Below are 113,572 nucleotides of genomic sequence, written 5' to 3'. Positions count from 1 at the left end.
TGTCTGTTGAAGTTGCTAGGTTTGCCTATGGCTGTCTTTGATTGCTCTTGGGGTAGTGGATATTGGTTTATGTTCACTGTTATCAATCATCATCATCTCCCCAGACCCACTCTTATCCGCTTCTTTTGTTCCATTTCGATCAAAAATAGGCTTCCACGTCTCTGTCCATTTCCTACGATCAACATTGAAATCGAAACAGTAAATGGGATGACAAAGATAATAGAACAGTGTTTTCATCCTCACTGAACCATTCCGTCCTCCACTGGAACCGCTCTCCCAACCACCGAGAACTCCCCCGGTGTGTCACTCTCCCTCCCTCAATCATCAACCATACTCACCATTCCCAACCACACGCCCCTGCCAAATCCATTTTCTTTTCCGCGCAACACCTCCTTCGAATCCCACATCTTCCTCTGCCTTCATCTCCGATTCCTTCAGGTCCCCAACACCCACCATCTTCATTGTCACCATTAGGCCAACAGCTTCAACTTCTTCTCCATCATCTCCAATACCTGGGGGGCACTGGCTCCCTCTGCTTCTTCATCCTGAGACCTCACGGCCATACACCCTTCCCTCTTCGTTTTCACGGACAACGCCCATCCTCATCTTCATCCATATACTACCTCCAACATCATCTCTTCATCCTTACCCCTTTGCACACAGCCAACATGATCACCATCATCTAGAATACATTTTCAACACCTTATACATGGCCAACATCCATACACTACAGCCAGCACCTATCACCCTTATACTTCTCACTCTCATCATCCGTCCATTCACCTTTCAACAACCTTCATATTCCCAGCCATCACTGATCTTAACCTCTCTGCTATAGCCCCTTTCTTCTTCATTTTCAAACCCAACATTTGATCCCAAACCCACTGCCACGACCAACCTTATCCCACGGTCATACAACCTCATCATCTTCACCTTACTTCACGGGCCTTCCCCTTCAACAACATTCACTTTCCTCAACTCATCACTCCTAACCACACTCCCCTCACTTCTAAGCTTCTCTGAAAATTCAATTCTCCACCCCTCACACTACTCACTTGTGTTCACTGGAAATTCCACACCTCCATTCTTATACCACCTCCAACACTTTATCACGGCCAACAGTTATTAGGAATACCTTTCCATCAATCTTCATTCCCCACGGCCTAACTCCAACTCACACACCCACGGATATACCCATAACCACCCTACTTCAACTTCATCTTTCAACTGTCAAAGAAACCAAAACCATTTTCTTTTGTTTTTTCAGAGACAGTAAAACACCACCCTCCATCACGCACGTCACAGGAACCCATCACCCAAAAGCTTCAATATCTTCTTCCGTAACACTCTTCACCGCGAGCTCGTATACTCCTCACTGTCACCACCGCTACCGCCACCGAGAAACTCTCATAGATACCGCGTTCACCACCCATCATCTTCTCATCTCAGATCAACTCAAACTCACCACAACACCACCGTCAATCTCCGTCACTGCCTTCACCCAGCTCCGTACTGCAACCCAACATCACCGTGAAGTTTCCCTAACACCAGCCACCCACCTTTGTCCCTTCGTCGACCATCGCGAATCGCCTCCATCCCCGCCACTCTCGCGGCAGCTTCCTCAGACCCGCACTACTCCTCTCCGCGATCTCAGCCGCGTGACCGCGACCTGGACTCATGGCTCGCGGTGGTTGATCTCGTCGATGACGGCATTGGCGCGGCGTGGAGAGGTGAGGGTCTTTCTCTCGCGGGCGGAAGAAAAGAGGAAGAAGAGATTGGCGCAGTGGCCAGCAGCGACCTAGACGGTGATCAGTGGCTCCGACGACGCCTTAGCTCTCGGTGCGGTGGCCGTTGCCGTGGTTGCTCCGTGAGCGCGCATGAGAGGAGACCAATGCCTCCCTGTGGTCCCTGCGTCGCGGTATAGTGGAGGGGGAAGAACTTCACTGAGAAAAGTAGTAGAACCCTAGTGTTTCAGTTGGGAAGAAGGTCTTGGGCCTAGGTTCATACCTTATCTCCTCTGCCACCCCCATTTCTTCTAAGTCGAGCCCTCTTCCTCCACTTGGGCTTAGGCCCAATCCGTGTATAAAAGGGAAAAATAGCTTAGGCACCCTTTTTTTTTTTTCTTATTTCGGCACCTCCGCACCTATTGTCATTTACTTATCATTATTCATTTATTTATCTTTTATATTTTTATTTTTTTTCTTTGGTTTCCATTCTAAATATTTATCTACCCTTTTTAAATATACTGTTATAAATAATAAAAAATATGTAAAAATTACAAAAAAATATGTTTTAAAGGTTTAGGCACATGTGTGATCGCATGCATCGTCCTTGTGCCGAAAACCTTTTCTCTTTCATCAAAAATACCAAAAATACGTTTTAAAGGTTTAGGCACATGTGTGATCGCACGCATCGTCCTTGTGCCAAAAACCTTTTCTCTTTCTTCAAAAATACCAAAAATACGTTTTAAAGGTTTAGGCACATGTGTGATCGCACGCATCGTCCTTGTGCCAAAAACCTTTTCTCTTTCTTCAAAATACAAAAAAAATATGTTTTAAAGGTTTAGGCACATGTGTGATCGCACGCATCGTCCTTGTGCCAAAAACCTTTTCTCTTTCTTCAAAAATACCTAAAAATATGTTTTAAAGGTTTAGGCACATGTGTGATCGCACGCATCGTCCTTGTGCCGAAAATCTTTTCTCTTTCTTCAGAATCCCAAAAATATGTTCAAAAGGTTTAGGCACATGTGTGATCGCACGCATCGTCCTTGTGCCGAAAATCTTTTCTCTGTCTTCAGAATCCCAAAAATATGTTTTAAAGGTTTAGGCACATGTGTGATCGCACGCATCGTCCTTGTGCCAAAAACCTTTTCTTTTTTTTTCCTAAATAAAAATACCAAAAAATATAAAAATCCTCAAAAGCCAAAAACATCAACATTTTCAAACAACAAACAATATCGCCTTGCAGAACTACGTGATCCTTGATTCTCCATCAAAAGTGGAGATACGTAGGAGCAAGGCCAGTCCTTGTCAGGCTCACTCTCCCAAAAATCCAAATCATTTTCCAAACAATTCCCCAAACAATTTTCCAAACAATTTTTAAGACACAATTTTCTCAAACAGTTTTCAAATGAACTACGGAACCCTGATTTCTCATTCTGCATGAGAATACGTAGGAGCAAGGTCAATCCTTGTCGGGCCCAAAAAGCTAAAAAATATTGTTTGTTTCTTTAGAGTTTTATTTCAAGGGAATGTTAAACACTTTGAAAACCACATCCACATTCGCGCATTTAGTTAAAGGTACTGCCTTAAGGCAGGCGTTGTAGGGTGCTAATACCTTCCCTACACGTAACCGACTCCCGAACCAAGAATCTGGTTCATTTTGACCATGCCTTATCATTTTATGGTTTTTCCGTAGTTTTCCAGAATAAACTATGGTGGCGACTCCAAAATCTCTTTTCAATATGTTTCTTTATTGGATCGTCGTCCCGTCGCGATTCCGGTTGCGACAAAGTCTTTTGAATCAAGTGAAAAGCTTGAAGAATCACTGGAGAGATTTTTCTGGAAGCTTTATCACTGCAGGGATAAACTACAGGCCATCTGCCATCATTTGCTCATAAACCAAATGTTAAATTTTAGGGTTTTATTAATAATTTTGTTTAAATCTTATTTTATTAGCTTTTAGGTCTAGTAATATTTAGTTTAATTTGATACAGATAAAATAGAAATGGATAAAAATTATGATTTTCTATTTATCTAGGTAGAATATTATTTTATGATAGAATAAGCAGATTTTATTTTGAAGATAGTTGATATTTTATTTTTTATTTCTCGTAATATTGTAAGTGTAATCTTGTAAGTGTTATGACTATTTAAAGCCCTTCAATTATAATGAATAATAAAACTCAATTTCAGGAAAATATTTGAGTGCGTATATTGTGAGATTTTCCCAACAATGGTATCAGAGCTTTATGCTCTGAGTACCGAGAGAGAAAAAGAGAGAGGAGAGAGAGTTAAACACCGTGAGAGAAAAAGTAAGTGCTCGATTTTTTTTTTGTGGGAAAAATGACAAAGGTAGTTAATGGGATGAGTGTGTCACAATTGTCGAAAAATACAAATTACGACAATTGGTCTTTGCAGATAAAGGTTCTTCTTGGATCCCAAGATGCATGAGACATAGTGAAGGACGGATATATTGAACCCGCGAATGATGAGCATCAGACAGTCAACCAGATTGCTACATTGAAAAAGACACGAGTGAAAGACAGATCGGCTTTATACTTTCTGTATAATGCAGTGGATGAATCTGGATTCGAGAAAATAGCTAATGCAAAGTCAGCAAAAGAAGCATGGGAAATTCTGAAGGTGGCATACAAAGGAGATACTCGCGTGATGCAGGTTCGAGTACAAGCTCTCAGAAGAGAGTTTGAACATATGGAGATGGATGAAAATGAGGGAGTTGCCGATTTTATAACTCGAGTGCAAAAGATGTCCAACCAACTCAGAATGAATGGAGAAGAGGTTCCTCCTAACCGGGTTGCGGAAAAGATCTTGAGAAATTTGACAGATATTTTGAAAGTATCATGGTCACTATTGAACAGACAAAAGATTTGTCAACTCTCACTATGGAGGAGTTAGCTGGGTCATTAAAAGCCCACGAATTGAGGAAGAAAAAGAAAAAGAGGGAACCCGATGATCAAACACTACAGTTTGACTCGAATAAATCTCGGATTACTCAGAGCCGAGATCTTGGCGAAAGAAGGCGAGGACGAGGTGGACATGGCCGAGGTAATGATAATGAAGATCAAACCGATCAACAGAATTGGCATGACCGAGGACAAGGGAAAGGACGAGGAGATCAGTCAAGAGTAAAGTGTTTTAAGTGTGGCAAGTATGACCACTATGCAAATGAGTGTAGATCAAGCAAGTGCTACAATTGTGGTAAGGTAGGCCATATTGCAAAGTATTGCAAGTCCGAGACAAAGGGGGAGAAAAATCTCGTTACTAAAGATGTTGAAGAAGCCCATCCCAAAAACAATGGATGAAGTGATCCTAGTAAAGGATGCAACAATTGTGAAGAAGGAAAATCCGGAAAAAGAACTCAAACAAAAAGATGAAGAGATTCAGTAGATAGGGAGGAAGCATCTAGTGTTCTTGAACCAGATGAAGAGGAAGATGAAGATGTTGAGAAGAACCTGATGAAGAAGTCGGGCAAAGATGAATTTGATTGAAAGAAGCAAATCTAGTGTGAGATGATAGACATGGAAAGCCGAATGAAGGAAGAAAAAATTTAAGTTTATGGGAAAGTTTGTTGGGATAAACTTAAATTTTAGGGTGTGCATATATTGTGAGATTTTCCCAACTATACACACACACACATGGCCTCTTATCAACAAAGGTATGTTATGTGTATATAAACTCATGTTCATCTCTTATTTATTCGATGTGGGACTTTGTTTGTACCCAACAGGAACACCAACTTCCGATTACATCTAACATTTGCATCGCTTTGCTTCATCAAAGGTCTTAAAACAGGATTTGGATGAACACACCATATGGATTAAATATAATTTTTATGGTTCATAAAGTATACGAATAAACTATTTTATAATTTAGTTTAGATATAAATCTTTTTATATAATAAATTAATTACAAAAAGTGTATTTAAATAAAAATTATATATATTTTTAATCTTACTTTAATAATAGAAGTCAACCTTGTACTTAATTAAAATAATTTCATTATTTTATAAGATATATAACTTTACTTTTCCTTAAGCTAGGAACTGTCTAACTTTTTTATCAAAAAAATAGCATACACAAGTTACTCTAAAAATGACTACAAGAGAAACACAATTATTCTTATCTTGATCTATCACAGAAAAAAATTACTGAAAAAAACTAGTCAGGTGATTCTTTCGAAAAATTATTCTCAGAATATAATAAATATATGTGCATATGTACGTATATAGTACGTATATTTTGAGAGATGAAAAATAAAGATAGATATTATTTAATGTCAGCGTAATTAGACATTTTTTAATGCCTAATAAAGATGAAAAATAAAGATAGATATTATTTAAAATCTGAGTTTAATTTTTAGAAAACATACCGACAAATTTGGAAAAGGAATCTTTAAATCTAAAAAGCTAAGCAAGTAGAGGGTTAAATGTCAACTCATCAAGCTATCCTGGAACTCATTGTTTCCATTATTCTAGTCACAAAATACAAACAACAGACATGTACTGTATATCACCTTCTATTGCTGAAACAGACACAGGATGACAAGTAAAAAAAGATGTAAAGTTGTGTACCAGTGTAACTTTATAATGCGATTTTCCGGAGAGTAACCAAATCAAGTGTGGCACCATAGCTTCTATTTAGTGCCTCAGCGCACCAACCATGGCCGTCATCCACCGATGGCATCCTTACTTCCATAACAGGAACAGCAGGTTTGCGAGAACCCGGCATCACAACACCAGCTAAAACTCTTAGCACGTTTGAAGCGTTTATGTCCATGCACACATTGATTTCTGGGATACCTTTAGGCGCCGCAGGTATTCCCATTATCTTGAAATATCCCAACAGGTGGTTTTCTTCGGCCTTTTCCCCCTCACCTTCATAGACAATAATCAATGCCTCCGCTTGATTATCATGAACTGTTGTGAAAACTAGCTCCTTTCGCGCTGGCATAGCAGTATCTTTCGGAATTACGGGTACAAATTTGTTTCCATCAGCACGAATCCCAATGGCAAGAGGTGTAGCTTGGATAGTTAACAAGTCCAAGTTCCCCAAGGGATCATTGATGCCTGAAGCGACTGCTCCTTCCACTGCTGCACCGCAAACAGCAGCTTCCAAAGGATGCATGCCTTTATAAAGTTCCTTCCTTCTACAAACGTTAGCAACAAGACTCTTCACCCTGGGGATATAAGAGCATCCACCTACAATTATCACGTCATTTAAATCTTCAACTTCTACCTTGGCATCTTTCAAACACTGAATGATAAGGCTTTCACATTTCTCAAACACCTTTCTGTTAACCTCCTCAAACTCCTCTCGGTGAACAGCTTTGCATATCTTCACATCATCTCCCAAATCTACATCAACCCGAACGCTGTTCTGAGAGGAAAGTTGGTGAATTGCATCCTGGGTTGCAACTCGTAGCAGGCCCATCCGCTTAATTTCGCTGACTCCATGATTTCGAAATAGATTTTCAGATTCTGGCAACAGATGACGCATCATATTCTGAAGCAAGTCTTCACCACCAATGGTACTTCCTGCCAAGGCTTTAATCTGTGAAACTCCTCCAGCTGTAGCAGTGACAGCAACATCACAATAACCAGCACCCATATTGAAAATTAGAGCAATTTTCTCCATTCCACTGCCCATACTATCATGAGAACTTTGCTGTTGTTGTTGAGCATACAACAAAGCCACAGCTGTTGGTTCAGGCATCAACCTCAGAACATGAAGACCAGCCATGGCACAGGCGCGCTCTATCCGGGTTAGCTGAAATCGACTGAACGAAACTGGAACTGTTAAAACCACGTTTCTTATTCGTCGTTTCAGCTGAGCTTCAATCATTGCTCTTAATTCCACCAGAAATATCGCCAGGACTTCTTCTGGAGTGGTGGATCTCCACACATTGTTCCCTAATGCGGCAATAAATGGACGAACACCGATGTCCAAGGTCTGCACTAGAAATGGGAGATTCTTACACGCCTGGACAACTGGGTCGGTATCAACTCTGCCTATCAGGCGTTTCATGTTAAAAATCGTGGCTCCAGACAACATCTCATCCTCGTAGGAGAGTTGACTGCTGACTCCACCAGAAGGGGTGTTACCTTTGAAAGTTACAAACGATTTCATAGTCTTTTGATTCCCTGTGTTCTTCAAGAGCTCCACTCCGGAACCACTCCACATAGCAACACTACATTGTGATGTGCCAATATCAATTCCAATTGCTATTTCAGAAAAAGCAGATGACTTTTCTTCTCCGGTGGTTTCACTGTCAGACGTCACAATATATGCAGGTTCCGCCATCCTGTGTTTGACAGATAAAAGAAAGTAGAGGTTTATCCATATATTATAAAGAAGTGTTTAGCAGAACGCTCTAAAAGACAAACTCAGCTTAGACAAGAAAAATCTCTATCAATATTCTGTTTGAAATTTTCAATTTGTGAAAGTTGAGCACTATTTAGAACAAAAACCGTCTTGATCATCATAGAAGTGAGGAACAGAGTATATAGTAAAGCAAAAGCACAAATAACATTTCACATGTGATGATTTATGATTGATCATGAGCCATCCATTCTACATCTGTTTAACTAGATTTTCCCTCAAATTTCTAAAGATAACGCTTCCAGAAGTAAATTAAAATTACACAAGTATACTCATAAGTATCCCACCACAATTCAGACATACCTGCATAATCTTCTCAAACAACAGCACAAGATAAAATAGGAAACATTCTGACGTCGTTCAACTACAAATAAAGATAGCGTTCAAGTCCCTTCATTGACGTGTGTATATATATATATATATATATATATATATATATATATATATATATATATATATATATATATATATATATATATATATATATATATATATATATCCAAAAAGTTAACATTATTTAGGAACAGGAACAATAATAGAACAAATTCCCAGGGTTAAAAAACACGAGATACATTCCTCGCAGGACTTCTTACGAACATGTACACTACAAGCGAATAACTAGAGTATGTCACTAAAACAATCGACATCAAAAATTCGCACTTATGATGTTTTATCCTTCTTAAAAATATGAAATAAATCCGTCAACTTATCACAACTCTTTCAACGCCGCAGACAAGTTCAGCAAAACGCGAAACCTAACAACGAATCTCTTTCTCTGATGTAGTCAAGTAGCAAGATCCAAGAAACTAATCATCATCAAGAATAACGTTAAAAAAGCAAGAGATAAAACCCGTTCAAATTCCTATTCTCTTCCGTTACATTTTCCCCAATTTAAAAGTTAAGTGAAACTGCGTTGGTAGTGTGATTGTGAGTATGGTGATGACCATTACATTGATCGATTAACTACTAAAACACAACGAGACAGTATAAGAAAAATTAAGCAGTAACAATCGGGAAGAGATGAAAACCTGAGTGACACAGCAGAGCAACACAATGTGATAGACGATCGATTTCAGCGAGAATGCGAAGCAGACTGAACGAATGAGACTCGGAAACCCAAGTGGTTCATATAACAAAAAGAGAGTGAGAGAGTCGCTAACTATCACCAATACAAAGGTGCTGAAGTTCTAGACTCTCCCAGAAACTAACCGTTTAGTGCCTTTTCGCACTCTGCTTATCTATTACATAAAATTATTTTTAATTCTTATTAGTCTTAAATAGTACCATTTTTCTGTTATACAAATTTAAAACAATAAATATTCAAAATCAAATCCTAGTTTCTGTTTTGTAATAAATATTTTCAGTTACAAAGCAATAATGTGTTGAAATGACAATTTGCACTTTCCGTACGTTTCTGTATTTTTTTAAATGAGAGTTATATTTTTTACTTACAAAGTTATATTTTAATTATTTTACTGCATCGTGTGCTAATCTCATTTGCAATTAACCAAACAATCTCTACAAACCTGAAAACAAAAAAAAAATTGAAAAAGAAATTATATAAGTCGTAATTTGATTTTGCGTATATCATATTACCATCTACCACACGCTAGAAGTGTCCAGACTCTCATTGGCAACGTGGCTAGACCCAAGGGACTGTTCTATATAGTTATTTTTGCTTTTCTACATTCTTCTAAAAGAGTTTAAAACAAAAATATATATTGCATACATGTAATATAAAAATAATTTGCATAATGATTGTTCCAAAGTCTATCATCATCGTCTTGTTGGCGGCTTGGTAATTGAAACTATCTTGTATTGTGATAGTATGATGTTCCGCTACCAAAAGTCTTCCACGTGACCAAGAAATTTCCTTCAGATATACTATATTCTATGGACACAACTTCAACTTCAGTTACAATATTTCCAACCAATATGGCTGCTGAATTTCTTGGTCTCTCTGTTGCCATGCTTCTGTTTTTCAATGTTCCAAGCATCGCCATTTCAATTGAACTGGGATCTGGCATTGTGGCTGGAAGTGCCACCAGTTCATTTGGCGATCATCCTCCGGGCAAAGTCTACCAGTCGGAAGCTCTACTCCAATGCCAATGGATCAGTTGACTATTCAACTGGACAATACAGTTTGGAGATCCAGCCAAATTATATTTAACATGACTACTGAAGTAGTGGGTGCAATCGAAGATTACTACCATCGTGTGTTGGTGGATGACAAGGGAAACTTTCAGAAGTTGATTTACCACAAAGAAAATGGAAGTGAGTGGAGATCTGTGTGGCAGGCTGTAACAAAGCCTTGCACTGTGACTGCCCTTTGTAGGGTGTATGGCTTTTGCAACACATCTGGTTCTAACACCCAAACATACAGTTGTGGTTGCTTGCCAGGCTATACTAAATTCTTCTGCCTCAAACTTTGAGGTGGAAGTGAAAGAGATTTAAGAATGTTATACTCTCTAGTTTAGTCTTTTTTTAATGGATTTGATTATTATTGTACTTATTTATTTTCACAGAATGATGAGTTAAGGTTTTGTTTATAACCAAAACAGCTATCTTTATTTTGTTTTGATTGTTTCTTCCTACACTTTCATACATTTCTTTTTAAACTTCTACATCTTTTTAAAATTTTAAAATTATCCCCTGTAATTCAAAAAACTCTATATCCTATTTATGTTCGGATTTTGAAATCTCATACTTTATTTTTTATGCTCAATAGATTTTATGTCGTTAAAGTTTTTAAAAAATTTGGATTTTAAAATCTGTTAAAAGATTTTTTTTTTAAAAAAAAGATTTTAAAATTTGATGAAATATTTTTTAAAAGTTTTAACAGATTTCGAATTTTTTTTAAAGAATATCTTTTTTAATAAATTTTGAAATTTGTTAAAGAAAATTATAATCTTGAAATTATTTTTGAAATGTGAAGATGCAGAAAGAAATATATAGAACTGCGTTAAGAAAGAGTCATGATACAGAAGCCTATACTTTAAAATACAACAATTAAGAGATGGCCCAATGATTTGGAAAAACAGCAAGGATATTGCATGTTGCCAAAGCGTCTACGCTATTGTTTAGAAGCCTTTACTTCATGAATTTTGACAACATTTTAACACATCAACATGTCATTCTGTGATTCGTCCATATTAATGTTTATAATTATTGTTATTGATTGTAGAATAATTTTGAACCAATACACAAATAATGTTAAAATGTTGTAAAAAAATATTGTCAAAATATCATTATCTTTTTAATAATAAAAATTTAAATTTAAAACAAACTAATTCGATAAAATGTATCGATTGAAAAACATGTTTTTCTGGACAAGGGAAATCAATTCTCAAAACCCATATCAGTTGGGAAGAAAGTTCCCATTTGGTTTGATTGATCCATAGTCACAGTTCTTATTTGATCCAATTGACTTTTCGTGGATAAATTAACAAGGAAATAATTTTATTTTATTATTTTTTAATTGTTTCCTATTATTATTATTATAATAGAAAACATTACATCATTTGCATAACATTTGTACAATAATTAGTATATTCTCAATATTATAGTTGTGTTGAACCATGTCTTCGTATTGAACTACACAAAAAACAAATTTTGTAACGAGTCCATTTTAAATCAGATCCCAAATCTAGTTCTCCAAGTTAACGTCATGTTAAGTTAACCTAACTCAACAACTCATAAAAAAGAAATACTTAGTCACAAAGATAATCATAAATTAAAATCTGAATCTTTTAATTCATTATATATTATGTACTATATGTTAGAGTTGATAAACAAAACAAAAATGTTAATATATGGAAAGAAATCCTGCAGCGTCAATTTTCAGGTATTATGTTTTCTAAATATATAAAAACTCTAAAAATATAAATTTCATGTTAAGAATAATCATTTTAATTTGAACTTAACGTTTAACTAATTAAGTCATGTTAATGTATTTTTTTTATATATAAAATTCATGTTACTTAATTTCAGAATACTGCTACCTTTTTGTCAATACTCTTGCTTGCAAGCCAATTATTCTAACTGTTTGGTGTTAATCTCGTCAACTATCTCTCTCTGCATTGGAAATATAATCTGGTTGCCGTTAGGATCACGAAAGCACCTATTCAAAATATTCTTAATTTCTAATATTTTTTTTGTTTTAAATTTAATGAAAAAATATTTTAATATACATTTTTGGACAATATTTTAACACAATATATTTATTCACTAATTCATTATTCATTTATTATCGTACTGAAGTATTTTAAATTTAATAAAAATAATAATAATAAATAATACATGTGTTATATAAAGTATTTTTTAAAAATTTATATTTAATTCTAAAATTAAACCAGAACTCGTAAATTTATGTACTGCAAAAAATCACCTACAAATCCACATGGAAAGTGATGCATCTCTGCAGAAAAAAGTTTGGCTATACGAAAAAGATTCTTAAAGGTGGAATATGTTCCTCGGAATAAAGCTTCCACTTCAACAGAGATGTTTTTCGATCAACTAAATTTTCTAGTTAGAAATCTCACATTTTATGTCTTTTAAATTGAACATTATTCTTTAATGTTTCTTTATAAATTAAAATTAAATTTCCAAACAGTTATCATTGAAATTTATATCCAAATAAAGTTAGGTTAAATTAAATTCGTCAAAATATAATTTATACTAGTTCAAAAAAATTCTTCGATAAACTACTCTATCTCCTCCTCTCTTTCAACATATAATTTATTTATTATGAAAATGCAAGGAAAATAAAATATGACTATTTAAGCTAAAATATGACCATTACAGTATAATTAATATTTTTTAAAATATTCATTATGAATTTTAGCTGTATGAAGAAATGTGTGCCTTTCGCATTTAATATATTCAAGTCAAACATGTTAATTCGCCAATAAATCAATTTCATTATTAATGGAGCTATTGATGATAGGTTTTGGTTACCTTTGATAAAATAAAATTAGATTATTATTAAATAATATTCTTTTTAAAAAATACATGTGTATAGTATTTCATACAAAATTGATTTTAAGAAAAAACGTGAATTTAATTTCCAAATTAGAAGGAAATCTTTAATTCTATGAAAAATGTCAGTATTACATTTATCGGTTAAGTTAATACAATAGTCTAAGAACAGTGAAACTTGTTATTAACTTAGTCAAATAAATTGTAATTATTTTTAATACTTATAAAATTTAGATTTGAAAATCTCCCGTCCTTTTAGATTAAAATTATAATTTTTACTCTGAAAATTATTTACTGTTTTATTAATTTGACCCCAAATTTAAATATATAATATGTATATATTTTGTGGGGCATTATTCCCTGGTATATTACTCATGAGGAGGGAAGAGATTCATTATATTTGGGAGGGGAATAGGACGAAGTGGATGAGAGTGTGCGTAACAAACTAAATTAGGGCTACCCGATCTTCACGCAAACCACCACTCTGATTTTAATTTTCTAGATCTGCAGATTCCGCTGAAATCATTTCGAAGCCTATCCAAATTTTTAGCTTTCAATTTTATTTTTGTGTATCTTTTCTGAATCAGAGTGTTGATTCCAATTGGGGTGCTGCAAAACTAGAGCGTAGATAGAGAAGGGTATACAAAGCAGAGTTTCCCCTCTTAGCATGTGAGCAATAATGGGCTCTGGAAATATAGTATCTTCTTCTTCCGGGCGCCCTGATTTGTCTATCTCTGGCAAGTCTTTTGTTTTTTTTTCTTGCTTTTAATGCTCTGCGTTTATTTGATTCTTCTTTTACCCTTTCTTACTGTATCGGATTTTCATTAGTATAGTCGTTCCCCTTCTTTTATATATGTGGGTATCAATTCCCAGACCCCGGGTTGTGGATCTGTGGATTTATTTGTGATCCTGTATGGTGAATTATGGGAAGGTTTCCAGTTGTTTAGTTTTCAGTGTCTCGGTTTCCTGTTAATTTGAATAGGCTAAGGGGAAAGTGAGTGGACAGAGATGATTCATCAAGTGTTTGTCTTTTTTTAAAAGGTGGTCTGGCCAGTAGAGAACTGGACTGCCCCACTTACTGCTCTATAATATATACAATTTGGCATTTCGGGAACCATCCATGTTTTGATGTATTGTCTGTTTTCTGGGCGTGGAAGGGTGCAGCGAGGCAATTCATTGGTCTATTTGGTTAATGTGGATTTTTGAAGCATTGGATTTCTCGAAAGGGGTTTTGGGGCTATAAGTTGTCATAATTCTATGTTAAGATTGAATTCCTCAATTAGTTTTGCAAATATAAAATTTGTTATTCTGTTATATTACAAAAAAGTTGGAGCCCGGGGAAGAAGAGGAGTCGTGCCTGGTATGAGGCAAAGACATTTGACAATTTGAACAGAAACATATTGCCATAGTTTTTGGCGTGATGTTGGTTAATCTGATGTCTATATTTCTTGAAATATTGAATTTAGCCTATTTTGCAGACATGCTATTATGATTTAAATTCTTACAATAAGTTTTGTTATATCACATATGCTGATTTAAAAATCTGTATTTTGCAGAGCTACGTGAGAAGTACGAGTTGGAGCTAGAAAATTTGACTCTGACCGCACAACCCTTTAAAACATTGAAATTCTTCACGTTAGCTGTTATTCAATGCATCAAGAAAACAACATTATATCTATTGGCAAAAGGTGGGTGGGTTATGCTTTTCAGTGTTGCGGTTGGGATTTTTGGCATAGTGCTCATGACCCTCGGTGGACTCCAAGAGAAGGTATTTTTATTCAGTCTGTACAATATATTGATAGTTCTGGAGCAAAGAACTCTCCGTTTATGATTCTTTTTGGCTAGTGTGTGCTACTTACCTTGGTAGCATATGTCTATATGAAGGATAATTTTTTCTTTTAATTTCAGCCATATGATACACATGTGAAGTTGACATTCATTTTTTAGGTAGCTCTTTTGTTCATTTTTTTTAGATAATTGGACTTCACAAATGCTTGTTCTTTTGTGCAGCATCTTGAGGAGCTTCTTGAATATTTTCGCTTTGGACTGTGGTGGGTGGCCCTTGGCGTTGCTTCTTCAATTGGTCTTGGTAAGCAAAATAAGTAATCCTATGGTCAGATATGGTTCCTAATTGTGTGATACGGGGTTTACTACTTATTAGGTTAACGTGGTTTGTCTTGTACATCTTGTTGATTTGAACTTAAAGAAAAGCAATTGCTTGTAATATAGATTTTACTCTCATAATTGTAAGGATCATGATTCTTTGCCATCATCTTGATCAAGGGCAATGTAGTCCCTGAGTTTTCATTTTCATTATTACACATCCACATTAAATTGTTCTTTTATCCTTTTATTTGGTTCAGGATCTGGTTTGCACACATTTGTCCTATATTTAGGTCCACACATAGCATTGTTCACAATAAAAGCAGTGCAGTGTGGCCGAGTTGATCTGAAAAGTGCTCCATATGATACAATACAATTAAAACGAGGTCCTTCTTGGCTTGATAAAGACTGTTCTGAGTTTGGGCCACCATTATTCCAGTCAGTCTATGGTTCACAGGTTCCTCTTAGCAGCATTTTGCCTCAAGTTCAGCTGGAGGCTATTTTATGGGGTATGGGAACAGCAATAGGCGAGCTTCCTCCTTATTTTATATCCAGGGCAGGTACAATGTGTCTGGCTTTTTCACTGTTGTTCCCTTACTCTAATAAAGTCATTGTTAATTTGATAGAATAGTCTGATCATAATCCTATACTATTGAGAAAAATGCTTACCATCTGATATTATTCTGTGGTGTAGTTACTATAATCCTCTATGGGTGGAAAAGAAAAAGAAAATTTATGAATAGTTTCCAGGAAATGAAAAACTGATTGACTATTATTTAAATATTATTGGTATTTTTCCGAAGCAAAAGTCAATTCCAGCATTTGAATTTTATTTTTCGTAATGGTTATCTACATAATGCAAGTGATTGCTAATTAGGGTCAACTTTACATTCAAAGCTCACAAATATTTTTTTTCTTCATGTGGCCTGGGAATAATGCATCATGTTGCTTAGTATTTTAAAATGAACGAAATAGCCACTCTTGAGGCTTTGCAATATTGTTAGAAAGTTTGGGTCTTAAACAAATTGTTAATAAAATTAGGTAAAATGGGAATAACTATTAGATGAAACAAATTGAAGAATTTGGCCATGTTTGTAGTTGGAGATCATGAATACATCCTAATATTTGCACGTGAGTTTAGTGATATTTATAACTGCGTCTACTTTAGTTTTGGCCATATAGGCCATTCAACTAATCTTATAGTCTCTTAATGACATGAGTTGTGACTTACTGTATGTATCTCAGTATTCTCCAATATGTCTACAAAGAATTTTTGGCTCCAAACTGCACAGTGAACAAATTTTGGATTTGGTATGTTGAAACATGAAACTATTTCAAACAAAAGCAGTTATAATAATGGATTATTGAAATATCTTCTTTCGTATGTTATCCTCAGGCATACTTGATGTAATTTTAGTCAGTTATCAAAAACTCTCATTTGAATAAAGTGCTTTTTAATCCCAAGTTTTAAATATCTGATGTACATCCTTTTTTTTTTATTTACCTTAATTTCCAGTGTCCATCTTTAGCTGGCTGATGAATTAATTCATTTTTCAGTAGTTGGTGCTTATTAGTTATTTTATTTACAAATTGGTTTGTACAATATTCTAATTAAATTATTGATGCAGCAAGCTTGTCTGGGAGCAGAGTGGATGCAATCGAAGAATTAGATAGTGATGATAAAGGAGTCTTGAATAGAATCAAGTGCTGGTTTCTTTCACACTCGCAACATTTGAATTTTGTTACTATTCTAATACTTGCTTCGGTTAGTATAGACTTCATGCTTCATTTCCAGTATTATTCTATGCTTATATGTTTATATTTTCCTCTGGGTATATGAAGTAGAATATTCTTTAGTGTAAGTTTGGCAGGACAACTTTTGCTAGTTAGTCAAAATCTTAACTCAATAGTTCTGTTTTTCCTCTTAAGGTTTCTCTGTTGTGATCCTGCAGTATGCACAAGTCTCATCACTGTAACTGACTGCTAATTGGATTATGCATTTTCATAATCCATAGAATGTTATTGAACACTATGCCAATTAATTAAGTATCAGGGTATTGTGGTGCATGTTTTAAGTTTTGCCACTTCTCTTGGTATATAGTATGGGATTTCGAAAACATGTTAGCTTCTAGCAATTCCTTTATTCTGAGGTCCATCCTGCTCAATAAAAATATCATTTATTATATATACCATATCAACTTGTAAACAGCTATTTACTGAGATTACATTTCAGGTTCCAAATCCTTTATTTGACCTTGCTGGCATCATGTGTGGACAATTTGGCATTCCATTTTGGAAATTTTTTCTTGCAACATTGATTGGAAAGGCAATTATTAAAACTCACATACAGGTTTGTATTTAACCTTTTCTTAGGTGATTTTATGGTATTGTAGACAAGGGAATGGTTTGTGATTGTGGGAGAAGCCTGAATCTCTTTTTATATTGTATATATACACTCGTTGTGCAAATTTCCAAGTTGGTCTTTCCCATCAATATTTATATTTATTAAATAAATATTGTAAACACTATATTGTTTATTTGATTTTGTGATTACTATTGACCTACGTGGTGAACTCTCTAATGATTTAACACCATTACCTGACTTTTTTGTGACCCGGCAAATAAGCAAATGGGAGGGTAGATTAATAGTTGAATAAAAAGAAAACATTTCAGTACTTCTAAAGATAAAAGTATCGTCATTTTGATCTTCTAAATAAATACATTGAAATAGTACTTCAATGCCAATTTTGCCTCAAATTAGTCCTCTAAAAGAAGCAATTTGTTGTGAAATTTTGACATCTGAGAACCATGTTTATGTATTTATTGTTAGAGAACCAGATTAATGGTGCCTGTCAATTTGGCGTACCTGAATAAGTGAACAAGTTCTTACACTTCCATTAAAAAAATCATTCAGACACATTTAAGCCTTGTACATCTACAAATTCTGATGGATCTTGTATGTCTATTCTTTTTGCAGACGCTATTCATCATCTCAGTTTGCAACAATCAACTTCTTAACTGGATTGAGAATGAATTTATTTGGGTTCTCAGTCACATACCTGGTTTTGCATCCGTCTTGCCTAGAGTGACTGCCAGTCTCCATGCGATGAAAGATAAGTATTTGAAAGCTCCCAATCCAGCTTCCCCAAATAAGCAGGTACCTATTAACTGTAATATGACTTATTTATCAACGCTTATACTTTGATTTGACCGTTAAATTCCTCAATATTGAGTTACGACCTCGAAGTGGTGTGGATGTCTCCGATGTATTTCTAATTTGTGCTACTTCGTGTTCTTGAAATCATCTCATGTTCATCTGCAGGGGAAAAAGTGGGATTTTTCTTTTTCTTCAGTCTGGAACACTATCGTGTGGCTCATGCTTATGAACTTCTTTGTTAAGATAGTGAATGCAACTGCCCAGAATCATCTGAAGAAACAGCAGGAGAAACATATTTCTGAATTAACGGAAAAGTCTACCCCAACAGACTCAGGCGTACAATGAATTGTTTATGTTCTGCTTGTGTTGCCCTTTTTTTAGCGGTTCCTTCTGCAAGCAGAAAATTGAAATTCAAATTACAGCAATTTCTTTTGGCCCCACAGAAGTTACCCTGAAAATCTGCATTAGAGGTCCTGCCAGGAGCTTCTTTAGGAATGAATATACACAGTAGGCAACTAAAGTTGCAACTTTATTTTAATTTGGGGCGACCATTGGATTTTAGCTTTAACCCTTATTAATTATTTGCTGCTCTAATGGAATTATAAGAGTTCTATTCTTTTGCATTAGTAAGACAAATTATTAGTTCCTATCTCTGGTAAACAACAAATTGTTCCCTTTCTCTCTTGCCCTATCGCTTGGTTTTAATCGTTATAGTTGCCCGCTTCAAATAATGCATCGTGAGTTCATCTGAGATTTCATGATTAAAGTCTAAATCAGTTTTCAATTTATGCTTAGTGAAATATTGAAGGAACAATCTTTCTATACCCATATAAAGGAATGCTATTGAAAAATGCAAAACGTTTAACAAATTGTAGAAAATATATTCTGTTTGGCATAAGGATTAACAACATGTCGACAATTTGGCATGAGGATGAACGAGGAGAGTCCATCCACATTTGCTGCTTTGTTTTTCCTAACCTAAGTTTAGAATTAATTTTTAGTCTTCATAAATGAATATAATCTTTTTAATTTAATATTAATTTTTTTAGTATTTCAAATTTTAACATTTAAATTAAAACATGTCATACAGTATAAAGATGGTGTTTGTTTAAATAATATACAGAAAAGGCTATAATAGTGAAAAATGAGTAACTTGGGCAATTCTTATTTTAAAACGGGTGCAACATCTTCATTTCTTTAGCCTTATGTTTATTTGAATAGATTTGGAAAAGAGTGATCGAGTGGAATTGAGAAAATTTAAAGATAAATCTTTTTGTTGTTTATTTGAGTGAATTTAGAGGTAAGTGAAAGTGAATTTGGAAGTAATGTTTGTGAAAATTAATGTATGATTTGATTGATATGACAAATTAAAAAAATTTACTTTCAAATTTACTCTTACATACATTCAAATCCACTCAAATAAACAATAAAAAAATTTATCTTCAAATTCTCTTAAATTCATTTAATCACTCTTTTCAAATCCTAAATTGAATAAAGACTTAAGGATAGACGGAACCTTGATGAGATAACCGGTAATTGCACCTCCACATTTCACAAATAATTAAATATATCATATAAAAGTGAATGATAAGATAAACATGCTTCTGTTACAATATTATATTAAATAATTACGCAATATTCTGATTTGTGTTCTTATCACATCCAGATAAAATATTATATTTTTTGTTGTCAAAGTTGCCACCTAACTAATTTATTACACCGTTTTTTCTTATTCACTTTTCATTTATTTGATCTATATTTGTAGATGATAAGACGAAAAGTACTTTTTCAATTCTTTTTTATTTTCTTTTTATAATACTGGAAGTATAAAACTAACTTCTGGATCTTCCCTCTCTTCTATATGCTCTTTCTCTACCCTCCTATTTTTTCTACTCTGTCTTTGCGTGTGTACCAATGCACTTCATCTTTTGCGTTTGTCATTTACTACTTTGCAAAATCAATGTCGCAATGTAAATCTATGTCATATGTGACAATGTACTACTTTTGCCTTTGTCTTTTTCTTTCTCTTTAATTTAACTCTTAATTTTATGTCTGTACTGAGATGATTTTAATGTTATGGACAATAAACAGATAGGCAAATTTTATTCGATAGTTTTTACTTAATTAGAATTTCAAATTTTATAAATCGAATAAAAAAGACATTGATTATAACATCTGGATAGAATCATTCTACTAATGTATAATTAATCGTAAGATGGACCCTATAGGTAGCTTAATTATTATTTTGGTTTAATTCACTTTTAAGTTTTTCACAAATTTTAATATTTTTAATTAAATTTTATTAATTTTTCATTTTATTGATTATTCAAAAAAGTTTATATTTTTTTATTGAATCATAGTTTTTTTTTTGTCAAAATGTTATTTGTCTATTTATCTTACTCATATGTATGTATTAAGAATATCTTCATAAAACTTTAAGATCCGTATAAAAGTACACGTTTAAGGTACATACGTCTCATAATATTAATTAAGATAGAAGATTCGAGTTTGCATACTCGTTTGAAGTCAAAAGGAATATATAAAGGTTTTTTTTTTTGTGTAATGTTGATCTTCAACATTTGACATTTGATTATGTTTAGATTAGAGTACGTGGCAACTATTATGAACATCGTCGACAAACAAAATAATAATTAACATGTTGGATTTTTGATTACTGCATTATAGCATTTACGTGCCGAAATTTGTATTCTACAATGTTGGACGATGAACTTCAATTTCACGTTTTATTTCAACATGATATAGTTAGTTTAGTAGAATTAATGATTTAATATTCAGTGATTTAACAGTTAATAATTACATTATTCAATTCGATGAGAACTATTTCAATATCATAAAAGGAATTTTAATGTTTGGTTAAATTTTAAACTTTGCTTGAAAAGAAAATTAAATAATTTTCGTAAAATTACGAAAATCTACCAACAATTTTCTTAATCAAACATGCAACCCACATTAAGTATTTATTTTTAATAAATTATATTTATTATTATGGAAAATATATGTGAAGTCAAAAGAGATGTGATCATATTATTGACTATCGTAGGGTGTGAATCGAGGGGTGGTTGTTAAATTGTTTTGATTCTCACATTAATGTGGTTACTCGAATAGCAATTTTGAATTTCAAATTGTTTATTTCGGGATTTACTTTGAATCTCTTTTGTCATCACAAATTACAACCACTTATATAAACTAATATTATTTAATTCAATAAATACAAAAATTACTTATGTTTTTTTATACAAAAGCAAGATAATGTACATGCCATTGTGGAATTTGATTAAATGAGAGTTGGGTTTAAGTCAATCGAAAGAGAATAGTTATCCTAGTGGGTGAAATTAATGTAGGTATTAGGTCTTGCTTCTTAATTCCTTTATAGTGATAGACCCAAATGGGTGTAAAAGTTAAAAATATAACCTTTTTCAATGTTCTTGAATCTATTTCAAATCATAGTTTCTTATCAAATTATGTTAAATAAAGCTTTGTATTTATAATTTTGAGGGGACATGTGGTTTGACCGAGAAGAAGAAGAGATAAGATAATGACATGAAGAAAGAAGAGAGTGATAGGAAGATTTAATCGATTCCCATTAACAAGTGGTATATGATAATTCAATTTCCAAAATGATCATGTGAAATTGAACTTATCCAAGTGCATAGGAAGAATGAATGTGTGGATGAATTATAAGATGAGAGTAAAAACAAGGTTGTAAGATAACCATTACTCATAAATGCATTAATGTATCAAAAAAAAGTTGCTTATACTTTTCCGTGCCCACCTTTTCTTCTTTTTCATTCCACCCTCTTCTTCTCGTGAACACACCAAATGCATTTTGGAAAACTTTGCACCCTTTCTCTTTTATCAACACTATTTTTCTTTGTCCTTATCCTAATCGACCTGATTCATAATTTCGAATATTGCTACCACTGTTTTGGACAGGGAATTTCTACTAGTCAATTTTGAGGACGAAAAACAAAAAATAGTGGTTTCCACGTCATTTATTGCTGATAAAGGTAAACAAGACTGAGATTGATTTTAGAAACTTTAAATAAAAAAGTAATGATATGACACATTTTTACATTTATTTAATATATATTACAATAATAAAACGAATCTATGTTATTTTAAATTTTTTTAATAAATAATAATAATATTAAATAAATCTAAAATATTTATATTTGTCAAATAATCTTTACTCCTAATTTAATATATTAGTAAAAAACGGCGAACGTTCCCAGTGGGCAGGACTTGATGTCATTCCCTTCTCGGCTTTCAGCGTCTTATTTTAAAGCCCTAATCTAACGTATGCACTTTCTATGTTTTTAATATATGTATCTATTTAATATAATATTATTTCTTTGTGTCATTTATTGAAAGTCATAAAGAAAAAGGAAAATTACTGGTTTAAAATTAAACAGTGAATGTGAAAACCAAATGCATACTTATGGTTTTGGTTGTGCGATGATGATTTTGTACGGAGAGAAGAGAGTGACAAGGATAGATGGTTGGAGATAGTATTGAGGGAAATGATGAAGATGCATAAGGGAACAGTGCAATTATAATATGGTGCTCATAATAATGATATTGGTTAATTAGTGGAGTATGTATTTCCTAAAGAAAATCATTTTAATAGAAAAGAAAGGTGTGCATAAATATTATTTGTAAAAAAAAAGGGTTATTCGACCCTTATTTGTTAATGGTTGATTCGTTAGTGAATTAATTAAATTTAATTTATTTATTAATAATATTAAAAAATTTAAATCCGATACAACTCGGTATAAATTAATGGATTAAACGAATTAACTTAATAACAACTTTTTTTTTTCTCAAATCCTAAAAAAAGTTTACAAATCTTCTCTAAGTAAAATCAAGAAAATGTTAAACCCAAAATTCAATAAAAAATCACAAAAACATAATATAATCTAAATACATTTAGAGATATAAAATAATATTTAGGATTTTTCTTTCTTTCATATAATTTAATATTTAAAATTTATAATAAATCAACTCGAATCACTAGAGTTTAAATAGGGTAAGTCGAGTTTCTAGTTAACTTGATTCATTCTTATTGTCAAAATTTAAAGAGTTCTAATGACAGTTGATAATTAAATGATAAAATGAAAATGAGCAAAATGTAAAATAAAATTAAATTATATTAAATTTTGATATATACTAAATAATGAATTAAATAATTTTATGTTATTTATCTTATTTGACATGTACCTGATAATAATATGATAAAATATATATTATGTTGAAATAAAAATATTATTCCTTTAACTAAATTATTACAAAAATTATGTAGTTAACCTTCTAGTTATAGAAAGATTGTGTACCAAAATTATGTTAAATACCATATAAGTCGTAAAATGCCATATTAGTTTATTGTGTATATGGATATGAAAATATATCCACACAATTGTTTAATTACATGAAATTCGATATTATATGTCTTTCTTTTTTAATAAAAATAAAATCTACAATAATGTATTTATTTACTTTAAAATAAAATAAAACTCAAATTGACATCCAACATAACAATCACTCTAAAATATCAAAAAATATAAGGTTATAACCTATCCAATTAATAAAAATATTATGAAATAGTAAAAACATCATTGAACGATAAAAATAAAATTTACAAAAGAAGATAAACACCATTAAAAAGGAGAGATTTAATTTACCAAGATGCCATGGTGTAAATATTTTTTATCTAGAGATTAAAGTTATTGATGGATTAAATAGATACAAAATTCATAAGAGTCAATTTTAAATCCAACTAATTTAAATAAAGTTGTCATATTTTGATGAATTTTTATCCTTTTATGCGAACCTTTCTTTTATCGAATATTTCTGAGGGAACAAGAAGAACAATGATTTTAATGTAAATTGCCAATATTTTAGTATTTGCAATTTGACTTAAATTAAACGAGGTTTTCAATCTGTAATGTGTTATTAATCATTAATTTTATATAATTTATCTTCATATAAATTATTCCAATGTGAATAATTTTGAAGTACAATGTTTCTCTTAATTATTGGACTGTTATATTTGAAGAGAAAAATGAATCTTATCCAAAAGGGTAAAATAAAATTGAGAATGTGAATGTTTCTAGAAGAACAGGGCAGACAAGGTCACACGTTTAAGGCTTTTAGGTGACAGACATGGCATCACATGTGAAACCAATTTCAATTCTCTCTCTTTCATCACATAATCTGCCACGTCACACCCTTACATCATCCATTATCATCTAATCTATCTAATTTCACCCACTCATTTCCTCATCATTAACCAATTACTCTTTTATTTATTTATTTTAAACACAATTTTTTCTTAATTTTCTAAACATTGCCAACAACTTTAGTAACACGCATAAAAAATGTTATAGACCAATTTTGCATAAAAATATAATCTTAAATTTTTCATTTTTTTATAACAAAGGTTGGACATAGTAGATTAATTTTACAATTTGATCACGTTTTATTTATTTTTCGTATGAGGAAAATGTTAGACTCTCCTAACTAAGTTGACGTATTTTTGTCGCAAAAACCAGAAATTCGGTAACAAGTCAGTTATTATTACTAAAAAAAGGTTTTAATGTTGCAGTTACATCCTACGCAAGTCAATAAATTGAATTATAAATCGATCCAATTTTGTTATGCTTATGTAATCAAGAAACAATTTGACAGAGGTTTCTCACAAACAAATTCCGATGTTGCGGCTGAATTAGACTTTCATAAAAATAAAATCTCAATTGAATTATTATAATTAGAAAATATTTTAGAAAATAAAAAATAAAAAATATTTAAATTGCCTGACTGAGATTCTTATTTAATGTAATTATTATATGTGGTAGTAACAGTAACAATTTATAATTGTAAATGAATTTGTCTATTTAAATTTTGCATATACATGTGAATGCAGGATGGAACTGACATGATTAGAAAACAAATTCAAATTTAATACTTTATTTATAAAATTATTATAATTTAACTTTATATTTAATAGACTTGATATCTCCGACCAACATAATCATGAACTTAAATAATTATGTTTTAACCAATTTTTTCACAAAATTTTAAAGGAAAATTATTATATCATCTGACTAGAAAATTTCAATTACAAGTAAAAACAGAAACAAAACTAGGATTAAGTTTTTTATGCAGCTGAATATAAGTTTCCATGTCTTTTTGTTTTGACATGTAGAAAGTAAGACACAGATTTGACGTATGATGAGTTGGACCATTGACTGAATAAAATAGTAGGTCAAATTAAGAACTTCATTGCATGGGCATAAGGGAAAATAGTTTTGTATTTTTCTTCTTCTTGTTCACACATAATTAAATACAATATCGAAAAACCACATTATTATATATTCCCTAAATTAAATGGGTGGATCAGGTTTTCTTTTTTTATTTTCTTTTTTATGATAAAACAATTGTAAACACAATTTCCACATATCTTTTTTCTTTCTACGTTTTTTTTTTATTTATTAAATCAGGTTGTACTTTGGACACCGTAGATTCTTTCCACATAGATTGAATCGAATCATTGATTAAGCTTCTTGCCAACATATTTCGCCAACAGTTTCACACCTGTTAGTATCGTGTTTGTCGGGATACAAAATTAGATATATTTATTTATCTATATATATATTTTAACAAATATATCGTAAAAAGTAGTCATTGATAATAAATGGTAAATAACAAATATATAATAGATAAAGTAAGTTAAAAAAACTTATAATGTAACTTTAGATATAGAATAGATTATCTTGATAATAAAAATTAAATTATGTGCAATTGAAGTTTTTGATAGGCAATACCTTCAATGATACCGTATCTAATGTTAAAAAAAATTACTTTTAACCGAAATAAAAATATTCTGGCTGTATAATTATCTTGAATGAAATTTGTGATATATTAATTTGTAAAGTTATTATCTATTTAAAGCATTTTTATAAAATTTAATTTGAAATGTTGTATTGCTTTTTCGTGAATCGTGTTGCATAATAAAGATATTTAAAGATCTGGTTTGTTTTTTTATTTTTTCTAAATGTAGATCTCTCTTAAAATATTATATTACTTTGTTATTGATTTCACACTTAATTTAGAGATAAGGATATACAAAAATAAATAAATTATGAACATCTTAAAGTTGTTTTTATAAAACTCATTCCCTTTTTATATAGATTTTCAATATAATTTTAGTATAATATTGAAACTATTGAAAGATTATATTTAATCCATCAATAAAGAAGATAATATTAAATTAAAGTAGAGAGAAAATCTTAAAAAAATCTTTAAAAGCCACGTCTCAGATCATAAAGATGTATTAAAGATTTGATTTGTTTTTTCTTTTTTCTAAATGTAGATCTCTCTTAAAATATTATATGATTTTCACACTTAATTTAGAGATGTAAGGATATACAAAAAAATAATAATTAAAATTATGAACATCTTAAAAGTTGATTTCGCAAAACTCATTCTCTTCCTGTATAGATTTTCAATATAAGTTTAGTATAATATCTTGAAAAATTATATTTAATCCGTCATAATATTAAATTAAAGTAGAAAGAAAATCTTAAAATAATCTTTAAAAGCCACGTGGGCCTATCTGAGATCATAAAGATGTATTAGTTTCTTATCATCTAGCTTCGCAACGCCTATAAATACACCCTTCCATTCAACACTCTCTTTCACAAGCTGCCTTCGTCCTATCACAACAACATTACATTGATTCCGTCTTCCTCATCACTGCTTCGCTTGCTGCTCGCGCACACGCCAACCATGGCCGGTGGAGGTTTCGCCAGCGCCGCCTCGGGCGGCGAATTTGAGGCCAAAATCACTCCCATAGTTATTATTTCCTGTATCATGGCTGCCACCGGTGGTCTTATGTTCGGTTACGACGTCGGTGTTTCAGGTAATCCTTCTTCTCTCCATACATACCCACCCGTTTCTTATTCCTTTACAATTTATAAACATTTTTTCTTGTTTTTCACCAAATCAACCATAGGTGACCTACCTCGTTAGACACTACCACCAACCTATATCTCGTTTTGAATCTTCTTTTTTTCTCCCGTGAACAAAATATATTAATTTATTACTATATTCCAACCTAGTCTCTTGATCATAGATCCAATCTTTTGTGTTTAGTTCTGATTTGAAATATCCTCCTTCGGATCTCACTACAATGAGATGGAATGAAAAAGTTATTGGATAAGTATATAATGAAATTAACAAGTTTTTCTTTTATCTGAAAATATTAGTTTTTAGTTTCGATTCCGATATTAACAAATTTCTTCTGCAACTTTTTAATAACAGATCAGGTATCATTATTTGATTCGTATATATATTTCAAACAGATCAATCACAAAATATTTATATATTTAAAATAGATTAATTATAAAATGTATGTATATTTAAACCGATCAATCACAAAATTATATATATATATATATATATATATATATATATATATATATATATACGGTAAAAAATTATAAAAACAAATTGTTAAACAACATTTTTTTTTTAGTTTTGTTTGTGCATAGTTTTCTCATTTTCCTTACCATATTTTTCAATTATATACCCTAAAAGTCAATGAGAAGTAAACCCACTTTCTCTTTCTTCGTAAGGACAATCTTTTTTATGTTCTAATATTAATTGAGCATATTTTTTTGTTGGATTATTATATTAACAATTTTTTTAACAACTTTTTCTGACAATACATTTTACTATTTTATTGATATATATATATATATATATATATATATATATATATATATATATATATATATATATATTTGAAACATAACCATAACACCTTACCTAGATAGTTATAAAAAAATTGTAAAAAGAATAATTAAAGAAACATTTTTCTTTTTTCCTTTGGGAGTATTAATAATGTTACGGTGGTCTGTTTAATCAGGTGGTGTGACGTCTATGCCACCATTCTTGAAGAAGTTTTTTCCGACCGTGTACAAAAAGACGGTGCAAGAGAAAGGTTTGGATAGCAATTACTGCAAATACGACAACCAAGGATTGCAGCTATTCACCTCGTCTCTGTATCTGGCTGGTTTGACTGCAACGTTCTTCGCTTCCTACACGACTCGTAGGTTGGGAAGAAGGCTAACTATGCTCATCGCTGGATTCTTCTTCATCTGTGGAGTTGTCCTTAATGCCGCCGCTCAAGACCTTGCTATGCTCATTGTTGGTAGAATCCTTCTTGGTTGTGGAGTTGGTTTTGCTAATCAGGTACCCATTTTCATCTTTTCTTTAGTTAACAGTGATATTTTGTTCGAAAACGTCAATTTGAACTACGTACGTGTTATACTGCTACGTAGTACTCACTAATTTAAGTTAAACGAGTCCGTGTTGACTAACTGAGGCACTGTTGCTATAGGTTGTGGTCGAAAATAAATATTGCTATGCATGTGTCAGTCGTTCATTGATTGCTGTATGTATAAAATAATAAATGCTTTGAAAGAAAATAATCACAATATACAGTTTTTGTCTTACGAAAATGACATTTTAAGAAAAATAGTAAGAGATTTTAATCAGAATAGGATATGGTTTTCTTGTATAGTTTAAACGAAGATATTATTTTTACATAGTGGTCATGTTTATTTGCGTAGTCAAGATTCCTGTGTCCCTTTCGTCTAAAGAGAAAAAATAGTATATTCAGTTCTTATTTAGTATGTATTGCGTGTATCTATATTCTATAGAGAGAGAACATGGCCGACCTATGAATTTATATTAGGTTAAGAATTTAATATACATAAAAATTCAATGGCTTTGTCGTGCAGAGAGATGAGTATATGTGTCCTACAACTACTTGTGGATTGTCATGTGCCAACGGGACCCAAATCCCAGACTTTTGTCACAATTTTCTTAATCATTTTTCCTGTTACTCCCACACTCCTAATCGCCATCAATTTCCCAAATCCAGTTTCTTAATAATTTTTCTTATACTTTTAAATATTCTTACCATTGGACGTTTAAGGCACTTGTGACAGTGACCCTTTTATTTTTTTACCATATTTTATAATTGTTAGTTTTTGTCACCTTGGTACAATTCTTTGTAGCTTCCAAATTTGAATCAATTTAAAAGTTTCGCTTTTGAAAAATTGAAAAGGTTCCATTTTTCCGTCATTCTTTACTCTATTAGTCATAAGTTGGACCTTATATATGTTTATTGATTCCTTACGTATCTGTTTATACATAAACTACTTGTAGTCCGATCATTAGATATTTTTTGATGACAGGCCGTGCCGGTGTTCCTCTCAGAGATCGCACCTCCAAGAATACGAGGAGCATTGAACATACTGTTCCAGCTCAATGTCACCATTGGCATTCTATTTGCCAACCTTGTCAACTATGGCACCAACAAGTAAGTACTTTATTACGTTTCTTCAGAGTACTTACTTCATTAGATTTGGAAAACTAACCCAATCAGATGATGTGACGTGTTTTTTAGAAAAGAGTAAGTTAGTATTAAAGTCAAAATAGCAGTCTCCCAGATTGTATTTTTTTTCCAGTGTTGAGTTTTCATCACAAGTAATAGTTATCAAATCGAAGTAGTAAATAATAGTACCGGTGATACCGGTCAAAATTGTTAACTGTTGAAAGGGAAACAACAAAAGGACAACCATTAGTATGACTTTTATGTTTAATCAACGTAATCAAAGTTGTAGCCCATGCTTGCTTCTCTGTAGTGAGTTATTTGCTAACGAGACAAGTGTCAATTCAGTGTGGCCATCAACCATGTGTTTTGAGTCATTCGTCAAAGGCGCATGCTTCAGAAAAAATGGACTAAAACACTGCGCGATTTTAAACTGCGGAGGATTTCAGGCGTTGAACCTATAGTTCTCTTTCTGATAAATTATTTAAAACAAATATCATGTTTAATTCAACAGTGACGTCTTCAACAGTTGAACTACATTTATTGTATATTTCTTTCTTCAATAGCAGAGAATCCTGTTCCAATATTTTGCATTTTCGTTGTCACCCATGTCAGAAAAGGCCCACATGGTCCAGGCCAAACCTTTTAGGCTTTCCAAATTTTCACAATTTTTTCAAGACTTTTCAGTTCATATTTTAGAAATGCATGGGAAGCTAGTACTGGGGAAATCCCTGATACAAAGTAAAAAAAAAAAAAAAAACATCACACGGGCATTCATTCAAGAGAAATGATTATGTTCTGTCGTAAAATGATTGCTAATGTTTGAGACATAATAATTAAATTCCGAATTTTTTGTTTGTGTGTTTTGGAGCTGTATTGACTGAGTATTATTGTGTGGTGACATGGAACAACAGAATCAAAGGTGGGTGGGGTTGGAGGCTATCTCTGGGGTTGGCCGGAATCCCAGCACTTATGCTGACCGTAGGAGCCTTGCTGGTGGTGGACACCCCCAACAGTCTCATTGAACGTGGCCGTTTGGATGAAGGAAAAGCTGTGCTAAGAAAGATTCGTGGCACCGACAACGTTGAACCTGAGTTTCTGGAGCTCGTTGAGGCAAGTCGTGTCGCCAAAGAGGTCAAGCACCCTTTCAGGAATCTCCTCAAACGCAGAAACAGACCACAGATTGTGATCTCCATTGCGCTCCAGGTAATTAACTGTCAGAACACGTAAACAGATTCAGCCATATGTACATACATAACATAACTCAACTCATTCATATGTTAAAACAGATATTCCAACAATTCACGGGCATCAACGCAATCATGTTTTATGCTCCGGTCCTGTTCAACACGTTAGGATTCGGGAGCGATGCATCCCTGTATTCCGCCGTGATAACTGGAGCTGTTAACGTGCTCTCCACCGTTGTTTCTATCTACTCGGTGGACAAACTGGGACGTCGTCTTCTCTTGCTGGAAGCTGGTGTGCAGATGTTTTTGTCTCAAGTGGCGATAGCCATCATATTGGGAATAAAGGTGAAGGACGATTCGAACGACCTTTCGAAAGTTTATGCAGTGGTGGTGGTTGTGTTGGTGTGCACTTTCGTGTCTTCTTTTGCATGGTCTTGGGGTCCTCTTGGGTGGCTTATCCCCAGTGAGACTTTCCCATTGGAGACTCGTTCCGCCGGACAGAGTGTCACCGTTTGCGTCAACTTGCTCTTCACCTTCGTCATTGCGCAAGCCTTCCTCTCTATGCTCTGCCACTTCAAGTTCGGCATCTTCTTGTTCTTCTCTGGCTGGGTCTTTATCATGTCTGTCTTCGTGCTTTTCTTGTTACCCGAGACAAAGAATATCCCCATTGAAGAGATGACTGAGAGAGTGTGGAAACAACACTGGTTCTGGAAGAGGTTCATCGATGATGATGACAAAGCCGCCAATATCTCTAATGGATTTGATCCATCCTCTGTTTTGTAGATTACATCATTTTAGGATATAGAGAATCAATCTTCCCTTGTTACAGCTAATAAGCTAGTTTTTTTTTTTGTTTTTTTATTTCCCCTTCAAACTCCTGCAACTTTGTAGTTGTTCCTGTTTTCAAGCTATATATATATATAACAGTATAGTTTATTCTTCCTTTACACGTTTTACTTCGAAAAAAATTTAATCTGATAAAGGTTAAGAAAACAGCAATAGGAGCATAAGCAAAGGAACAGAACGAAAACACGTAATGAAAAGTTAGAAATTTTTATGGTGCTTTAAATAATTACAAAGATTTCCTATATCAATAATGGTGTGGAGTATTTTCTGTAAAGCATTACACGATTTTATTTGAAAACAAGTAACTAAGTTGATCAGTGATTGTGCTGAAATATTTTCTTACAACAAATGATGACATTCACAACTCAAGTCAATTCTATGGCCTTCATTTTTAACAAAACACTAAAGTGGAAAATGTAGAAGAAACTCACTCTTAAAGCAGGAGATAGTTGAAAATTTAAATGTGAATTTTAGTGATAGAAATAAGAAACTTCAGTATGATATAAGAAAAATAATTTATTAATTAATTGACTTTTTTGAGTTGAAAATGGTGTTAATTACCTAATTGAGGTAACATTTATGTAATCTCCTTAATGAATATAAAAGACTCATAAGTTACAGTATCATGGTAGTGGATGTTGTTGTGTAAAGAGAATGCTTATTGCTTTTCTCATGCGCAAAGCAATGCGACCTCCAAATGGGAACAATGTAGTAGAGTGGTTGCTATTTCATGATGACACTCACCAATCATTTCACAAAACATGTTAAATATACAGAAAAGTCATCATGGTTGCAATGAAGTGCAGTAGCCGCACAGATCCAAATCGTTTTCTCCGACATTCTTGCCTTTCAAGTTTCACTAACTTAAACCCATAACCACTCACAACAAAGACTATCATGTCGCAAATTGTAAGGATACAGAGTATATTCTCAATTATCAGTATTTTGGTTCACATTTTAATACACAAATATGCTCTTTATTACCATTTTCACGGCCATTATCTATGATTCAACCTTTATAATCCCTAGTTAATTTAATCTTCTTCGTCATCGATTTTTTTCTGCATGCGCTCCACTTTGTTCGTTGTATTTCACTTGATTGATACTTTGTTTTCAAAGTAAAGTTTTTTTTTAATCAGCGAAAGCAAAGGTGAAAATCAAAATAAAACACCACCCAGTTAAAAATGCTTGCATGCAAATGCATTAATTCAAGTTTGGACCGGTTTTACCACACACTAGTTTAATTTGTACTTATAAATCTTCTTACCATGCATGATATTGATCTATATATTTGTTGTCATGCAAGCTAATCTAATAAAGGGCCAAATAAAATTTAGCCAAAAATATGAAGACAGTCTTTGATCCACTTTCACCTTCCAAACTTGATTGCAACGAGACCCAATGGGGCCACCTTGTTCATATTAAAAAGGAGGTTTTCATCAAAAGAAATAATAATAATAATAATAATAATAATAATAATAATAATAATAATAATAATAATAATAATAATAATAATAATAATAATAAAAGAACCAACTAATTAACTTTTCTATTCTTTAAGTTCCATTCTCCATCTCCCTAGTGAAAAAGGATATATAAAGATCCCAGAGAGAAGAGAAGAGAAGAGGCTCAATTGCTCAAACCTCAGGAAAAGGAAAAGGTGATTCCTAATTACTGTGCAGAGCTTGTAGCCATGGCATTCACAGAGAAAGCTGTGGTTTTCTTGCTGATGATGATGGCAGCTTTTCATGTTTCACAGGCAGCTGTGCACAAGGTTGGGGACTCGTCTGGCTGGACCATCATTGGTAATATAGATTATAAGAAATGGGCTGCTACCAAGAATTTCCAAGTTGGTGACAGTATCAGTAAGTTCCCTCGCTCCAACTCTTTACTTATGTTCATTGGGACATAGATGAGTTCGAAATTTTCTAGGAAATGGAAAATCCTTTCAACCTCCTTTAACAAAACAAACCACCTTATCAAAATATTCGCTTGAAAGAACTAAAAACTGGTAATTTGTGTGATCAGTTTTTGAGTACAATGCCAAGTTCCACAACGTGATGCGAGTGACACATGCTATGTACAAGTCCTGCAATGCATCGTCCCCGTTGACAACCATGACTACTGGGAATGACACCATAAAGATAACAAATTATGGTCACCATTTCTTCTTATGTGGCATTCCTGGTCACTGCCAAGCAGGGCAGAAGGTTGATATCAACGTGGTGAAGGTATCTGCTGCAGCAGCACCAACACCAACATCAGCAATGGCATCTCCAGTTCCACCTGCTAATGTACCAGCACCCTCTCCAAATGTTGCATCCCCATTCATTGTTGCCAAAGGAGGTGTCGGGGTCTTGACTTTGGCTATTGCTTTGGTTGCATTTCTTACTCTTTCTACCCATGCATGATTGGGATTTATACTTGTTAAGAATAATATGGTTTACTCGCCATTTGGATTTTTTATTTTGGACATGTCAAGATATTTCGATACTTTTTCATTGTCACGATCCTTGTAAACGTTTTCTAATGACGAGATTTTCTTTTCACGTCTGATTTTTGGATTGGTTGAGTTTAGACACTAGCTTGAATAAATATTAACCGAAAAAAATGTTTCTGTTACAAATATTAAATGAATAAATATTATATAATTTCAATCAGACACAAATATTCAGTAAAAAAGGTTTATCTCTGTTAATTAAAGGTAAAATTTTCTCCAATTTCAATAAAATGTTCATCCCGACGTGTTATGTGAATGAGTTTATCATTGGAATATTATATAAATATTAATAATATATTTATGTTAACATAAACAGTAGAAATTACTTGTGAAAAGTAGTTTGTTGTCAAGTGAGATCTCGTTACTGCGTACACTGTAGATCATGTTATTGTGTTTAATAAATATTTGAATTTTAAATTATAAAATATCAATTCGTGGTAACTCATACGTTAATATATTTTCCAACAAATGTTTATCCTTTTGTAGTGTTTTGTGATTGCTTCTATCATATTAATTAATTCACATAAATTTTAACATAAAAATGAAAAATAATGATAGAACTTAAAAGATTTTAAAATTAAATACCATTTGAATGACTGAAATAAATTTTTAAATTGATTTTAATTTTATAACATTTAGTTTATAACTATTGATACTCTTAAATTAGGCATCCGTTATAACAGATGGAAAGCGAAGAAAGCAATGACCTAAACCAAAAGAAGAAATGAAAAAGAAACACGGATCTTGAAAGACCACACTAAAGTCAACTATCATTATGTTCCCTAGTGTCTAATATACAAAATTCTAGGGCATGCTGTTTACAACCCCATTCCTAAATATTGGTTTATCTAGCCTACTTGAACATGAATACAAAAATAATATAAATAATAAAGAATGATCTTCAAGGAAAATTGAACGCGGAAAGAACTTCGAGTAAGTTACAGGCGGCGTTAGTCAGGTATCTGATTCTGGAGCAGTCCATTTAGCAAAGGGCGCTCCACCTCTGTATTCCTTGTCGTCAATCTTTTATACTGATGTCCTATCCTGTGGAGAGAGACAACCATATGAATCCTGGTAGATTCATAATTAATCTTTCCCAAGACTACACAGTTGCACATATTTATTGCAGAAAAAATACCACTAAATATAAAGATAGATAGAGGTTTCAGTCCCATTCATCCTCTTAATGGATCTAAAAAAGTATAGCTTGATTAGAGGTTATTAATAAAAAAAAATCATGTTTCTTATGAAGAGATAATCTCACAAAGCTGTGTCCATAACCGCGTTCACTTTCTGCAAATCGTGCACACATGGTCAACGATATATTTCGAAAAGATAATTTGAGTAAAAGATAACACTCCTGTTTTGTGCTAGGGGATCACTAAAAACAATAAACAGCATAGTAGACATGCCTGCAAACCTTGACAATAAAAATAGCAATTTTGCTGACACTAAATATCAGAATAAATTTTGGAAAGGTCCACCAAAATAGAACTCAGTTTCATAGGAACCGTGGTAATCCACAACAAAGAAAAACTAACAGCTTTTAGAATTTAGAATATAAACAAATATGATAGACATAAAATATTCAAATTTAGAATTTGAATAAACAGAATAGGAGGTGTAAAGCTTCAGAGACCTTACACTAGTTGACTGAAGCTCTAACGTATTCACATTTTTATTGTCCTGTCAAATTACAGAGTACAATAAGTTTAAAGATAAATTTATGCAGGTTCAACTCCAATACACCAAAAGATTGAACAGTTACTAAGATTACCTCAATCAACAAATCTTTTCTCGTTATCAAACCAAGCACACGAGATGGTCGAGGAACAACAAATAAATGCCTTAGACCAAGTTGACGGAAAAGATTGTATACCTGTTTTCATCAGTCAGACATCATGGTCATCTGACTACCAAAATGGATAATGGAAATGAAAAAAGATTATTTAATTCACTTTGGATGACACACCTTTGTCAAAGACATATCTTCTGGTACAATATACGGTGAGGGATTCAAAAATGGAGCAAGATCAATGTACATTTCTAAGTCATCTGAACTTAGATGTATATCCTCAATACATATTCCTTTACTAGAAACAGGCTTTGCAAATTCACCAGAATCATGCCTGGAAGTTAAGGAGTCATAAACAGGGCATCATACAGATGTAAAACACCTAACCGACAATTCACAAGAAACCTTACCTAATTGATCTGGCCCCACCTCGAGAATCCGAGGGTAAATGGCTATGCTGGAAATCAACCTTTGACTGAAGAATTACCAATAGATGACTGCATAGAATAAAAGCATAAAGAAGCTTGAGTTTTCAAGAGATGCAAGCTTTAACCTCAAGTTGCAACCAAAATGATAGAGTATATAAAGTTTCTTATCTCATTTTTCTCACCTACGAAGCACTAACCCAATAACAAGTGGTTCTCCACTTCTTGTGTGATCAATCACCTTGCATAGTAAATTGTGAAATACAACTAAGAAAATGTAAGGAATAATGTTCAAGTCAAGATTAGTACAAGATTTATACATACTGGAAAACCATTGTGTTTATTGCTCCGCAGAATGGAGACCACATCTGAAACCTTAACAACACGGGGGAAAGAGACCACCTTCAATAGACAGATTTAAGCATACATTAGCGCCCAAAGGAATAGCTACAGTTAAAAGCATGTGAAACATAGTTTACCGGTGACAGCCTCATTTTTCATAAATGTTAACCAATAAAGGCAACATTACCACCTCAACTAGCACCCACTGATTTTAGGTTGTATCCACTCTCATAATTTAATGCTTATATATTCAATTAGAGTTTTATTTTTTAATTCCCTCCTCCTTCCCTCTTTTACGTGCCAAACGAGAAGAAATAAAATATTCCAATCTGCCTTTACACAACACAACTCGGCCTTTGGTTATAATAGAATGCATCCAGAACAGCCAGTAATTCAACTAGGCTTTAAACTTGGGTGACCCTAACCTGTTCTTCGTTCCAAACTATTTCACCACTTGGAAACACTGAAAGAAAAAGTTAACATAAATTGGACAACTGCTAACAAGAATTGAGGAGCAATTTGCATTCATCTTTCCCCTCCCACTACTAGAAAACTTCCATCAAAACACAACTTAATTAGACAACAACTGTTAATCTATATCCAACTTCTTAACTAATACAGCAACACACACTCAGTGAATATGCACTTTCTTATATAATTTTTTAAAATTATATTTACCCTTCCACTCCCACAGGCTTCCTTTGCTGTCATATTCCGCATCTCATATTTAGGCCTTGATTCCAGTAACGGAATGCCCCTCAATTGAGCCTGCTCCTCATAGATACCTTCGTTAAAAGCATCACCAACAGCCTGTAATAGAAAAGCTTAGTGCATTGTCTAGTAATTTTTCTTTATAGCAGGGAGTTTTGACATGCATACCTTTGATATAAGAAGAACAAGCATTATAAGAGGTAAAAATTTTAAGTTATTTGAAATTTCAACCATAATCACACATAGAGACACTGTCATCCGCATTGAGCCTCCAAGAAAAGATGCAGCTCCCAGCAAAGCATACCTGAAGATAAGAAAATATTAAGTGTAAATTTCTATTAAAATACAACTAAACATGACTGTCATAGGACCCACGATGGAAGAATAGAAGGAAATAGGGCAAAATAGATAGAGTTGGTTAATTGTGGTTACAGAATTCAATGGGTTGTTATGTTCAGTCTCATGCTGTGTCATTGAGAACAGAGCAATAAATCTATTATAAAAAGGGGAATCCTTTGTAAAGCGCAAACCCCTGGAAGAACTCAATAGGTGTCCTTCAAGGCATCGATGTCCAATATGTCGGTCAACTCTTCAAATAGAGAATAAATTTTCCTTGAGACATCATAAACAAGGAGGACAAGGAGGAGGGGAGCATGTATCTATCACCCAGAAAACGAGATAGAAGATTGATCAATTGATAAAATAGATGTCTTCTAACAATAAAACCAATTCATATGTATAATAACGAAGCAACCTATATATTTGTCACCATGAATTCGAACAAAAGCAATGAGTAAACTCACGTTCCCTCTTCAATGTTGAGCTTTCTGTAATATTTTACAACGAACATGCCAACAAGACGCCCATATGTTGATCCTATCATTATACCAGGAACAAATTGACCAGCTGGCACAGCAGTACCAAACGTGACCACTGCTAAGGCATAAAACATAACCTACAAGACAATAGAAATAATACTTACAATATAAACATGTAAAGCATCACAAGTTCCAAGTGACAACTTTTTCTAATATAGGAATATGAAGATAAATCAACTGCAATTCCTGTAGCAAGTTTGATGGACAGAACCTCCCTGAGGAGGGGAAACCATCCATTTTTTGTGCATTATAATCAGAAGAAAACGCATATTTACAAACCCTTTTGGAAAAACCATACCTACATACGAAATATTTTAATTACTTTCTGTTATTGGTTCCTATCAACTTCTACCCACTGTATTCTTACTAGAAACTTACATGCATGGCTACGTAAAGATACTAGAATATACAAAAGTCCAAGTTTGCTATAATTATAACATTGAAAATATCACAGAACTAATGTTTGATGTATGCAAAATCCAAATCAGTAAGCAAGAATGCAATACCAAAAAGGTTAATAAACTTTGGGAACTGTACTCATTTATTGTTTTTGCACTGAACAAATTCCTTATGGCATCATCCTGAAACAAGAGTAGTAAATTAATGTAATGTAATAAGAAAAGAAAAACAAAGTAGAAAACCAGTTCATTCAAAACCTGTGTATTGAAGAAAATAGTTGCAAGATCATTGTATTCGTTGTCTTTGCTACAATAAAACTGCAAAACACAAGGAATAGAACAGAATCAATACACAGAAGTAATTAAAACAAAATGAGGCATCTCAAATGTCGCTAGAAAGGAATTAAATTCTTTTTGAATGTCTGCTCTAGCAGCATAAGGGAAGTGGGACAAAGACTTTGGAAACAAGCTTTATGCCCTCTGTTTGACTTCATCACTTTCACAGTTTCATTCCCCCTTCTTTCAAAGGAATCTCCAATGACATGCAGGGAGAGAAACCTCACTGGGTTTTGAGCCTTTTATTTTTTATTTTAGTTGAGCCTCTTCACGTTAACTGCTTTCTTTAGCTTTTCGTCAAAGGACTCTAATTTTATTTTGTCTAATAAATTTGTTCTTTTATAAAAAAGAAAAGAAGACTACATGAGATATGATTTATCACAATAAGAAGCAAAAGCAAAGTGCTTCAGCAGTGTTTTAATTTCTCATTCCCTCCCACTTAGGTAGCACTGAAAACATGTTTGTTTTGTAAGAAGGAAAGAACTGGGTGAGAAATAGATGAAAAATAAAGTGAAAATAAATGTGAAGATTAGGATATAGATAATTAAAATGCAGTAAAAACAAAATAAATATGAAGATAAAGCATATCAAAGAAACTCTATAGAACAAGGCTCTTACATTTACATAATTCCCATACATTCCAGGAGGTCGAGGACATTCAATACCAGATGCGGGATCAGATTCAGGGCAAGGAGTACATTTTCTTAGAAGTGGCAAGCCAAATGAAATCACTGACGTTAAAATGGATACAAGGCATGCTTCAATAATCTGCAATTTAGAGGAAAGGGGGAATGAGTGAAAAGAAAATAGATGAGAAAAGAAAACGTACCAAAGGAAGAAAAACAAAAAATATTATTGAATATTGACCACCCTATTGATTTTTCTGTATTTTACAAAACCATAGAAGATAACAATCAGATCAAAATCAACAGCATACCTTGACCCTGTTCCCTTTCATGTGAAGATGATTTCGTCGCCAAGTGGTAATATAAAGAGTAAGCTGGTTGAATAAAGCTCCTACAAATTATTGATACTATATTAACAAAATCGAACAATATCCAAGTAAACCCACAGTACAGATGAAGCCCAAAATAAAGGAAAAAATTACTACCTAGTAGACCTCCAATAACCCCAATAATAGCCATTGGAAATAACTCTGCAAAGGAATAATCCTCTTGGCCACTAAAAACAAAATCAGTCAAGAAGGGGAAGGAAGAAAACAAATATCTGACTATTCAACTGACAGTGAAAAAGGTGATAGCTTAGATCTTAACTCTGATATATCCCATATTATAAATCCACCGGACCCAAAATGTCCACATTTTCCACTCTTACACCATCCCATTGCAGCTCGAACCACAACAGCCACAACAGCAGAAGTGAAGAAGACCCGCCACATTAGTTGACTCCTCCACCTACAACAGCACATGAACAAATTATTAGGTATAAAAGCAATAAACAAATACAAGAACAGACATTACTTCCTTTATTGCACATATCTCTAAGAAAACAGAATCTTTGATCAAGAATTAAAATTTATACCAAGATGTAACCTCTTCCAAAGCAAACAACACACCACCAACTGGAGCTCTAAATGCAGCAGCAACTCCAGCAGCACATCCACAGGTTACCTTTAAAGATATCAATGAAATTATAAATGAGCATTTCTTCTTTCACATTTAGGATTGGAGCAGATTATATGAAACGGAGATCATTGTGTTTTCGGTAAAGGTGTGGGTAATCATGGAATACTATATACAAAAAGTACGTTATCTCCTTTAATTGGATAACATTTATAAAAACTAGACTAATAGGAACAAAGTGGTTTACAAGATCACGGCGATCCCGGTCACTTCTGAACACTTGAAACCACCTCGAATTTATATGATACTTGGTAGATCCACCCTGTTTAAGGACATCAAAGGTTATCTCATTAAGTTTCTTGCTTGCAAGCATATGCATAAACACGATAAAAATCACAAAACATTATGAAGTCAAAAAAAAAAAATTGACAATTCAAAATATCTGGATTAGAAAATATCTTTATTTAAATTTTAAAATAAAACTTGATTATACGAATCTATATTTCACTTTTTTTTCTCTATATTTTGATCAAGAGATTAAAAAGTCCTACATAAAGGTTCATTGTTTGACAAACTGCCCCCCAAAGTAAAAAAAATTGAAACTCGGTGGTGTTTGTCTTAGAACATACAAAAGACACAGAAAACTGCCAATTAGGTTCAGAGTTGTGGCTCTTTTCCCTTTCAAACCCACTAACAAGAGCAAGCACAGCTTGAGTGGAACAGAAGATGTAGATCTAGCTAGAGTACTGTCTGATTTGCTTGCTCTCATGGCCAAATTATTTGAGTTTTTGTCTACAAAATTTGTCACTCCGACCACAATGACCAAGTGCAAAGTGATGGCCTTTGGATGACAACACATAACAACCAACTGTGGAAGAATAGCACGATTTTCCACAAGATGTAATTAAACAATTTGCATAATTCACGCTCCAAACTGATATAACCAACTATTTACATCGTCAAGCTGAAGAACCACCACTTATCATGAATCTCTTATGAGACTGATAACTATGTTACCAATACAGGAAGAATTAAACTTCTTTCTGCATGTGTTCAGAGAGTTCAAACATAAATAAGATGGACCAATCATTAAATCAGGCCAGCCCGATCAATACCTCCAAGCTGGAATTGGGCTAGCCTGATGATTTTTGGACTAAAACTAGTCCAATCACTAATTTCTGGCTGAAGTTGACACACCCTGATACGTTCATTATATTATAAGAGAAAGGAATAGCCATGGCTATGGTAATGCACAGAGGACTTGATTGGAAAATGCTTAGTACGAAGCAAAGATCATTTAAATGATATATTAAAATATAACAGACACTTCAGCTCGTATTGATGTCACATTTTAGTCTCATAACTATTTAGATTAAATAGAGTATTGATAAAGAGATACTTGTAAGGTCTCGCGCATGTATTCACTGAATGGACAGAATTTAACACACTATACAGATACTAGCACATCTGAGTAGTAAGTACTTACTTGTCCAAGCAAAGAAGCAATACAAGCACCAGTATGAACAAGAGGACCTTCTTTACCCAAGGCAAGGCCTCCACCCACTGAACCAATGCTTCCAAATATCTGTGGCACGAAATTAGAACTCACAAGTTAGACAGACAAACATTTCTAGAGGACTCCCTCAACCCCTCCGCAAAAAAAAAAAATGAAGAGGTAATCCATCACACCTTTCCAACTAAAGTTCTGAAAAGAAGGATGCCGGGAGTATCAACTCCTGAACATTAATGAGAATTAGCACTCTAAGTGTACTGGGAATCTTACAGGATCAACATCCAACTCAAATTTTAAAACCTCGGGAGAGTTTATCTCACCGTTCAAGTAACCCTTGATTTCAGGAATACCAGATCCAGCAGCTGCTGGTGCAAATTGAGTGATAATATATACAGAAGAATACACCAAAGCCAAGTTGAACAGAACATACACAACGAATCCAGCAATATATGACTTCTGAATTATATCAAATGTCGCCGAAAACTTCCAGCCAGCAAAATTTTCAACAGCAATGTTGATGAAAACAGCAGCAAGTCCTGTACCTGCAAGGAATCAAAGAAAAGAACGTATAAAGAAATTCTGAAAGCGCTATAAGGGTGGTATAGAGATAAATGCAAGGTGAGAACCAAACTAAAGTCGTGTTCAATAAAATTGGAAAATTCAACACCAAAAGTCACCAAATTCTCAGTGGTGAAAATTTAGTCCTATAGGTGCTAAGGGAAACTAATCGCAATAAACAATTTAAATCATTGTCTGCGAAAGAGTTATAGGACTTCTTCAGTCAGACATTTTCACTCGAAGATAATAAGACATTTTCACAGCTGAAAATTTTCAGCACTCAGTAAGTAGAGCTTTAAAACAAGTTCAAACTCAGGCTTCGAGTTCACATCTTAGCTTACAACCTAAATGAGCTATAATTTTATAACACTTCCGCTAATGCTTGCCTGCAAATTAAATAGTTCGCTATTCAGAAAAAAAAAAAGTAAAGCACCGTACAAATGCCAATGAGCAAGGCGAAGAACCATTTCACCACAAGCAAATAGCTCACGTACAGCTTCCCTCGCTGCGCCTAAAAATAAAAAAGCACAGCAGAATATCATTTCATAATGAAGAAGCATTATAATTGAGAAGATCAATCGATCAGAATAATAGTTAAAAGAGAAGAGCAAAACCTGCTCCTCACGGTAAGCAAAATTCTCTATAACTTCATAGTCAAGGCTCTCAACACCGCCTCCGTCGTTCTTCTTGATGATGCCAACGGCGTCGTCGAGCAGCTGCGATTCATCAGAATTAGGAATCCGCGACCAAACGAGCCTCGCCGTTTCGATGCCGTTCTGGAAATGATTCGCCAGCATCGTCGGTCGATCGAAACCGAAACTCAAAACCTAAAAAACAATTCCAAAACCCGCGCGTGGTTTTGTTCCGATATATATTACGGTAGATTCAGTCGCGCATCGGTAGCGGATCAGCAATTCATGGAGTGCGAAGCAGCAGTGTCGTAGGCTACTCTCTTTCTTCACTGCTGTTCCGTCCTTTTCCCTTTCAAAGGTGCGTTCGTTCGTTATTGTCCTCACTTTGTATTTTGGTGTACCCAATTTCTCAAGTTAGAGGGAGCACTGAATAATTTTCCAATACGGATACGCCTACGTTACGGAGTTTTGAGTTCGTTGGTTGAGAACACATATAAATGCTATGAACGGTTGGTAGTTCTCGTATTCTGAGGGGCCGCTTACTTAATCACGTGCTTGATACGGAGTTCTGAAGCAGTAAATGAGTCCTCTTCTGTTGACAGGTTAAGATTTTATTATTTTATTAATTAAGTAAGTAAGTAATTAATTAGTTGGGCTATGATTAAATTTAAAATAGATGCAACTTTTACGTGCTGCAGATGATGGACGTTAGTGCGTGGTTCACAGCCTGGAATGCGGCAGTGTTATTTTTTATCACGTTGTGTATCTTGAAGACAAATTCTCAAAAATGGCTTCAATGGAGGGTGGGATTTATAGATTTTAATTTTTAAAACATAATTGAAATGAAAAAAATATAAGCAATGTCTCAAGCTACCAAATTGAAATGTATTAAAATGCAAAAACTTAGTCAATATGTGGATCACATTGCTCATAACCTACCTAATAATTCTCATCGCAATCGTCTTAATATCATTTGGACCATCATTTAGTATGTTTAAAATACAAGTGCATCGGACCAGATTTTTTTTTTTTTTTTTTTTTAAATAACGTGTTGTGTGTTTCATTTTCGAGTTTTTTACCCTTATCAATAAACTTAATTATCTTGTGGTTGATTGCTTGATCTTTGCTTTGCTTTTGTTCTAAAACTAGTTTTAAATTCATGCTTATACTCAGATTAATATTTATTTATATGTTTTATTATGCTAATAGATATATACTAGACTTGTTTAACAAGTGTTTTGATACATTCTTTTTTATTTTTTTTGTTATTTATTTAATTAATTAATTAAATAATTTATTTAATTTATTTTGTTATATTTATATATGAATAGACTTATATTATTAAATTTGTTTAATTTTTTTTATGCTAACCTATTTATAATAAATAGATTTGTCTAATATATATTTTAATACTCATTTAATATATATTTTTTATATTCGTTTGATTAATAAACAATATGACTCCTCTAATATTTTTTATATATATAGACTCATTTAATATATATTAGTATAATTATTTAATTTTTGTGTACGAACATAATTATCTCACATATATTTTAAATTCTTCTAAATACTAGTCATTCTTTACCATAATAAATATGTTGCAAATATGTCCCAAAAAGTTTTTAATAAATTAAAATGCGTGTACACACGTTTAAAACACTACTCATTTATTTATTTTAAAAATCAACTTACTTTAAAAATAATTTTTAAGAATGTAATATGGATTATAGTATATATTTTAAATAAATTAACGTAAGATATTCTATTTTTTTAATAATGATGAATTATATTGATTGAAAATATATATATATATATATATATATATATATTATAACTTAATATAAATATTTTATTGTTAATAGTTTTTCTTAAGATAAAATTATTATTATTATTTTTAAATGATTGTATTTTACAAAATAAAATTAAAATATATTTTTTAAATTTGATTTTATAATTGACTAAGAAATGAAATATCATAAAAGAAAAAAAATAATCAATATCATAAAAATATCAAATGACAAAAAAGCTAACCATTAAAACATTTATCAAGAAAATAAACATGTATAGAAATGTACCATCTTTAAGGTCTTTTTTTATTATATTATAAGAGATATTGAATTTTGTTTAACTTTTACATAGATAATATATAATAGACAACTAATTAACAATATAAATCCCTGTAAATGTAAAAATAAAATAAATATAAATAAAAAGATAGAAAAACTAAAATCGTGTATATTAATCATCAGTATTGTAAAACGTAATGGTAGCTTTCAAAATACATTTTCCTCTTGAAATTGTCCTTCAGCAATCTGATTATCTCATTTTGTAAACATTTTAAAATTTATTCATTTTGGTTAATTTGAAAAAGAATTTCACTAGTTTTCCGCAGGATAAAAGTTTAATTTAGGAACATAACTTGTGTACTTTCAAATTTAAGAATTTTGGTATGCATGATTGCAAACAGTGCAGTGACATTGACAACGTTGTTGGTAACTAACTTGGTATATGCACAGGCTATCGACAAATCAACTAAATTACACAGGATGGACCACATATTCATGTTGAACATAAACAGTAGAGACATTTTATGATGGTTTCCTTCATAGACATTCTTTTGAAACACAACACAGCACCATACTCTACTCTGTACATGAAAGCCACTATAACCATTTCCTTTATAAATTTAAACGAGTTCCATTAGTTGCTGCGAGATATCTGCACAAAAGTGAGAAACACTGTTAACTAATAAGCATGCCTAATCATAACTTCACCCAGAATTTTTTGACAAAATGATTTGGCATGACTGTTAACTTAAGTGGTTCTAGCACTTTATTCCGTCTAATAACTACCGTTGAATATGGGAAATTCCTGTCATAATTTTGGAAATTTATACATTAATCTAAAATATGGAAGTCCAATCAGATTTCTAACACCACCCTTTTGAAAAGCTACAAAGTACAAACCTACATTTTAGATTTCAGGTTTCAAGTGATTAGATTAAACCAAATTATTAAAAGAAACAGTGAATTAAGAAAGAGATTAACATGACATCAGACACTGTTATTTCAAAAAAAATCAATTGCTGCAATATAGTGACGAAATTGCTCCTTCTCCTCTCGCGAAAATCAACCACACTCCACTTATCCATTACTGATGAACAACTTTAGAAATCAAAACAGTATAAATTAACGATATTAGAAAAGGGAGAGAAGGAAGGAAGGGGGAAGAGGTTGCAAAGTACCCCGTATAATGGATGGTGTTGCCCCAAACTCCTGCCATATATTGTGGTTAGCGGTAAGATCAATTTTCAGAAACTTTGAAGCAAGATACGCAGCTCCAGCAGCAATATGGTGGGGTTTATACTGAAGCCATAGAGAGCTCTGAAGACTGCAAAACAACATTTTTCAGCTTCAGAAAATCACACTAGACACCTGCGTTCTGCAAACATTTCTTAACATACATTCAGAGATATGCAAATAGTAAACTATCAGAAGCAATAAGAACAGAATATTCTTGTAAAACTTTTCACACATGTTTTCACCATATCTGAGATCATGCAAACTATTGAAATAAGAAACAAAAGTTAGATAAGACGTACAAAATTGAACATTGATTCCAACTGCAAAACACAAATTTACTTACTTTTCCTTACCAACAAGGCAGCAACTCACGAAGAATATTATTCCAAGAATCTCTGCACAATTGCTGATAGAGTACCCAACTATAGCATTATCTTATACTCATTTAGAGAATTATTCAGATTTCCAGGCCAAACATGCTGTAGGGGCTTTAAACTCCAGAAATCTATGTAATTAAAATCAGAATGCATACACAGGGTGCTGCACGTTGCAAACAATTGAATCATTCAAAGGTAATATGCCAATGCAACATCTTCTGCTCTACATTTGGATCTGGACAGCCTTGCTAATATGGGAATCAGAATGCTTGTGATGAATGCATCCTATTCTGCACTACTGATTAACTCACTAAATCATCTACCACTGTCCATATTGTAGGTGCAAATTGTAAGTTTAAGCCAGATTACACAATTCAGAACATCAAAAAAAGGAAGGAGAATTTGATTTATCCTTTCCCAACCGAAAGCAAAGTAGATTAGAAAATATTCATGATAAAGTTTACCTCTGAGTAATCTCAAGATAGAAATTAATATAAAAAGATAAAATCCAACTCCGGAATGGAACCTTCCTTGACAACTTAAGTCACTAAAGCTTCAATGTACATTACAAATAGCAAGATGTGAAACAGTGTGAAAAATGAAAGAAGAACGGGACAACATCTTCAAAACAAACTCCAAATCTACAATGTGAATCGTGAATTGTGGAAGTTAAAGTGAAAAATAAAACGTAAATAAGATAAGTTGGCTGCAACATGCATTTCCAGATTTATAAGGAAATGGACATCTCATTGTGAACATTACATGTATTTCATGAAAAATTAGGGCCGGAATAGGAGGATGGTTTTCGAAAGCCATGGCTAAGGATCCAAGAACTCTCGAAATCATATTAAGGGATGAACAGAGAAAAATATAAAGAGGGTAATTTTGTATTGATTATACTGAATTTGTAGAAGTGACGAGCTTATGTTTACAGCAACTATATACAGCCTGCAGAAGTTTGTCTAACTCACCATGTCAGTTATAACAACAACCTGACAAATTTCCTTAATTGGTAGTGTTAGGAATTTAGGCTTTTAGAATGCAAAGGTAATATGTATACGTATAACCTAACAGCTCTCCATTTAAGGTTTTCAACATAAATACTTTCAGCACCAGCCCGGGTTCATCTAAAGTAAGATTTAATCAAAACCATGGGCATACTTCCTGCAGCAGCCTGGGTTCATCTAAAGTAGATTTAATCAAAACCATGGACAACAATTGCCCAACTATTGAAAGTTAATCCCACGATAACATTAAACTAAAAGCTTATTGCTCAAAGAAGGTGAAATTATAGGTTCTGGGTGACACTTAAGTTAATCCCATGTACTATTGCAAATGATGGCCAGTTACACCTTCAAATGCGCATTTCCATAATAATCTTAATGAATAGTCTTAATGTCAAAAAACAGTGAGATTACATGTTTTGATCAGATAGAAAATCCAAAAGCCGACATTAACAAGAACAGGGTATCAAAGTGTGCTAAAAAAATAGTCAGGTCTAAATCAAAAATGAAATTCTCAAATGTTTCAACATATATTATCCAAACGTAAAACACCCTTGAGAAGGAAATAATCCGAGTGAGTAACCAAAAATTCAACGTGGCTAAAAATGAAGGCGATAGAGACACCTTGCACAAACTCAAAGATGAACCCTCCAAAATAATAAAGGAAACAGTTTAAAACAAGAGGATTTTATCAGCATATTCAAACTCAAAAAATAGTTTCGTAAAAATCAACTAATCATTTAACAAAGCAGGTTGAAAGAAATAAACAAAAAACTAAGACCAGAGGAGGAAACATAGAAAGCAACCCAGTACATGAGACTCCCATAGTAGGGGCTAGGGAAGGGTGTATACATGAAACATTACTCCAGTAAAGCGGAGATAATCTCCAAGGTACCATTTTGAAAAATTATATGCTTTCATTTTTTCTTCTGTTTATTATATTTAAAGTGCAAAGACAACCTATTTGACCTCATTAAAAAGATATTATTTTCTCATAAAAAAGGTAACCTATTTGGCTGAAGTTATCAGAATAACGAACCCACAAAGCGTGGAGGGTTTGTCAGAGGAATAGTAGTAGCTATCTTGGGCTGCCAAAAGAAAAGTTTCTTAAAACTTATTTGGATAAAATTATCCGTAAGCATTTTTAAAAGAAGAAAACAAAAAGGAAAAAACAAATAAACTTCTCTGTAATTAGTTTATGTAGAAATTAAAAGTAGATTTTTGGAGAAACTAACATAAGAGAAGTTTTACAAGTAAGCATATGCATAAATAAATTCTAACATACGATGTTTATTGTGAAGTTAATTTCATTTTCTTTCCAATTATATTTGGTAAGAAGTACTTGAGCAAAAGGTTATCCAAATTCGTCATCAAGAAAATATCCATTATGTTTTTCAGGCAATTGCTATGTGTTACATCATTATTCGAACCAACTCAAACCAATAAAAATGGTGTCTAAAGAGGACATCGGGTTGAAACAATACATACACATGCAAACCAAAACAGACTGAAGGAAATGGAGGTCTATACGTATTTGATGGGTTATCTGCACCCAAAATCCAGCAAGTCTATTAGGCTTATGGCTTAAAAAGGAGAGAAAAAACAGTCCTGGAGAGTAGTTTGTTACTGAAGAGAATTGATGTATAAGGGGAGTCACATAGGATCGGGTCATCTGTATTTGTGGCTTACAACTTGGGCTATGTATCTCCATAGCACGGAGCTCTTTATTTTCCCTAATTTCTCTTTTCTTTTCATCAATAAAATATATTCTCCCAGCTAGATACCGTCTGATCCTATAATTTGGTGTTTTCATTAAGATGCAGCTGTGAGGGAGAATCTATTGTGTGCAAACTTGTATGGATTCTCAATGAATTGACACTTTAGACACTCATGTGACAACTGTTGAATACACTCTCAATCAGGAGGAAGTACTGGTCATAATCATTATTTGACACAGAAGGAACATAAGGTACAGCTCAATGATCACTCAGCTAAGCTGGGTTCCTTGCTGACCAGCATTGAGGATATTAGGAAGTCCTCTGGCATACATTTCAAGGTTTCACAAGGATTATAGTGCCAACAGAATAATTTGTATTCCTCATCAGTCAGCTCAGGTGTCATCAATGATTGCTCCAAATACCTGTTGCTCTTGGTAAGTTGAACTTCCGCCTTCCTGCGCAGAAATGTATTTTGTTGTGCAAGAGACACCACAAAAGCTGTTACTACGACTGGCAAAAATATGGATGGAGAGATTGAGGGAATGACATGGCTTTGCTCAAGCTGATGAATGAGGCAGAACAAGAATTGGACGGGGAAAGGCTCAGATGAGCTCCTTTTGACTAATATGGTAATCATCATACAGGGAACCTGTTCTTGAAATCAAAGGGATTTTTCCAGTATGGAACAGGGAATATACGTGGACAAGTTTGAGATGCTTGCCGCTCAAATAAATGACACTTGAATTTGATTGTTGGCTTGGGCACAGATAACCCATTAGTAACAGTACGTTCTTGGTTCACAAAATGAGCAGACAAGCAAACATACTTCTGCGATTGCAGAAAGTATACGACTAACAAATATGAAAACTCACCCTTTGCTGATCAAGTTCAATGCCAGATTCACCAAAATGGTCTTTGATGGGCCTAATTTGTCAAGGATAGATGTAAGAGGTGCATATGGATGCTGCACATTGAGTTCAAAATTTAGAGTAGTAAGCAGCAATAGCTCAGCCTCAAGCACCCGGTCATGATACTTTTCAAACCAATCCTGAAAAACAAATCAAGTCAACATGAGTGAAAACTAAGCCTAAACTTATTTCAAGGAAGAACCTACCCAAGATTCTTTCGTAATGGAGATTATTTTAGAAGCCTCCAAGAAAAATGTTGACTGACTTGAAGTAACATGCTGCTTAAATGACACACTATGCCTCTAAAATTTTATTGAAGATCAGCAATCATATCCATGAGTAACAGACGTAAATGATATATTCACATGAAATTCATAAAGATTGTAATTATTTTTCCTTTGTCTCCTACCAGCATGTTACCAAAAGAAGTGAGAAAATGTGCATATTTTGAAGTCTACTCACAAGAGGAAGCAGATAACACAGCAAAGTAAAATCTTTTTTATATAAGATTTCACTGGATGCTCGCAACACACTATTCAAAGGGCATGGTGTATCCTCTGACTTTCCAGCAAGAAAAAGGGCAGCAGTAGAAATTAACTGTGGCAGAACACAATCAAAATTAATCAAACCATATATTGACCATAGAGTCGCAACTTGGAAAAACAAATGTCAATGCATATTTGTTTAGATTAAATAAATAATATAAAATATTTCATGGAAATTATCCCATCAGAATATTTTCTATCTGAACTTTTTTTCAATTTATAAGAGTGTCTTCTGCTATATAATTTTTTACAAAAAAAAATATTACTCATTCTATCAAATAAGTCTTATACTACTAATGACAGTTTGGAAAAAAATATTTTTTATACAAATACGAATTGAAATACTACAGTAAATATTTAGATGATGGCATTTCTCTAAAATAAATGTATGATGGAATCTTATTAACCAATAATAACTTGAGTCTTAAATTCTTTCCTGCAATTAAAAATGTGTTCTTTGATGCTAATTTGATACTAATTTTATATGTTGTACCACATTCTAGTCATGTCTTATCTAAAATTTGTCAATTCCTGTGTCCGTGTTGTATTATATTTCTCTTATCCATACTTTCAAAAGAAAATCCATGATAAAACTTGTGCACTTCTCGAAGTATGACAAATTCCATTAACATTGTAGTTTTTCTGTGATCGTGAAGCAATTAGTAAGAAATGAAGCAGGTACTCAAAGCTAGAGGGTAATTAGACTAACAAATCTGTCATGGCAAGCATGAGATCTTCGAACAAAAAAACGGTGGCACAGAACCATGGCTGTCCCAATGGTAGTTTGAGGCCTACAAAGGAACATATCAAACAAACTTTACACAGGTATAAGACAAATAATCAATTTTTAACCGCAGGTAATAATATCATAAACATATATCCAGTAATTTTATGATGTTAGTTGTTTTAAAAACAACACGAAGTATGCGACCTGCAATGTGAATCTTACAAGTTAAGCCACATCCCAAGATTTTGAATGAAGGCACAGTAGGAGTAGCGCAAGTGTGTCTCGTGAAGTACATCAATACCATCTTTTCTTGATGGAGAACATCTATCAATCTCATCCCTTGACATAAACACCGGCTCTTTATCTTCAAATATAGAACAATCAAGCTTGCATATAGGTGATATCGAAGCATCGACATTGGACCTTGAAGGAGGTTCTTGAAAGTTAACGGAGGTAGTAGGAATATTGCTGTGGACAGTGGAAGGAAGATAGTGTTTCTGGTTGTTTTCCCAACTAGGAGTTGAATGTTTTCTCCTTTTCAAAGATGAAGGCACAACATCGTGCTGAACATAGTTACCGTAATCAAAGTTGTGAACATTAGCAAAGAAACCATGTTCTGCCCAGTAGTGATTACGAATGTCATAATTCCCATGATGATAGTTGATCCTGCTTCGCTTCCGGTTGCCATGGTTGTTGTTTCCATCAAAGGTGGGACAATAACCACCATGTTGATATCCTTGTGCTTGCAAATTCCTTCCAAAAGACATAATTCCTGCAAAACCACTATAATCACCTGTTTATTGATGAAGACTGGTTTCATTTTACAAATCTCTTCATATTTCTTATATTCTACAATAAGCGACCTCTGGAATCAAATTCCGATTCCATCATTCCTATGCCATAATGCCACCAACGAAATTTCAATAATTTAGAGTCCAGACCGAAAACAAAAAGTTCAGAGACTGAACATCAATATGTCTTCCCAATCTTATATCACAAAACTCATAACATAAAATTCCTGAATGAAAGCATCAAATGGCACAGAGGACCAAAAATCGTAGAATTAGACGGTGGAAATATTATCACCGTTCATATCTTGTAGAATGTAAGTGAAGAAAAAACAATGGAAAAAATCCAAGATCATAAATGAGAATGGGTGAAGATGTACCTGAATGAGCAGAAGAACAAATCTGAGAATATTACTACGAAATAAAAGTTTGGAAATTGGAATTGGAATGAAAATTCAGAGTAATAAGAGAGATTGAACAAAGAACAGCTTGCCCTGCGCCTCTTAGCAATTTGAAGACGAAGGGCAACTCAAATAAAAAAACAAGTTAACTTCCAATGCTAGTTTTTTTTAGTTAATTACTATTTCTTTTTTACTTTTGGAAATAATTAATTGTAATGTTCCCAAAAAAAATATTTATTTTTAAATTAATTTTGTATATTGTTGTTAAGATTTTTTTTTAATTGATATATGGAATAATTATAGGATGAGTAAAAACAGTAGTAGAATTCTAACAGAAAAATTAGAAACTTGCAACTAGGATTTTGAAAGAAAAATTACAAATTTTAGTCTAATTTGGTAAAAGATGTTTATTTTAATTAGAAAGATTCATTCAAATTTAAACACAAATTAAAATAAGATTAATTTAATAAACAATCATCTTTTTAAAAATAAAATAACTTAATAGTTAAAAAGAAACAAAGTGAAGATTTAAGATTAAAAAGTTTATTAATAAACTTGCAAGGTAATTTCAATAAAATCCTAACATAAAAAGATTCTAGTATTTTGTTAACAATATCTCACACGAAAGATAACGAATTTATAGTTGCAGGAGTAAGAATATTCATAACTTTTACGTGACAGAAGAATGCCTGTGAAGAAAGTTGCCCTTTCCCCTTTCATTGATTGGTACTAGGATTTTGATTTCTTTAATAGAAATAAAAATAAATATTAGGAAAGTGATAAGTGATATATTTTTTTAAAATTAATAATAGTGACAAGAATTTCTTGTAGATAAACATTTTTAACTAGAAAAAATAGAATAAAGATGTTTAACATTTTAAAAATTAATAGCTGATTAAATTAACAAAAATCATTATAATCCATAATAAAAGAAATGACAAAATGTAACCATAAGCTGATGCCCAAAATAATTAATTTGAACTTAGCACCTTTTATAATATAATAATATTATTAAAACTATAAAAGTTTGCATTTTGACAATATAAGTATAATATTTGTATAGCAAAATTTATTTAAATATAAATATTTAATTAAAAAAAATTGAAATCATGTGATAGAAAACTTATAACATTCTCATTTGAATGTAACTTTCAAATACCTTATTAAAATATTATTATTGTTCATAAAAGGTTACAAGAGTAATGAAAAGATGACATTTTTTAATATTTATTTAATATATAATATAAGAGTAATTTTGTCATAAAAAATAAACTTATATATTTTTCAAAAATAAAGAAAATAAAAAAGTAAAAAAATGTGTTAAATAATTATAAAAAAAGTATGTCAAAATATCATTTTTCAAAAAGTCACAGATGATAACATTTCTATTTTTTATTCACCTACTATTTTTTTTTCAGTTTCTCAAACCCCTACACTTGTCACTTTGTGTTGCTTGTAAAGTCTAATTTGGGCATATGTTTCATGATAAGATTTTTATGTTAGATGAACCTAATATATGTAAATCTCATTTTTTTCATACATTTTTATATTTCATATGTAAATATCATCTTTTCATACATACATTGTGCTCCAAATTATTTTCTATTTCAAAGAGATTGTGGGTGATTAGTGCTCAAAGCACACGTAAAATGTTGTGTGATCATCATCCTGTGCAATTGAATCAGGATGATTGTGACAGTTTGCTGGATTCATAAAAGAAGGTTTCATAATTTGATCGTATGTGTTTTTAGAAAATTAGTTTGATTTATTCTAATTAATTTTGATGGTTCTTGGTAACTTTTATAGGGTCAAACTTCAAAGATTTATATGAAGTAATTGTGAAGGACGACAAAATTGAATGGATTTCATTAGAGTGATGTTAAACTTTGAAAAGTTTTTAGTACTCCATTATTTTCATTTTTTTTGTTTAGGTTTTTTTATTAAAGGAATGATACTATAATACACTTTTATATTCATTTTGACACAATAAAAAATAAAATGGTTATATAAAAATAAAATTTTATTATTTTTTAAGAAAAAATAGAATAAAAAATAAAAAAGAATAATATCAAATAAATTTATGTGTGTCAAAAAAATCATTTTTTTTATTATAATAAACTTTATGAGTATGTAATAGAGAGTTTATCAGATTTGTTGGAAGTCTCACCTCGATTAAATATAAGGTCAATTCATAGTTTATAAGTGGGTGCAATTCTCATCCTACAAGCTGGTTTTGTGAAGTTGAATTAGACTTAAAGTCCACTCCTAACATATTTCAAAATCCATTTGATACTTATTAATATACAAGTTTGTTTGATCGTGCATATTTTGCAGAAATTGAGAATGATGACCAATCAAACTGAGGTTGTTTCCAAAGGGCTTCTTCTATTATATATCTTTTATAATGGTCTTTCTAGACAATTAACAATTACGATTTTTATGTAAAATTGAACACATACCCGATGAAAGTAAGTCACCTTGTGAGATTTGTCAACATCTTTGGTTAATTAAATATATTTTTCTTTATTCTATTTTTCTTTAATATTATGAATAACTAATTACTGGAATTTGTAAGATTTGTATAGAGATTTTTTGACGTATATTTCAAACGCATAGTAATGTAATTTTTCGTAATTATGTATGAGAACCGAACTACCTTTATAGTGTGAATAAATATTAGTCATTTATAGGTTTATAAGGAGACTTTTATATTCTAAATCACATGTAGTGAATATTTTTCCTTAAATGCTTTGATTTAGAAAAGTCATAAAATTTAAAACTTCAATCTTAAACAAAAACTTTTAGATCATCGTAAAAAAATATAAAAAATTAGTTAAAAATTTGTTGAGTTCTTCGCATTATCTAGTTTGATTGTAATACAACAAAGTTGTATTCACAATTATTTAGTTTGATAAAACATTAGTATGTAATAATTTAAGTTTGTAATAATACAAGATAAAAGTTTGACAATTTTAAATAAAAGTTTGAATAATAATAAAGATAAATTATATTGATTAAAACATTGAGATGAAACTTGGTTTCTTTCCCGCAATTGTACAGTTATTAATTATCTAAGTTTTATTTTTTATTTTAGTGTTCTTGAAAATATTTTTAAATGTAATTTTAACTTTATTCCTATAATACTAGAATCTAAGAGTTTCAGACACAATATGATTCTTCCCACTATAATGACTCTTTCATTTTCTATGACTTCTCCACTCGTATTTTATAATTAATTTTATAATTAAAGATAAATGAAGTTTGTTTTACTAATATTTATTTCAAATTTATATAAAATATCTAAAATGATATACAAATTTATTTAAACTAAACAATTATCAAAATTCAAATAATTACACAATAATACTAGTTTTATTTTATAATGACTCTGGTTGTCTTGTGAAGAAAGCATCGAAGGCAGTGTCATCCCACCACTAATGGCAGAATCCTGCTCTGAATGCATATGCCTCCATCGCCATGGATTGAGATTCGATTAAAATCAACTGACAACAGTGACAAGAAACTGCAATGGGTCCAACGTTTACAAAACCAAACCAACTATGTTGTTCTTGCAGGACCAGGCAAATTTTAAATACTGCAATGCTACCAAATATATTGTTTTTTCTGCTATCATCTTTCGCAAACATAGTCACCCACGCAAAACTAATTTGATTATTGGCCTTCATATCTGAAAAAAAAAAAAACTACTACTCTACAGCATGTTTCATTGTGGACAACCAGGGCTGAATCTAGAATCATCTTCCTACATTTAATTACACCTTTAGTCTTAACAGCTAATTTCTAAATGAATAAAGATCAGATCATCCCACAATTACTTTTAGGTAACTCCATGACAGATGTTTTTATTAGTTCCTAATAAGTAAACTAAAAATATAAGTGGAGAAAATGAATTTCAAAATATTTTAGATAAAGTTAACAGATTTTAATCATATAAATTAGAAATTTTGAAGTAAAATTAGATTTATTTATTTTTTGTGAATGGAGAGATCAAATAAGACACACCCATTAAAATAAATTTGAAATTACATTTGAAGTAGAAATTAACTAATGTTTTAAAGTTCACAGGAGAACAAACACCAACTAAAGAGAATTAAAAGTTAACATATTTTGAGTGTATTAGTTGATACCACATAATCTAAAAATATTAAAAATACTCAATTTACGCATTAAACATTATTATGATTAAAATGAAGTATTTAAATTATATTTTATCTTAATGAATATAACTCAGTCATAGAGTTTGAGTAATTAATATAGGTATACAAGTTATTGACTTAATTGTTCAAAAGTGGACAAGAAAGTACATTAATAAACAACTGAAAGGGACAATTAAAAAGAAATAAAACTGAAAACTAATTTTAGTTTCTACAAAATTTTAAAAATTAAAAATACTGAAATTTTAATTTCTAAAAACATTAACTTTTTTTGGATGATGTCTCTAGAAGAGTGTGAATTTGTTTTACAAGGCAAATTAACTTGAAAATATATTTTTAGAGTGTTTCCAAAATTGTATATTTGGTGGTGGATTATTCAGAAAAGAATTAATGTTTATTTTTTAAAAGATAGATAACAAATTTGTTTATGGTTATATATAAAGGTGATAAGTCATAACACTGTCTCAACAATTCTATTAAAGCTTATTGTTCATTGGGGTTAATCATTTGGTGAGAAAAATCTTATGCACCCTTATAATGAATATATTTTTACCTTTCATTTTTTGATATAATTTTTTTGTGTTTCTCAATATTTCTGGGTTGTAGAAAAATTAAAACTTCCTCATCCCTACATTAAAACCACACCAAACAAAAAACTTGCATACATATGTTTTCTACTGAATATGATTTACAAGAAAAATAAATTAATACATTTAACTATTCATGAAGTATATATATTATTCAATGTTTAAATAAAATTCAACCAAAATTTAAAAAAAAAATGGAGAACATATTTGCTTAGTTCAGTGGATTAACTAAATTTTAATTATTTCAATTGAATATATTAAATAAGGGTAATCCAAATTCTATATGGGAAAACATGAATTTAGATACAATACTTTCCAAATTATAACAAAATGTTTAATGTTAGCCAGTGGAATAGTAAACTAAATACGTTCCGACAATTTCAAATCCTAAACTATAATGAAAGTAAATTATACTAATGTTCCGAATTACTTATGTATCTACCTCATCGATGTTGGAAACGAAAAATAAGTGTAGAAACACATAATAAAAGCTATATTATGAATAAAAGAGAAATAATATTCATATCATGCAACCAGTACATATATGGCATATATGATCCCAGGAATGTATCCGAGCAGAGTCAGCAGCAGATCTATCCAAAATTCAATCTGCATTATCCCAAAAACAAAATTACATAAATCAATTCAATCAAACAACAACAATTAATCAGCATCAAATCCTAAATATAAAACAAAATAATAGAAACATAAATCAATTCAATCAAACAACAAGAATTAATCAGCATCAAATCCCAAATATAAAACAAAATTATAGAAACATAAAGAAGCAAGAAACAAGGAGAGGATGAATACACCACAGCCATAACGGAGGAAAACACCAACTGGAGGTAAAAGGATTGCTAATATCACTTCAATAAAAGTTTCAGAACCCATAATCACCACTTTAATTCTCTCTGCTTCTCTCTTACTTGAACTTTGTTGTTATCAGTGAGGAAGAGGAAATACAATCAGATCAGATCCTTACAAGGAAATGTGTGTTGTTGAAGAAAATAAGAACGGTTTCGGTGGCAGAATTGTAGCACACAAAATGACACGTGTGTTATAGAAGTAACAGGTGTTTATATCTCCATTAGCTACTGGAATGAAAAATTATATAAAAGATTAAATATTATAATAGGCATACATTACTATGTGATTGTCTGATATCTTATTATAAAAGGAAAATTTATGTGATATATACGTTCTAAAATATATTAAAATAAAATGTAATATATATTTCTATCTTTAATTATTTTGAATGATATTATCAGGGTTTTAATATTATTCATGTTCATTTTTGAAAGGTAAATTTTTTTTATAGTTTTGTCTTTAAAAAGAAAATTGAAGAGTAGAAAGAGCATTTATTTAAATTCTTGTAGGTTTATTCGGTGAAAAAAATATATAAACTTTTTTAAATTTGGACCCTTACATTACGTGAGACTAATAGAAAAAGTTATAATTATTATAATGATACAAAATTTTAATTTAAAAGAATTTAATAAATCAATGACGAAAAGTATAGTAAAAGGTATGAATTTGATTTTATGGTATACCTTTTGTACCATAAAGTAATTGATATGAAAAATAAATTTGATTGATTCAACAATACATTTATATTATCCAGAAACAAACAATTAAGTTACTTGTTCATGTTAGAATATTTACACATATGTACCTCAGAGCAAAAAACTTACATTCTTTTCATACAAAGTTAACTGTATTTTAAGCTACGAAAACGATTGGAAAAGAATAAATTATCTGTATTCACATAAACACAAGTAATCAGTATCTTGGAGTATAATCTCCCTCCATCTTACGGAAGTCTAACCTTCTTCACAAGGTCTAAGACCTGTTTATACGAAAGAAAATGACTAGTTGTTTTTTAACAAATAGAACTATATTTATATAAGATCTTCTATCCTGTCTTTCCTAACCACTTTCTCGTTTTCCCGTCTTCTATCCTCTTACCTTGATCCTATCATTACACCATACTATAAAACAACCTTGTCCTCAAGGTTGGAACAATGAAGTTTGAACCCATTGCATTTTGATATGGTCTTATCACACAAAGAGAACTCGTTGGCCACTACCTGCAACTTCCGGTCTGGAGGCTTGGGTGGTGGTCAAATTGAGAGATAAAAATGAGAGGTCCATTTTCGTCTTTGTATTATTTCCTTGAAGGCGAGGAGCTTCTTATCTTTTCCTGTAAAATAACTTCCTTTATCGTTCGGCTCTCTTCTCCTTATCTTTATACCGTTCGGCTTTCTTCTCCCTTTCGTTATGCCGTTCGGATCTCTTATCCCTATCTTTATGTCGTTCGGCTCCTTCCCCTGCATTCAACCGTTCGGCTCGCGTTAACAACCCTGAACAGAGTTGCTGCCAGATCTTCCCCGTCTAGAGTTACTTCTCCTCTTCGTTCTGCTATCGTTCCTCCTTTAATGGCCAATACCGTTCGGTCCCCTATCGGACCGTGCATCTTCCGTATTGACCCCACACCCTTGGCGGCTCCCGACCGGCCTGGGTAATTAGTCTCGAACCACTCGGCAACTCCCGATCGGCCTGGGCTGTTGCGCAAGGCCTCGGACCACTCGACAACAATCGATCGGCCTGGGTTATAGCGTTTAGCCTCGAACTTTTTCACCTCACTGCTCGTTCGTCCCCCAGACGACTGGTCTTCTATGGCCTCGGACCGCTCGGCCAATGATTGGGAGATTGTTTTGACTGTAAGACCGTTCGGAATATAACTGTAACAGTAAGATCGTTCGGTTCCGGTTGTCATCTCCCGTTCAGATTCGACGATTCTTTCCCGTTCTGGTCCAACAGTCCTCTCCTTTTCGCTTCCTTGGAATTCTTCACTCTTGGCGGTTCCTGATCGGCCTAGGTGATTGGCCTCGGACCATTCGGCCACTCCCGATCGGCATGGGCTATAACACTTGTCCTCGGATCGTTCGACAACTCTCTGGAACTCCTCAACATCCCTTGTGATTCGCATCGCCACCATCCATTCCTGCGGGTCATGCTGTCGGACTTGATTCCGGATATCCTCTTTCAATCCCGCAAGAAAATATCCTAACAGCTGTTCGTCCGGCACTCTCTTCGTTCGACCCGCTAATATCTTGAAGTATTGAACATACTCGTTCACTGTCGTCGTCTGTCTCATTGTTGTCAATCACTCAACAATGGTTCCAAACCTTCAGGGCTTTCTCCAAACCATCCCATGAACGATTTTTAGCTTTCTCCTTCCAAACTTTGTTCATGTACATGAGGAACTAAATAATAATAAGCTGTCTCTAGAAACATACAATTTAAGAAACTTCCTAAAGAGTCATTTCATTGTTAAAAGAAAAACTACATTTCTAATTGATAAAATATAAAAACATTTGAAACAAGTATTGTACAAATGTCCATAATTACATAAGTAAAATAAAAAAAATATATGATATATTGAGTTGAATATGATCGTGAAATATATATTTAGTAAATATTGTTAAAATTTAAGAATTTTGGTTCAATTATTGTACAGTTCTTTTTTGAAATGTACGACTTTATTAATTGAACTATTAATGCAAAATAAAAATTAAAAAAAGTGATAAATATTGGGAACATAGTAATAAGTGTGAAGAAGAGAAAAAAAAAATCCCATGTGTTTGGTCATCCTGGTTTATCGCCTGAAGCACGTGACACGTACAATGAGAAAGGTCGCAAACACATGAGAAGGCCAACTTAGGATTTGAAAACGTTTCACAAACTCCACCTCTCCCATGTGAGTCAGTCCGCGGGCCTTTATTACAGTGCTAGAGAAGCGGCATTTGTTTGTCAAATCTATCAGAAGAATCAACTAATCTTGTCTTATATGATGTATTAACATAATTAATTACCTCTTAGTTTTACTAATCACAATACACACCTTATAAATGGGAGTTTTGTGACCTTTCTCCAAGTTTGGGTGATGGAGTTAATCAAAACTGAGAGATGAGATACATGAATGAGAGAACAGAGATGGGAAGAAGAAGAGGGAAAGAATCAAAATCATACACACTTCCTTCATCACCTTCTCACTCATTCTCCTCTTCTTCGTCTTCAGATTTCGAATTCACAATCTCAATCTCACCGCGCAAATCCTCCACCGCACTCTGCCCCGCCGATGAACTCTTCTACAAGGGTCAACTCCTCCCTCTCCACCTCTCCCAGCGCATCTCCATGGTCCGCACGCTCCTCCTCTCCTCCGCCAGCACCTCCTCCACCTCCACCGCCGCACGCGACTCTACCGGCAGCAGCTCCAACGACTCTCACTCCTCCTTCACCAGCGACCTTGCACTTTTTCCCGACTGCGACTCTTCTCGTCCTAGCTCCGTAACAGAGGAAGATGAGTTCAAGCGCCTCAATAACAGTACCGGTAACAGTAACAACAGCAACAACCACCCCTGTTCCATCTCCAAGAAGTCTCATAAGTTCTTTTTCTCCAGATTCTCCTCCGTTTTCCGCAAGGAAAACAACCTACAAGCCAAAACCCGTGACCTAGACAGTGCCTCTGCTAACTCCTCGGTGAAGCGGATGAGCGTCACCGCCAGGGAGGTTATCAGGAAGTATTTCAAGAAGGTCAAGCCTCTCTACGAGAAGCTCTCTCAGAAACAGCAGAGGTCCGGGCAGTTAAACACGGCGGAGGGTGCAAGTGCAGTAACAACGACTTCTGTTTTTTCTCTTTTAACTAAGACCGAGAGATCTACCAAACTCTCGGAAGGTACCAAGACAGGGAGAAAAGACAGTGTGAGTGCTCTTTCTCATTCTTTCTCGGGAAATCTCAGATATCCAAGAAGAAGAAGCTGTGTTTCTAGTTGTCCTTCTTCCATGAGATCATCGCCCAATCACTCCGGTGTTCTTTCTCAACGAGGTGCTGCTGCTGCTGCTATGTACTGTGGAGACACTTCTTCTATGGAAGAGTTGCAGAGCGCGATCCAAGGAGCCATAGCCCATTGCAAGAACTCTTTGATTCAGAGCAAAACAATGGTCAGTAACGAAATCTAAATCTAAATCTAATCTAATAAAGTCAAGTCAAATCCATGCAGTTTCTTTCTTCCAAGCTCTTTCCATTCCGTTGTCAATGTTCAAAATCCATGTTCCATCAGATGAATTAATTAACCACAAGGTTTGGTCAATAATCAGAAAATATTTTCTCTTACCTTGAAGTATTTATTTGCGGTGGGGTGAAGTTAGAAATTTGCATGTGACTATATTTTGGGAGTTCCATTTAAATTTGGCAACAAAGATGAACATGGAAAGGGGAACAAGTTATTATTTGACTGCCATTGTAGCCTTGGAAATTTGAAAAGTTATGGTCTGTATAATTTATTGCGTAACAGTGACTTGGCTGTAGTGGTAGTAATTGCTCTGCAAAGCTAAATTGGCACCATGTGGCTTGGAGTTTTATTGAGATGAGATTCCATTTGTAACGTTACCTGAGCTAGCTACCTTCACAAAATAATTTTCGATTACCTAGCATCATCATCATAATAATAATTTCATATTTCTATCCCGAAATCCAAGTTGCTGTATAGGTATATAAAACTAATAAAAACAACCTTACATTGAAATACGGTCTCATCCTGCATGTGCGTAAATTAAAAGGAAGATTCAAGCCCTCTGGTGTGATTAAGAAGTTATATTAGATGTACATTTTTGTTTAAAGAAGCAAGTAGGAAGCTTCTGTACAAGTTTCCATCTGTTCAACAATTCATCAATATTTAGAATTTTTAGTTTAAAATAATTCAGTAAGTTTTATTATACTTAAATCTTTAAATCAGTTTTGTATTGCAGTAAGTCTAATGTATTAAGAAAGGATGTTGGGTACCCCTATTAGTGTAATGAAAAAATGAGAAACGGAGAAAAAAAATACTAAGTTGTATTTGGCCATCTAAATTAACACTTACGAAAAATTTACTGTTGAGGGGAATTGATGATAATCAGTATTAGTATAATATTGAAGTTATTATATAGCACTCAATAATAAAATAATATTATTTTATTTTGTATCCTAGGGACACCTTATGATAAACAACACTGAAATAGAATTGTGCTCCATACATTTTCAGTACTTAAGAAAGTTAACCTCACCATTATTTCAAATTAATGTTAGTATATGATTAATTAAAATTTGAAGTTGTTCTGACATCCAATAAATGAAATAATGGTATTCTATTTTGCACCATATGCAGATTTTAGGATAAACAACCATATAATACAATTCAATTAGGTACCTCTCAGCATTTCTTAATTTTATCATTAATTGAAATGAATTACTAATTTTAAAGTTATTTTTATCTTGGATGAAAAGGTCCTTTTATTGGAAACAATTTTAGAGTAGAATACAATTACAGGAGAAAGTATCATTAATGCTTAATTGTGTACAATAAGAAAATTTAACACATTAATCTTGGATGAAAAGCTCGCTTTTACAAGTATGACTTTTTTTTTTCTGACACCTTAATTATTAACGGCCATTCGGCCCAATTAGTATTTAACTTCACAAACTGGTGCAACCCACCCCCCTTGTTTGGTCCATTAAAATAAGACATAAAATCAGTTGAAAATTTACGATTAATTTATTTATTAATTAAAATTATTTAAGTAACATATCATAATTTAAAAGTACTTGCTTTGGAATGAAGATAAAACTATATTTTCAGTCTGTAACTTTGTGAGATATTTTTGGGAAAATAATGTTTGTTTTAAACCCCAAAATAATGTTTGCTACAAAAATCTTATTCTAACTTGTTCTTTTCTTGTTGCTAGTTTCTTTTTATTTACTAAATTATATACTAATGTTATTTGCAATATTATCACAGATAGAATTATTTTTCGTATTTAATAAATATCACAAAATTGAAGGTTTCTTAATCCATTTGAAGTTAGTTAGGCAAGTGAATTTCAAGTATTGAAGATTAAAATGATGGAAATGGAATGCACATGGTCTCTCTTGATTACCAAGACTTGTCACATGTCATTGATTTGCCTGGTGAAGCAATATGGTGACAAAAGAAGTAAATGTGTTTTTAATATTCCAAGTTTTATAATTCACCCACCCCATATATTTCCTTTCTTACATTCACGTGATTAAAGGCTTTCATTATGTTCTTGTCATTATATTATTGCGGCTTATAATTGTTCGCATGTTTCTACAATTTCATGTAACTTCTGTCATTTAAGTATGATCACTAACTTCTAAAACTAGTATGTACTCTTGGTAAAGTAATTATTAAGAATTTTAGCTTATTGGAATAGTTAGATATATATCGAATCTCTTTTTTCAAATCAATAAGGACAACATAATTCATAATCCAAATGACATTACATCTTGGATTCATAAACATGTTTTTCACTCTTTAATTTTAAGTAAAACTTTGAATTAATCCTTTTTTAAAATGTTTGACCAATTAGTAGTTCTATGTATTTAAAATCACATGAATTTATTTCTTTTAATCAAATTTTATTAAGTTGATGTGATATTTTTGTATTTTTTAGTTTGTATTGATATTAAATAATTCAAATTGAAACATGATTAGTATTAATATCAAAATAATGTAAATAATTCAAATAGTATCATAAAATATGTTTGAAATGTTAAATAAATCTAACAAAATTTAATAAAAATGATTAAATTTACGTATTTTTAAAATTAAAATTAAATTAAACAAAATTTTTGAAAAAGAATTAATTTAAGTTAAAAAAACAAAAATTAGGAAGGACTTTTGATAGGTAATAATTAAGAATTTTAGCTTATTCGAACAGTTAAATATATACTGACTCTTTTTTTCAAATCAACAAGGACAAAATAAATTATAAACCAAATGACATTACATATTGGATTCATCAACAATTTAGAAAATTTGACAGGCCACAGCCGTCTCTGCTCATTGTTTTCATCCCCATCACAAAAAAACTTACATTACAACTACCTAACCAAGTGACACAACAATTGTTGTAGGTACTCATTCATCATGGTATGTTGTATGAAGTGTTCCAAAGGGTGTAAAATCTGGTGTGGCAGTGCCATTCTTGTGGTGATTTTGTTAGTCACAGTGATGGTGGTATTATTCTTCACCGTCTTCAAGCCTAAAGACCCAGACATTACCCTCCAATCAGTTAAACTCGAACGTTTCAAACTAGAGTTTCCAACTCTTGGACTAAACATATCATTAGGCGTAGTGGTCACAGTAGAAAACCGCAACCATGGAAGCTTTACCTACCAGAACAGCACAGCGCATGTTTATCATCGAGGAACTCTGGTAGCCGAGGCTCCACTGCATGAGGACACTATTCCATCTCGTCATGATCATAACATAACCACGTCTTTGACTATTTTCGCAGACTTCAACAAACTTACGGATTTATTCACGGATTATTCGACGGGTGTTATAAATTTTACCTCAGCAATCTCCTTATTCGGGAAAGTCGACGTCTTCAACCTCTTCAAGATGAAAGCTTCCAGTTACTCCACCTGCTCTTTCTCTCTTTTCGTCACTCACCGAACAATCGATTCTTACTGTAACTCACAATTCAAGTTATGAAATTTTTTTCTTAATTTTTCTCTTATACAGTTGCAAATCGCGTTGTTTGATTTGTTTTTATCTATTCTGTTTATTGTGAGAACCTGAATAATTAAGCGCTTTAATCACACACTCTGAACCCCATTTAATTCACTGTGCCACGTCAAAACCCACTCTGCATGCGCCGGCCATGTGTCACTGAGGGAACGTCCAAAAACGTTGGTGGAAAACAAGTGGCGTGCAGAGGATGGACGTTCGTCCAGCGCGGGAAGGGAAATTCACCCTCTGCATGCACTGACGCCATCTGTCACGTCAGAAGCTTCTAAAAGCTGTAGTGGAATCCAGGTGGCCGTACGTGGTTGCATGGTCGTTCGGCGAGGAAGAGAAAATGATTTCTCTGAAAAACACTTTCTCTCATTTCTGCATTCATCTTCTTCTCCACGAAACTCTGGCCATTTCTTTTCTCCAGCTTCTCTCTAAACTCTTTTCATCTACTCTCTAAGATCACTCACCACCAGCATCTCTACTTCCATTTCAGAAACCGTAGGATCATTCACGGTGTCTGGAGCTTTCGTTTGAACCGAACACGTTAGAATTCTGTAACTGGTAAGTTCTCATCTCTGCGCTTCGTCCATTCAGTTAATGCGAACCAAAATTCTGGTTGCATGCATGGGTTAGGGGTCTGATCTGTCTACGATTCTGGTGTATTAGATTAAGTGGAATTGTTGAGTAATTCCTTGGATAGAAAGCTGTGAAAGAACGAGTGAAACCCTAGCAATTGGAAGTGCACTGCTAGACCAGGTAAGGGAAGCTTTAGTAATTTAATTTAATGCTTGTTGATGTTTATGAAATGCCTGAAGTATACTGGATGTCTGAAATGTATGAAATGTTTGATGGTTTAATCATGCGTGAACGAACTCTGTTGTTGTACTGGATGTATATTTGTAAGATTGGTTGCACTGTATGTTGAGAATGAAACGTATGATCTGGAATATGATTGAATTCTGTATGAGATGAAATGATAATATGAATTCTGTAATGTATGAGATTTATGGTGGAGAAAAATCATAAGTTATGAATCGTATGAAATCTGTAAAGTCATTGTAAACTGAAAAATCTGGAACAACATCATTTTCTCTGATTGAACAATTACGCTCGTCCTTGTACGGTCATATACCGTTCGTCTTCTCTAAATTTGAATTAGAGTTAAATTCTTTCTTTTGGAAAGTATTCTGTCTTAGAACGAGCGTCCCCATTTGAAATGCTAATTGAGTGTTCGTCCTAAGTGGCGTTCGGTCTTAGACCGAACGCTCGTTCAAAAAGATAAATGATAAGTAGCGCTCGTCCTTATGTCGAGCGTTCGTCCTTGATAAGTAGCGCTCGCCCTTATGTCGAGCGTTCGTCTTTGATAGCGTTCGACCTTCTGTCGAGCGTTCGTCTTTGATAGCGTTCGACCCTCTGTCGAGCGTTCGTCTTTGATAAGCGTTCGGCCTTATGTCGAACGTTCGTCTTAAACGGCGCACGGTATTCTACCAAGCGTTCGTCCGAGATAGCGCTCGGCTTTATAACGAGCGTCCGTTTCTAAATCGCGCAAGGTCTCCTATCCAGCGCTCGTATTAATTGAATAATTATTGATTTCTAAATAGCGTTCGTCCTGATTCTAAATATCGTTCGTTCCGATCACAAATAGCGTTCGTCCTGATTTCTAAATAGCGTTCGTCCCGATCTTAAATAGAGTTCGTTTATACAGTTAATTAACGTTCGTCTTTTTAAAGAAGTGTAACTAAGAATGAAAGTGTGATGTTGAGTGAATTATGAAGTGTGCGAACCATATATGAGATGAGATTATGATTTTGGAATTTGAACGAGCGTTCCAAGGAGGAACGTCTCTATGAAAGATTATGATGAGTTGTAAAGTGTGACCATGGTAAAATCGCTGATGGCTGATCATCCTGATATTCCGTGAGTGCTCTTCTCATGTAGAGGAGAGTAGGTCATGCGTGGGAATGGCAGGAGGCCCTAGCCCTATTGAGTACTTTGAGGCTGATAGGGTTAACCTCGGTTGGCAGCTGATGAGGGTCCCAGTTACTACACCAACCGGGTGCATGAACGCCTGCGGTTACATGGATTCACACAGTCCGGACGGTCGGTCTTAGGAGAGTTTTGGATGAATCATATTATGCTTCGATGTATTGATGCATGTCTTGTGTGTTAAATTCGTATGTTAAACTGTATGTGATATGTATGAATTAAATTACCTAAGCTTACCCTTGCAATTCCTTGTGTTGTCTACTGTTTATGTACGTCCGTCTTGTCAATGCAATGATCATCCGTTGTGGGTGTGAGCAGATGGAGAGGCGCCACTTGAGGCTATGCTGGAAGAAGAAAATTTGGAGGACGCCAACCTAGTCGAAGTGGAAATTAAGGCCGAGCAGTAGATCGCTCGTTTTTGCAGTTGTTAATAGTTTTGTTTATGTTTTAGGACGTTCGGTTACTTATGTTGTAAAACCGTTCGTTGTTAGCGTTCGCTATTTTTGGGACTCGACGTTGTAACGCTGTACTCCTAGCCGTTCGGCTTGTGTTCTTGTTTAGCTGAAAAAAAAACTGTTGACTGTTTACTGTTAATTGTAATTAATTCTAATTAATGGTAATTACTATTTATTGGGATGTTACATTTATTGGTATCAGAACAGTTTTGTTCTTTTAAGGACGTGTAGGTTATGAGTACACTATGTTTTCGTTGTGTGCTTGTATTGTGTTTAATGAGTTATGGAATTATTTAACTCTTGAACAATTCTAACACTCGTTTTCTGATGAACCAGAGAACGAATGGCTCCTAGACTTCCTCCCCCACCTCAACCGAGTGAACCTGATGCTTCCAACAACTCTAGATTGTTGGAGAACGTCATTGAGAGACTCCAACAGCAAAATACCACCCTCATGGAGCAAAACGCCACTCTGATGCAGCAAAACCAAGCTGCTATGCAAGGTTTGGAGGCCTCGCGTGTTAATTCTGAAAACACGCAAAGGCAATTGATGGAGATTTTGGCTGCCACTAGAGGTGCGACTGGAGCTTCTTCTTCAAACGCCACTCAACATGCTACCCAACCTAATGCTGAATGGAGCTTGGAGAGTTTTCTTCAGCACCATCTGTCCAAGTTCAGTGGCAAGTGTCTTCCGGATGAAGCGGACCAGTGGCTGAGAGATATGGAGAGAATTTTCAACGCCAAGAGATGTCCGGATGAAAACCGCTTGGCGTATGCGGAGTACTTGCTGACTGGAGAAGCCAGCCACTGGTGGGCGAGCGCCCGAGCCATTCTGACGGACGCTCACCAACAGATTACTTGGGAAGTGTTCAGAAACAAATTCTATGAAGAGTACTTCCCTGACAGTGTCCGTTTTGCAAAGGAGGTTGAGTTTTTACAGCTGGTTCAGGGGGGAATGTCAGTCTCCGAATATACGAACAAGTTCAAACACTTGATTCGCTTCAATACAATGGCCACCAGTGAGGAGTGGCAGTGCAGAAAATTTGAGAACGGTCTACGTAGTGATCTGAAGGTTGTGGTTTCCAGTTTGTGTATCCGAACGTTCCCTGCTATGGTAGAGAGGGCCAAGGTGTTGGAGAAGAACCTGGCAGAGGCGGAACGGCACAAGAAACAGCAAACAGTAAGGGGGTCGACTGTCTCAAGGGGAAATGTTAATCAGAGAGGATCCCCTTACGCTCGTCCAGCAGTCAACGCGAGTGGATCCCAAGCCTTGGCTACTGTCGGCCAGTCTGGACAGCCAAGGAGTGTGGCGTGTTTCCAGTGTGGAGGACCACACCTGAGGTGGGCTTGTCCTCAACTGAATGGGGGAAAATACTGCACTAAATGCAGAAGGAATGGGCACTTGGAGAACGAATGCTATGTGGGAGGACGTGCGGCAATGAGGCCGCCAAACGCTGGAAGAGCCCAACAAGGAAGAGGTGGACGTGCACAAGCTACAGGAAGAGTTTATGCAATTACGGGTGCTGAAGCTGCTCGATCAGGTACGCTCATCACCAGCACTTGCTTCTTGTTTGGAAAGTCGTGTGTAGTGTTGTATGATTCGGGGGCAACTCATTCCTTCATCTCGAAGGCATGCGTTGAGAAACTGGGACTAATGGAGAGTGAATTACAGTTCGACTTGGTGGTGTCAACCCCAGCGGCTGGTGGGATTAAGACGTCTACAGCTTGTGTGAGATGTCCAATAGAAGTTGAAGGGCGTAGATATAAGGTCAATCTCATTTGCTTACCCCTTCAAGACTTAGAAGTAATTTTGGGGATGGATTGGTTGGCTACCAATCGGATCCTCATTGATTGTGGAAAGAAGGAGTTAGTCTTCCCAGGTGAAGAAGAGGAGGAGTTGTCTGTCGATTGCGGTCAGTTGAAGGAAGACATCATGGAAGGGGCGAGCTGTTTTCTGATCATGACGTATGAAGACAACGAAGTGGAACGTTCGTCCAATGATGAGAGCAGTGGAGGACGAACGGTAGTGGATGACTTTCCGGACGTCTTTCCGGATGAAGTCCCTGGTCTACCTCCTATACGCGAGGTTGAGTTCACGATCGACTTGGTGACCACTGCTGCACCCATCTCGGTTCAACCTTATAGAATGGCACCCGCTGATTTGGTAGAGCTTAAGAGGCAAATTGAGGAGTTGATGGATAAGAGGTTCATCAGGCCGAGTGTTTCTCCATGGGGAGCACCTGTGTTGCTGGTCAAGAAGAAGGATGGCAGCTCTCGGCTCTGCATTGATTATAGGCAACTTAATAAGCTGACTGTCAAGAACAAGTATCCACTTCCAAGGATAGACGACCTACTGGATCAGTTGCAAGGTGCGTGCGTGTTTTCAAAGATTGATCTGCCTTCGGGCTATCATCAAATTAGAGTGAAGGAGGGAGATATTCATAAGACAACATTTCGGTCTCGTTATGGTCATTATGAATACGTGGTGATGCCCTTTGGAGTGACGAACGCACCTGCAATTTTCATGGACTACATGAACAGGATTTTCAGACCGTACCTGGACAAATTTGTAGTGGTGTTTATTGATGACATCCTTATCTATTCCAAGAGCTTTGAGGAGCATGAAGACCACTTGAGAATCGTGTTGAGCGTGTTGAGGGAGAAAGAATTGTATGCCAAGCGTTCAAAGTGTGAATTCTGGATGAAGGAAATCCAGTTCTTGGGGCACGTCGTTTCTGCAGGAGGTATTGCAGTGGATCCAGCCAAGGTGAAAGCAGTGTTGGATTGGGAGAGCCCACGTTCGGTCACAGAGGTTAGAAGCTTCGTGGGGCTCGCGGGCTACTATAGGCGGTTCATTGAGGGATTCTCTAAGATAGTAGCCCCTCTGACTTATCTCACCAGGAAGGATCAGCCGTTCGCATGGACTGATCGTTGTGAGGAGAGCTTCCAGGAATTGAAGAAGAAACTAACGAGCGCCCCAGTGTTAGTCATTCCAGACACGGCCAAACCTTTTGAAGTGTATTGTGATGCGTCGTATCAAGGTTTGGGCTGCGTACTGATGCAGGAAAGGAAGGTAGTGGCGTACGCTTCTAGACAGTTGAAGGTCCATGAGAAGAACTATCCCACCCACGACTTAGAGCTGGCAGCAGTCGTGTTTGCATTAAAAATCTGGAGGCATCATCTGTATGGAGCAACGTTTCAAGTCTTTAGTGATCACAAGAGTCTTAAGTATCTCTTTGATCAAAAGGAGCTGAATATGAGGCAAAGGAGGTGGCTAGAATTTTTGAAAGATTATGAATTTGAGTTACTTTACCATCCGGGAAAGACTAACGTAGTAGCGGACGCACTAAGCAGGAAGTCGGTTCATGTTTCAGCTATGATGGTGAAAGAACTCAATCTAGTGGAGAGCTTTAGAGACCTAAAGTTGCAGTTCGAGTTGGAGCCGAACAGTATCAAATGCTGCACCTTTAGAATAACAAGTGATGTGTTCGACCGAATCTGGATGAAACAACGAGAGGATGAAGAGCTAGTGAAAATTTTAAGCGCGCTCGGTACGGATCAGGCCAAACATTTCAACGCTGGAACGGACGGCATGTTACGTTACATGGGTCGGACGTGCATTCCTAACGATGGCAAGCTGAAGAGGATTATCTTGGAGGAAGGACATCATAGTCGTCTTAGCATACACCCTGGGATGACTAAGATGTATCAAGACCTTCGACGTTCGTTTTGGTGGCCAGGAATGAAGAGTGATGTCGCTCGTTTTGTGGCCTCCTGTTTAACTTGTCAACGTGCCAAAGCCGAATACCAAAGACCGGGTGGCTTACTACAACTTTTGGAGATTCCCGAATGGAAGTGGGACAGCATTTCAATGGACTTCGTGACTCACTTGCCTCGCACGGTCAAGAATCACGATTCTATTTGGGTAGTAGTGGATCGTCTAACGAAGAGTGCTCACTTCCTAGCGGTCAACTTGAAGATGTCTATGACCAACTTGGCCAAGCTTTACATCAAAGAGATCGTTCGTCTACATGGAGTACCGTCCAGCATCATTTCAGACCGAGACACGAGATTCACATCTCGCTTTTGGCAATCGTTGCAAGGAGAATTGGGAAGCAAGTTGCGAATGAGTTCTGCTTATCACCCTCAGACGGACGGCCAATCTGAGCGAACCATCCAAACGCTCGAGGACTTGTTGAGGACGTGCGTCCTAGATCATATGGGAGTTTGGGATGAAGTTCTGCCGCTCGTAGAATTTACATATAACAACAGTTTTCAAGCAAGCATAGGAATGGCACCGTTTGAAGCTCTTTACGGAAGGAAATGTCGAACGCCACTGTGTTGGTTCCAAGAAGGCGAGAATGTATTAACCGGACCAGAATTAATCCAGCAAACAACCGAGAAGGTGAAACTGATTCAAGAACGATTGAAGACGTCTCAAAGCAGGCAGAAATCCTATGCTGATAAGAGAAGAAGACCCTTAGAGTTTGCTGCTGGAGATCACGTGTTTCTCAGGTTGAATCCAATCACTGGAGTGGGAAGAGTCCTTCGTCCAAAGAAGCTTTCACCCAAATTCATAGGGCCTTATCAAATTCTGAAGAAGATTGGATCAGTGGCGTATGAGTTAGCCTTACCACCTCAACTGTCCAACCTACATCCAGTCTTTCACGTTTCCCAGCTCCGGAAGTATGTAGCTGATCCATCACACGTACTGGAGTTGGAAGATGTCCAACTTCGACCAGACCGAACGCTGGAGATGCAACCAGTCTGCATTGAAGACAGCCGCACCAGACTCTACAAAGGAAAGGACGTTCGTCTTGTGAAAGTGGTGTGGGACGCGAAGACTGGCGACTCAACATGGGAGGTTGCAGAGGCCATGAAGGAGCTATACCCTCAATTGTTTCCTGGTAAGCCCTAGAATTTTCGAGGACGAAAATTTTTGTAGTTAGGGGGATTGTGAGAACCTGAATAATTAAGCGCTTTAATCACACACTCTGAACCCCATTTAATTCACTGTGCCACGTCAAAACCCACTCTGCATGCGCCGGCCATGTGTCACTGAGGGAACGTCCAAAAACGTTGGTGGAAAACAAGTGGCGTGCAGAGGATGGACGTTCGTCCAGCGCGGGAAGGGAAATTCACCCTCTGCATGCACTGACGCCATCTGTCACGTCAGAAGCTTCTAAAAGCTGTAGTGGAATCCAGGTGGCCGTACGTGGTTGCATGGTCGTTCGGCGAGGAAGAGAAAATGATTTCTCTGAAAAACACTTTCTCTCATTTCTGCATTCATCTTCTTCTCCACGAAACTCTGGCCATTTCTTTTCTCCAGCTTCTCTCTAAACTCTTTTCATCTACTCTCTAAGATCACTCACCACCAGCATCTCTACTTCCATTTCAGAAACCGTAGGATCATTCACGGTGTCTGGAGCTTTCGTTTGAACCGAACACGTTAGAATTCTGTAACTGGTAAGTTCTCATCTCTGCGCTTCGTCCATTCAGTTAATGCGAACCAAAATTCTGGTTGCATGCATGGGTTAGGGGTCTGATCTGTCTACGATTCTGGTGTATTAGATTAAGTGGAATTGTTGAGTAATTCCTTGGATAGAAAGCTGTGAAAGAACGAGTGAAACCCTAGCAATTGGAAGTGCACTGCTAGACCAGGTAAGGGAAGCTTTAGTAATTTAATTTAATGCTTGTTGATGTTTATGAAATGCCTGAAGTATACTGGATGTCTGAAATGTATGAAATGTTTGATGGTTTAATCATGCGTGAACGAACTCTGTTGTTGTACTGGATGTATATTTGTAAGATTGGTTGCACTGTATGTTGAGAATGAAACGTATGATCTGGAATATGATTGAATTCTGTATGAGATGAAATGATAATATGAATTCTGTAATGTATGAGATTTATGGTGGAGAAAAATCATAAGTTATGAATCGTATGAAATCTGTAAAGTCATTGTAAACTGAAAAATCTGGAACAACATCATTTTCTCTGATTGAACAATTACGCTCGTCCTTGTACGGTCATATACCGTTCGTCTTCTCTAAATTTGAATTAGAGTTAAATTCTTTCTTTTGGAAAGTATTCTGTCTTAGAACGAGCGTCCCCATTTGAAATGCTAATTGAGTGTTCGTCCTAAGTGGCGTTCGGTCTTAGACCGAACGCTCGTTCAAAAAGATAAATGATAAGTAGCGCTCGTCCTTATGTCGAGCGTTCGTCCTTGATAAGTAGCGCTCGCCCTTATGTCGAGCGTTCGTCTTTGATAGCGTTCGACCTTCTGTCGAGCGTTCGTCTTTGATAGCGTTCGACCCTCTGTCGAGCGTTCGTCTTTGATAAGCGTTCGGCCTTATGTCGAACGTTCGTCTTAAACGGCGCACGGTATTCTACCAAGCGTTCGTCCGAGATAGCGCTCGGCTTTATAACGAGCGTCCGTTTCTAAATCGCGCAAGGTCTCCTATCCAGCGCTCGTATTAATTGAATAATTATTGATTTCTAAATAGCGTTCGTCCTGATTCTAAATATCGTTCGTTCCGATCACAAATAGCGTTCGTCCTGATTTCTAAATAGCGTTCGTCCCGATCTTAAATAGAGTTCGTTTATACAGTTAATTAACGTTCGTCTTTTTAAAGAAGTGTAACTAAGAATGAAAGTGTGATGTTGAGTGAATTATGAAGTGTGCGAACCATATATGAGATGAGATTATGATTTTGGAATTTGAACGAGCGTTCCAAGGAGGAACGTCTCTATGAAAGATTATGATGAGTTGTAAAGTGTGACCATGGTAAAATCGCTGATGGCTGATCATCCTGATATTCCGTGAGTGCTCTTCTCATGTAGAGGAGAGTAGGTCATGCGTGGGAATGGCAGGAGGCCCTAGCCCTATTGAGTACTTTGAGGCTGATAGGGTTAACCTCGGTTGGCAGCTGATGAAGGTCCCAGTTACTACACCAACCGGGTGCATGAACGCCTGCGGTTACATGGATTCACACAGTCCGGACGGTCGGTCTTAGGAGAGTTTTGGATGAATCATATTATGCTTCGATGTATTGATGCATGTCTTGTGTGTTAAATTCGTATGTTAAACTGTATGTGATATGTATGAATTAAATTACCTAAGCTTACCCTTGCAATTCCTTGTGTTGTCTACTGTTTATGTACGTCCGTCTTGTCAATGCAATGATCATCCGTTGTGGGTGTGAGCAGATGGAGAGGCGCCACTTGAGGCTATGCTGGAAGAAGAAAATTTGGAGGACGCCAACCTAGTCGAAGTGGAAATTAAGGCCGAGCAGTAGATCGCTCGTTTTTGCAGTTGTTAATAGTTTTGTTTATGTTTTAGGACGTTCGGTTACTTATGTTGTAAAACCGTTCGTTGTTAGCGTTCGCTATTTTTGGGACTCGACGTTGTAACGCTGTACTCCTAACCGTTCGGCTTGTGTTCTTGTTTAGCTGAAAAAAAAACTGTTGACTGTTTACTGTTAATTGTAATTAATTCTAATTAATGGTAATTACTATTTATTGGGATGTTACATTTATCATTCAAATGCGATTATATTGTTTGTTTTATATTAATAAAAACTGTTAAAAATCTTGTTTTTGATGAATATATGTATAAATTATTGTTAAAATTTTTGAGAGACCTAATTTAAATAATTGAGAAAATATAAATAATTAAATTAAAATGAGAATAATCCAAATATTATATAAAGTAAAATATAAAAACTAAAGGTGTAACTGTTTGTTGTTTAAAGACCCTGTTCATTATGCAGTGATAATGTTATTTTTTTTTAAAATTTAATTTTGCTTCATAAGCAAAAGATAGTTACATTTTTTTACCTTTTAAATTAGCTTATTTTCAAATATTTATTTTATTACTTTATTCAATATAAATATATAATATACGAAATCTTTGTTATTGATTTAAAATATTGCCAACTTAAATAATAGTTTTAGAATGGACCACCCAATTAGTTCTGAAGTCTTTTTCTGATGTTTGTCCTTTGACTTCGCAGACGCTTTAATTGAACGTAAATAAATGCGCATGGATTTAATAATATATTAAAATTTTGGTCACTGTTTTAATATTTTATAATATTAAAAGTTCTGGTTTAATATGTTTCATTTTTCTAGTTTTAATTTGACTACTCAATATATGCATTTATCATACTTCAAAGAAATATTTAATTAATCAAAATGTAAACATAGAATAAATAAATGCAAAAATATAAATTAATGTTATTATGCCAATGAAAAAATATGTGTTCGTTTAAATTACTTTGAACCAGGACATATTTCTATTACTAATATAATATAGTACTAATATATTTTATATGAAACTATAAAATTTATCTTTCTAACTTTAAAATTAAAAATATTTTCTAACTTTAAAATTAAAAATATTAAGTCTACTATGATAATTCAAATTCTAATATGAACAATTAGTGATTTTTCATTTTCTTTTTCATCATGATTTTATAACAATATGAACATTTGCATTATTATTATGAACCCGCTACTCAAAAGCACAATCTATTCAAATTTAATGAGGCACTCATTATTACACTTTTCTGTTTTCATTTAGGACATGTTTGCAATCTTTTTTCATTAGAAATTTTAAAAAAGAAAATACAAAATTAATTTTTTCCCTATATTCAAATTAACTTATGCAAATTCTAATACAATTATTATTTGATGTAATTGAGTTCCTTTCTTAAAATTGTATACATGTAGTATGTAGTATATATGTTTTTTTATTGTTAAAAGGAAAACTTATTTTTTATTTTTTAAATATATAGAAATTGAAAACATGTTTACAGGAACAGATGTATCTAATTTAACCATCTAACCTAAATTTTATTGATTAGTTTCAGAGTCTTTATCCTTAAAAGAATTAGTCTCCACCTAAAGTTTAAATGTCCTTCATCTTTAGTTAATAATTAACATAAATAGTTTTATAAAATTTGGTGAGAATCTAAAATTAGAAAAAAAATATGTTTAACTTAACCATTAAAAATATTTTCAGGATTTTTTTTTTATAATTTCCACAAATTGTTTCTATGTAATAATAAGCTGAGAATGTATTATGTTTTCGTTGTGTTTTTTTTACTGTAATAAGAATAAACCTAATTAAATTTTAAGTTTTCGTAATTTGATAAATTTTATTATTGTTGAATATTAAAAGAAATATATTTTTCGATTAAGATTCTTCCATTTAATTTTATTATTAAGTGTATCATTTATTGTTTTTCTGTCACGTATTATTTTATATAATTCTTATAAAAATTATAAAATAATAAGTGACAATATTTGTATTTTGTTATCAAAAAAATCAAACATAATTAACTCAATAAAAAAATATAATGCTTTTTTAGTAGACTCAAGTAAAGGTTTTCAAGTTTATATAAACTTAAAATTGAATTAAGTCATAAAAATAAGACATTTGAATAAAATATCATAATATTTTTTAAATATTAATAACTAGCTAAACATAATTATATTACTATGATTAAGAATTATGTTTATTATTTATAAAAGATAGGTATAAATGCCTGTGGGCATAGTTGGACAGTGAAAAAGAAAAAAAAAAGACAAAAAGGAATTGAGACAATTTCGGAATTACCCCTCCGATCTGGCACTCACTGGCGTGTTCAAATCCCGAATTCCATTTGGAACACTCTTTTTTTTGCTTCTTCTGCCTCTTCTTCTCTTGCGCTGTTTCTCAACAGTTTGGGTTGCGTCTCCCAGAGACAGAGGGACCTTCTCCTCCTCCTTCTTCTTCTCCTTCTTCTCTCGTCCATGGACCTTCACAACCGACCGGATCACTGTTTTCCGGAGAAGAAAGGTCAGAAGAGGAAGTTGGAGGAGGATTTCGAAGACGACCGACAGATCTCCGCCCCTCCCACCGGCCACGCGAGAGACGCCCTCCTTTCCGACGTCAAGGAACAGGTCATCGTTCTTGATTCAACCTTCTCATGGAAGGAATCCGATCGTGCTGCCGCCAAGCGCGCCACGCACGCCCTTGCCGATCTCGCCAAAAACGGTACATCTATTTGTCATCTTGCTTCATTCGTTTTTGTTTTATTCTTTCGCGGAATTCGGTTATTTGCTGGTTTTGTCCGTTGTTGCGCTTCATTCGGTGCTTGTTTTTGTTTGTAGAGGAAGTGGTGAACGTGATTGTTGAAGGAGGCGCAATTCCTGCTCTGGTTAAACATCTTCAAGCGCCTCCTCTGGCTGGAAGCGACCGGTTGCAGAGGCCAATGCCGTTTGAGCACGAGGTCGAGAAAGGAAGTGCTTTCGCGCTTGGACTTCTCGCAGTCAAGGTAATTTTACTAATCCTCTATGGTGACTGTTAGGAATTATTGCAACTTAGCTTCTTCATGCCTTTGATTTGACAAGCTCTAAAGTATATATGATTCAATGTTTTAATTGTATTGTGATATAAAGTTGTACGTTGAGTTAGCTTACTCGTGATAGTTATTTCCTTTTTTAAACTTTGGTCACACCAGAAATTGTTTTAATGTTATCGTTTTCACTGAACGGCGTGAATGGTATAGTAGATACTGTATTGTAGAAGGAAGCTTTGAAGATAATGCATGATGGTCTAATATGTGGTGTGAAATGAAATGCCTTCTGCAGCCGGAGCACCAGCAGCTCATCGTTGACAGCGGTGCTTTGAAACATCTCGTTGATCTTTTGAAGAGACATGAAAATGGCTTAACATCTCGTGCCATTAATAGTCTAATTCGTAGGGCTGCAGACGCGATTACTAATCTTGCGCACGAGAATAGTAGTATTAAGACTAGTGTCAGGTATGCTTCTTCGAGTACTACCTTGCAATTGAAATTTAATTTGGAATGGTTTTATCTTATGATTATCTGGAGTTAATGTGTAGGATGGAAGGTGGGATTCCACCGCTCGTTCATTTACTTGAATTTGCGGATACAAAGGTGCAAAGAGCAGCTGCTGGTGCATTGCGAACCCTTGCTTTTAAAAATGATGAAAATAAAAATCAGGTTAGCGGTCTTTAGTAATGTTGGGAATTGAAATTGACTTACTTATGATACGAATGAGTCACATAACATCATGACATGTAGATTGTTGAATGCAATGCCCTTCCAACTCTGATTCTAATGCTTCGTTCAGAAGATGCTGCTATTCATTATGAAGCGGTACTGCTTGTGCCACCATAATTTTAAACTTCAATTTTGCAATATTGTTGACTTTGATCTTTGCACTTATCTTACTGGAAACTTGCAATGAATTTTATTGAATTACAGGTTGGTGTGATTGGAAATCTGGTCCACTCTTCTCCTAACATAAAGAAAGAAGTTATTCTTGCTGGAGCCCTACAACCGGTCATCGGATTACTTAGGTATATTCTTACTTAGCCCCATGGAAAACTGCTATGCACATCTCTTGTCTTCTCCCATGTTTCGTCTCTGTGGTTAATTTGTATTGCTATTATAACTCAAAGTTCCTTTTTTCTTTCCAATAATTTTCCGTTATAAATATTGCTGAAAAAAATGTCTTTCTATTAACCTATTCTAATACTGTATGATGAAACAGCTCCTGTTGCTCCGAAAGCCAGAGGGAAGCAGCCTTGTTACTTGGACAGTTTGCAGCAACTGATTCAGACAGCAAGGTAAACAGTAACTTAGTTTTTCTAATAACTTCATGATTTGAACTGAATGTTGAGGGACAGAAAGGTATAAAGGGATAAAACCCTAACACGTCTGTTTTTATGTTTGTTTACTGGTGAAAAAGGGGATGTGAACAATTTTATGCATTTATTTTTAGTTTGGATTCTGATAAGTACTCAAGCATTTGGGGAACCAACCCTCAAAAGCTAGCTATTGAGGAGTGAGAGTCAAACACTTAAATACTTCATTGAGCATCCCATACTACTTGTTGCAAACTAAGGCATATCATAGCACTGCTCCTAAGAGCTGACTAGTTAGAACTCTCCCTAAGTAGCCCTTTACAAGATATCGACAACCGTCTCTAATACAAGTACCTATGTTCTTGGGAAAATGATGTGACTTGGAAAATAAAATAAATCTGTATTTTCTTTTTGTGAATAAACTAGCAATCCTTAGTATTTAGTATATTCTGTGTTTTGTTTGGACATAAGGCTAGGGAAGGAAGTGTTTGTCTAGTCCCTTCCCACCATTCTCTCTTTATAACAAGAGGTTATGTACTCATTTTGACAACTCTGGTTGAATAAAATTCGTGTGTTGTTATCTTGAGTGTGTCATATCTCAAATGGCGAACATCGTTCTCTTTTACTTATCTCTTGTGTGGTTCATTAAGGTTAATCAAAGTTCAGGAAGTATAGAGTTTTCTCTCTTAAGGTTTATTATATTGTGAGCTAGTTCGCAAGCCTTAATTCCCCATACTTGTTCATCTCATAGATTTGACTGCGCAAGGTTCTTTCCCAATTTGTAGCATTCGTGATTCTTATCTTGTGGGTTAGGTCACAAGTGGCGAATCACCATCTTGTTTATCTCATGGAGTTTGAGTGGTGCAAGGTAGGTATTCTTGAATCTTTTTCTTTCCATGGCTTCTGCAAAATTGAAGATCACATTTTATCCAAGAATTCTTGAAAGAATTGTTCCAAGAATTCATCTAGGAGATCTTCCTTGATCCTCCCTACCCAGGCAAGCCTCCCTTGGGTTTTCATCAGAAACTCACCTCAAAAGCTAGCTATTAAGGAGGGGAACCAAACACTTAAATACTTGATTATGCATCCCATACTGACTTAGGCACCTCCTAATATGCAAGTTCGTTGCACAGCTTATTTCTGAATAGGTGGCTTAGTGGGTATTAGTTCTTCAACGTTTTGTGTATCATATATCTCTGTTTTTAATCTTACCTTTTTTGTTTGATTTTGTAGGTTCACATTGTTCAGAGGGGTGCTGTCGGACCTCTGATAGACATGCTTCAGTCTCCTGATGTTCAGCTAAAAGAAATGTCTGCTTTTGCATTGGGGAGATTGGCCCAGGTTATTTCTTTTCCCTCGTCTTTTCCATGTAAGAATCACATGTGCACATTTCCAATTTATAGTTTTCAATAGGAAATGGTAACACATATTCTATGATTTTTCATCTGTGTAAGTATTATAAAGTATATTCTTGGCAATGAGTTAGTTTTCAGTTTCTCTTTCTCGTTTAACTTGTTGACATAAATTCTGTGCATTTCTGTGTTAAGTTTTGTACTAATTCTTGTCTTAGAACATAATAGTCATCTTTCTGAGTACTGTTTCCTTTTAGCACCATAACCTGAAGAGATTCAATTTTAAATTTCAGGACACACATAACCAAGCTGGTATTGCACACAATGGTGGCTTGATTCCATTACTGAAGCTTCTTGACTCAAAAAATGGGTCTTTGCAACATAATGCTGCTTTTGCTCTTTACGGCCTTGCAGATAATGAGGTAAAATAACTGAGTTCTAATAAAAAGATCATCTGTCTTGACGGTAGTAAAGCTTATTACTTGAAGTTAAAGTAAAATAACTGTTCCTTTTTATATTTTTTATTTTGTCCCATAGGATAATGTGGCCGATTTTATTAGGGTAGGTGGAATTCAGAGACTTCAGGATGGAGAGTTTATTGTTCAAGTAAGTTTGCTTTGTTGATAGCTATTCTGTTTCATGGTTTTTGCATTTGCCCTTTGTTGCCTATATCATTGGGAGTTCAGTGCTTTAGATATTGCATGCAAATTTTATGTTCTTAGAAACACTCTGATAACTGTTTCATGGTTTTTGCATTTGCCCTTTGTTGCCTATGTCATTGGGAGTTCAGTGCTTTAGATATTGCATGCAAATTTTATGTTCTTAGAAACACTCTAATAGATAAGAAATCGGTTTCTCTTGCAGGCAACTAAGGATTGTGTTGCAAAGACATTAAAAAGATTAGAAGAGAAGATTCATGGGCGAGTACGTACCATTTCACATTCGCTTGTTCTTTGATACATTTTACTGAAATTAATATGGAAATGGTTGGGATGCTACTACTGTATTAATTATTAATTATACAACAATAACAACAATCTAGCCTTATCACACCAGTTTGAATTCTATATCCTGTTCAGATTTGTAACGTATTAATTTTGTCTTTGCAGGTGCTGAACCATTTGTTATATCTCATGCGAGTCTCAGAGAAGGCTTTTCAAAGAAGAGTTGCTTTGGCTCTTGCTCACCTTTGTTCTGCAGATGACCAGAGAAAAATATTTATTGATCACCATGGTATGCATCTGCTTAATCAAATATTTTGCTTAAGTTTGATGTTTGTTGTTTTTTTGAACCTTTATCTGTGTGTTATATTGCCTTTCCTCTTCTATATGAATCCAAGCAACTGCCCTTGCAGGTTTGGAATTGCTTATGGGGCTTCTTGGCTCGTATTATAATCCTAAGCAACAACTTGATGGAGCTGTGGCTTTATGCAAGTTGGCCAATAAAGCCACGACTCTGTCTCCTGTGGATGCTGCACCCCCATCTCCCACACCCCAGGTAGTCATATATAATATTTGACTTGTTTTCATCCTTCAGCATCATTGCTAAGGGGTTGACTGCCTTTTTCCTATATTTTCATTTGGTCTCTATGTTTTGCTTATATATGATGTTTTTAGGTTAAATTTTCTTTGCTGTCCTTTTCATGATGACATATGGAAATTTGTTCCTGTTTGTTTTTACTTTTTTTTCTTTTTTGATATTTATAACATCACCTTGTACTCACCAACACGTGTGATAAGGCTGTTATTAACTGTGGCTAATTAATTTTTCAAATCCTACCTGATATGACCAAGTAAGCAAGGACTTTTGTCATTTTGTATTAAGGCTTAACTGTTAGCAGGGATGTAAACCTCTAGCGTAACTGATAAAACACCATACTAGATGCTGGGCCTTCCCTTTTTAAGCAATTGGGCATGGATGACTGGGCTGAATTGACCAAATAACCCAACGTGCTCTTCATGACCCTTTGTGCATATAATTTTCACTCTTCTAGAGGATCTGTCTTTGAATGCAGAGATAATTTTCACTGATGGACTGCTTACTTTCTGGCTTGTGTCTTGATAATTCTGGATCCATTTGGTGTTTTTAAAAGTTTTAATGCCTGTGATGCTAGATTTTTCTTGTTACAGGTCTATTTGGGAGAGCAGTATGTAAACAATGCTACCTTGTCTGACGTTACATTTCTAGTTGAAGGTAGATGGTTTTTCATTTACATTGTTTTCTTAAACCTTTTTGCTGGGAGAACAATTCACCTAGAATGCAGTGTTGTTGTAGCTGCTGTTGACATTTGTAGATAACTTGGTATTTTTGTTCTTTGCTGCAGGCAAACGATTTTATGCTCACAGAATTTGTCTGCTTGCATCTTCAGACGCATTTCGTGCTATGTTTGATGGAGGTTATAGGGTGAGTATATACTGATATTGAGGGTATCATATATCTCCTCTCACTGTTATTGACTCCACGATTTCATAATAAACATCGTGTATAATCTGTTATTTTGGTTTTTAAATATAGCTTTTGGATATTCATTTCTTAACCTTATTATATAATAGCGTGCCCTGCTGTGTAAATTACCACAGATTCAATTATGTCTCTAGTTTTCTTTTCCTCTCACCTAACAATAGCAATAGAAAAGAAATATTTCATATCTCAGCACAATAATTATGATATGCAATTCCATTATTGTATGACAGGAGAAGGAGGCAAGGGACATAGAGATTCCAAACATTAGATGGGAGGTTTTTGAGTTGATGATGAGGTCAAATAAAGCCTACATTCACATGCTTTATGAAAGTTGTGCTGTGAAAGCTTGTAATAATTTGTGAAAAACTTAAGTCATATTGCTTTTATTTCTCCAGATTTATATACACGGGATCAGTTGAGATCACGCTTGACATTGCCCAAGATCTCCTCCGAGCAGCTGATCAATATCTTTTAGAAGGACTCAAGAGACTCTGTGAGTACACGATTGCGCAGGTCAGCTAAGAATTTTTATTCACACATAAATACACAATCTTGACCCTTGTCCTCGTGCTCTACTATAAGACTGGAAAGTGGATTTCTCTGATTTGATGTTTTGGTCCCAGGATATATCACTTGAGAGCGTATCAAGTATGTATGAACTTTCTGAAGCATTTAATGCTATATCGTTGAGGCACACATGCATCCTTTTTATCTTGGAACACTTTGATAAATTGAGTGTAAAGCCAGGGTAAGTATCTGATTCCTCTAGAATGTGTACAAGATGTCTCTAATAAGTAAACAAAATGTAAGTTGGAGGTTTTATGCTAGTTGCATCTAATTTTAATACCTATTTCTCTTTATTTTCCTTGTAGTTTTGAGAGTTTGTGTCAACCTAAAAGGAGTTCAGATATTGAAAGTTTGGGTCTACTTAAAATTCTTTTAAATGACTAAATAAAAAATTATATGCCTACCGAGTCCAATAAATAATTAGTGTTTGACTTGATTTCATTTCTGTTTCCATTTTAATTAAGTTCTATTTCATTTAAAAAGCGGGTTTGGTGTTATTTTTATTTGTATTCATGTGAGAAATGGGGTGGACATTAATTGGTTATCAAAATATGAAAAGCTGCAAGCTGCCTTTTTTCGGGGAGGGCAGATTGTATTTTGTTCAACATGTTGCTTATCTTTCTTTTTTCTGCTATAAGTTGCTATATGCTTAGTTTTGTTTGCTGCTTTTGACAAATATGATAGACATGGATCTTAAACTTTGTTACATAATATATACCGACCTCTGGTTTGACATTAATTGAATAATTAAGCTTTGGTAGGATAAATAAATCACAAATATGATGAATATATTTCATTTTTACATTTCTATGGTTTCTGTCTTTCTAAAATTTTTGTTCATACCAATTACTTGCAGACACTCCCATCTGATTCAGCGTATAATACCTGAGATCCAGAATTACTTTGTTAAGGCCCTTACAAAGGCCAATTCCAACAATCAACCGTAGCATTTCCTGTTCTATTTGACATCTAACCAGTTGCAATGTACATAATGCGGTCGATGTTAATTGAACCTGAAGTCTCCTGGATTGAGTGCGGCATGGCTTAAAAATTCTAACATCAGGTCTACGTTCTTTTCTGATGCAGTGTAAGTCCCTTCTAGGCTTTAGTTGTAACGTCATTCTCGTAGATGTAGCAAATGACCTTCACGAACATTGTTTTTTTCTTGCGCAATATTGTGATGGTTATGAATTGATAGTGTTCTCTTTCTCAATTGATTTGGCATTATAATTGTTGTGTTTCTGAGAGTAGTATAGGTTGCTCAAGTACCTCATGTATATATGACAATTGGATATTTGTCTGTAATGTGGCAAATACAAGTAGTTTTAAATTAATTGCAAAATGCAAATTCGTCATTTAAAGTGGCAAATGCATAATTTGGATACTCAATTACTTGTTTGACCATGACAAATTTAATTAGTTGCTGCTTATAGAATTGGCTGCATGTAATGCTGTATGGAATGAAAGACACCTATATCCAAAATGAAAAATTCTCTCAAATCAGTGGACATCCAAAATCTTCTGAACATCTTTCCTGCTTTATGATGATCTAGGAGAATCTTCTATAATATTTTGATGCACTTTGACCAATCAAAACATGTGAAATGAAAATTGAATGTGTCGTCAGATTAAATAGTAAAATCTAAATCTTTTGTCTGGATGTATCAGAAGTTGTGGTGAGTTTAAAGAATCCCCCAACTCACTCCCAACGGTGTACTTTCAATCGGAATGGGCCAATCGGCCGAACTCAAGTCTTTTTATGCTCGTTTCATGATTAGAGTAGACTGCAAGTCATTCTTTGCACGTGCATGAGATAGGTATGTCTTCTGCTTTTCAGGCTTTGTATGCCAGTATCAAACAAACATGAGTTATGTATATACTAACTTGACACGCGGTCTTTAAAGTAGTCTATTTCATTGTTGCCTATGAAAGCAAATTCATCGAGTCGCATTATTTTGAAATAGTGTCTTCTGAACTTTATGGCAAAAATGAATTGCCGTTTAATTGAAAAGAGTGAACAGGATGGAGTAACTGTTGATCATTGCATCATGCATGCTTGGTCCAAAGGATTGAACTTTTGTAGATGAAATTGAGTTGTAGTTATCATTTGAAACATGATTAAAAGTAGGAATATTAATAGGAAATTCTTAAACTAAAGAAACTTTTAAACAGGGAATACATAACTCTACCAAATTTATTTATCCGCACATTTAAAGAAACAATCCAAGCAAACATATGCAGATCTTTCACTTGCGAAGAAAATAAGCAACAATTTTTATCAATCTTTCGGCTTGCTCAGTTTCCGTATCAAACATGTAGACAAGATGCTGCTCTTTCTCTTCGATGTTTCACTTCCCTTTCCACCCACTCTCCTTCACAGCCTTATACTACAAGATTGTTCTGTCCAAGTGCAGGCTGTCCTTACCTGCAACAGCAACAAGCATCTTAGAATCATGATGAGGCAAGCTAGGAGCCGCAGGAGTCATTGGATTGATCATGGGGTTGTTTAACCCACCAGTTGCATCAGAGTAAACAAAGTTCCTAATGAAGGACGGATGGGCCTCTTCAAACCCATAATAGGTTTGCGCACGCTAGGCTTTGAAGCCCAGAAATAAGGGTGGTTAACATAAATACATGAACTTTTAAACCACCTGGTAAAGCTTCAACCCCAGCACGCATGTATTATGAACAATATAGACACCGCAGCTATGACCCTCAACCAATATCTTATTGGAATCACCACTTGTGCTGTTGGTGGTGGAGTTGCATGGGGAGCAATTCATTTCAGACCAACCCTACAATCATAATAAGCTGCTGGAAGAAAATACTCGGGAGGTTTCCTACGCTCTATGGAAATGATTATAACATTTGCCTCTAGGTTACAGAATTTGGTGTTCAGAGCAGAAGCCACCTCCATAGGAGTATATACTAAAATGGGGATTTTTTTGGTTCGGTAGAATTAGTTTTGGAAGGAAAAGGGGAGAAAAAAAAAAGAAAAGGGTTCTTTGAGAAGAGAATGTCTTGTAGGAGAGAGCGGACGGAGCGAGGGAGGAGTTCTTGGTTGGTCATTAGAACGTTTGATGGAGCCATCGTTGTAGACATAACATTTTAGACATCGTTGTAGACCTATTTAAGAAGAAAAAAGATATTTTGATCTAGATTTTCCTTTCAAGAATGCAAAATTGAATCACAAGATTTTTAATCATTCAAGAATGCAAAATTGAATCACAAAGACTTTTAATCAGTCCTCTTTTTTTGTTCTTCATACCATAATATCACTTCTATGCATAACAAATGGAATTTTATTTTATGTTATTTGATGATTAAACATGACGTAGTAGATTTGAACTGTCAAGCAAAATGTATGAAAATAAATAAAAATACTATGATAATTCTTATAAAAACTTTGACGTTTAGTTAGTGAGTATGAGATTGCAAGAAAAGTTATACGAGATCCACACATAGGGGAAAATGCAAAAAAAAAAAAAAAGTTAGATTTAGAATAATTGTCTTTAAGTAAAGAAGTGATGTGGTTTTAAAATTAAATTCATGAATTAAAAGCTTTGCTTAAAGATTAATGGCTTATTTTGCATTTTTCTTTATCATCAATTCCATTTACAAAGTGTATCAAATTTTAGTTAACAAAAATATTATTATATATTATGGATTTTAAATTTTAAAATTAAGAGTATTTGAATGATTTTTTATTTTTTTAAATTTAAATTAAAAATAAAAAATCTTTAAAATACCTTTGTGTTTAAATTATGTTTTTTTTTATGAATATGATTTTTGCTATAGTATACTTTTATAATGTTAAAATAAGTTAGCAAATCATATATATATATATATATATATAACCTTTTTAAATATATATTTTTTCTTTGAATTATATTAAATTTTTATTTTAAATTATATTTTATCATCTAAACACTTTTATCACAATTGAATGTGAATAAATTAATTAAAATGTTCATATATTTATATATAATTATAGTTATAAGTATATTGATAAGAAAATCACCGTTAAGTTTTGAAATTTTAAATTAAAACAATAAAAATAATATCAAATAAAATTAAGAAAGAAATAAATCAGAAATATTTGGGACAAAATACGAGTAATCAAAGGTTGATGACATTATTCTCTTATCCTAAAAAATTGCAACTTTATACACTATTATTTTATTATAATATTATATTTATATTTATTATTATTATTTTAATATAATATTTTTATTATGAATAGTAGTCATCAAAATTAATGAAAGAATGTTTTTCGGTAATCAAATCATGCAGGCATTAAATGTAGCATAATAACGTTAAAGCAATAAAGACTTAATAAATAAAGAATAATGAAACATCACTAAAGCGTTGAATATAACTCAGGCTCATCTCGCAAAAGGAACATTTAAAAGCATGGTTTTAACAGAGTGAAACAAATTTATTGTTTGCATGTAAAACAAGGAAGATAAGAAATACAAATCTGACAGAGAAAAGGATGTTTCTAGTAGGTAAGAAAATCCACAGGATTTTGGCGTGAGTTTCCATATTTATTATTTTTTAATAACTAAGTTGTGTATGTCAACTAACCAAGATATTATAATTTTGTAGTTTATGTATATATAACTGAAGTTGTATAAAAATAAAAATATTATTTTAAGATAGGTCTCTTATATATAATAATAAGAAATTAAATAAAATTTTAATTTTAATTAATTTAGTTTTTTTCGTATGCGATTTTGTTTAAATGATTTATTAAAAAGGGAAATGAAGATATATTTTAAATATTTTAAAACTTGAATATACTTAATTTTTTATAATTGTTAAATATAATTTTTAATTTTATCACCTTTGTTTTATTGTCCTTTTTCCTTTTTCCACGTGTTATGTAGTTTGTAGAGAAAATGACTATCAAATCAATGCCACAATTTTCACAACAATACTCCTTTTTAAAATTCTAATAGTGCAAGGCCATCTTCATTGAATTATGAAAACACTTTTAAAAATACTTGATGAAATTAAATTGATGAAATATATTAATATTTGTTAGTTAGTAATTTTTTACGAATTCTTACTTAATATTTTGTATTTCATGTTTGTAGCTATTTAAAGAATTTTAAGAAAAAGATGTTGCAATAAGTAATATGTCGAAGATATATCATATTTTAGTAAAATTAATATGTCTAACTTTCCCTCTTTTTATGCACAGGTAGAATGAACACAAGGAAATTACCAACTTTTTGTAAAATTAATGGATGATTTGATTGTTATAAAAATTTAATCATGTGTAATTATTGAATATTTTATATAATCATTTAACTTTTATTGTTATTTTGTACTTTAATTTAAGATTTACACCAGTATAGTTTCCTATTTTTAATAATTGACACGAAAAAAAAACTATGTTTTGACCTTGAAGATTTGAGATTTTTACTTTTTTATAAAATTTATTTAATTGATTTAGAAAATAAATAAGGGGTGATATATCCATTATCCAATAAAAATATAGATAGAATAAAATTTATATATATATATATATATATATATATATATATATATATAAATTTATTGGTATAAATGAGATGGAAATGAATTTGTACAGATAAAAATGAATTTTATACCCATTGGTCCACTTGACATGTTTATATGAAAAAGAAAAGATTGAAAAATTTAGATTCTTTGCTGATTATTTGTGTTATTTCTCTTTAATATTTTCAAAATACACTTATAAATATATTTTAAATATATTAAAAATATTTTTAAAACATCATAATATATTTTTAATACTCACTAGAAAACAGGCACAGAAAAACCAATGAAAAATTTGAACTCGTAGTTTGACACTCGTCTAAAGTTACGCTCACTACACAGCTGTTTTAATAATATAATAAGATATATCAGTATTTAAATTTTAAAAATAAAATGTACTCAATTAAAATATTAATATTTTATAATTGTCATGAGGTTGTTTTTACTTTTAAAAGTCTTTACATACCTCTCTAAAACTAATAGAAAAATATTTTATTTAAAAATATAAAATAATTTAAAATGAAAATATTAATTTTTTATATTGGGAAATCGAAAGGTGTAGTAGTACTGGCTATAGAATTTAACTTTGAAGAATCCAAAGGTGATGATGCATCCTTCTCATATGATGGAATGGCTGAAGGTCTCCACTCAAGCGAGGAGTCACTTTATTTCTGACACTTCAAAAACTGTCCACCAGATTTACGAGGTGGAGTTGGAGCATCTGAACGCAGGTCCACAAAAAACTCAATTACCACCTTTTAAAACAAAACATGTTTTCACCGTTTAAAACAAAACATGTTTTGAGATGCAGAAGAACTCAAACAAGATAACAATGGAGATTCCAAACTTTGTCAGAGTTCACGAAGATGGCACCATCGAACGCCTCCAAGGCTCTCCCTTTGTGCCGCCCACGCTTCAAAATCCGACAACAAATGTATCATCGAAAGACGTTGTCATCTCAGATAAACCTCCCATCTCTGCTCGTCTATACCTTCCAAACGGAATCCAATCGCAGGAGGACAATCTCAGTCGTAACAACCTCAAACTCCCCATCTTGGTCTACTTTCACGGTGGAGGATTTTTCTTCGAATCCGCCTTCAGCCAACTCCACCAGAACTATTTCAACACGTTTCTCTCCGTCGCAGACATTTTAGTCGTTTCTGTGGAGTACAGATTGGCACCGGAGACTCCTCTTCCTGCGGCTTATCACGACTGCTGGGAAGCTCTGAAATGGGTGGCCACCAAGGCTGACTTATGGGTTCTCAAACACGGCGATTTGGACAGAGTGTTCGTTGGAGGTGACAGTGCTGGCGCTAACATAGCGCATAACATTGCCATGCGAGCTGGGGCCGAAGCATTACCCGGTGGTGTAAAAGTTTTAGGCGCTCTGGTTTCTCATCCCTACTTCTTGGGGTCAAAGCGAATCGGGAGTGAAACGGAAGAGAGCGTGTGGATTCAGTCGTGTGACGGCGGTGGGTTTGACAACCCGTTGATAAATCCGCTGAGTAGTGCGGCGGCTTCGTTGAGTGGACTTGGGTGTCGGAAGGTTCTGGTTTGTACGGCGAAGATGGATGAGCTGAGGGAAAGAGGTGTGTGGTACTACGAGGCTGTGAAAAAGAGTGGGTGGGAAGGGGAAGTGGAACTGTACGAAGTGGACGGCGAGGATCACGTTTTTCACGTCAACGATCCACGAACCCAGAATGCTCACAACATGTTCAAACGCTTTGCGGATTTTATCCTTCACTAGAAAAAAAAAATAAAAAAGGAGTTATGACTCAAATAAATTATGTAATGAAAAATAAAATAACTTTTCTTTTAGGAAAATTTGGACATAGTCGTATCCCTAAATAAAAAGATTAACATCTTAATATTTGTTTTAAACTCAAGTAAAATTGTATTTCATTTTCTTTTAATTCTTGCTAACGCTGTTGAATTATTTGAGTTAATATACTGTCATGTTAGGGGTGCCGTTCCATCTTCGTCTGCTGCGTCTTATTTCTTAATTATTGTTGATGATCATTTTAAAAGATTTTTATTTACTTGATAACCAGTGAGATTAATTTAAAATTTATATAATAAAATAATTTTATGAAATTAAGTTCAATTTGAAATTCACTTTTTACTAAATTCCCATATGCGAGACTAACTTGCGCTTGGAAGATGAGAATTCACTGAAGATTCATTAAATGTATTCGTGAATTGCTTTGCTTGGGCCTGGCCCACAATTTCTCAGATCCAATCCAAATGATTTTAGGCCATTCCTTCCTGCACCCCATAATTGTCTGAATACCTATATTACCCCTGTTGTGTATTTGTGATGATAGTTGACGATTGGTGATGTTGTCTGACGGTGGTGGAATGTTTTTAAAAATACATTTCAAAGTACATAATTCAAAATAAGTTTGAAAAATAGATTATAGTTTATATAATTTGAAACATATTATTATATTCAAAAATATATTTTAAATTTGTATAATATAAAATATATTTTTTAAATATATCTCAAATTGAATTATCTAAAATGTATCTTTTAATCTAAAATTATATTTTCAGATATATAATCTAAAATATATCTTTTAAGATATGTCTTGTCCGATTAACTTGTTGATCGGATGATCAACCCATCAGTTAACTAAAATGGTACTTGAGATTACAATTTTATAAAAAGACTAAATAGTCAAGGTAGAATTGTTTAAAGTAAAAACCATTCTGATTAAATTTCTAATAAAAATTATTAAAATTTAAACCATGATGAAATTAAAAACAATAAGGGGAGAGTACATAGAAAAACTTTTTCAGGAATCATTAAACTAGTTGGAAGTACACAAAATACGTTTAAGCATCCTAATATCATAATTTTTTTATTATCATTATCCCTTCTAAAAAAAAAATCAATTTTCCTAAAAAAATCAAATTACAACAATTTCATAAACATTACACTTCAACGACATTGTAAAAACCATTATAAAGAAGGCAACATAAACTTTTTGATAAAATAACATTTCAAATTTCGAAAATTTACTATACAAATATAAGAATTTTTTAAATTGTATATAATACATAGTAAAAGTAAGAAAAATATCATCATAAGAATTACCTGCTAAAATTAAAACCTCAAAAAAAAAAAAAATTGAGCAAAAATAGGTGTTCTAAGAATAGATAGAGTTCCGCGAAGTTACAAGTTTGCTTTAGTTGGTGGGTTGACATGTTTGACTGCATGTGTTTGTCTTTTGGTAGGTTTAGCTCAGTCACACCTACCTTACATCATTTGAAGTTTGTGTTAAACTTAAACTTATTATAAATTATTATAATATCCTACAATCACATGTTTCATCTTGAGTGCCCAAAATTAATATTAAATTTTGATTAAAAAAATATTAATTTAAATAGCTCTTCTGAAGTACATATTTCATCTTTAGTGTACAAAATTAATATTATTTATCGAAAATTAAAATACTAACAATTATTCTTAATTATTGAGGTAACGTGTAAGAGATGAATAATTGTTATCAGATCTTGATATTATTAGTATTAATAAAGACATCAACTTTGACCATCATTCTCATGTTCCACTACTTAAGGAAATTTGACACCTCTCTTCTCTGCATCTCTCTGTTTTTCCTGAACTTCTCTCTGTTTTTTCTGAACTTTTCTGTTTTTGCTTCAATGGCGAAGGAGGAAAAGGAGATAGTGATGGAGCTTCTCCCTCTCATTCGAGTGTACAAAGATGGCACGGTGGATCGTCTTCTGAGCTCTCCAAACGTCCCAGCCTCCCTCGAAGACCCTGAAACTGGAGTCTCATCAAAAGACATAGTAATAGCAGACAACCCTTTGGTCTCTGCTCGCGTTTTCCTTCCCAAAAACCACAACAATCCCTCCCACAAACTTCCCATCTTTGTCTACTTCCACGGCGGCGCCTTCTGCGTTGAATCGGCTTTCTCCTTTTTCGTCCATCGCTATCTCAACATCTTAGTCTCCCAAGCCAACGTAATCGCCATCTCCGTTGACTTCAGACTCCTGCCGCACCACCCTCTTCCTGCAGCCTACCAAGATGGCTGGACCACTCTCCAGTGGATCGCTTCCCACGCCACCAATACCGCCGCCAACCCCGAGCCATGGGTACTCCACTACGCCGATTTCAACAAACTCTACGTAGGAGGCGAAACCAGCGGTGCTAACATCGCACACAACTTGCTTCTTCGTGCAGGGGAGGAGTCTCTGCATGGGGATCTCAAGATATTCGGTGCAGTGCTGAGCTCTCCCTTTTTCTGGGGCTCAAAGCCAATTGGGTCGGAGCCTGTCGAAGGGCACGAGCAGAGTTTGGCCATGAAAGTTTGGAGCTTGGCGTGCCCTGATGCTCCTGCTGGAATCGATAATCCCTGGATCAACCCTTGTGTCACTGGGGCACCCTCTTTGGCCACACTTGCGTGTTCTAAGATTCTGATCACCATCACCGGAAAAGACGAGTTCAGAGACAGAAATATTTTGTACCACGACACCATAAAGGAAAGTGGATGGCAGGGAGAAGTTGAATTGTTTGATGCTGGCGATGAAGAACATGCTTTCCAACTCTTCAAGCCTGAAACTGATAGAGCTAAAGCCATGATCAAACACTTGGCTTCGTTTCTGCTCTGAATGTTATTTTATTTCCACTTTCTTATCATCGAGTTAAGACAATAATATTTGAGAGATTTTATTGCCTTTGTTTTATCTCAATAAGAACAGAAGTTGTGTTCAATTTATTGTTTTGTGGTCAATATGCAATACAAAAATGAAATTTATTGAGAGTAGCAGTCCGTAAGAGAAGTTGATGTTTTTATTAAAATTTATTGGCTCTGAATATTAAGGTTAGCCTTTTTTTTTTTCAGTTCTGCCAGAGACTATGTAAATTTATTTTTAATTAATAATAATCAACGTTTCTTTAATTTTTTTAACAATAATTTTAAGAATCCACTTTCAGGAAATTATATTAATTGAAAAAGAAAGATTCCAGTATCAAACCCTATTCCTTAATATAAAAAATAGAAAAAATTTATCAGTCATATTTTTTTTTCACACCAGGTCATGTGTCTGCTACTTTTTTATTCTCTATCGTTAATTAGAAAAAAAAAAAAAAGCAAAGAGAGAATTTTTTATGTTCATATAGTTTATATACAAAGGAAGTCAAAGTTAAAGAAACATTTTTCTTAATTTCAGCTGGTTTCATTTAATTACAAACCATTCACTTATTAAAAACATATATATCTAACATCTTTTCCAAACTATAGGTTTTTTTTCATTTATAGACAAATCTAATTGTCTTATTACCGGAATGGGAAAAAATATTAAAATTACGTTTATATACAAGTCGTAGTTTTCATACAAATTCAAAAGAAATCAATTATGCAAAGACGTAGGAGTTTAGTTCTGAATCATTTAAAAAGATATTATAGTTATAAAATATTGTCAAATACATAAATAAGAAAAAAAAAGTCTTTTTTTCTTTTAATTTTTTTTCTTTTATTTTGCATTTTTATGTTTATTTTTATTTATTAACTTATTCGGTTATTATTTTTATTTTTTTTATTGAATTTCATTTTATTTTATTTTATGTTTATTTTATTTTTATAGCATGAAATGTGTGTGAGGATCCAAGCAGACAAATTCTGTGAGCATAAATCGTTTGCAACATGTAAAGACCTGAAAAATAGAGTGTTATAGAGCAAATTGATGTATTAGAATAATGAGATAGATTATTTTACTTTAAAATAATCTGATAATATAAAATGAAATTTTATAAACACTTCTCATTATTCTAAGAACACTTCATCTCTCTAAAACTCTATTCCTCAGAGTTCTCTGACTTCTCTCTACAAATTCTCTCTGCTGAGTTTTCTATTCGACGATCAGGAAGTGCCTAGGCGATCCTGGCGTTTGACCGATCAATTTCTCGTTCTTCAGCTGGTAAGTTGTCTCCCTTTTCTGTCCGTTCTTCTCTGAGTTGTGAGCATGCAATGAATTCGGGTTGCATGTGATTAGTAGTTATTTCTTCTATTTCTACCCCAATTTAGGTTCTAAGTGTGGTTCTCTATCGTCAATTGGTGAGTTGTAGGTTTCTGTTGAGTTTCCTTGCGCGGTTGAAGCGTTTCTGTGAGCTGATTTTATGTCTCTGAGGTAAGGGGAGCTAGCCACTGTATTGAATTGTGGTATGAAGTGTATATGTGTTGAATTTGATAGTATTTGACTGCTTGAGACTAAATTGTTAGTTCTAGAGTAATGTGAATTGAATGTGTTGAAAGGATGAAATTATGAAACTGTGATATGTTGTTGATGAACTGGTTTGGATGAATCTATGTGCTGTGATTGTGTAAATTGGAGGTTGTTGCTGTATGAGATCTGTTATGGGGATGAGAAAGTAAATTGTAAAGTGAATTGGGCTGATTTAATGTATTTTAGAGGAAGTGAGATAGTGAATTTGAGTAGTAGTGGTCAAGGGCTGTTAGTGACTGCTAGGGTAGTGTAGATAGGTCCTATGTGACTGGTTTGAGTCATCATAATGGTCAAAATCAGGTTCAAAGTGGTAGAATTGGTTTTGAGTCTCTAAGTTGATAAATTGGAGGTTTTAGAGTAGAGTTTGGTGCATAAACACTTTAGATTGGTGTTAGGAATGTTTAGAATCCTTTAGTCAAGTCTAATTTAGTATATACATCGAATTAGGAGTGTTAGAAGTTGGCCAAGTTGAGTGGAATTGGTAAGGAGTGGTTGAGTTGTATAATTCTGCAGAATTTCGTTCTGCAGATTATGCAGACTCGCTGTGCGAATGGATTCGCATAGCGAGTTACCTTGGCGAGGTGCTCTCTGCCAATGTACCCGCATAGCAAATGGGTGCGCTGTGCGAGTAAATTGAGAGGGTTGCTCTCTGTTTGTCAATCCGCATAGCGAGTCTAATCGCTATGCGACTGGTTGAGGTCTGAAACCATTATTCATTTTATTCGATCAGCGAGTGGGTCTCGCTCTGCGAGTGTTTGGGGGGTCAAGTCTCTGGATGAGGTTCTTGCGTAGCGAATTGGGTCGCTATGCGAGGGGTTGGGGTCTGTTGTATTTTACAATTTTATTCGCATAGCAAGTTTAGTCGCTATGCGAGAGATCGAGAATAGTTGGTCTCTGTCTAGGGCTTTCGCAAGGCGAGTTAGGTCGCTGTGCGAGAAGCTCATGGTCTCGCTATGCAAAGGTGTGCGCTGTGCGAGAGGTACGTTATAGTTCAAGTCTTGTGTATTCTTATGTTGTTTGATATGCATCAATAAGTGTTGTATGAAGTAAGTTGCAGTTGTATCATGTAATATCTGTGGTGATTGTGGTATGTTGTAATCAAAAGTGTAAAGTTCAAGTGTGGTTTATGGACGTAATTCCATGATCCTCAAGGAGAGGAGACATGGTGGTGCCCTATGTTGTGATTCAAAGTGAAATCTCTAGTTGAGATTCAAGTAAGTTTAGAATGGATGTAGGAGCTTAGTCTTGGGGGTTATCCTGAAACTCCAATGGTCTTTCGTTCTCAAGTAGAGAAGATTGATCCATGTCGTGAGGAGTAGCAGGAGGTCCTAGTCTTGGGTGCTTCTAGTATGGTCCAAGGTGAGTGATAACGGACTAACCTCGTGAGTGTGGTAGGGTGAAACCCATTGGCAATGGCTTTGCAAAGCAGTAGAAGCCACCACGAGTGCACGACCCGCCATAGCTCGACAATCATTCTAAGTCCGGACAGTCTGAGTCAGTGGGTGTTGTGTATGAAGAGTTTAAATGATGGGAATGTATAACATGCTTGTATGAAGTTTAATAAATTGTTGTATGATTAATCTTTGTTTAAACTAGGTTACCCTGTTCTGTGCTTATGTTTTGTATGTTATGTTGTTCTTCTTCTGCGATGACCATCCTTTGGATGTGAGCAGCAGAGGAAGAGGTCTCTTTGGAGCAAACATTGGATGGAGGTGATGCTGCTGCTGAGTAGTGCTTTTGTTCTTTAGAGCCTTGTGTATAGTTTTGGAATAGTTTTCAGTCTGTTTATAAAGTTTTAAATTTATAGTTGTTTTTGGATGACTGTAAAGATATCACTTTATGTTTTAGATGGATAACTGTACTACTTTATCATGCATGTTGCTTCTCTTTATTATAGTTTACACTATATATATTGGGATGTTACACAACACACCTTTAGTGCCTAAGCACATAAAATTTGTATGCAATTCCCAATGAAATAGTCATATATAATGCTTGGTTTGGCTTGTTCTCATCCTTCAGCATCATTGCTAAATGGTTGATTGTCTTTCCCTATATTTTCATTTAGTCTCTATGTAGTTGAGATGGAGGATAATGATTTATTTTCATTTAGTCTCCTATTATCTGTACTTGTTTATTTTTACTATTTTTTTTTTACTGCTACTAATACCATAGCATTGATTACATGTTCATGGAGGTTCAAAACTCATAGGTGTCTGAATTTCTAAAAGACATAAGACAGAGAATGACCATTTATCATCTTTGTGCACCCTATTCAACATATTGAATATCATGTGTTTGTTGTTTATCAGATACTGAATAACCCTCTCTATCTCATACTGAAGTTTTAATGATCGAGCCAACTTAACTTGAAAACGGTCCTCATTGATTCATCACATCCTGCTATTATCTATTATCTGATAAACAACAAACACATGATATTCAATATGTTGAATAGGGTGCACAGAGATGATAAATGATCGTTCTCTGTCTTATGTCTTTTAAAAATTCAGACACGAGTTTTGAACCTCCATAAACATGTAATCAATGCTATGGTATTAGTAGAAGTCAAAAAATAGTACAAATAGACAACTACAGATAATAGGAGAGGATATTTACTCGTAGAATGAGCTATAAAAGTGTTACCATCTTTCCAAATATCTTCAAGATTAGTTCTAGATTTGAGCTGATGAAAAGTATTAAAATCATAAGCCTTCAAAATAGGCAAGAGAAAAAGTAATATAGTTTTTAATTTTATAATCAGAATATCATTTAAAAATACCTTTGACACTGTCAATTTAATATAATGTAGCAGCTCCTTTGTAAGGGATTTATCTGAACGGCACAAGAGAAGAGTACCAATATTTAAAATATCCCCCAGAATTTCATTATGTAAATACATAGATTTACACATTTGTAAAAGATTATTAGCATAAGAAAGTGTCAGTCCTCTTATCACATAGTCTGCAATAGTACTCAGCATCTAGTTCAATAAATCCTGCAACTTTGCCAACCACTTTACTTAGCGATGGCACAATCAATATGAACAACCCAACCCATCATTCCCTTCACACTTGAGGTAAATATAGACACCATAATCTGTACATACAGACTATATCGAGCTGTTTCAATATATAATGTACTGGGGGTGCCTATTATTAAACCCAACGCAATTTATGTATATACCATGCACAAAATTTCACTTGAAAATTTGAATTCTTTGGATTTCAACTTGGCTGATGACCTAGCATTCTCAGCACCATGTGAGGCATGATTCTCAATGTTTATTGATTTTCTTCCTATGATTACCGAAGTTCGGGATTTTGCGGGTCAAGAAATTGAAGTTAAAAACTTGTTGATTCTGACTCAAAGGAGGCAATGATTTATTGAGCAAGGTTTTTGTGAACATTGGAATTAACAAATTTATTGCATGTTGATGCAGATTAGAATTTGTTTGAGATGGATGTTGCTTGCGGAATTGCCGGATTCAAGTATGATTGCTTGCTTTTCGGTATGAATGATGCATTTGGCATTTTTTGAGAAACTGCATTTTTTGATCCTGCTCATTAGAACAAAATATGAATGGGTATTGCTGATCATTCTAATTTGGTTACACTCTTGATTTGAAATTTGTTCTATTTTTATTTTTGCAGGACCAACAGTGCTTTGAACTTTGGATGGTTTTTCTTGTTTTACTGGTAAATTGACTGTTTTGCTGTTATGCACTTAAGCTTTGCTTCACATTTCCAACATAATTCACTTATTATCATTTCCCTTTGTGCTTGCAGCTTCACCTAGGATTCTGTATCTTAGCTGCAGTTGCTCCTCCCATAGTTTTCAAAGAAAAATCCTTGACGTAAGTTAGCTTTGTATATATACATTTCACTATTTGTTCCTTGTTTACATATTATATGATGACATGACATGAGTTGAATCTATGACATGTGCATAATTACTATACCACGTGTAAGTTACAAGAACTGATATATAAGTGGTCCTAGAATGACTAAGAAAGTAAAACATTGTATAGCCTGGTTCTTGAGGATAATAAATTTTGGGATATGATAAATACTATCTAGAAGCTGTGCTATTGTATTTTTTTTTAAGTGAGATGACTTTTATTTTTAAGTGTAAAAACCTAAGTATAATGATTAAGAAGATGTATATAGTTCTAATTATATCAATAATTCATGTATATTCCATATTATATATACATAACATTTAATTTATTCATGGAATAATAAGTCTTACACAATAATTAGTTTCAATTTATCCCTTGACGTGTTGATCTTACTATTATCCATCTGATTGAGGATTTCATTATCTAGGCACTGACTTTTGTTTCACTTTTTATCTTGTGTTTTTTAGTGTATGACAAGTTTGTTATTATTGATATGCAGTGTTGTGTTGTGTTCGTGTGGAATTGGAATTTGTGTCCCCTGAGAATGTTGCAGAAGTAGAAAAACTGGAGTTAGACTTCGTAATAGTACTCTTATTTAGAAATTTAGCCTTTGTCCTGTTAGGCGTTGTCCCTGAATTCACAAGGCGTTCTTTTTTGGGTTTATGAAAACAGGTGAAAAAACTGCTCCATTCCAGGCTATTCAAATCTAGTTTCAAGGAGTGAATTTAATCCAAATCTGTTTAATAGGGGTAGCCACATTAGGATAAAACTGTTTTATAGTGGGTAATAAAAGTAATTAGATACACCGGTTTTAATTGTTGAAACCTTGTTATATATTTCAGTTCAGTTTTTTTTAACTATTTTTTAGTTGAGTTCAGTTTACTTGAATTGTTTTATAATTAACTATAATTGTTTATATTTCAATTCAGTTTAGTACACTTTGTCCATCCCTAAAGAGAAGACATATGATACACTTAATATCAATATATACTCACCCTATAACCTCTATCAAACATAGCATGAGATGTGTCTGAGGATCCAAGCAGACAAATTCTGTGAGCATAAAATCGTTTGAAACACATCTTTAGTGCCTAAGCACATAAAATTTGTATGCAATTTTCAATGAAATAGTCATATATAATGCTTGGCTTGTTCTCATCCTTCAGCATCATTGCTAAATGGTTGACTGTCTTTTCCTATATTTTCATAGTTGAGATGGAGGATAATGATTTATTTTATCTATAACCAACCATACCAGAAATGTTCAGTGAGATATCCATATGTACGAGAAGATTGGTTAGAACAGGTAATGTTTGGAGATGCAGAACTCGAGAGAGAATTTTCCGTGTATATTTGCCAAGTGTACTAATTCACACATGGTGGGGAGAGAAAGAGAACACAGGAGCAAAGAAGACCGTTGTCAAGAGACAAGTCAACACGTGCCACCGGACAAATTCTTTTTCAGCTTTTCCATCTCCCTCACCAGACATCTCTGTATAACTTTTAATGGTACCTATAAAACACAGTTCATGACAAAACAACCGAACTAGAGAGATTTTGTTGAATTAACTAAATGGATCATGAAAAACGAAAATAAGGCATTCAAGGTCATATAACAAGCGCAATGCTACTAAAGCATTGATTTAGAATCTCACTAAATTACTATTATATCTTTAAAACATATTTTTTTTCTAATGAAACTAGATATTTATATTAATAATATCATTATAAAAGTTATTAATGAAATTATATATATTTTCTTTTCGTGTCAGCACATCATTAACTCCCATATGAACTTTGATCAGTACAAATTATACCAAATAGAGACAAGTTGAAACTTTTTTAAGCAGAGAACAAAGTTGAAACTTAAAAGTGAATTTAGACACTAAATAAACAATTAAACCAACAATGAATGCTCGTTTTCTCTTAAACTATTGTATTATTAGTCACGATCACTTCCTTCCAAAAATATCAATTTAATTTTAAAAAATAACAATTTAATTTTAAAATATTTAATCTTTTTAGTATATATATATATATATATATATATATATATATATATATATATATATATATATATATATATATATGATGTTTTTATGAATGATAAAACACCCTGCTTACATGCTGGTCCTTCCCTATTTAAGCAATTGGGCTGAATTGACAAATATGATGAATGTATTTCACTTTTACATTTCTGTGGTGTGTGTCTTTTTAACCTTTTTAACTTTTTGTTCTTACCAATATTTGCAGAAACATCCATCTGATTCAGCGTTTTGTGTACCATTCTCAAAGTTTTGTGGTGTGTATATGAAGGGGGTGAATAACTTCATTAAATTGTTAAGTATTCAGTTTTGAAATTCCAGCAAAATTGAAGAAGTCACAGTAATTATAAAGAGAAAGTTAGCAAAAAGTATAATTTATCATTTATTAATATTTGGTTGACTAATTATTACAAATAAAAATATATGACACTAGTTCTATTTTCATAATTTTAAATTTTAATACGAATATACAAACTTTTCACTCTCCAAAGTCCTTCACGGTCACACACTTCCACTGTGATTGGAGGCAGTATTGATCATAATTGGTCTATTTTCTATCCTTCTCATATTTCACTACACTCTTTATCGCTTATCAATTGGTGTACCTATTAAACTTATTAGAACTAACACCAAGTTTTAATAACTCGACTTGACGTAACATTATCAAACTCTTCATTTCTATATTTTAATTTAACTGAATTTTTAAGTTAAAATAAAACATTTATTAAAACATAGAAACTATTTAAATTTACCAACTGAATGGTTATATCTAAGATTAAAATATAAGAAGTAAAATTCTAGATTTTCTTATTATTTATATACATCCTATTTTATCGTACATAAGTAAATAAAAAAGACGTTTAATTTTGAACGGGAAAGTATTTAAAAGAACCGAACTAAACATTTTCATTTTAAATTTAATACTTATAAAAATTAAATTAAAAAGAGAAGAGCATTTATACATTGAAAATTTCTATAATTTGTTATACGTCTAAAAATCTAATTTTTTATAAACTAAATTTAAGTAATTGTAAGAAGCACAACAATTGCACTATTGTCTATAAATTTACGAATTTGTTTTTTATATGATTACGTTCTCAACATTAATATAAATTCACTGGTATTAATCCAGTTGAGTCTTTGACTGTTGAAAGTAATGTGGGATTACCATTGCGTTTTCGTTCGTTTTATTTTCATTTTTTCCGATTCCGTAAGTTGAGCTAGAGAGGGTAGAATTGGAGAGAACAAAAATATGTATTAATATTCCTGTAACACTATTCCTAATTCATACTAGGATTCAACTTTACAAGAGAATTTGTTGAAGATATCAAAATCTAAGAAAATTACACACGTATTATCCTTTGTTCTGAGCGTTTTAGCCTCATTCAACAACAAGCTTGCAGCTTTTTCTGCTATATTCTCTCTCTCTGAATAACATTTCTCCTTCATCTGTGCAGGTGAGAAAACAAACTGTCAAGAGAAAATTGATATGAAAAAAGGGTAATACCACAAGCTAGAAACAAAAAGCTATTTTACACAAAACCTGCAACACAAGCTGTATTGCCTTCTTCACGCTGATGACATCCCACAGCCCATCACTGAAAATTTTGCAGATGCCAATGTTAGACTTTCAACATGATCAAAAGAAAAAAATGTGAATGTTCAACAACTAAACTGGTGACAAAACTGTTCAAAGAAAAATCACAATTGTTTGGATTTAAACAAATAATCATTCTATTGACTATGTCAAAAAGGAATAAAAAGCTCCTCTAAAAGTGAGTGAGTAATGGCGTATCCATCAATTCAATTTACAGTCTATTGTGATATTAACCCACCAATAGTTCTAAGGTGAATCACATTTACTTGTTCACTTTAGAAGAGCCTTTTCCTTCCAGAAGGAACATCACCAAAAAGACGGTGAACCTTGAACCATGACACAGAAGATATATTTTTCACTAGAAATTCAAAAAACATGCATCAGAACCAATATCACCTAGCTAGAATAGCAAAAGCTTTGCTTGCTTGATCAATGTGCACAACTTCACTTATGTAAGGTTCTGAACTGAACCGGGTATCCTGCTGTTTCAGGAATTTGTCCCCAAGCATTCTTGCCAGATTTATACCTGCATCAAGTGAGAATCAGAATCCGCAATTGCCAAGTCAAATATAGTAACTCAAGAAAATGAAATTTGATCTGTTCCAGTGAATTTTTTCCCATCACATACCATATAGACGTGTTTCCCCTTCTTTTAAGGGTTCGCCTGTCTCTTCGATTCTGAGTCTTTCTGAATAATTCGTTATCTTGTGATCTTCTGTCATCTTGATTTGCTTCCCATTCAAACTGGGAAAAATAATTCATTATGAATTTCATAAAAGTGTAACCACAAGAATTCTAGAATGTTTAAGTCAAGAAAATCAAAAGTTCAAAATCTATAGCTAAAACATTACTTAGTCACTCAGATATGAAAAGGCATCTATTAGTACTGCAACTGTTGCATTAAGTTAATACCAGTGAAAACTTTCAAATAGACAAAACTGCAGAGCTACCAACCACTTCAAAGGTTCCAGAACTAATAATGCCATGATTTTCTTGCGTAAAAATATTATCTATCAATAAATTATAGATCACATGCATCTTAACATAACAAGAAAAGTGAAGTGAAACTAGTATAAACCATTATAACCATTAGTTTTCTGATAGCCTGGTTGTCATTTTTCCTACCCTTGACCCATTCAAAATTTAAACAAGCTACCAAAGCATTCCAGTTGATTAGATAAACAAACCTCATAATACAGGTGGAGTCCCCCACATTAGCACATTGTGCAAAGAAATTTTCTTCACCATCAGTCCACACCAGAAGCACTGTTGCTGTACATCCCTGCAAAGAGTTTGTTAATAAAGCATACAGAAGTTTGATTAGCATATATTGTTGTAGTCAAATTTTTACAATACCAACCAATAAAAAATAACCATGGGTTTTACTTTAAACATGGTTATTATAAAAGAAAACAAATTTGTGATTGGATCATTGTATAAAAAAAACTCCACTACTAGGAGATGTACAATCTATTTAATATGCAAACCATAAATATAAAATTTACAACAAAAAAAAATCATGTATATGTCCTGGGGATACGCTAAACAACATCAAGAGGGTAGCACATAATACCTCATAATGGTGATTCATATGATCTTCCGTTTGAGAAAATGCATCTCGAAGAACATCTGAAGCATCACCGAGTGACAAAACTCTCTCCCTCCTTGATGAATCCGATAATATACTAGCAATTACCTCAGGAAAAAGTCTGAAAAAGAAATACAAAAAATTAGTAGTATTTTGCACATTAAGAAAAGTAAAACCTTGGATAAATAACTAATATATGCACAGAAGGTTATTGCTATTACATAATACAAGAAGCAGAGAGAGGCGTCTATTAGTTAGTTTGTTATTCACTAATGATTGCTAGTTTATAAAGAGGTTATTGAGTTGTTAGCTACTTTTCCCTCATGTACTGCATTAATATAAACAGTTAGAATAATTTATCAGACTCAGATTGCAATAATTTTTTTAAAGCTTTCTCAATATTCTTTTCTTAAATGTCAAATGTTATCAGAGCTCCATTTGGAGCTCTGCCGCACATGCTTCTTTGACCATGGCTTGAGGAGTTAACAATAAAGGTCCGAGGAATTCAGGTAATAATTCCAGTTAATCTTGCACAAGATTCCTTAAGCCCTTCATCCATCCAAATGATAGTTCTGTCGCTGCCCTTTCTCCTTTCTGGTAACTGGTGCTAACTATCATAAGTGGGCTTGAACAATGCAAGGCACTTGGATTTCAAAGAGAAGAGATTCATAAATGGGAGCGCACCGGGAAATCTGATAGGTTCTCAGCTAGGAAACTTGGGAATGATGCAATAATTTAGTTTCCTTGGATATTGAATTCAATTTTGAAAAACATTGTTTACCTTGTACTAGCATCCAATTTTTGGAGTGATTTGAGGGAAAAAATTTCGCATGCAGATTTGGTTAGAATTTGAGACCCAACTGAAATTACATTTGATTAAACAAAACAATATTTCTGTTATTGATTTCTTTAATGAGCTAAAGGCTTTTTGGGAAGAACTTAATCATTGTAGCTCTTTACCTGTTAAACTTTAGAAAGAGTAACATTGTGTGATGCGTTTTCTTGATGGATTAAATGAAAATTTTAATATTGATTAAATCACAGATCCTGTTGATGAATCCTCTACCACCAATGACTAACATGTTGTCTAAGGTGTTAAAACATGAGGGAAAAGTAACTAATTAACAAACAACTTAATAACCACTTTATAAACAAACATCAGTAGAAAAAACTACTATTTATTAAATTACTCCTTTAACTATTTCTAATTTCACTTAGCAAGTAGCAAGATTCTTCAGATTCAGAAATCATATTATATATTTAGTATTACCAGGATTATTTATAACCAAATAATCATAATAATACCACAGAAGAGTAACCTATCAGAAATGTAGTCGGTGGCATCCATCCAGACAGGTTCAGAATTACTTCAGAACATATGCATGGATGGCTGAGGAAATTGTTGTGTTTCATCAAACTTATATTCGTATACTTATTATCTACATATTTTAATGGGCTAAAAACATACTTTCGTACAAATTAGAGTAGGATAAAAATTCATAACTAAGGCACAATAAGAGCTCATTACATTATTGGTTCAGGATAGATTAAAAAGAAATGAAAATCACTTTACTGGCCAGGAGTGTTGGAGATGCAAAATTTCAGATGATGGCAAGCAAACAACCAATGGACAGTGCATTTGGTGAAACTAGGGGTTTAAGCAGGGAAGGCGCAAAAACACTCAGGAATGTACTTATACCTAAAACACCCTCCTTAATGTGAATTTTTTTGGACTTACAGCATGAATAATAATACAAAGGGCCAACTGATGCTGAATTAACTGTTATGTTTACAAGAATAGGAACAAAAAAGATCACTTGGTCTCCGATACTACATAAACTAACCATTCCTAAAGCTTGAGTTGTTTAGTCAATGTGAAAAATAGAACTGTATTACGCCCCTAGCAATACAAATTACGGGAAACCAAGTTCACAAGACTGTAAAATAATTAAGAATATTCTATTATACAATAACATTATTCTCAAATATTCTCTAGAAATTTTAACACTGCCCCTGAAGTTAAAGCTTACTAAATTTTAAGGTTATTACAATGAAATACATTCATAGTAGAAAGTAAGATAAGACTGTAACTGTAATACAGTGGTAGTAGCAAGCAACACTAGGGATAAAGTCAGGTCATCTAGGACTTCTGGTCTGATTGTTAGCAAAGACAGATGTTACTCTAGCATTCTCATTCCTTGCTGGCATTGTGAAACCAAAAATAATACCAAAAAGACAAGAGGAAAGGCAAGGATTTAAAAGGAACCTAAAGTTGCAAGAAGACAAACACGCAAGAGGATAAAAGGTAAAGAGAAAGCCGGAACAGATCATAAAACACAGCAACTGAGTGGATTGAACAAGAGCAGGTCAAAACCCAAACGCAGCATTGAGAACCATTTGTAGGAGCAGGAAGAAAGATAGTAGAGGTTTTTAACACTAGACTGGCTGCATCAAGGTGCAAGAAGGAGATGGAAGCAGGAAAGATAACTGCAATACTGCACTATGGCAGAGTAGCAACCTTACCTACTACATTCAAATAGCATAACGGTTTTCTATACCTCCATTGCAGCCAAAATTATAATATAGGATTCAAAACCCCAGTTTTGACCTGTGTAATGTTGTTTAGGATTTATTTTAGATAACAAGATAACATTATGATTTCTCCCTCATTTTCTAAAGCACTTTTGCTTTACAAATGTAATAGAATTTGAAAGTCATAACAGGACTATTTTATTTTTGTCATGTCTCGTTCTTTCTTCTACTTTTAGATTGCTTAGTTCACATTCTGCTCCCTTTTTATCAAATATTTTTGGCTCTATTTCTGGTTATGCCACAATATTCACTCATTTTCTAACTTCATTACTACGTTTACATTGCTCCTAGAACAAGGGTGATGGTGTGTGTAAATTTACTTTTGCTTTAGAAATGTAATACAGTTTGAAAACCTAAACAGGGCTGTTTTATTTTCGTCATGTTCCATTATTTTTTCTTCTTTTAGACTGCCTAGTTCCCTTTCTGGTAATTTTGGTCAAATTTGTTTTGCTCCTTTTCTATTGACGTCACCATATTCATTCATTTTTTACTTCATTACTATGTCGATATTGCTCCTAGAATGATGGTCACTGGGCATGTAAATTATCACGTATTATTTATCACGACTTTCTTTAATTGTCAAATTTTCATTAATTTAAATGAGTAGTACAAATTATATAGTTAATATCATAATATTTGAAATAACAATCATCCTGCTTTCCACTAGCATTTTCAGAGTTAGTTCCAAGATGGATAAGTATGCCTATGAGATCATCCAAGATAGTCTAGATACAATAATGATACTTTTATTTTCTAAATATTCTATCTGTGGGCAAGTCAATTCAATCTATTACATAAATTAATGGTTTGATCAATTACAGTGTGAGAAGTCACTAAAAGAACAAAAACCCATACTATAAACATATTTAAGCTACCAAAGGATGAAGGAGAAAGTTGAAATAAATGGGACATATCACATATTATACAACAATTTGCAGAAGATGTTCAAAGATAGCACTAATATGCACATTACTGGATCACGGAGATCTAACTTGACAACAATAAATAACCACAGCTTGAAAAGATTGAATAATTATAATTATTTCTATTTATCAAGTACCCTATCCACAGTAAAAAATAAAAAATAAAAGAGAGAGAGAGAGAGAGAGAGTGAGAAGTACGGAATATGCAAGCATTAACATAAAGTTTCATAAAAATGGCAACCAAATAGCATAGCCAATCAAAGTAAAAAAGTACTAACTTGCTAGCAGATTTGGCAGCCCCATCTCCACCATGACCATCACAAACGCCAAAAAGTCCAAACTGGAAATAAGGATTAGAGGTGGGTTAGGTTCCTCTGGTAAGTGAGAAACAAAGCAACAGAAGAGAGACCTTCGCTAAGAAGTTCTACGAATAAATCCAAAAACCTGATTCAGCCCAGGTAGAGGCCATTGATAATAGCAAACATCTTCCATGGGAAACCTTTTTCCTCCTCTACGCATAGCCATTGGATCTGATGCCATGCCAACTCCAAAGGGAATGTGATGCTGAGTTTGGGATGTAATATGGACCTGCCATATATATTAAATCACAGAGAATTACATAGAGTTTTTTTTACACAAGAATTCTACAATAGCATTAAAAAAATGCAACGCCAGCATACTCACTTCAAGTATACCATTTTATAGTAAAAGGTATTTTGAAAAACAGACAAAAATAACTTAATCACTTAAAATTTAAATACAAAAGACTTTGGAAAAGGCATGTGGAGAACTTTCTTTTACTGAGTGAACACAAAATAATCGCATTTACTCCTTAGTTGTAGAAGACACATTTCCTATCTCACACAAGGGAGAAAATTGATCATCGAAAGAACAAAAGCTATAATCTTAACTCAATCTAGTTAAAATATAATTTTCGATATGTAACTTCTAGTCACACTAGCTCGACAGAAACAGTCGCATTTTATTTTATATCAATAAAACTATATTGCAAGCATGAAAAACAGGACAGGAGTTGACATTCAAATAAATTTCTAAACAATAAATTCAAAGTAAAAGCCTTCTTGGAGTATAAAGGAAAGCAGAAAATTATATAATAATGATTTAGCCACTAAAAATTATTCAACCGGCATATACTGCAGACGGTCTCTTCAGCTAATATCATGCATACAGGTATAAGCTTCGCATCTATGACAATCAGAAGCCAAAACCTAAAACACTGGTAGCCATTTTAACTGAGATCACTCCTAATACTCACCATTACTTTTGATGTTGTCCCAAGTGTTATGATATCTCCATTAGCAAGACTCATTGGATTTCCCCAATTCCTACTTTCAGTGTCTGGGTGGTTGATTGGCTTAGAGTTCAATAGTGTTCCATTCAGACTACCCATGTCCACCAACTCCCATTTCATTTTCTGAAAGATCAATTATAAGAATAGTTACCACACACCATACATATTAAAAATCCAATTGCAAGTCCAAGAGCACACAGAGTTTACATCCAAATTCCATTTTATCATAGCGTGCTTTCCTGACACTTCTGAATCTTTTATCAACAAATCACTCGGAGAGACTCTTCCCATGGTTAGCGGTAGACGAGAGGAATTGATCGACTGTACAGAACAACGAAGTCCTCGAGAAGGGCCACTGATAACCTCCAGAGTGAGACAACTTCCTGCACTTCTAAGAAAAGGATGTCATTATGTTGACATGTTTAGCACGTAAAGAAAATGCAAATACATAACAGAAACAAAATAAAAAAGACTCGGGAAATTACTTTGATCGGAGATATTCCATTGCACTAAGTCCTGTAGTCTATCATTTCGAAAATTGGGAGTTCCCTGCTTTTGAAACTGTGCTAATTGAGCTGTGGAAAGCCTAAGGGTTTGACCAACATCAACATCGTCAGAGGAAGGATCAGAGATCACATCCACGACCAAAGCATCACCACTCAGGTGTATAGTAGGTGGAACAGAAAGGTTTTGAACCCTTTGCTTATGAACAAGCCCTTGGCCATGGGTCCGAGGAGAGCGAAAATGAGCTTCAGTGGGATAACATGCACCCTCGAGATCATAATCTCGAGGCAATTCATTGATCTGATTTAACGGCGACGCATTTGCATCCTCTTCATCGGTAACAAGGGGGTGCTCCAGCTCGCCCTTCGATTCGCAAGATCAATTAAATTTCAAAGATCGTAAATAATGAAATCAGAGTTTGCGATTAGGGAGAGAAAATCGAATGGTGAAAATAGAAAGAAAAAAAAAGAAAAAAAAAAGAAAAAAGAATTGTATTGGTGGGAGGGAGTACCTACCTTTATAGAAGAAAGGAAACGCTGAGAGAAAAAGAAGCGCCATGGTTTGAACAGAAAGAAGAGGAAGATGATGATGAGAAGAAGCATAAGGAGAAGAAGCACAGTCAGAATGGTTTGTAGCATCGTACCCATCGTCTTCCTTCTCTCTCTACTCTTTCGCAAGAGAGATTGGGTCTGGGTTTGCGAGAACCTCGCTTTGAAATGGTCACACTTTTTTTTTTTCGAATTAAATCTTCATCTTACAAATTACGATACACCTGCATTATGATTGTTCCAATGTTAATTAAATTCTTAAAACTTACAACTTCTTTTTATTATTAAATAAAATTCTTAAGAAATACTACTTCTTTCTTCTTGTAATTATCGTTATTACAAATTACGACACATCAGGATCACGATTGCTGCAACCTTAAATAAATTCCTAAGAAATACTTCTTTTTTACATTATAATATAACAATGATATGATGTGGGAACCGTTTAATTTGTAAGTATTTAATTATATATTTAGTATTAATAGTTATGCAAAACTTACTTTTTAATTATCTATTTTATTTTTTATTATATAAAATGTAATTTTACCTTTTTTTTTTCTTCATACGTTTACATTATTTTGTCGAAGGAGGTAAAACTTAAAGCATGTTGATCTTGTAAGTGTAATTTTTTTATTTTTAAATAATTCAATTTGACTACATAAAAATTTCTTGTATTATAATAGTACAAGTTTCTACGTCTTATTACTAAATTAATCAATATTCATATCAAGATCATAAATGTTTACAAGATATCAAAGGTTTATATGAACAACATCAAACATAACAAACATAAAAACTAACAGACAATATTTTTAAATATAACTTTGAATAATCTCAATCATCAATTGTATGTTCAACATTCTTAATAACAACCTCGTTCTAATATTTTTCTAACATGTGAACAAAGTGAAATTTATAAAAACCTTCCATGTTAACAACTATGAAATTATATTTTATACTTCACAGAGAGTAAAACTGTAATTTGAACAAGTATTTTGAATTTTATTTTGAGGCAGGGAAAAAAGAATAAATAAATAAAAACTTGTTTTCGTAAAGGAATGGAAATGGAAGAACGGTGAGAAACAATAATAAAAAAAATTAAATAATTTAAGAAATTTAAATGAGTTTAAGTCTCGTATTAAATAAAAATAAGAAAGATAAATAATATAAGGAAATATCATAAACTAGTTGTTTTAATATTTTTGGTTAAGAATGATGTTGATTTTTTACGTGGACTAGATTTATGTTTTATCATTATTGTTTCTTTTTGTTGAACCTTCAATTTGATAGATACATAAGTATTATTAGAGTTGATAGTTAGTCTTGGTAATCGTCTTGATAATCGAATCATACGAAGAGTTTACAAATATGAAATTGACTCAATCTTGAGGAATAGATTATTAGAAATTCAAGTGTGAGTCTAAATTTCATATTGAATAATGATATTTTAACAACATTTTAATATCATCTACATGTCATTCTGTGATTGGTCCAAAATTACTCCAGAATCAATAATAATAATCATAAACACCAATATAGACCAATCACAGAATGACACATAGATAGTGTTAAAATGTTGTCAAAAAAAATATTGTCAAAATATCATTATCCTTTCATATTAGATATAGATAAAAAAGTTAAACAATGTATAAAGCGTAAGACATGTACACTCATTCTCTTAATTTTTTTAAAATGATGTT

The 113,572-nt window shown here is 33.6% G+C and overlaps 13 protein-coding genes and 1 long non-coding RNA gene across 27 annotated transcripts; 9 read left to right on the top strand and 5 right to left on the bottom strand.

Annotated features, from left to right (window-relative positions):
- Positions 1-6,184: 6,184 nt before the first annotated feature.
- On the bottom strand, positions 6,185-9,361 carry LOC108319911 (heat shock 70 kDa protein 8). 2 transcript variants are annotated; one of them, XM_052869332.1, is made up of 3 exons: positions 9,148-9,338; positions 8,423-8,483; positions 6,185-8,042 (listed from the first exon to the last, which is right to left on the bottom strand). In XM_052869332.1, exon 3 carries the CDS (start codon positions 8,039-8,041, stop codon positions 6,323-6,325), a length of 1,719 nt encoding a protein of 572 aa, XP_052725292.1. In that variant the 5' UTR covers position 8,042; positions 8,423-8,483; positions 9,148-9,338; the 3' UTR covers positions 6,185-6,322. The 2 variants fall into 2 exon arrangements, with proteins under 2 accessions (XP_052725292.1, XP_017406703.2); XM_017551214.2 differs by lacking the exon at positions 8,423-8,483 and having other exon boundaries at positions 9,148-9,361.
- Positions 9,362-13,470: 4,109 nt separating this feature from the next.
- Positions 13,471-19,035, top strand: LOC108319972 (vacuole membrane protein KMS1). The gene is made up of 8 exons (XM_017551300.2): positions 13,471-13,833; positions 14,653-14,864; positions 15,107-15,185; positions 15,460-15,759; positions 16,828-16,964; positions 17,433-17,549; positions 18,177-18,356; positions 18,522-19,035. Exons 1-8 carry the CDS (start codon positions 13,776-13,778, stop codon positions 18,699-18,701), a joined length of 1,263 nt encoding a protein of 420 aa, XP_017406789.1. The 5' UTR covers positions 13,471-13,775; the 3' UTR covers positions 18,702-19,035.
- Positions 19,036-27,065: 8,030 nt separating this feature from the next.
- LOC108319888 (sugar transport protein 13) lies at positions 27,066-31,905 on the top strand. Its single transcript, XM_017551187.2, has 5 exons — positions 27,066-27,294; positions 28,303-28,628; positions 29,639-29,763; positions 30,690-30,981; positions 31,065-31,905. The coding sequence occupies exons 1-5, from the start codon at positions 27,162-27,164 to the stop codon at positions 31,743-31,745; spliced, it is 1,557 nt and encodes a 518-aa protein (XP_017406676.2). The 5' UTR covers positions 27,066-27,161; the 3' UTR covers positions 31,746-31,905.
- A 1,506-nt stretch (positions 31,906-33,411) lies between these two features.
- Positions 33,412-34,357, top strand: LOC108319932 (mavicyanin). Its single transcript, XM_052869688.1, has 2 exons — positions 33,412-33,673; positions 33,837-34,357. Exons 1-2 carry the CDS (start codon positions 33,502-33,504, stop codon positions 34,217-34,219), a joined length of 555 nt encoding a protein of 184 aa, XP_052725648.1. The 5' UTR covers positions 33,412-33,501; the 3' UTR covers positions 34,220-34,357.
- Positions 34,358-35,033: 676 nt separating this feature from the next.
- On the bottom strand, positions 35,034-43,948 carry LOC108319962 (chloride channel protein CLC-d). Of its 2 annotated transcripts, none has more exons than XM_017551280.2 (23): positions 43,462-43,948; positions 43,286-43,358; positions 42,610-42,831; positions 42,466-42,512; positions 42,263-42,361; positions 41,024-41,098; positions 40,736-40,824; positions 40,468-40,608; positions 40,305-40,375; positions 40,131-40,210; positions 39,812-39,961; positions 39,116-39,175; positions 38,966-39,040; positions 38,385-38,536; positions 37,750-37,885; positions 37,549-37,680; positions 36,853-36,930; positions 36,714-36,769; positions 36,514-36,600; positions 36,281-36,437; positions 36,086-36,187; positions 35,948-35,994; positions 35,034-35,352 (listed from the first exon to the last, which is right to left on the bottom strand). In XM_017551280.2, exons 1-23 carry the CDS (start codon positions 43,642-43,644, stop codon positions 35,259-35,261), a joined length of 2,406 nt encoding a protein of 801 aa, XP_017406769.1. In that variant the 5' UTR covers positions 43,645-43,948; the 3' UTR covers positions 35,034-35,258. The 2 variants fall into 2 exon arrangements, with proteins under 2 accessions (XP_017406769.1, XP_052725288.1); XM_052869328.1 differs by having other exon boundaries at positions 35,953-35,994.
- Positions 43,949-45,989: 2,041 nt separating this feature from the next.
- On the bottom strand, positions 45,990-53,386 carry LOC108319967 (cyclin-T1-4). 4 transcript variants are annotated; one of them, XM_017551294.2, is made up of 7 exons: positions 53,232-53,385; positions 52,286-52,846; positions 52,046-52,127; positions 51,254-51,388; positions 50,756-50,931; positions 46,727-46,872; positions 45,990-46,200 (listed from the first exon to the last, which is right to left on the bottom strand). In XM_017551294.2, the coding sequence occupies exons 2-7, from the start codon at positions 52,828-52,830 to the stop codon at positions 46,169-46,171; spliced, it is 1,116 nt and encodes a 371-aa protein (XP_017406783.1). In that variant the 5' UTR covers positions 52,831-52,846; positions 53,232-53,385; the 3' UTR covers positions 45,990-46,168. The 4 variants fall into 4 exon arrangements, 3 of the variants coding, with proteins under 3 accessions (XP_017406783.1, XP_052725483.1, XP_017406781.2); XR_008245670.1 differs by lacking the exon at positions 45,990-46,200 and adding an exon at positions 47,128-47,486 and having other exon boundaries at positions 46,735-46,872; positions 53,232-53,386; XM_052869523.1 differs by lacking the exon at positions 45,990-46,200 and having other exon boundaries at positions 46,565-46,872.
- A 5,098-nt stretch (positions 53,387-58,484) lies between these two features.
- LOC108319910 (low temperature-induced protein lt101.2) lies at positions 58,485-59,028 on the bottom strand. The gene is made up of 2 exons (XM_017551212.2): positions 58,828-59,028; positions 58,485-58,623 (listed from the first exon to the last, which is right to left on the bottom strand). Exons 1-2 carry the CDS (start codon positions 58,906-58,908, stop codon positions 58,540-58,542), a joined length of 165 nt encoding a protein of 54 aa, XP_017406701.1. The 5' UTR covers positions 58,909-59,028; the 3' UTR covers positions 58,485-58,539.
- A 2,699-nt stretch (positions 59,029-61,727) lies between these two features.
- LOC108319909 (probable membrane-associated kinase regulator 1) lies at positions 61,728-63,541 on the top strand. The gene has a single exon (XM_017551211.2). It carries the CDS (start codon positions 61,987-61,989, stop codon positions 63,037-63,039), a length of 1,053 nt encoding a protein of 350 aa, XP_017406700.1. The 5' UTR covers positions 61,728-61,986; the 3' UTR covers positions 63,040-63,541.
- A 5,845-nt stretch (positions 63,542-69,386) lies between these two features.
- On the top strand, positions 69,387-72,457 carry LOC128194268 (uncharacterized). Its single transcript, XM_052869429.1, has 2 exons — positions 69,387-72,196; positions 72,418-72,457. Exons 1-2 carry the CDS (start codon positions 69,387-69,389, stop codon positions 72,455-72,457), a joined length of 2,850 nt encoding a protein of 949 aa, XP_052725389.1.
- A 6,172-nt stretch (positions 72,458-78,629) lies between these two features.
- Positions 78,630-88,245, top strand: LOC108319956 (ARM REPEAT PROTEIN INTERACTING WITH ABF2). 9 transcript variants are annotated; one of them, XR_008245590.1, is made up of 21 exons: positions 78,630-79,085; positions 79,202-79,365; positions 79,682-79,854; positions 79,938-80,058; positions 80,140-80,214; positions 80,323-80,417; positions 80,612-80,687; positions 81,939-82,046; positions 82,351-82,479; positions 82,595-82,663; positions 82,922-82,981; positions 83,167-83,290; positions 83,412-83,554; positions 84,187-84,250; positions 84,381-84,460; positions 84,751-84,815; positions 84,916-85,033; positions 85,144-85,168; positions 85,944-86,174; positions 86,756-86,904; positions 87,502-88,245. XR_008245590.1 is itself a non-coding variant. In XM_017551274.2 (19 exons), exons 1-19 carry the CDS (start codon positions 78,842-78,844, stop codon positions 86,032-86,034), a joined length of 2,124 nt encoding a protein of 707 aa, XP_017406763.1. In that variant the 5' UTR covers positions 78,630-78,841; the 3' UTR covers positions 86,035-86,448. The 9 variants fall into 9 exon arrangements, 1 of the variants encoding a protein (XP_017406763.1); XR_008245587.1 differs by having other exon boundaries at positions 85,144-85,268; positions 86,759-86,904; XR_001831335.2 differs by having other exon boundaries at positions 85,144-85,268.
- A 3,117-nt stretch (positions 88,246-91,362) lies between these two features.
- On the top strand, positions 91,363-92,527 carry LOC108319933 (2-hydroxyisoflavanone dehydratase). Its single transcript, XM_017551251.2, has one exon. The coding sequence runs from the start codon at positions 91,419-91,421 to the stop codon at positions 92,358-92,360; it is 942 nt and encodes a 313-aa protein (XP_017406740.1). The 5' UTR covers positions 91,363-91,418; the 3' UTR covers positions 92,361-92,527.
- Positions 92,528-94,197: 1,670 nt separating this feature from the next.
- Positions 94,198-95,404, top strand: LOC108319923 (2-hydroxyisoflavanone dehydratase). The gene has a single exon (XM_017551241.2). It carries the CDS (start codon positions 94,280-94,282, stop codon positions 95,246-95,248), a length of 969 nt encoding a protein of 322 aa, XP_017406730.1. The 5' UTR covers positions 94,198-94,279; the 3' UTR covers positions 95,249-95,404.
- A 1,023-nt stretch (positions 95,405-96,427) lies between these two features.
- On the top strand, positions 96,428-101,540 carry LOC108319937 (uncharacterized). Its single transcript, XR_008245648.1, has 6 exons — positions 96,428-96,556; positions 96,705-96,766; positions 100,305-100,373; positions 100,516-100,560; positions 100,651-100,718; positions 101,263-101,540. It is a non-coding gene; the product is annotated as an uncharacterized LOC108319937 (long non-coding RNA).
- Positions 101,541-104,043: 2,503 nt separating this feature from the next.
- LOC108319963 (protein phosphatase 2C 70) lies at positions 104,044-112,068 on the bottom strand. The gene is made up of 12 exons (XM_017551282.2): positions 111,840-112,068; positions 111,306-111,687; positions 111,028-111,203; positions 110,785-110,943; positions 109,953-110,096; positions 109,787-109,848; positions 105,979-106,114; positions 105,593-105,687; positions 105,034-105,149; positions 104,802-104,931; positions 104,352-104,406; positions 104,044-104,257 (listed from the first exon to the last, which is right to left on the bottom strand). Exons 1-12 carry the CDS (start codon positions 111,969-111,971, stop codon positions 104,099-104,101), a joined length of 1,746 nt encoding a protein of 581 aa, XP_017406771.1. The 5' UTR covers positions 111,972-112,068; the 3' UTR covers positions 104,044-104,098.
- Positions 112,069-113,572: the final 1,504 nt, after the last annotated feature.

This window comes from Vigna angularis, chromosome 10, assembly GCF_016808095.1.
Source record: "Vigna angularis cultivar LongXiaoDou No.4 chromosome 10, ASM1680809v1, whole genome shotgun sequence".
Lineage (NCBI taxonomy): Eukaryota > Viridiplantae > Streptophyta > Magnoliopsida > Fabales > Fabaceae > Vigna > Vigna angularis.
This window is presented reverse-complemented; position numbering and strand designations above follow the sequence as displayed.

Bases quoted from the DNA above. Each gene is read 5' to 3' on its own strand.
- LOC108319962 (XM_017551280.2), bottom strand. From the start codon at position 43,644: ATGCTGGCGAATCATTTCCAGAACGGCATCGAAACGGCGAGGCTCGTT. The intron at 43,359-43,461 runs GTTTTGCTCTTC...TTTTATTTTTAG, and splicing joins TTGCTTACCGTGAGGAGCAG to GCGCAGCGAGGGAAGCTGTA. The intron at 36,438-36,513 runs GTAAGGTTTCTT...CTTAACTTCCAG, and splicing joins GGTGGGGCCAGATCAATTAG to GCATGATTCTGGTGAATTTG.
- LOC108319956 (XM_017551274.2), top strand. From the start codon at position 78,842: ATGGACCTTCACAACCGACCGGATCACTGTTTTCCGGAGAAGAAAGGT. The intron at 83,291-83,411 runs GTATGCATCTGC...CTGCCCTTGCAG, and splicing joins AATATTTATTGATCACCATG to GTTTGGAATTGCTTATGGGG. The intron at 85,034-85,143 runs GTCAGCTAAGAA...TTTTGGTCCCAG, and splicing joins GTGAGTACACGATTGCGCAG to GATATATCACTTGAGAGCGT.
- LOC108319972 (XM_017551300.2), top strand. From the start codon at position 13,776: ATGGGCTCTGGAAATATAGTATCTTCTTCTTCCGGGCGCCCTGATTTG. The intron at 15,760-16,827 runs GTACAATGTGTC...TTATTGATGCAG, and splicing joins TTATTTTATATCCAGGGCAG to CAAGCTTGTCTGGGAGCAGA. The intron at 16,965-17,432 runs GTTAGTATAGAC...ATTACATTTCAG, and splicing joins CTATTCTAATACTTGCTTCG to GTTCCAAATCCTTTATTTGA.
- LOC108319910 (XM_017551212.2), bottom strand. From the start codon at position 58,908: ATGGGTTCTGAAACTTTTATTGAAGTGATATTAGCAATCCTTTTACCT. The intron at 58,624-58,827 runs GTATTCATCCTC...GGGATAATGCAG, and splicing joins TCCTCCGTTATGGCTGTGGT to ATTGAATTTTGGATAGATCT.
- LOC108319923 (XM_017551241.2), top strand. From the start codon at position 94,280: ATGGCGAAGGAGGAAAAGGAGATAGTGATGGAGCTTCTCCCTCTCATT.
- LOC128194268 (XM_052869429.1), top strand. From the start codon at position 69,387: ATGGCTCCTAGACTTCCTCCCCCACCTCAACCGAGTGAACCTGATGCT. The intron at 72,197-72,417 runs GTTTGCATTAAA...TTCATGTTTCAG, and splicing joins TTAGAGCTGGCAGCAGTCGT to CTATGATGGTGAAAGAACTC.
- LOC108319911 (XM_017551214.2), bottom strand. From the start codon at position 8,041: ATGGCGGAACCTGCATATATTGTGACGTCTGACAGTGAAACCACCGGA.
- LOC108319963 (XM_017551282.2), bottom strand. From the start codon at position 111,971: ATGGGTACGATGCTACAAACCATTCTGACTGTGCTTCTTCTCCTTATG. The intron at 109,849-109,952 runs GTTTTTGGATTT...CCTTATTTCCAG, and splicing joins CTCTACCTGGGCTGAATCAG to TTTGGACTTTTTGGCGTTTG. The intron at 106,115-109,786 runs GTTAGTACTTTT...TTTCTTTTTCAG, and splicing joins GCTGCCAAATCTGCTAGCAA to ACTTTTTCCTGAGGTAATTG.
- LOC108319888 (XM_017551187.2), top strand. From the start codon at position 27,162: ATGGCCGGTGGAGGTTTCGCCAGCGCCGCCTCGGGCGGCGAATTTGAG. The intron at 29,764-30,689 runs GTAAGTACTTTA...ATGGAACAACAG, and splicing joins GTCAACTATGGCACCAACAA to AATCAAAGGTGGGTGGGGTT. The intron at 30,982-31,064 runs GTAATTAACTGT...ATGTTAAAACAG, and splicing joins TGATCTCCATTGCGCTCCAG to ATATTCCAACAATTCACGGG.
- LOC108319967 (XM_052869523.1), bottom strand. From the start codon at position 52,830: ATGTCTTTTGGAAGGAATTTGCAAGCACAAGGATATCAACATGGTGGT. The intron at 51,389-52,045 runs GTTAGTCTAATT...GTTCTGCCACAG, and splicing joins ATGCTTGCCATGACAGATTT to TTAATTTCTACTGCTGCCCT. The intron at 46,873-50,755 runs GTGAGTTTTCAT...GTTGTTTTGCAG, and splicing joins TTGAACTTGATCAGCAAAGG to TCTTCAGAGCTCTCTATGGC.
- LOC108319933 (XM_017551251.2), top strand. From the start codon at position 91,419: ATGCAGAAGAACTCAAACAAGATAACAATGGAGATTCCAAACTTTGTC.
- LOC108319932 (XM_052869688.1), top strand. From the start codon at position 33,502: ATGGCATTCACAGAGAAAGCTGTGGTTTTCTTGCTGATGATGATGGCA. The intron at 33,674-33,836 runs GTAAGTTCCCTC...TTGTGTGATCAG, and splicing joins CCAAGTTGGTGACAGTATCA to TTTTTGAGTACAATGCCAAG.
- LOC108319909 (XM_017551211.2), top strand. From the start codon at position 61,987: ATGAGATACATGAATGAGAGAACAGAGATGGGAAGAAGAAGAGGGAAA.